Below are 144,179 nucleotides of genomic sequence, written 5' to 3'. Positions count from 1 at the left end.
AAATTCGACTTCATTATATCCCACATATTAGTGAGAGTATGTGGTATTTATTTTTCTCTTTGGTATGTCCAATACTGTAATGTCCACATTGATACTTTTGGATCCAAGTTGTGAAAAATGTCATAAATTCCTTTTCAGGGTTAAATGGGATTCCACTGGGTGTGTGCATTACATTTTCTTTATTCATCTGTTGGCAGACAATGTGGTTATTTCCATTTATTTTTCTTGTGAAAAAATAATTGATTTTATTTTCTTTTAATACACATCCTGTAGTGAGGTTGCTTTTTTCAATTGTTCCAATTTTAATTTTGTTTGAGGCACCTGCATACTGATTTCCATCATAGATGTACCAAGTAACATTCCCACATTTTTAAAAAGATTTTATTTATTTATTTGACAGGTAGAGTTACAGACAATGAGAGAGAGAGACAGAAAGGTCTTCCTTCTGTTGGGTCACTCTCCAAATGGCCACTACAGCCAGAGCTGTGCTGATCTGAATCCAGGAGCCAGGTGTTTCTTCCTGGTTTCCCTTGCAGGTGCAGGGGCCCAAGCATGTGGGACATCTTCTACTGTTTTCCCAGGCCACAGCAGAGGGCTTGACTGGAAGAGGAGCAACCGGGATTAAAACCAGCACCCATATGGGATGGCAGCACTGTAGGTGGCGGATTAACCTAGTGTGCTCCGGCGCCAGCCCCAAATATTCCCACAATTTATGTGTTTCCTTTTCTCCACATCTGGTTCAACATTTGACAGTTATATATATATATATATATATATATATATATATATATACATATATATATTTTTTTCTTTTTGATAATACCTATTTTAGCATATGTGAGGTAATAGATATTGTGGCCTTTATGAGCAGTGCTGAGCCATTTTTTATATGGCTGCTTGCATATATGGATTGGAAAATCTGATCAAATCCTTTGTCCAAATTTATTACAGTATTTGCTTTTGGGATATGTATGTTCTTTGTATTATTCCCTTAATCATACTATCATTTGCTAATATTTTCTCCCATTTCTTTCTCTTTAATTTTTCCCTTAGTATGCAGAATTTTTCTTCAGTTTTTTAAAAGATTTATTTGTTTTAAAGGATAGTTAAAGAGAGAGAGAGAGAGAGAAAGAGCAAGGGAAGTCTTCCATCCATTGGTTCACTCCCCAAATAATGCAATGGCCAGAGCTGGACTAATGTGAAACCAGGAGCCAGGAGTTTCTCCCAGGTCTCCCAAGCAGGTGCAGGGGCCCAAGCACTTGGGCCATCTTCTAATGCTTTCGTAGGCCATAGCAGAGAGCCGGTTCAGAAGTGGAGCAGCCGAGACTCAAACTGGTGCCCACATGGGATGCCAGCACTGTAGGCAGGTGGTTTATCTGCTATGTCATAATGCTGGCAACTTCCTCAGTTGTTTGTTTGTTTTTACCTATAAACCTTTTATTTAAGATATACAACCTTCATGCATTTCATCAATACAAATTTAGGAACATAGTGATCCTTTACATCCTGCCCTCCTTCCCACATGCACCCCCACCCTTCTTCTTCCCCTCCTATTCTCATTCTTATTTTTTGCTAAGATTTATCTAAAATCTATTCTATGCTAACTTTAAACACAAAAGATTCACCCTACAGTAAGAGTTCAACAAATAGTATGAAAAAAAAAATAAAACTATTCAACAGTCGAGACAAGGGCTGCTCAAAGTCATTACATCTCAAAGTGTCAATTTCACTTCTATAGATTACCTTTTAGGGACTATGTTAGTTACCACAGATCAGGGAGTCCATTTGGTATTTATCTTTTTGGGACTGACTTATTTCATTAAATATATTTTCCAGTTTCAAATGAAAGGATTTTATTTTCATTTTGTTATTTTGCAATCCTACTTCCTTATTTTTGCTTTTGTCACCTGTGCATTTGGTGTCATATCTAGATTATCACTGAGGCTAATGCTAGTGGATTTGCCCCCAGTATTTAAGAGTTTTAAGCTCTGAGATCTTCTGTGTAAGCCTTCAATCCATTTGGATTGATTTTCAGGAATGGTGTAATATAATTCACAATTTTTGGCAGGTGGATGTCCAATTTGCCCCTGCCTCCAATGCTGGCCCCCAAAATGTCCAGTGAGTACACTCGGTGAATCCAATCTCACCTGCTGGATCCAGCACTGCTGATACTGTGCCTGGAGCTGGGCAGTGATAAGGTATAAACTGGCAGAGTCCAGTTTTGCCCTCACTTGCTGTCTCATCTCCCAGGCCCATCCTGCTGTGCTCTGCTGCTCTGCCCTATCTGTATTGGGAGACCTCAGAAGGGGAGCATTCAGGGAGAGGTACATGAGGAGAGTTTGTGATGTTGGGGAGAAGCAGACCGCACAGTGATGGGGTTGGGCTCATGGGGCTGTGCCCCCTCTCTGCAAGTCAGAGATGTGGAGGTACTTAAATCTTTCCTGGAGGGATGGACATTTGTGATTGTGTTACAACCCTGCTCAGGATGCCCACATCCCATATTGGAGTATCTGGGCTAGAGTTGCATCTTCCACTTCCAGCTTCTTGCTCATGTGTGGTCCTGGATGGGGGGGGGGAGTGATAGTTGAAGTGAATCCTTGCCACCCACCTGAGAGACCAGGTTGAGTTCCTGGCTTCAGCTTGGTCTGGCACAGCCATAGCTGTATCGGGCATTTGTGAAGTGAACAAATGGATGAGGGTGTTCTCTCTTCCTCTCTGTCTCTGTGCATGTCTCTTTTTCTTCCAAACTAATTAATTAACAAATTTGTAAAAACTACTTGAAATAATTGGTACCAAATCAGAGTTAAATTATAGGAGTGAGTTCCTCGTGTTACATAGCATATTGGAGTAACTATAGTCCATAGTAATCTTATTTTATATTTTATGAACAAATAGAAGAATGGAGCACCAAGGCTCCCATTGTGAACTGTAATGTCAGAGAAGGGAAAGTGTTGTTCACCCTGATTTAATCAGCACACATGGATTAAAAGCCAATAGATATGTACAATTATTGTCAATAAAAAATAAAACACAATTTTACTTTGTGTATAACATTACAGGTTGTTAAATATTTAAATTAATATCACAACTAATATGACCTTTAGAAATAGTTTATTAAGACAACATAATCTAGAACACAGGAACTGGCATTTTGTCCTGTTAAGTGGAGCAATCAGGAGGCAGTGTTTTACCTTAAATTAATGATTGATACTTTTAAATTGTTTCACATGAGAAAAAAGGAAGTATTTCTTAAAGTGTACATGGAATTATTTAGAATTAGGGCAATATCAAACATGAAATATGGAATTCAATGGTAGGTTAATTTTGATGCAAAAGCTTCTTGAAACACATGTATAGTTCTTTCATACAAAGCACTGTCTATGAATTTTAAGGCCCTTCATGTTCGTGGTTTCAAATATTTTTGAAGTAAAATGAACATATTTTAATTTCATGTTCCACAAAATATTTGATATATTTGTTGGTCTTTAGTTTCTTCTGTGAAGCCCAAACTCAGGAGCCTATCTGCCCAGTCCTAACTGTCCCATGTTTTCAGTGCGTGTTTCATGCTTTGTACTGTTTTGGGAGTCATATAATCATATGCACAGTCTAAGATAAGCCTATTTTCATTATTTATCCAAATACTTCATATCATTTACACTAACTCTTCATTGATTATCAGTCCCAGACAGCTTTAGTCTAAAATCTACCTCCAGATACCAACCTTTTCTGCACTGTCCTATGCATGGACTCACATAATGTTACAGTATGTGGTGTTTTGCTTTTGATTTCTTTTCTCTCTTTTTTTCCCTTTTTGGGGTTTCATTACTTTTGTGATGTCATTTCTTAATCAATTTTGATTTCCAAATAGTATAGCATTATAAAATATATACTACATACTATTGTTTTCCACATCAGTATTTGGGTTGCTTTCACATTTGGATTTCATGAATATTGCTGCAGTGAATATTTGTGTGCATGTGGGCTTTGTATCTTTTAGTGACATATCTTGGAAGTAAACTTTTAAGGAATAAATAATCCTATGTGGAACATGCTGAGAAACTGCCAAATTATTTTTCCTAGTGGCCTCACAGTTTTACTGGAAGTTTGTGAGGGTTCCAGGTTCCCCATATCCCTGTCAATGTTAATCTATGGCTGAATCAGTCATTTTACTGAATCTGAAGTGGAATCTTCCAGAGGCTTTGATTTGCATTTCCACAATGACTAATGTTAAGCATACCTTTTTTTGTAATATTAAAATGTCTTACTGAAATCAGTTTCATTTTATTATGCTTGTTAATTATATTTTGTATTTTTAGTATAAAATCCAAGGTCCTCTTTTTAAGTTTCTTAGTGCTATTTTCATTCTGTGATGCAACATTGAATGTTCTCATTGATTATATTTTTAGAATGTTCACTGCTACTATACAGAAATATAATTGATATTTGTATCTTTTATATTTTGCAACATTACTGAATTTTACTTTGAATGGGTTTGTAGTAAGTTCCTTAGGGTATATTTTGTTAGTATATACTAAGTTGATCTTCTGTATATAAAGATAATTGAAAAATGAATCTTGGTGAAGAATGGAATGGGAGAGGGAGTTGTAGATGGGATGTTGCGGGTGGGAGGAAGTTTATGGGGGGGAAAGCTGCTATAATTCAAAAGTTGTACTTTGGAAATTTGTATTTATTAAATAAAAGTTTAAAAAAAGAGTGTGCCTTAGGCACTACAAGTAAAGTTGTCTCTTTTTATTTCTAATCTGACTTAATTTTGTATTATGATTTCTTTAGCAGAATCCTCTAATGCACTGTTGAATAGAACTTCTATGAGTATTTGTGCTTTGTTCCTATTTTATAGGAGTTTACTGTAGATTTCCCATAGGTGTTCTTCCTGAAATTCTTTTTTTAATTCCTACTGTGTTTAGTGTTTTAATCATAAACTGAATGGTTCAAAAATTTTCCTCTATCAATGAGGCTATCAAATCTTGATTTCCTTTTATTAGCATAAAGTATTATATAATTATTTATCTGTAACATTTTCTTTGTTTAAATTTGAGAAGCAAAGAGAGATAGAGCTCCTAAATTCAGGTTCACTCCCCAGATATCTGCAGTAAACAGTTCTGGCTAGAACTGAAACCAGAGCCAGAAGCCAGCAACACAATCATGGTCTCCTAATTGGGTGGCAGGGACCCAGTTGTACCATCACCACTGCCTCCCAGAGTCCAAATTGACAGGAAACTGGAGACAGAATTCAGAGCTAAAAACTGAACTATAAGATAGAATGAAGGCATTTAATCAGCATTTTAAACGATAGGCCAAATGCCCACCCTTAACCTCTCTAGTCTGTTCCTTTGGGCTATCTGTTTTCATACAAATAATACACTGTTTGAAGACTTTTGCTTTTGAAATAAGAGAATGCAAAACTTCCAGTTTGGAATGTATTTCTTTGGTTAAGTTTATTCCTAAGTATTTTATTCTTTTTGATGCTTTGAAAATTCAGTTGTTCTTGTTATTTCCTTTATTATTGCTAATTTTTAGTTTATAAAAATGCAGCTACTGGGAGCGGCAAGATGGCGGAATAGGAAGGGAGCACACTATTAGTCTGGGGGAGAGACAGGTTAATAAAAGTGGAGATACTGAAGGGTCAAGGAAGAGTAGGGGAAGAAACAGCAGAGGAAACTCTTCTGGAACTAGTGATTCACAGTGGACCTGCGTGGAAAGCGTGGGAGCCCAAGTTCGGGACACCAGCAGCAGACTCAACACACCAGCGCTGGAACGCGAGGTGAGCCGAACCTCAATAGCCCGAGACACCAGCGGGCAAGTGGAAAGAGGAGACTAGAGGGAATGAGGCTTGAGGCTCCGTGGGGAAAAGTTCACCAAGCTAACTAGAAGAGAGAGAGGAAAAAAAAAGTGACCAATTTGGACACGAGTTTCTCTCTCTCCGCTCACCCGTCAAAAGCGAGCAAGACAAAGGGCAGTCGCCATTTTGGACATACGTCATAAGCAGGGTGACCTCAGGTCTGCACCGGCCCTGAGCCTAGCAGAAAAACCTGACTCTGGGGGGGGGGTGAAATAACAGGAGATTAGCATCAAACTTGGCAACCCAGTGGGAGACTGCAGGAGAATTGGAGCCCACACTGAGGGCAGCAGAGATTCCCTGTATGGTCCTTGGGAAAGAACTTCCAATCTCTGGCTGCTATGGGTATATCATTTGCCTGCTAACTACCTCCAATTACGTTCAGCTGTGCGGAATTACTTCCCTTTTGAAAGAAAGAAAGAAAGAAAGAAAGAAAGAAAGAAAGAAAGAAAGAGAGAAAGAAAGAGATTTACCACACCTAACCTGGGAGTGCCCTCTTTGACACACCCTCAACCCTGAGGAACCAAACACAGCTCTCAGTCCACACTTATCTCAAGCCTCGAAGGCTCCACCGAAAGCAGACAGTCCACTTAATATAGAGCCATAGTGTAACAAGAAAAAACACCACAGTGAAGAAACCAAATATCTCCAACATGCCAAACAACAACCATAGACTGAGGTAACAAGAACAAGGAAGACACTATGATGCCCCCCAATGAAAAAGACACCCCAATTCAAGGTTATGAAGATGATGAGATAGAAGAAATGCAAGAAGCGGATCTCAAAAAATTGATAAGAACATTAAGAAGTTCTCAAAAACAAATTCTTGAACTACAGAAATCCTTAATGGACAAGCTAGAAAATCTCTCTCGTGAAGATGAAATATTAAGGAGGAATCAAAATGAAATGAAAGAATCAGTAGAACAAGAAACTGTGATAGTGATGAGAAATCATAATGAAATGAAGAATTCAATAGATCAAATGACAAACACATTAGAGAGCCTTAAAAACAGAACGGGCGAAGCAGAAGAGAGAATATCAGACTTAGAAGACAGAGAGCAGGAAAGGAAACAGGCAAACCAAAGAAAAGAAGAGGAAATTAGAAATCTAAAAAATATTGTCGGGAATCTACAGGATACTGTTAAAAAACCTAACATTCGGGTTCTAGGAGTTCCTGAAGGCATGGAGAGGGAGAAAGGATTAGAAGGCATTTTCAGTGAGATACTAGCAGAAAATTTCCCAGGGTTGGAGAAGGACAGAGGCATCTTAGTACAGGAAGCTAATAGAACCCCTAATAAACATGACCAAAAGAGATCCTCACCACGACATGTTGTAATCAAACTCACCACAGTGAAACATAAAGAAAACATTCTAAACGGTGCAAGAGAGAAATGTGAGATTACTCTCAGAGGATCTCCAATTAGACTCACAGCAGACTTCTCATCAGAAACCCTACAAGCTAGAAGGGAATGGCGAGAGATAGCCCAGGTACAAGGGAGAAAAACTGCCAGCCCAGAATATTATATCCTGAAAAGCTGTCATTTGTGAATGAAGGTGAAATTAAGACTTTTCATAGAAAACAGAAACTGAAAGAATTTGTTGCCACTCATCCTGCCCTGCAAAAGATGCTTAAAGATGTGTTACACACAGAAACACAGAAACATGGTCACCAATATGAAATAAGGTAAAGGAAGGAAACCTCACAGCAAAAGATCACAGGAAGCTCAATTTATCTTTGACATAGAATTAAACTCTGATGCTCTGTTAAACCAATGTGTTAAAGTAATCTATTATGTTCTCTTGATGTCTGTTAAATTCTAATTGTTCAAAAACAGCTGAATTTTTATTAAGAGCTATGGGTTATTTAAATATGTGCTTATTTTCAAAGATTTGAATAATCACCTGCAACAATGATCAAATTTGGTCTATGTTATGTCGTGATTTTAAGGAATCTTATTTCAACCAGATATTTTGGATTTTGAGTCTTCTTGGCATTCTTGACAGGCATTCAAAAAATCAAAGTTCCAAACAATCTGTTCTCTAAAATTTCCAGTAAATCCTGAATTTTGGTTTTTCCAGTTTGGGCCCTATGTCTCTCATCTTATAGAGACACCAACTAATCAGGCTATTTGGATTATATTAGAAGTACTGTCAAGATGTGACATGGTACCAAATTTTAAGTTTCTATAATGGATAATGCTATTAATACAAATGTTTGAGAATTAAAAAGTCTAATGATCTTGTTATTTTAAATGGCTTATAGATAATTTGTCCATAAATTTAAGATGCTAAAATCAATCAAAGATACATTTTAATTTGTGTGACCTGAATCTGTGTATCATATGTTTTAAACTTGTTGGTAGAAAGAAACTAAAAACATTTTATATGGTTGTGCTGAAGTTTACTGGTTAAACAAACTACACCATGTTAGATATTTAAGAGGTGTTTCCAAATACATGATTCTTAAAATTTCTAGAAGGCATTGGACCTTCTGGTAAATGTTTTCTTAAGTTGTTATCTAATGTTTGAAACTGTTTGCTAAGTATTCATGTGATATTGCTATTGTCAGCAAGCGATCTAGGACTTGCTCCCTCATTTCTCTATTCTAAGCCCAACTTGTCCTTTCATTTCTCTATTCTCTTCAAGGTAGGAAACTAATTCTATTATGAAGGAATCTGTAGGACACACAATTTAATCTTTAGACCTTAAAAAGAGATGGCTAACATTTTTCTGCAATAGCAGAGCTAAAATAAGAACTTAAATAATAATCTCACAGCTAGATTCACTTCGCTATCAGCGAAGCATACAGTAAGTAGAAAAAAAACCTCCCTTTCAGACCAAAGGGAAAGTAAGTTTTAAAGTGAGAATATAAATTTCCTCATGGGCATTGTCTACCTTAGAAAAACTACTACAGAACATGCCTGTGACTATAGACTTGTAGTTCAGGCCACCGAAGATTAGAGATGGGACTTGAGCACTCCCTTGACTTGCATCCTCTGGTCTGCTTTAACACAAACCAGGAGGAAAAGAAAGCTAGGCATCAGAAGCAATGGGCGGCAGGCCTATTAATGGCTGATCTGTACAGTGATCTGCCCTCAAGGAGACCCAACAGGCCAGTCCACTGCAGTGGCTTTCAATGTGGTAAGCCTGGGCTTCAGCAGAAATCAGCTTGTGAAGAGCTCTGGCAGCTCTGCCAAGAGTTGGATCACTGGGAATGGACCTGCCCTGGAGTCGAAGGATGCCCAGGTCAGAGCCACAGATCTTATTGGCTCTAAGCTGAAAAGCCCTTCACTCAGCCCAACTTCCAAAGTGACCACTGCAGCTGAGGGGATGGCCAAGTAGGGTCAGCAACATTGCAGGCAGAACTGTAAATTTGTTGTTAGAGATGCCCCCTGCCTTTACCTGGCCAGCTCTCCTCCCAGGCCAGCCAAGTAATGAAAGTCAACAGAGTGCCTTCCCCTAGGAGGTTCACACCTCTCTTAGGATATACCCCATGTGAAGAGATAGATAGGTCTGGGCCTCTTCACTTACAAGGCCTAAAGCCCAACAGATTATTATCAAGCCCCTTCTGTCAGGTTCTATTTGCTCTCAATCAGAAAACTTAATTGTAGCTTAGACAGCACCTTTCTTAGCTCCTCTAATAATGACTCTGTCCTTTGTTCTAGACCCTGTCAAGCACACTTGGGCCTCATTCCTGTGTAATCATAACCTCTACTCTACCACCAATGGCTCTACTCCCAACCTGTGTGTACTGATGGTCCTCTTCCCCACTTAATGCTGTATAATTGTTCAAACCTGGTAAATAACACTCTTAGGATCATTGGTTACTATCCTCACTCTGTCTTTTATGACCTTGTCTAAATATGATCAGAGTCGGCAAACTTGGAAGGCTTCCATAGCCTTGGCAACTCATGATGAGAGCCTAGGGTTGTTATTGGCACCATAAACTAGATAGTCAATTTCTTGGGTCAACAACAGGAGCCACTGTGCACTTGCTCCTCATGTGGGATCTCTGTCCTTAATGTGCTGTACATTTTGATTTAATGCTATAACTAGTACTCAAACAGTATGTTTCACTTTGTGTTTCTATGTGGGTGCAAACTGTTGAAATCTTTATACTAAATTGATCTTCTGTATTTAAAGAGAATTGCAAATGAATCTTGATGTGAATGGAAGGGGAGAGGGAGGGGGAGAGGGGAGGGTTGCGGGTGGGAGGGAAGTTATGGGAGGGGGAAGCCATTGTAATCCATAAGATGTACACTGGAAATTTATATTCATTATATAAAAGTTAAAAAAAATGCAGCTACTTTTTTTTAGACAGGCAGAGTGGACAGTGAGAGAGAGAGACAGAGAGAAAGATCTTCCTTTGCTGTCGGTTCACCCTCCAATGGCCGCCGCGGCCGGTGTGCTGCGACCGGCGCACCACGCTGTTCTGATGGCAAGAGCCAGGTGCTTATTCTGGTCTGCCATGGGGTGCAGGGCCCATGCATTTGGGCCATTCTCCACTGCACTCCCAGGCCACAGCAGAGAGCTGGCCTGGAAGAGGGGCAACTGGGACAGAATCGAGCGCACCACCAGGACTAGAACCCAGTGTGCCGGCGCCGCAAGGTGGAGGATTAGCCTAGTGAGCCGTGTCGCCAGCTAAATGCAGCTACTTTTACTATGCTTATTTTGTATTCTGAAACTTTGTTGTATTTGGTCATATTAACAATTTTACTGGAGAATCTTTAATATCCTCTACTTGAAAGATCATGTTAATGGGGCTGCAGAAAAGTTCTGTTGTTTGTCCTGTGGGAGTTAGACTACTATCTGCTGGACATTGGGCTAACACTGCTAAGAGACTACACAGAATCACCTAGGGCATCACAACACCTCTGCTGCATACATTCCCAGTTAGACACTACAGCTTCTTAAGTGATATCCTACACTCTAGAATGTGTGCTGGGTGTTCCTAGCAGCAATCTATAAGGATGGCAGGTCTTATGAGCGTATTTGAGACTCAGGTCCTCCAAGCTGCATGAAAAAGAGTTTTGGGAGCTGTGGAATAGTGATTCTGAGAGCACAAGGTGACTGCTGCCTGCACTTCAGGTTATTACTGTTCCAGCCTAGCACATAAGAAACGACCACTTCTATAGCCAGTTAGGAAGAGGAAGATTGCTGCCCATACCAAGGAACGCCATACCAAGGTACAACCTTTGATAAAGATGGAAATACAAAGCCTGTTCAAAAACCCAAGGCAAAGACTCAGTGAGAAAGACACACTTGGTGCACATATGTTCCTGACAGGAAGTGATCTGTAACTCAGCACACAGGGATGGAGAGCTGATAGTCATCACTGAAAAGATGCCAACATCATCTTGAAACAGCAGTTGATGGTGTCCTACGGGTAAAATGCTTGTTTGGAGCCTGACAAATTGCATATTGCAGCATACATTTTATTTTTTTTAACTTTTATTTAATGAATATAAATTTCCAGTGTACAGTTTATGGATTACAATGGTTTCCCCCTCCCATAACTTCCCTCCCACCCGCAACCCTCCACTCTCCCACTCCCTCTCCCCTTCCATTCACATCAAGATTCATTTGCAATTCTCTTTAAATACAGAAGATCAATTTAGTATAAAGATTTCAACAGTTTGCACCCACATAGAAACACAAAGTGAAACATACTGTTTGAGTACTAGTTATAGCATTAAATCAAAATGTACAGCACATTAAGGACAGAGATCCCACATGAGGAGCAAGTGCACAGTGGCTCCTGTTGTTGACCCAACAAATTGACACTCTAGTTTACGGCGCCAGTAACCACCCTAGGCTGTCGTCATGAGTTGCCAAGGCTATGGAAGCCTTCCAAGTTTGCCGACTCTGATCATATTTAGACAAGGTCATAAAAGACAGGGTGAGGATAGTAACCAATGATCCTAAGAGTGGCATTTCCCAGGTTTGAACAATTATACAGCATTAAGTGGGGAAGAGGACCATCAGTACACACAGGTTGGGAGTAGAGCCATTGGTGGTAGAGGTTATGATTACGAAGGAATGAGGCCCAAGTGTGCTTGACAGGGTCTAGAACAAAGGACAGAGTCATTATTAGATGTGCTAAGAAAGGTGCTGTCTAAGCTACAATTAAGTTTTCTGATTGAGAGGCAAGTAAAACCTGACAGAAGGGGCTTGATAATAATCTGTTGGGCTTTAGGCCTTGTAAGTTAAGAGGCCCAGACCTATCTATCTCTTCACATGGGGTATATCCTAAGAGAGGTATGAACCTCCTATGGGAAGGCACTCTGTTGACTTTCATTACTTGGCTGGCCTGGGAGGAGAGCTGGCCAGGTAAAGGCAGGGGGCATCTCTAACAACAAATTTACAGTTCTGCCTGCAATGTTGCTGACCCTACTTGGCCATCCCCTCAGCTGCAGTGGTCACTTTGGAAGCTGGGCTGAGTGAAGGGCTTTTCAGCTTAGAGCCAATAAGATCTGTGGCTCTGACCTGGGCATCCTTCGACTCCAGGACAGGTCCATTCCCAGTGATCCAACTCTTGGCAGAGCTGCCAGGGCTCTTCACAAGCTGATTTCTGCTGAAGCCCAGGCTTACCACATTGAAAGCCACTGCAGTGGACTGGCCTGTTGGGTCTCCTTGAGGGCAGATCACTGTACAGATCAGCCATTAATAGGCCTGCCACCCATTGCTTCTGATGCCTGTTGCCATTGATTTCTCAACAATGTTGCAGTGGGTTCATTTCTGAGAAGAGCAGCGTGGTGAGGGCAAGAGGCGCGGAGTCAACACACAGACCCCGGGAGTCGGGTGAAAGCAGGCTTGAGGTGAGCAGCCCGCAGACTCGTTTCTTACAGTTGGTACAACAGCTTATAAAGCCAAGACCAGCCAATCTGGTCAAGGGGCAGTCTATACCCCAACCAATCACAGCCTGTTGCCAGGCAGTTTCCAGAGCCATCCAATCACAGCCTGTCACCAGGCACTTTCAAATCCATCCAATCACATCCTGTGGCCAGGCAGTTTCAAATCCATCCAATCACAGCCTGTCACCAGGCAGTTTCCAAAGCCAGGTGGGTTTCAAAGCCAGTCCTGACTAACTGACGCTCGCTTGCCAGTGGCCACCTTCGCATGGCCTTCTCATTCCACTACATTTCCCCCTTTTTGTTTATTTTTGAGCAATGGGAGGCATGATTCTTGGCCATACCATTGTTGACCCCATTTCCATGTGGTCTCCGTACGCAGCTGTGCCTGTCTTAGGTTGTCCCCCAGGGGATCTTACCTGTCATTGACTAACCAGCACTCAAATCGAGAGACCACAGGATTGCTTGCTCAGATAGGGGTAGGAATGAGGAATAACGGTTATCAGGAATGGCATGACCACACACAGGCTGTGGGCCATTTGAGTGGCTGACCAGAGCTAGCGGGGTACACAACAGTAACAGATGTGGCTGTGGGCAGTTTCTCAGGGTAGGATAATAGGGCAGGTGTGTCTGCTAACAAGGCGGAGCCTCGGTCTTGTTCAGCTGGTTCTGGTTGGCTGTCAGTTGCAGGCTTGATGTTTCTGGCTGGTACCCAAATGGGCTGTTCCGCATTCTCTGGAAAGTCCTTTGGTTAATAGAAGCCTTTTTACAGGCGTTGGAATCCAGGGCCTGAATTTTGCGTACACTTCGACATTAGCAGCAAACATGCTGATGGCATGGGATCTAGGGGCTGCCCTGAGATATTGGGGTACCCAAGGACTGCCACAAATGTGGGGATCCTCACTGGGTGTGGATTGGATGACCTCGCATGAGTTATTGTCTAGAGGTCCTCTTAGTTCATCCCACGGGTATGTGGGGGGTAGCTGACTAGGCATTGCTACCTTGTTTGCTACGTTGTTTTTTTCACTGTCAGAGCTCTCTCTCCCTAAGTCATTAACCACTGTCTGTGAGACAGGGACGTGGAGTGTCAGGCTCCTATCACTCACAGATTAACTATCTTTGATAATCTGCAAAGAATTCTGAGAGGGGGGTATCTTTCCCATGTCTGAGGGCTTAAGATTGGCACGATATGCCAACTCTAGCCAAAGGAAAGACACATACAGCACTGCTGCCATAACAAAGCAAATTCTTGGTACCTCAACTGTGGATGGCATTTTGTAGGAGGTTTCCCTATGCTAGACAAACAGATAGTGGTGTATCAGATCGTACGTATGTCCTGTGCTTAGTGGGGAACTTCCTTGATTATTTAGGTCAAGGCCGTATGCCCACACGGTGTCTCCGGAGCGTCACTTCTCTCGAGTGAGGGAAGATGACTTGGTTCCGAATTCTGGGATGATCAGTCCCTTATGTGAATTTGCCGGGCGAACCAAAAGTAAAAGGAGGAGCCGAGAAGTGACGTATGCATCAGGGTGGTGTGTGCTAACCTGGGGTCACTTAGACCGAGAAGAAGGACAAGGAAAGGGACGTAGGAGGGGGTTCTGTGCTCACCCTCACAGAACCGAACAGCACACAAAACACCGTGGGGCCTACCTGCCGAAATCCAAGGGGGACCTCGCCGAGTCCGACACGCTGTTTCTTTCTCAGTCACGTTGGCTCGCCAGATGTTGCAGTTGAATTCTCCACAATGTTGCAGTAGGTTCATTTCTGAGAAGAGCAGCGTGGTGGGGGCAAGAGGCGCGGAGTCAACACACAGACCCCGGGAGTCGGGTGAAAGCAGGCTTGAGGTGAGCAGCCCCCAGACTCGTTTCTTACAGTTGGTACAACAGCTTATAAAGCCAAGACCAGCCAATCTGGTCAAGGGGCAGTCTATACCCCAACCAATCACAGCCTGTTGCCAGGCAGTTTCCAGAGCCATCCAATCACAGCCTGTCACCAGGCAGTTTCCAAAGCCAGGTGGGTTTCAAAGCCAGTCCTGACTAACTGACACTCGCTTGTCAGTGGCCACCTTGGCATGGCCTTCTCATTCCACTACAGATGCCTAGCTTTCTTTTCCTCCTGGTTTTTGTTCAAGCAGACCAGAGGATGCAAGTCAAGGGAGTGCTCAAGTCCCATCTCTAATCTTCGGTGGCCTGAACTACAAGTCTATAGTCACAGGCATGTTCTGTAGTAGTTTTTCTAAGGTAGACAATGCCCATGAGGAAAATTATATTCTCACTTTAAAACTTTCTTTCCCTTTGGTCTGAAAGGGAGGTTTTTTTCTACTTACTGTATGCTTCACTGATGGCGAAGTAAATCTAGCTATGAGATTATTATTTAAGTTCTTATTTTGGCTATGCTGTTACAGAAAAATGTTAGCCATCTCTTTTTTAACGTCTAAAGATTAAATTGTGCGTCCTACAGATTCCTTTATAATAGAATTAGTTTCCTACCTTGAAGAGAATAGAGAAATGAAAGAAGTTGGGCTTAGAATAGAGAAATGAGGGAGCAAGTCCTAGATTGCTTGCTGACAATAACAATATTACATGAATACTTAGCAAACCATTTCAACCACTAGATAACAACTTAAGAAAACATTTACCAGATGGTCCAATGCCTACTATAAATTTTAAGAATCATGTATTTGGAAACACCTCTTAAATATCTAACATGGTGTAGTTTGTTTAGCCAGTAAACTTAAGCACAACCATCTAAAATGTTTTTAGTTTCTTTCTACTAACAATTTTAAAACATATGATACAAGGTTCAGGTCACACAAATTAAAATGTATCTTTGATTAAATCTAGCAGCTTAAATTTATGGACAATCTAATCATAAGCCAATTAAAATAAAACTCTTAATAAAATTTTCCTATGTGAACATACAATATATACACACATATAACATAGCATAATAGTCCAACACAGCAATTTTAATAATAGCTTTTAAAATCTTTAAATCTTTTTATAGATTGCCAATTGATTTGAATTGCTTTTTGTTTTTAGTAACCTCAGTTAACTATACTTTCTCTCAGTTGGTACTGTCAATACATTATTGGCTTCATCTGTTTACAGAGCCATCCTAAAGTACTGAATACAATAGAAGTGTCTGGAAAAAGTCCATAGGAACCTATAGGAGGACAGCTAAACACAGAACCAACAGCACTTTAGTTTTATGAGCAGCACATCATATATAACTGTGGATGACAAAAGACTTTAAGTCGCCATGTTTAAAATTATAAACTCATCAGCCAACAAGAGGCACTTGCTTACTTCACAGTATTTTTGAAAGCACCTGTAGGATTTTACAAGTATTTAACCCTTTAGGCCTCTGAGGCTTTCTCATGAAGATAACTATCATGTCTAGTAACACAAGATCATTAGACTTTTTAACTCTCAAACATTTGTATTATTAGCATTTTCCATTATAGAAACTTACAATTTGGTACCACTTCAAATCTTGACAGTACTTCTAATATAATCTAACTAGCCTGCTTAGTTGGTGTCTCTATAAGATGAGAGACATAGGTCCTTCGATTTTTTCAGTTGGGCCCAAACTGGAAAAACCAAAGTCCAAGATTTACTGGAAATTTTAGAGTCCAGATTGTTTGGAACTTTGATTTTTTGAATGCCTGTCAATAACACCAAGAAGGCTCAAAATCCAAAATATCTGGTTGAAATAAGATTCCTTGAAATCATAACATAACATAGACTAAATTTGATCATTGTTAAAGGTGATTATTAAAATCTTTGAAAATAAGCACATGTTTAAATATACCATAGCTCTTAATAAAAATTCAGCTGTTTTTGAACAATTAGAATTTAACAGACATCAAGAGAACATAATAGATTACTTTAACACATTGGTTTAACAGAGCATCAGAGTTTAATTCTATGTCAAAGAGAAATTGAGCTTCCTGTGATCTTTTGCTGTGAGGTTTCCTTCCTTTACCTTATTTCATATTGGTGACCATGTTTCTGTGTTTCTGTGTGTAACACATCTTTAAGCATCTTTTGCAGGGCAGGATGAGTGGCGACAAATTCTTTCAATTTCTGTTTTCTATGAAAAGTCTTAATTTCACCTTCATTCACAAATGACACTTTTCAGGATATAATATTCTGGGCTGGCAGTTTTTCTCTCTTAGTACCTGGGCTATGTCTCTCCATTCCCTTCTAGCTTGTAGGGTTTCTGATGAGAAGTCTGCTGTGAGTCTAATTGGAGATCCTCTGAGAGTAATCTCACATTTCTCTCTTGCACCGTTTAGAATGTTTTCTTTATGTTTCACTGTGGTGAGTTTGATTACAACATGTCGTGGTGAGGATCTCTTTTGGTCATGTTTATTAGGGGTTCTATTAGCTTCCTGTACTAAGATGCCTCTGTCCTTCTCCAACCCTGGGAAATTTTCTGCTAGTATCTCACTGAAAATGCCTTCTAATCCTTTCTCCCTCCCCATGCCTTCAGGAACTCCTAGAACCCGAATGTTAGGTTTTTTAACAGTATCCTGTAGATTCCCGACAATATTTTTTAGATTTCTAATTTCCTCTTCTTTTCTTTGGTTTGCCTGTTTCCTTTCCTGCTCTCTGTCTTCTAAGTCTGATATTCTCTCTTCTGCTTCCCGTTCTGTTTTTAAGGCTCTCTAATGTGTTTGTCATTTGATCTATTGAATTCTTCATTTCATTATGATTTCTCATCACTATCACAGTTTCTTGTTCTACTGATTCTTTCATTTCATTTTGATTCCTCCTTAATATTTCATCTTCACGAGAGAGATTTTCTAGCTTGTCCATTAAGGATTTCTGTAGTTCAAGAATTTGTTTTTGAGAACTTCTTAATGTTCTTATCAATTTTTTGAGATCCGCTTCTTGCATTTCTTCTATCTCATCATCTTCATAACCTTGAATTGGGGTGTCTTTTTCATTGGGGGGCATCATAGTGTCTTCCTTGTTCTTGTTACCTCAGTCTATGGTTGTTGTTTGGCATGTTGGAGATATTTGGTTTCTTCACTGTGGTGTTTTTTCTTGTTACACTATGGCTCTATATTAAGTGGACTGTCTGCTTTCGGTGGAGCCTTAAAGGCTTGAAATGAGTGTGGCCTGAGAGCTGTGTTTGGTTCCTCAGGGTTGAGGGTGTGTCAAAGAGGACACTCCCAGGTTAGGTGTGGTAAATCTCTTTCTTTCTTTCTTTCTTTCTTTCTTTCTTTCTTTCTTTCTTTCTTTCTTTCTTTCATTCATTCAAAAGGGATGTAATTCCACACAGCTGAACATAATTGGAGGTAGTTAGCAGGTGAATGATATACCCATAGCAGCCAGAGATCGGAAGCTCTTTCCCAAGAACCACACAGGGAATCTGTGCTGCCCTCAGTGTGGGCTCCAATTCTCCTGCAGTCTCCCACTGGGTTGCCAAGTTAGATCCTCATCTCCTGTTATTTCACCCCTCCCCCCAGAGTCAGGCTTTTCTGCTAGGCTCAGGGCTGGTGCAGACCTGAGGTCGCCCTGCTTATGACGTATGTCCAAAATGGCGACTGCTCTTTGTCTTGTTAGCCTTTGAGGGGTGAGTGGAGAGAGAGAAACTCGTGTCCAAATTGGTCACTTTTTTTTTCCTCTCTCTCTTCTAGTTAGCCTGGTGAACTTTTCCCCACAGAGTTTCAAGCCTCCTTCCCTCTAGTCTCCTCTTTCCACTTGCCCGCTGGTGTCTCGGGCTATTGAGGTTCGGCTCACCTCGCGTTCCAGTGCTGGTGCGTTGATTCTGCCGTTGGTGTCCCGAACCTGGGCTCCCATGCTCTCCACGCAGGTCCACTGTGAATCACTAGCTCCGGAAGAGTTTCCTCTGCTGTTTCTTCCCCTACTCTTCCTTGAATGTGCAGTATCTCCACTTTTATGAACCTGTGTCTTTCTGAACTATCAATGTGCTCCCTTCCTATTCTGCCACTTGCCGCTCTCCCCATACATTTTCTTACATCAAATGATGGTGCATGATTGAGAAAAGAGCTACTGAGGCATTTAGGTTGTTTTTTTTTTCTTTGTTTGTTTTTTTTTTTTTTGACAGGCAGAGAGGACAGTGAGAGAGAGACAGAGAGAAAGGTCTTCCTTTTGCCATTGGTTCACCCTCCAATGCCACCGCACCTGGTGCACAGCGCTGATCTGAAGGCAGGAGCCAGGTGCTTATCCTGGTCTCTCATGGGGTGCAGGGCCCAAGGACTTGGGCCATACTCCACTGCACTCCTGGGCCATAGCAGAGAGCTGGCCTGGAAGTGGGGCAACCGAGACAGAATCCGGTTCCCAACCAGGACTAGAACCCGGTGTGCCGGCACCGCAAGGCAGAACATTAGCCTATTGAGCCATGGTGCTGGCCTCCTTTAGGTGTTTTTCATAGAGTTTATCTGACTGCCATCCCCGTCGGACAGGAAGAAGACCAGAATAGTCCCATTCTGCCACATTTGGGTTCAGCAGTTTATTAAAACTTTAATCAGTTTTTTTTTAAATTTTAAAGGCACTAAGACAGATATTCCATCCACTGAATCTCTCATCAAATTCTCTCAACAGCTGGACTTAGCCAGTCTGAGGTGAAGATCCCAGAACTCAGTCTGGGTGGCAGAGACCCAAATAGTTGAGCTATCACTTGCTGCCTCCTAGAGTGCATTTTAGCAAGAAGCTGGATTGCTAGTAGGGAGGGGTCTCAAACCTATGCACTCAGACACAGGATGTGGGTCTCTAAAGATCTATCTTAAGTGTAGTGCCCAAATGCTGATTCATCTATTATTTTATGAGGACTCCCACTGGAGGCCAAACCCACTCTCCTGGCTCTGATGATCACAGCCCCTGAAGTTTCCAGGCACAACCATCCAAGGAGTCTTCAGAGCAGCAGCCTCCTGCTGTGCTCCCTATCCAGTGTACCACCAGGTGCTGTTCTCCCTGACTTCTCTCCATCCATTATCCACAGGCTGGCATCCAATCTGGCCATCCACAACAATGTCAGAATGCTCTCTACAGAGGTGGTGATGAGGGGGGCTTCTAAGATGACTCATTTCAGGTAAATCTCATGGGTTTCTCTAGATAATCATGGCCTTATTGGGCACTGAATCATGGGTCTTTAGGTCTTCAATTCATTAGTGCAGTTCACTAGTCCTGCGGAATCACTGACTAAGAGGAAGACTAGCCCTTAGTATACTTTTATGGTCATCACTATTAAGGCAAGACATGTTTTCCCATGAACTCTGATGTTGTTCTTCCCCACCTTTCATTTACCATTTCTGATCCTTGGTGTAGATTTACTTTATGATAGTCTAATATCATTCTCCACTATCTGGTTTTCTAATATCTCAACTAATGAATTAAATCTGGATATGTTGGGGTTCACTATATCTGCTTCCTGTTTCATTTAGTTTTTAAATGTAGCTCTTTAGCAGATAATGCTTTTTAAAAACATAAATCCAGCACCATTATCTCATCTTTCAAAATTGATAATTTAATATCTAATACCCATTGCTTCTGATTGTCACATAGATTTTGTCTTAATTATGGCTGGAAGAATGGTTAGAGGATTTTACTTGGACTTACTTTTACACTATAGTACATAAAACCAATGTTTTTCTTCCCATTACTATGTATTTCCCCTCCAATTACACAATTTGAGACCAGAGAAATTAAATATGTTGGGTTTGGGGAACCAGTACACTCTTTGAAACCTGAACTTTGTAACACTTTATGAGTCTTGGACATGCTAGTGGGCCCTTGCTGTCTATTCAGATAAGAATTCTGAATATCAGCTAAAATAAAATAGGTGACATGGTAAGGTTTTTAGCATTTATTCAGGTTGTATAGTGTGGGCATGAAAGCACAGAAGAAGGCCTGGGTGCTCCGAGTCTTTCATCCACTTCCAAAGGGGGAGTCGTTACATAATCTGATTGGCAGGTGGGCATACAGGTGAGGTAAGATGGGGCATGAGATCATGAAAGGGGAGAGGGTAAAGACATGGTTTCCAGCTCACAAATTTAATCATTTAATCCTGTCTGCCTGTCTACATCAGGATTTACATCTATGACAGAGAAAGGAGAAGTAGATGGTAGGTATTGCATTTCTATATTGCTTCATTTTCCTCTTGACATGAATCCTAAGCAACCAACTCTATGTCCAGTACCCAATGAAGGGAAAACCATGATATGTAATTAGGATTAACAAAACCCTCTAGGGGCCAGCACCGTGGCTCACTTGGTTAATCCTCGCCTGCAGTTCCAGTATCCCATATGGGCAGAGGTTTCAGTCTCAGGTGCTCCTTTTCCAGCCCAGCTCTCTGCTGTGGCCTGGGAGAGCAGTTGAGGATGGCCCGAGTGCTTGGTCCTCTGCACCTGCGTGGGAGACCAGGAGCAAGCACATGGCTCCTGGTTTCAGATCAGCATAGCTCCGGCCATTGCAACCATTTGGGGAGTGAACCAATGGAAGGAAGATATTTCTCTCTGTTTCTCACTGTCTGTAACTCTACCCATCAAATAAATAAATAAAAATCTAAAAAAAAAAACCTCTAAGACTCTGACATCTGTATGTAAATATTCAAGTAAACAGAAAGTTTAGCAGACCTCGTCCTGCTAGTTTGGAATCATGTAACAATGGTTATAAGTTTGTAAATTATAATAAACTCAAAATTTGGTCTCTGAGCTCCCAGGGCTGATTGTGTATTTAATGTGTGCCTGGGATATGCTTGTGTTTGCATGTGTTAGTGCATGCATGAACGTATACATGTGTATCTATACCTTGTTTCAATGTTATTCTTCGCGTAGAATTATTTATTGACCTCTTTTTCTTTTCAGTTTTATGGTAAGATGATTTGCTTTATGCTTCATCACAACTGGAATCCCACCCCTTAGAGGCCTATGCTGCTGTTATAGTCCTGCCCACCTGAATGTTTAAAGAAACCTCAAGTAACTGGCAGGAACTTGTGCTGTTGGCTCAGTGTAGAGAAAAAATAACTACTGCTTCTTGCTTTTCTCCTCTTCATTAGACTTTGGGTTGTTACAGCCTCTGCTTGGACCTTGCAAACATCCAAAAAGTTCCATGCTTAGATTCCAACTTCATCCCATTAGCCCATCACTTGGATATGTTGGGCTCTCTCATGGACCCAGCCTCTCTATACTAATTAAATCAATGTTTCAGAGCAGGAATGATTCTTCCTCATTCAAAAATTCAACAATCACTTCAAGGTTTAATAGTAAATACCCACTGAAGTCAATGTCTTAGGATTGAACACCTAGGTTTTATCTGGAGGCCTACTACATATGGTGACATAATACATGATCCTTGCTCAGATACACCTTGCAGTATCTCAAGGAGAGATATGGAGAGAAGGATTTTATGATTTTTAAAGATAAGTAGGATTTAGGTCAATAGAGGAGAGAGTAAGCAGGCAACAGAGTGGCATAAAGTAGGGTACTGTGTTCAAAATTATATTCATGAGACATTGTGACTAGTTTTACTGAGGAAATGTTTATATAGAGGGTATGCAGATGACTAGGAGGTTATTCAGGCCTGATTGTGGAGGATTTTTTAATACACGTGGACTCTATTTTGAAGTAGTGTGTTCTCTTAGAAGCAAAGGAGTGATTAAGGTAAAAGCAAAATTTATAAGACAAAACTGGCAAGAGTAGGTAGGATGACTTAATGGTGTGATATTTTGAGAGAAAAGAGAGAGATCAGTTAAGAAAACCAGATGATACTACTTTTCAGGGAAATTGTGAATTGTACTTTTCTCAGCTGAAGATATCCCATTTTGTAATGGAGATTTTCTATAATAACTATAACCACCAACTTTTCTGCCTTTCTTGTTTAATCTGTCCCTGTGACATCATACTTTCTTTTTATTAGTCATTTCATTTTGAGATGCACATGTGACTTTAAGAAATGACACAGAAGGATTCCTTCTCTGCTCATGGCCACAACTTGTAGTATTGCAGGACGGTGTCATGGCCAGGATGTCAACACTGACTCAGTGAAGGCACAGAGCAGATCTATTATCATGATGAACCCTTGTGTAACATTTTCATGACCACATCCATTTTCCTCCTGACCCCATCCACATCTACTGCATTTTCCCAGAAATGGAAGCCCCTAACTCTTCATTTCTATTGCTAGAATATTTTACAGTAAATCCTAGCATAGAATTCACTCTGAAATATTTCATTTTACTTCTTGAAAATTAAAGAACACTTTAAAAAGATAACCATACTTCTAGTCAACATCAGGACCTTATCCAGTGCTTTATTTGGTGGTCTTAAGTGTATTGTTTCAAATCAGAATCTAGTCTCAAACTGCTTTTTGTTAACATACACCTTAGGTGTGTGTGTATTTTAGTCTTATTTATTTTGTTTGAAAGGTATAGTTGGAGGGAAGACAGAGAAAAAGCATGAAAGCAAGCATTTCCTGCTCACTTCTTGCTATTTGGTTTATTCTCCAAATAGCTGCAAGGGTCTGGCAAGGATCCTAGGGTTGTATACAGTTTTCCCATGTGGGAGAGAGGGGCCCAAGAGCTTAGTTCACTTTCTGCTTCTTTCTGAGGCATATTAGCATGGACCTAGATCAGAAGTACAGAAGTGGAGCAACCAGTACATCAACCAACATCCACATGTGATGTTAGCATTACAGTCAGTGGCTTAACCCACTGCACCACAATGCCAGCCCCCTCTCTTAAATGTCATTTAAGTATTTGTGAGTTTGATGCAGAAAACAGTATCATTTTAGTTGGCAACAGTGCTTAAATGAGCTATAAGCTGTGCATGGATTTCAAAATTTTTGTACCAAAATAAATTCACCTTCTATTTTTTCTATGAAATTTTTGTACATAGGACCATATGGATTGATAGCAATTTTTTCTTTGCTCAAAGGAACTACATTTTATTTTTTGTAAAGGAAGTTCTTCTGGGCCAGCACTTTTGTGTAGCGAGTAAAGCTACCACCTGCAGTGCCAGAATCCCATACAAGCGTCAGTTAGACACCTTACTGCTCCACTTCCAATCTAGTTATCTGCTTTGGCCTGGAAAAGCAGTAGAAGATAGCCCAATGCTTGGGTCTCTGCACCCACATGGGAGACTTGGAAGACCATCCTGGCTCCTGGCTTTGGGTTGGCCCAAATCCAACCATTGCAGCCATCTGGGGAGTGAAACAATGGGTGGATGATTCTCTCTCTCTCTCTCTCTCTCTCTCTCTCTCTCTCTCACTGCCTCTGCCTCTTTGTTACTTGGCCTTTCAAATAAAGTAATAAAATATTTGTAAATGAAGAAAGTTTTTCTATGACTGAGTAATGTCAAGCAGGCTAGTGCCTTCTCTGTGTCACTCCAATTGGCTCACCTAAATCACTCCAAAGTTAGGTGACAGAAAATCAGAGATGCCAAGCTTCTACACCCTAGACTTACATGGAACTTATTCAAAGAAGCCAATTCTAAACCTCTTTTCCGTACTTACCCTGGCATGCTTACTGAGTCTCACTAAAAGCACAATAAAAATAATTCAAAACTTTTTATTGAATTATACACCTTTATGGGTCACAGTGCATAAACACAGTGTAAACTGAATAAAGCAAGCAATCAACCTCTCTACTTCACCAGCACTTTTATTTAGTACCTTAGTCCTCTCTTACAGTTCCTTATAACACATATACCAGAATTCATGCATGAAGACATAGAAAATTTGAATAGACCAATAAGCAAGTTTGAGATTGAGAAGTATGCACTTCATACAAAACTAAGCTCAGAAATTAGTGGCTTCACTGATTAATTCTACTAGAGTTTAAGGGATGAACTAATACCATTTCTTCTTAAACATTTCAAAACAATGGATCGGGGGGGGGCCATTCTAATCTTACTGTATAAGGCTGAAGTTACCTTATAGACAAAACCAAAAAAGGATACAACAAAAAACAGAACTAGAAACCATTATCCCTGATGAATGTAGATGCAGAAATACTTGAGAAAATGCAAGCAAACTGAATACAGGGACACATCCACCCTGACAAAAATAGAATTTACACCAGTGATTCAGGACTGTTATAGCATACACAGATTAATAAATGTGATACATACAATGATAAAATGGGGATAAATCCATACTATTTCCTCAGTAGATGCAGAGAAAACATTTGGTAAAATACAATATCCTTTTATGATAAAACGATAAAAATAGGTTATAGAGGGAATGTACCTCAGCACAATACACCAACATCATATAGAATGGGGGAAAACTGGAAGTATTTTAACTAAGTTCTACAACTAGACAAAGATCTCCACTGTCACCACTTTTATTCAATATGGTTCTGGAAGTTTTATTCAGAGCCATAACGCAAGAAACAGAAACTAAAAGGATAAAAATTGGAATTAAAGTATCACTGCAGTTGATATGATTCTGTATATTGGGAAACAAAAAGACCCCTCAAAAAGAATATTAGAACTTACATGAAAATTCAGCAGTTTCAAGATGCAAAGTGAATATACAAAAATTGATACACTCATACATATCAACAATTATCTGGCTGAGAAAGGACTTAAATGAAACCTTCCCTTCACAAAATCTACCAAAATTAAATAATGGAATAAATTTAATCCAGGGTGTGAAAGATCTCTACAATAGAAATTTAAAAAAAAATGGAAGAAACAGAAGATGCAATCAATGGAAAAAAATCAATGGTTCAAGTATTCCAAATGTCCATATTATCCAAAAAATATAGAGTCAGTTCAATCCCTGTCAAAATTTCAAGGACATTCCTTACAGAAAAAAAGTTAAAATTTAAATGGAAATATAAATGACATTAAATGGGCAAAGCTGTCTTAAATGATAAAAACAAAGCTACAGACATCACATATCAGATTTTAAGACACATTACAGGGTGATTATTATTAAAATAGCATTGTGCTGGCATATCAATAGGCATGTAACCCAAAGGAACAGATTATAAACATCAGAAATAGCTGCACATCTACAATCAAATAATATTTGAAAAATATGCTAAAAATTTTCAGGTATTGAGAAAATTGGATTGCTACATGCAACTGTTTGAAACAAGACTCCTACATTATACCCTATACAAAAAATTGACTTGAAATGAATCAAGGATCTAATCTTAAGATATGAAAATATCAAATTATTAGAGGAAAACATAGGGGAAATGTCGAAGGACATTGGCCTAAGCAAAAAAATTTTTGTACAACACCCCAGAAGCACAGGCAATAAAGAAAACAAAATAGAGAAATGTGACTATGTCAAGTTTGAAATGCTTCTACACTGCAAAGAAAAAAAAGTGAAGAGAAAAATGACAAAATGGAAAAAATATTGGCAAACTATATATCTGATAAATGATCAATATACAGAATATATAAGGAGCTCAACAAACCAACAACAAAACAATACAGATAAGAAATACACAAAGGATATCCATTGATATTTTTCAAAAGAAGAAATATAAATGACTAACAGAAACATGTGAAAATGCTTAGTACCACTAGCCTTCAGGAAAATGCAAGTAAAAACTATAATGAGCCAGCGCCGCGGCTCACTAGGCTAATCCTCTGCCTTGCGGTGCCGGCACACCAGGTTCTAGTCCCGGTCGAGGTGCCAGATTCTATCCCTGTTGCCCCTCTTCCAGGCCAGCTCTCTGCTGTGGCCAGGGAGTGCAGTGGAGGATGGCCCAAGTGCTTGGGCCCTGCACCCTATGGGAGACCAGGAGAAGCACCTGGCTCCTGCCATCGGATCAGCGCGGTGCGCCGGTTGCAGCGCGCCAGCTGCAGCGGCCATTGGAGGGTGAACCAACGGCAAAGGAAGACCTTTCTCTCTGTCTCTCTCTCTCTCACTATCTACTCTGCCTGTCAAAAAAAAAAAACTATAATGAAATATCATCCCACCCCAAGTAGAGTGGCTATAATGCCAAAATCAAAATGTGGCAAATGCTGACAACATTGTAGAGAAAATAATACCTTAATACATTATTGGTGGGAAAACAAATTACTATAATTATTATGGAAAATGGTATACAGATACATAAAAACCAAAGATGGGTTTACTTTATGATCCAATTACCTGACAGGAGGATATATTCAAAGAAAGGAAATCAACATAGGAAAACTCTGATGTTTATAGCAGCCAAATGCACAACAGAAATGATATGGAATGAGATCAGTTGTTCATAAATTGAAGGCTGAATAAAGAAAATATTACACACACACATACATGATAGAAGATGACAGCCACAAAACAGAATGAATTCCTGGCATTTGCATCAAAATGGAAGTGACTGGAGATTATTATGCTTCTGTTATTTGCAGGCATTTATATAGAAAGAGTATAAAAATTGCATGGATATATTATCTTTATAGTTACAAATATTGCTTTACTGAATTATGTCATGTATATGAGAATGACAATTTTTTATGTGTGATCATTGCAATAAATCTATTTTGTAATATTGTTTTCAAAAAATTAAATATTAACTGCATTATTATGAACTACAGTCATCCCACTGTGCTGTGGAACATTAAAATTTATTAATTCTATGTTTTGACACTTGTTAGCCAACCTTAACCCTCACCTCATAATCCATAGTCTCCAGTAGTTATTATTCCAATTTCAGATCTACTTTTACTAAACTTCCACATAAGAGTGATAAAATGTTGTATTCAACTTTCTGTTGGGAAATATTGGCTGATTTCACCTAATATTAATAACCTCCAGTTGGATCGATTTTTTGGGGGGGTAATGTTAGAATTTCATTCTTTTCTTGGTTCCATAATATCCTGTTCTCTATATATATTACATTTTTTTCACCTATTCATGAATCAATTGACACCTAAGTTGATTCCTTACCTTGTTACTGTGAATAAGGCAGGAATGAGATTGCAGGTATCTCTTTTATGTATTAATTTCATTTCATTGAAATATATTAGATGATGTGGGATAGCTGGATCATAAATCAGATCTAATTTTTAATTTTTTGGGAACATCCATTCTGGTTTCCAAAATGGCTGTACTAAATTTCATTCTCATTAACAATTTATTTTATTTTTAAAATATTTGAAACATACTGAATTTATTGGTTGGCTATGAATAGGAAAATATATCAGTAAAAAAAGACCCTGTATATAAACATAATACTAGTTACAACTTGAAAATAAAGGTACCAAACCAAAAAGAACAGAAAACCCCTTGTTACTACCAGTCTACATGGTATATATTCAGTTTCCCATCCCCCTCCCAAAGAGGCAATGTGATATTCTTCGAGCTTAGTGCAGATAATATGCTGGGTTTTGCTGCATGAATGGTAAACAAAAGTTAGTACAGTGAATTATGCATTATGATGTAATGTGAGTAAGCACAATGAACTATTTTAGACACTACTTCAACAGAGTAGATGTTAAAGTTATGTAGCAGAAAAGGAGAAAAGTAAACATCTTAAAATACTGTTTATGTGTGGGGGAGAAACACCTGTTAAAAGACGTTTGAATTATCTGCAACTTTTGTACTATGTTCTTGATTGGTTCATTAAAAGAACTTCTCTAATAGTTTTCCCTCACTTGGCTTTTGTCCATATATAATATAACTCAAAACCTTAAGACTTACTATGGAAAATAATTTTGTAAATTTAAATAGTTAATTCAAAAAGTATAACTCTACAAAATTTGAATATTATCACTGAAAAACTGAATCTCAGAAGAGCTCTGCAATTTTAATTTCAGCATTTAGTAGTGCATTCCATTCAAATGAATGATGTCCTTAGGTTTCAAAGTGTTACTCATAATATATTTTCCTGATTGTTCATAAATCAAATAAATAAAAAAGAAATACATCACTTAGAAATGTTCTTTGTCTATCTTCGTGGACTATTAAAGTTGCAATCATCAATTTATTTTTACAACTTTAGTTTAAATTATGCCATAAATTAATTCTTCTCAGATATGGAAAAAAATGATGCTGAAATTCATATGGAGACACAGGAGACCTCGAATAGCTAAAGCAATCTTGTACAACAAAAACAAAGCCGGAGGCATCACAATACCAGATTTCAGGACATACTACAGGGCAGTTGTTATCAAAACAGCATGGTACTGGTACAGAAACAGATGGATAGACCAATGGAACAGAATAGAAACACCAGAAATCAATCCAAACATCTACAGCCAACTCATATTTGATCAAGGATCCAAAACCAATACCTGGAGTAAGGATAGTCTATTCAATAAATGGTGCTGGAAAAACTGGATTTCCATGTGCAGAATCATGAAGCAAGATCCCTACCTTTCACCTTACACAAAAATTCACTCAACATGAATTAAAGACTTAAATCTATGATCGGACACCATCAAATTATTAGAGAGCATTGGAGAAACCCTGCAAGATATAGGTACAGGCAAAGACTTCTTGGAAAAGACTCCAGGAGCACAGGTAGTCAAAGCCAAAATTAACTATTGGGATAGCATCAAATTGAGAAGTTTCTGTACTTCAAAAGAAACAGTCAGGAAAGTGAAGAGGCAACCTACAGAATGGGAAAAAATATTTGCAAACTAAACAACAGATAAAGGGTTGATAACCAGAATCGACAAAGAGATCAAGAAACTCCACAACAACAAAACAAACAACCCACTTAAGAGATGGGCCAAAGACCTCGACAGATATCTTTCCAAAGAGGAAATCCAAATGGCCAACAGACACATGAAAAAATGTTCAAGATCACTAGCAATCAGAGAAATGCAAAACAAAACCACAATGAGGTTTCACCTCACCCCGGTTAGAATGGCTCACATTCAGAAATCTACCAACAATAGATGCTGGAGAGGATGTGGGAAAAAAGGGACACTAACCCACTGTTGATGGGAATGCAAACTGGTTAAGCCACTATGGAAGTCAGTCTGGAGATTGCTCAGAAACCTGAATATAACCCTACCATTCAACCAAGCCATCCCACTCCTTGGCATTTACCCAAAGGAAATTAAATTGGCAAACAAAAAAGCCATCTGCACATTAATGTTTATTGCAGCTCAATTCACAATAGCTAAGACCTGGAACCAACCCAAATGCTCATCAACAGTAGACTGGATAAAGAAATTATGGGACATGTACTCTATAGAATACTATACAGCAGTCAAAAACAATGAAACCCGGTCATTTGCAACAAGATGGAGGAATCTGGAAAACATCATGCTGAGTGAATTAAGCCATACCCAAAGAGACAAATATCATATGTTCTCCCTGATCGGCGACAACTGAGTACCAAAGGGAAAACCTGTTGAAGTGAAATGGACACTATGAGAAACAGTAACGTGATCAGCTCCTGTGCTGACTGTTGTTGTACAATGTAATACTTTGTCCATTTTAGTATTTTTTTGTTGTAGTACTAGTGGTTGAACTCTGTAATTAACACACAATTATTCTTAGGTGTTTAAATTTTAACTGAAAATTGATCCCGGTTAAATATAACAGTGAGAAAAAGAGAGGGAGGAGATGTACAATTGGGGACATGCTCAATCAGACTTGCCCCAAACGATGGAGTTAGAAACGTGCCAGGGGATTCCAATACAATCCCATCAAGGTGGCATGTACCAATGCCATCTCATTAGTCCAGGTGATCAATTTCAGTTCACAATTGATCACACTGATAGGTCTAAGAGTCAAAGGGATCACACAAACAAGACTAGTGTCTGGTAATACTAACTGATATAATCAAAAAGGGAGAGAACGATCCAACATGGGAAATGGGAGACACAGCAGACTCATAGAATGGCAGATGTCCTAAATAACACTCTGGCCTCAGAATCAGCCCTTGAGGCATTTGCATCTGGCTAAAGAGCCTAGGAGAGTATTTTAGGCATGGAAAGCCAAGATATCATGGAAAAAAAAAGACCTAAATGAAAGATCTCAGCGAGTGTGATCCCAGAGGAAAGAACGGGGCCATCAAAGTAGGAGGTACCTTTCTCTGAAGGGAGGAGAGAACTTCCACTTTTACTATGACCCTGTCGGAATCAGATCAAAGTCGGCAAACCCTAAAAGCTTCCATAGCCTCGGCAACTCATGACTAGAGCCTAGGGAGATTGCTGACACCATAAACAGGAGTGTCAAATTGTTAAATCAACATCAAGAGTCACTGTGTACTTACGTCCCATGTGGGATCTGCCCTTAATGGGTTGTCCAATGTGAAGTAATGCTATAGCTAGTACTGAAACAGTATTTTTACACTTTGTGTTTCTGTGTGGGTGCAAACTGATGAAATCTTTACTTAGTATATACTGAATCAATCTCCTGTATATACAGATAATTGAAAATAAAAAAAAACTTGGTGTTAAATTGGAAATTACATAGAAAACTAATGAATCTTTTAAAAAAAATATCATGCAGGATCCCTGTCATTAATGTGCTGTACACTGTTATTTAATGCTATAACTAGTACTCCAGCAGTATTTTTCACTTTGTGTTGCTATGTGAGGCCAAGATGTTGAAATTTTTACTTTATATATACTAAACTGATCTTCTGTATATAAAGAGAATTGAAAATGAATCTTGATGTGAATGGAAGGGGAGAGGGAGCAGGAAAGGGGAGGGTTGTGGTTGGGTGGGAAGTTATGGGGGGGGAAGCTATTGTAATCCATAAGCTGTTCTTTGGAAATTTATATTCATTAAATAAAAGACAAAAAAAATTATGCCATAAATTAATTTTGATGAATATTATTTAAATTCTCAAAGCATAAATAATTACCAATATGGTAAACTGTTCTTCAAGAAAGTATGACAAGGAATTGCATGCCTGCAGCTTTCCAATTTTTTAAAAAGCATACCCCAATTTTCTGTAAAACATTCCTAAAGAGGATTTATCCAGCAAGAACACTGAGATTACATTATAACAGCACATTTAATATATTTGTTACAGAACTTATAGGAAATTATTCATAACACATGAAATACTTAAAACAGAAAACCTTACTTAACAAAGTATCACAGTCTATTTTGGTGTGACCATTTATCCTCTAGAGACCTGTAATTCTTTCTTTTGAAGGTTGCAGTTGTAATCTACACTCTTGGTTCAATTTATCACTATCCAAGTAGGGTGGAGAAGCTGTCCAAAATGATCCACAGAATGCAGTATGCTTGGAAAAGGAAACAAAGTATTTTCAGGACACAACAGGCCATTATATCTTAATATGCTGCCCCAAATTCAAATATCTTGTAGATATCAACAAATACAAGTGAAAACACTTTGTGTAAAGCTCAAACCTTTTAGCATCTAACAAGTGCACTCTAATTGTAGCATCTATGAAGACACACACCTTCCATGAACAAGTACAAGTGGAGTAAGTGCTCCTCCCTCCTCTGTGAAGCTCTCTGGACCTGGGGCTGCACAGTGCAGGTCACAGGAGTGGCTTCCTTGGTCTCATTAGTTCGACCAGTTCCAGCTCACCCTCCTTGGACATCGTCATTGTGCACACTACCAACACAGTGTTTTGGAAAACAATAAGTAAACACATTTTACTCACAAACCAATAAAAAGTTATGCACTGGTTCCACATAAATAATACCAAGGTTTTCAATGTACTGATTATAAACTGGATGTGTCTGATATCAGCATAACTTACAAAGCAAAAAAAAATCAAAATGGTCACAACAAAATCTTAAAAAAACCTTCAAAGGAAAAATCAGGTCCAAGACAAAGATTCAAGATCAAAACCTTCTGAAGAATTTTTTCAAAGAAAAAAATAATTTAAACAACATGTAATTTTATTTTCTCCTAAAACCAGATTAAGCACATTTGAGTGCTAAACATTTTTAATAAAAATTTGTCATTATGGAGAAAAAGAGAGGGAGGAGATGAACAATTTGGAACATGCTCAATCGGACTGGCCGCAAATGGTGGAGTTAGAAATGTGCCAGGGGATTCCAACACAATCCCATCAAGGTGGCATGTACCAATGCCATCTCACTGGTCCAAATGATCAATTTCAGCTCACATTCGATGGCTCTGATAGGTCTAAGAGTCAAAGAGATCACACAAACAAGACAAGTATCTGCTAATACTAACTGATAGAATCAAAAAGGGAGAGAAAGATCCAACATGGGAAGTGGGATACACAGCAGACTCATAGAATGGCAGATGTCCTAAACAACACTCTGGCCTCAGAATCAGCCCTCAAGGCATTCAGATCTGGCGGAAGAGCCCATGAGAGTATAGCAGGTATGGAAATCCAAGATATCATGGAAAAAAAAAGACCTAAATGAATGATCTCTGTGAGTGAGATCCCAGTGGAAAGAACAGGGCCATCAAAGAAGGAGGTACCCTTCTCCAAAGGGAGGAGAGAACTTCCACTTTGACTATGACCCTAGAGGAATAAGATCAAAGTCAGCGAGCTCTAAAGGCTTCCATAGCCCTGGCAACTCATGACTAGAGCCTAGGGAGATTACTGACGCCATGAACAGGAGTGTCAAATTGTTAAATCAGCAACAGGAGTCACTGTGTACTTACACCCCATGTGGGATCTGTCCCTAATGTGTCATCTAAAGTGAAGTGATGCTATAACTAGTACTGAAACAGTATTTTTATACTTTGCGTTTCTGTGTGGGCACAAACTGATGAGGTCTTTACTAATTATATACTGAAGTGATCTTCTGTATATAAAGAGAATTGGAAATGAAAAAAAAAAAACAACCTGGTGTTAAAATGGAAATGGCATAGAAAATTAATTAATTTGAAAAAAAATTATGTAGGATCTCTGTCTTTAATGTGCTGTACATTGCTATTTAATGCTATAATTAGTAATCCAATGGTAGTTTTTTCACTTTATGTTGCGATATGGGCAAAATGTTGAAATCTTTACCTAATATATACTAAACTGATCTTCTGTATATAAAGAGAATTGAAAATGAATCTTTACATGAATAGAAGGTGAAAGGGAGTGGGAGGGGGGAGGGTTGCGGGCGGGAGGGAGGTTATGGGAGGGGGGAAGCCATTGTAACCCATAGGCTATACTTTGGAAATTTATATTCATTAAATAGAAGTTTAATAAAAAAATTTTGTCATTATCCAAAATGATTCATCCTTTGTAAAAAAATTGCTAATAACAATCAGCATTTTTTCCTTATTGCTCACACAGTATCCTTTTGCTCCCCTGCCTGCAGTTGAAACAAAAGCAGCTAGAACAAGCTCCTCTAAATTTATTTGATTTTTGAGAAAAGAATAAACAAATGAGAACAGAAGGCATACAAGTTAACTTTGCAACATTAAAGCTAGCTATAATCTCTAATCTGCAGCACTAAGGGAAAATTCAGGGTACAATACAATTTTACCTTGGTTGACATATTAAAATGACTTAGTTGAAAATTGATCTGAAGAATTCTCTTAGGGACTTGCTTTAAAAATACATCTAATTCATACTGCTTAATAAATGGAAAATTGCTTTTCTTTAAAAAATGAATGATTAAAAAAACACAGATACTAGTGAATACACGGATAACAAAAATAATTCACATGATAGTGGTGTTCTAGGTGACAAACAGCACTGTGCAATGATACCAAGAAGCAATGCTTGGGTCTGGTGAGCTAAGAAAGACTCAGGGACCCATCCTATGAACATGTTCTGAAAAATGATGTTCATTGCTTCACAATGAGAAAAATCCACAGCTCATACAAAAGCATCTTCATAAATTTCTCACAAATGTTAAATAGTATTTAAAAAATAAAAGAGCATGCACAGATTTTCTCTACATGCAAAGGCAGAGCTTGGTGAGAACAAATTTACACAGGCATAGTGGAGATAGAACAGGAAGTGTCTCAAAAAGGAGTTAAGAAGCTGTACCCAAGCAGCCATAATTGTTTATGTTTAAAAAGTTAAAGATTTAAAAATATAAGAATGTACATATATTGACCATTGCATTCAGTCCAAAAATGTCTATAGATCACATACTGTTCAGCTTATCTGTCCTGGTAGATCGCTTTAGTAAAAATTCAGCAACTCATGAATAAGTTGCATTTGGTTAAAGATTTGGATTTAAATAACAATGTTCTCAATTTAAAAATATAATACTGGACAGTGCCGTGCCTCAACAGGCTAATCCTCTGCCTTGTGGTGCCGGCACACCAGGTTCTAGTCCAGGTCGGGGCACCGGATTCTGTCCCAGTTGCCCCTCTTCCAGGCTAGCTCTCTGCTGTGGCCTGGGAGTGCAGTGGAGTATGGCCCAAGTCCTTGGGCCCTGCACCCCATGGGAGACCAGGAGATGCACCTGGCTCCTGCCATCAGATCAGTGTGGTGCACTGGCAGCAGCATGCCGGCCACGGTGGCCATTGGAGGGTGAACCAACAGCAAAAGGAGGACCTTTCTCTCTATCTCTCTCTCTCACTGCCCACTCTGCCTGTCAAAAAAAAATATAATACAAAATGGTTAACAAAACCCTAGTGGTACAAATCATTAGCAGAGAAAGTCTGTGGCAACCTCTTTTACAAGCTGGCATTATAGTAACACATGAAACAGGTAAAAAAATAGCCTTAGGTTACAATATAATCAATTTCATATTTTATTTTAGTACCAAAAAATTAAGAAATCAGGTTTTTGTTGATCATATATAATCATAAAGGTTAAATTCAATTCTATATTTTACAAACAAGTCTGAAAAAAGAGGGTATAAAGTATGGAAGAATGGTCTCTGGATGTTACTACTGGCCTCAGAAAAGTAGTGCTACAGATTTCTGTGTAAAGAGAATATTCTGTTCAAACATTTTTCTATTTCAAGGCATGAAAATATACTGGATAGAAGTAAAAGGACAATTACTTGTAACAAATTAAAGATAGGTGCAAACACACCAATCCCTGTCTAGCAGTATATAAAGCATATGGGGCTCAGAATTTGTCTGTTGCTAGCACCTGGCTTTCATAATAAATACATACCAAGTAATCAGATTGAAATTTCAAATCATCATTAAGGAAAAAACCAAAACAATCCCTAGTGGCCATACCTCACTCCCCCATCATCAGATTTTCATGAGTTTATAAGTAAAACTGAGCTTGTCCTCTGAAGGTAGTTGACTACCTCCTGACAGGAAGGTGAATGCCATTAACTTGGGGCAGGAAAGGCAGTAAGAGCTCCAGTTGTGTAAAAAGTGAGAAGTGGTCCACTAGTTCTCAAATATTTCACAACACCAGAAGTGGAATAGTTACAAATTCTCCCAGTACCTTAGATCTGAGGCTTCGAGAGGCTTTATCAATAATGTTCTTCACTTCAGAGAGGAACATCATAGTTAGTACTAACTTCACATAGGAGTGCTCTGGATCCCAATGCATATGAGCACTCACCATAAGAATGAGTTGTTTCTCTGTTCCAAGATGTGCCTTTCCAGATATTTCAATCAATTCCCTTCGAAGTTCTAGTAGTACTGCAACTCCAGTGTTATCTTTTGTCACAACTCTGTTCAGCATAGTTTCAGACCCTTATGAATTGCTAGCTGATTAAATTCAACAGTGTGTTTCTGAACCAAGGTAAATTTTTCTATCTTGAAGAATATTGCACAGCCATCAACATGTTTTCTTTCTTGGTATGACATTGTTCTAGCTTGAGACATAGGGCCAAAGAATCCATTGTAGCCACTTTTTTTTTCAGTTATTCCAGAAAAAAACTGTAATACTGTTCCATTTCAATCTCCTGAAGGCTTATGATTTCAGCATTTCAGCTCAAGATTTCTTGAATAAGGGCCTTTTTCCAGTAGTCCCAATTTAGTGCCCATGATGGACAGTAGCCATATAAATCTCAGGTCACATATTTATCACATTATAGCATATGACAGAAAACAAGGCAGTTGGCCTTGTTTTGTCTAGTTCTTGCAACATTATCCAAGATCTTGGAGGTGGCTGTTCTGTTGAAACTGACAAATTATCAAGCACATAGTTCAGCAGCCTTCTTGTTCCATCAGGTTTCTGATAGAGGTTCAAGATAGCCTGTGTAAGTGGATTTCCTGAGTGATATCATGTTTCCAAGTTCTGCAGGTAAACTACGGATTTTATTAGAGGACAGGTCCACGTATGCCAGACTGTGAAGCTTGGCAATGTCTGAGGAATGCGGGACATGGAATTGTCTCTCAGATGCAAAGCTGTCAAGTGAGTCAGTGACCACAAAGATGAGCTTAAGCTTCTTACTTCACCACTTCTTTCAAGCTCTGCCCGATGCGATTTCTGTTTGCTGCTTCCTCAGAGGACATAATCGTGTACATCCTGCGAGGGTCAGCGGGTCCTATTTTTCTTTGGGGATGCCTCTAGTGGTGGGGGAGGGGAGTGCCACCCTCCTTTGCCACTTCCACCACCTCCTCCCTGTGAGTGCAGCATGGAATCGCCATAGCGGTCCTGCCCACTGCTGCAGCACTGCTTCCTTTGCACTTCTGCTGACTCAGCCACTGCTCTTTGTTCCCCTCCCAGGGGTGCTGCTCCAGCAGTCAGCCTCAGATGCCCCCTATGGGCCTGCCCACCACTACACCCTGCAGCTCTCTCGGCCTGGGCCTCTCCCTCCCTGCTGTGCTGCCTTCGCTTCTGTGCTGCGGGTGTCCTGGCCAGGGATGCCACCACCTCTTCCTGCAAGCCCCCCTCGCTTTCATTGAAAGCAAACAAGCATCCTGGCCCTCGTTAACAATCTATAAGGGCTCCTTTTCTTGGTTTTTTTTTTTTTTTTTTTTTTGACAGGCAGAGTGGACAGTGAGGGAAAGACAGAGAGAAAGGTCTTCCTTTTGCCGTTGGTTCACCCTCCAATGGCTGCTGCGGTAGACGCGCTGCGGCCGGCGCACCGCGCTGATCCGATGGCAGGAGACACGTGCTTCTCTTGGTCTCCCATGGGGTGCAGGGCCCAAGCACTTGGGCCATCCTCCACTGCACTCCCTGGCCACAGCAGAGAGCTGGCCTGGAAGAGGGGCAACTTGGACAGGATCGGTGCCCCGACCAGGACTAGAACCTGGTGTGCCGGCGCCGCAAGGCAGAGGATTAGCCTAGTGAGCCGCGGCGTCGGCTAGGGCTCCTTTTCATATACATTCTCACCAGAATTTACTTACTGTCTAAGAAAAGTCACTCTGTTGTTTTAATCTGCATAATTTGTTCCTCAAGGCATAGAACTCCTAAACAAATAACCAAGAGGGAATTTAACTGAATAATAACCTCCCAACAAAGAAAGCCCAGGAACAGATAGCTTCACTGCTGAATTCTACCAAATTTGTAAAGAGGAACTAATTGCAATTCTCAAACTATTCAAAATATTTAAAAGAGAAGGAATCCTCTGAAGCTACTTCTGTGATGTCAGCATCACCTTAGTTCCTGAAACAAGAAAGATACTCATAAACAAATATTGCTGATGAACAGATGTAAAAGTCCCCAACAAAGTGCTAGCTAATTAAATCCAACAACACATAAGATCTTTCACCTGTAGAAGTTGAATTTATACAGAAATGGATCAACATATGAAAATCAATAAATATGACACATAACATTAACAATATGACAATAAAAATCATATCATTATCTCAATAGATGCAGAGAAATCATTTGATAAAATATTGAAACCAAAAGACTCCACCAAGAGACACTTGCAACTCCTAACATAGTTTGGTAAAGCTGCAAAAAATAAATTCTACACACAAAAATCAGTGACATTTTTATGCACAATGCTGTGGCTGAGAATGAACTTGAAAGACCCAGTATCATTCACGATATTTACTAAAAGTTTTAATACCTTGTAATAAATTTAACCCAGAATGTGAAAGATCTCTATAATGAAAATCACAAAATATTAAGGAAAGAAATAGATGAAGGCAAACAAAAAATGGAAGGCGTTTCCATGTCCATGGATTGGAAGAATTAATATCATCAAAATGTCCATAATACCCAAAGCAATTTACAAATTCATCACAATCCCAGTCAAAATATCAGCCATATTATTCTCATGTCTAGAAAAAATTGATGCTAAAATTAATATAGAAATAAAAGAGACCCCTGATAGCTAAAGCACTCTTAAACAAGTAAAGCAAAACTGAGGGCATCATAATACTGGATTCATGACACACTATAACAAGGAAGTTATAATCAAAACAGCCTGATATTGGCACAACAATAGACATGGCAACCCATGGAGCAAAATAGAAGCCCCAGAAACTAACCCACACATCTACAACTAACTAATCTTTCACAAATGAGCTAAAATCAATCCCTGGTGAAAGGAGAGTCTCTTCATCAAATTCACACAGAAGCATGAAACATGACCCCTACATTACATCTTATAAAACAATCAACTCAAATTGGACCAAACCTCTAAATCTAGGCCCTGATAAATCAATAACTAAAGGAAGACTTCAGGGAAACTGCAAGACATTGGCATTGAAAACAAGTTCTTGGAAAAGATCCCAGAAATACAGGTAATAAAAGTAAATATACAAGTGGAGTTAACTTAAGCTAAAGAGTTTCTGTCCTGTAAAGGAAATAATTAATAAAGTGAAGAGGCAATCAATGGAATGTGTTAAATTATTTGCGAATTATGAAATAAAGGATTATTATCCAGAATATATTAAGAGCTCAAAAAACTTAACAACATCAAAACAAACAATCCAGTTAATAAATAGGCAAAGGACATGAATGTGAATTTTTCAAAGGATAAAATTCAAATGGCCAACAAATAAAAAGTACTCATAATCACTAGCCATCAGGGAAGTGCAAATATATACCACCATGAGAGGTCAGCATTGCCGCTGTATCATGTATATCTACCATCTGCAGAATCCCTGTGTCAATTTGAGTTCTGGTTGCTTCACTTCTGATCCAGCTGCCTGCTAATTCACCTCAGAAAGTTGTGGAAGATGGCCTATATCCTTGGGCCCCTGTGCCATGTGGGAGATCCAAAGCCCCTAGTTTGTGCTTTAATCTAGCCTAGACCTAACCACTACAGCTGCTTGAAGAGTGAGCTGGTAGATGGAAAATCTCTCTCTGCCTCTACCACTCTTTCTCTGTAACTCTTTCAAATAAAAAATAAAGCATTAAAAAAGGACAGTGAGGTTTTACCACTTCCCAGTTAGAATGGTTATCATCCATAAATAAATGCATTAATTAATTAAATGCTGGTGAGGGTGTGGGATAAAAGATACCCTAATATACCTTTGAAATGATGCAAATTAGTACAAGCATTATTGGAGACAATATCTCAATATCTCTGACAATATATCTACCATATGATATATAAATAATCTGGGAATATATCTACCACATGACCCAGACATCCCACTCCTGGAAATTTACCCATGGGATATGAAATTGGCATATGAAAGTGTGATCTGCACCCCCATGTTTATTGCAGCACAATTCACTATAGCTAAGATGTGAAATCAACCCAGATGTTAATCAAATGATGACTTGATAAAGAAAATGTGATACACACTCACACACACATACACACACACCACACACACACACAGTCCGTGGAATAGTACACAGCCTTAAAAATAATGAAACCCTGTCTTTTGTAATAAAATGGATGGACCTGGAAGCCATTTTGATAAATGAAGTAAGTCAGTTGCCAAAAGAGACAAATATCCTATATTTTCTCTGATTTGTATAATTAACATACAGAGTACAAAAAATGTATTGTACATGAATGAGAATTACATTTTGAGATTTGACTATTGTTTACAGCCCTTGTCTATACTATTGAGGAATAGTTTTTTTTTCTACTTACAATTTTTTGAATTATTTACTTAGTTGAAGGTTAATTTTGGAATTATAAAATAAAAAGAAAGTAGTTCAATGTAAAGATTAAAAGAAAAAAATAAGAAAGCAAGGGGGGACTGAGGCACATGGGTAGGAGAGAGTGTAGGGCAGGATATATAACAATTCTCCTAAATCTGTGTATATGAAACATCAAATTTGTTCACCTTATATAAATATTTATTTATTTATTTTTATTTTTTATTTCATAAATGTGAATTTACAAAGTGCAACTTTTGTATTGTTGTGGCTTCCCCCCCAACCTCCCGCTCTCCCGTGGCCCTCCCCTCTCCCTCTCCCATCCCGCCCTTTATCGAGTTTCATTTTCAATTACCTTCATATACTGAAGATCAACTTAGTATATACTAAGCAAGGGTTTCACTCACACAACCGCACAAGGTATAGGGTATTGTTCGACTAGTAGTGTTTTTAAGTTTCATAGTAAAACACATTAAGCACAGAGATACTACATGGGGAGCATGTACCCAGTTACTCCTGTTGTTGATTTAACAATAGGCACTCTTATTTATGACGTCAGCAATCACCGAGACTCTTGCTATGAGCTATCTAGGCTATGGAAGTCCCTTGAGTTCACCGACTCTGAACTTGTTTAGTCAAGGCCGTGTCACAGTGGAGGTTCCTTCCTCCCTTCAGAGAAAGGCGCCTCTCTCCTTGATGGTCGTTCCTTCTGCTGGGGTCTTGTTCACCAGGGTCTTTCATTTAGATTGTTTTTTGCCACCGTGTCATGGCTTTCCATGTCTGTGAGACTCTCATGGACTTTTTAGCCAGATCCGAATGTCCTAAGGCTTGATTCTGAGGCAGGAGTGCTGTTTTGGGCATTTGCCATTCTATGAGTCTGCTGTGTGTCCTGCTTCCCCCGCAGGATCATTCTCTCCCTTTTAATTCTATCCTTCATTATTTGCTTACACTGGTCTTATTTGTGAAATCTCTTCGACACATATCCTATCTTTTTGATCGGTTGTGTATTGTTCACCTTATGTAAATAATTAAAACATAAAAATAATAAAAAGGATCTAAGCAATTTATAGTTTCAGATGATTCCTTAAAATACTCCAAGGAAATATGTATGGAATGTCAAAGGATCAAAATACCCAACATATTCTCAAAAATAAGACTAAAGATAGAAGTCTCACAATCCCTTAATTTAAAAGAAAAAGCAATCAAAAACTGTGGAAGTAGCATGAACACAGATAGGAAGATCAAAGTAATGGAATAGAGAGAATGAGTGTGGGCATTTGGTCCCTCCGTTAAGATGCTGTGTAAGATGTCTGCATTCCTTACTACACTATTTGGGTTTAGTTCTGGCTCCTGACTCAAATTTCCTATCAATGCTAAAATGAGGAGCAGTCATGATGTGACAAATAATTGGGTCTCCGCCAGCCACATAGGAGGCCATGATTATGTTTATGGATTCTGGTTCAGGTTCTACTTACAGCCCAGACCTGGTCATCACAGACACCTGGGGAGTGAACCAGGAGTTAGGAGTTCTCTATCCTTCTCACTCTGTCACTCAAAAAACTACTACTTATAATGATAAATGTTTAATATAATAAGCTATGTTAATAAAAGAAAGTCAAAATCTGTTAGTTTCATTTCTCAAAAAATTTTACTGAATTCAGCTTATCATTACAACCTTGAACAATCTATGAATTGAAGAGAATTCCCACAAGAAGGGCACTTTCAGGAAATCTACAGCAGACCTCAATAAATGGGAATAAGGTACAGTGTATAATTGGTGTAAGGCATCACACCACTCTCATAGGCACTTTTTAACTTGAAACCATGAGTGATCCTTCTGTTGGTTGCTCCATTCCTCCCATTACTAATAGCTGAAGTTTCTAAGACTTTCATATTATCTCAGTCCTTAAAGTGTTTTGATTTGTTTCTACTCCACCAGTTCTCAAATATTCCACAACGCCAGAAGTGGAATAGTTACAAATTCTCCCAGTACCTTAGATCTGAAATTAACACTTTGAAGCAATGACTTGAACAACCCTTGTCTTTATAGTGGAGAAATATTTTTTTATATACTATTTTTGAACTCTTTTGTATGAAGTGAATTGAAAATAGATTTTGTATAACATAAGACTGGGAATAAGGAGAAGGAAGAATGGTTTTGGAGTATGGGTGGGAGGATGGATATGGTGGGAAGAATCACCATATACTTAAAGTTATAATTATGATGTGTATGAAGTTTAGTATATGTATAGTTTTGCACACATTCCTACCAACTTACTTCTAAGGATATAATTTAAATACTTTCCATGGGACGCCAAATCCACTTAAGATGGGTAGCATAAATATTATCTTAAGTCATAAAATGATCATATGAATAGAGTTAAGGGTCTGGAAACAATAATAGATAGAATTAAAAAGAAGTGAATTATCCTAAATGGGAAGCAGTCCACATAGCATGACAATCACTTTAAATGACTATCTGACCTCAAAATCTGGCTGAAAAGCACATGAGAGTGTTTCAGGTATGGAAAGCCAAGACACTGTGGCAATACATGTCCTACATGAAGGAATTCAGTGGGTAAGACCCACCAGTGGAGAGAAGCGGTCATCAAAGAAGGAGGTACTTTTCTTTCAAGGGAGGAGAGAACTTCCACTTGTTTATGGCCTTGCCTAAACACTGGTAGAGTCTGTGGATTCAAAAGGCTTCCATATCCTATTCAGCTCATGTCAAGAGCTTTGGGTGATCACTGACATCATATACAAATGCTAATTCTTAAATTAACAACAAGAATCACTGTGCACTAACTTCCCATGTAGAACCTCTTTCCAGAAAGAGTTGTATTATAATCAAGTCTAAATGCTCACAAAAGAAGTATCATTCTTGGTTGCTTCATTAATATTGATTATGTTGCTTTAAAAAAAAGGAGTGAAATTAACTTCAAGATGCAACGACTTTGAACAGCCCTTGTCATGAATGTTGAGGAAACTTTTTAAATCTTTTTTTGATGTACAAATTGTTGAACCCTTTACTTAGTATAGAGTCAGTCTTCTGTGTATCAATTTAATCAAAAAGGGGACTTAATAGATAATGAGACTGGGGATGGAAGAGGGAGGAGGAGGAGAGGAGGAGAGGTGAGAATGGATGAGAGGGTAGGTATTGTTGGAAGAATATTATATTCCTACAGATGTACTTATGAAATGCAAAAATAAGAGAAAATATTGGCAAACTTAGTATGATTTAGGGAGTAATACAAAGAACAGACAAAAATCAAAAGCAAAACTAAAAATGGACAAATTTAATCAGATTGGACAAACAATCTGATCAGTTGTTCCAATGCAGATATGCAAGCAGCCAACAGGTTGAAAAGGGACTAGCATTGCTTATCAAGACTACAATGGTTATCACCTCATATATGTAAAAATGGATGTTATCCAAAAATAAAAAAGATAACAAGTATTGAACAAAATGTGGGGAAAAGGGAACACACAAATTGTTTTTAGGAATATAAAGTGGTACATCTACTATGGGAAACACTATAGAGGAGCCTCTAAAAGTGGAACAAATGACAAAGCAATCCGACTAATGGATGTGTATCCAAAAGAAATAAAATCACTATCTCAGAGATACACCTGCACATCCATGTTCACATAAGCATTATTCACAAGAACAAGATATGGAAGTAACCACATTTTCTGTCAACAGATGAAAAGAGAGAACATTATACATACATAATGGAATCACATTCAACCTTAAAAAAATTGTGATATTTTGTGCCAATATGTGTCCTAAAGTATGAGTATGTACATTAGGCTGTTTGATATAACACAGAGAAAAATAAATGTCACTTATTTGTGGAATCTAAGGAAGTCAGTCATAAGCACAGAATATAATGTGGGTTGCTAGTTGAATGACATATTTGCATTAGGAGATAAATTAATGTTAAGACATAATAAAGATATCACCTTGTAATAATAATCAAATTTGGTCTATGTTATGTCATGATTTTAAGGAATCTTATTTCAACCAGATATTTTGGATTTTGAGTCTTCTTGGCATTCTTGACAGGCATTCAAAAAATCAAAGTTTCAAACAATCTGGTCTCTAAAATTTCCAGTAAATCCTGGACTTTAGTTTTTCCAGTTTGGGCCCAACTGAAAAATCGAAGGACCTATGTCTCTCATCTTATAGAGACACCAACTAATCAGGCTATTTGGATTATATTAGAAGTACTGTCAAGATGTGATGTGGTACCAAATTGTAAGTTTCTATAATGGAAAATGCTATTACTACAAATGTTTGAGAATTAAAAAGTCTAATGATCTTGTGGTACTAGACATGATAGTTATCTTAATGAGAAAGCCCCAGAGGCCTAAAGGGTTAAATACTTGTAAAATCCTATAGGCGCTTTCAAAAATACTGTGAAGTAAGCAAGTTCCTCTTGTTGGTTGATGAGTTTATAATTTTAAACATGGCGACTGAAAGTCTTTTGTCATCCACAGTTATATATGATGTGCTGCTCATAAAACTAAAGCGTTGTTGGTTCTGTGTTTAGCTGCCCTCCTATAGGTTCCTATGGACTTTTTCCAGCCACTTCCATTGTATTCAGTACTTTGGGATGGCCCTGTAAACAGATGAAGCCAATAATGTATTGACAGTACCAACTGAGAGAAAGTATAGTTAACTGAGGTTACTAAAAAAAAAAAAAGCAATTCAAATCAATTGGCAATCTACAAAAAGAGTTAAAGATTTTAAAAGCTATTATTAAAAGTGCTATATTGGTCTATTATGCTATGTTATATGTGTGTACATATTGTATGTCCACATGGGGAAATTTTATTAAGAGTTTTATTTTAAATGGTTTATAGATAAGATTGTCCATAAATTTAAGCTGCTAAAATCAATCAAAGATACATTTTAATTTGTGTAACCTGAATCTGTGTATCATATGTTTTAAACTTGTAGGTAGAAAGAAACTAAAAACATTTTAGATGGTTGTGCTGAAGTTTACTGGCTAAACAAACTACGCCATGTTAGATATTTAAGAGGTGTTTTCAAATACATGATTCTTAAAATTTCTAGAAGGCATTGGACCTTCTGGTAAATGTTTTCTTAAGTTGTTATCTAATGGTTGAAACGGTTTGCTAAGTATTCATGTGATATTGCTATTGTCAGCAAGCGATCTAGGACTTGCTCCCTCATTTCTCTATTCTAAGCCCAACTTGTCCTTTCATTTCTCTATTCTCTTCAAGGTAGGAAACTAATTCTATTATGAAGGAATCTGTAGGATGCACAATTTAATCTTTAGACCTTATAAAAGAGATGGCTAACATATTTGTGTAATAGCATAGCCAAAATAAGAACTTAAATAATAATCTCATAGATAGATTCACTTCGTCATCAGCGAAGTATAGAGTAAGTAGCAAAAACCTCCCTTTCAGACCAAAGGGAAAGAAAGTTTTAAAGTGAGAATATAATTTTCCTCATGGGCATTGTCTACCTTAGAAAAACTACTACAGAACGTGCCTGTGACTATAGACTTGTAGTTCAGGCCACCGAAGATTAGAGATGGGACTTGAGCACTCCCTTGACTTGCATCCTCTGGTCTGCTTTAACACAAACTCAGGAGGAAAAGAAAGCTAGGCATCAGAAGCAATGGGTGGCAGGCCTATTAATGGCTGATCTGTACAGTGATCTGCCCTCAAGGAGACCCAACAGGCCAGTCCACTGCAGTGGCTTTCAATGTGGTAAACCTGGGCTTCAGCAGAAGTCAGCTTGTGAAGTGCCCTGGCAGCTCTGCCAAGAGTTGGATCACTGGGAATGGACCTGCCCTGGAGTCGAAGGATGCCCAGGTCAGAGCCACAGATCTTATTGGCTCTAAGCTGAAAAGCCCTTCACTCAGCCCAACTTCCAAAGTGACCACTGCAGCTGAGGGGATGGTCAAGTAGGGTCAGCAACACTGCAGGCAGAACTGTAAATTTCTTCTTAGAGATGCCACCTGCCTTTACCTGGCCAGCTCTCCTCCCAGGACAGCCAAGTAATGAAAGTCAACAGAGTGCCTTCCCCTAGGAGGTTCACACCTCCCTCAGGATATACCCCATGTGAAGAGATAGATAGGTCTGGGCCTCTTAACTTACAAGGCCTAAAGCCCAACAGATTATTATCAAGCCCCTTCTATCAGGTTCTATTTGCCTCTCAATCAGAAAACTTAATTGTAGCTTAGACAGCACCTTTCTTAGCTCCTCTAATAATGACTCTGTCCTTTGTTCTAGATCCTGTCTGTCACACTTGGGCCTCATTCCTTTGTAATCATAACCTCTACTCTACCACCAATGACTCTACTCCCAACCTGTGTGTACTGATGATCCTCTTCCCCACTTAATGCTGTATAATTGTTCAAACCTGGTTAATGCCACTCTTAGGATCATTGGTTACTATCCTCACCCTGTCTTTTATGACCTTGTCTAAATATGATCAGAGTCGGTAAACTTGGAAGGCTTCCATAGCCTTGGCAACTCATGACGACAGCCTAGGATGGTTACTGGCGCCATAAACTAGAGTGTCAATTTGTTGGGTCAACAACAGGAGCCACTGTGCACTTGCTCCTCATGTGGGATCTCTGTCCTTAATGTGCTGTACATTTTGATTTAATGCTATAACTAGTACTCAAACAGTATGTTTCACTTTGTGTTTCTATGTGGGTGCAAACTGTTGAAATCTTTATACTAAATTGATCTTCTGTATATAAAGAGAATTGCAAATGAATCTTGATGTGATTGGAAGGGGAGAGGGAGGGGGAGAGGGGAGGGTTGCGGGTGGGAGGGAAGTTATGGGAGGGGGAAGCCATTGTAATCCATAAGGTGTACACTGGAAATTTATATTCATTTAATAAAAGTTAAAAAAAAAAACATAATGAAGAGCCCAGTAATGATATGAATACAGTATTAGATACAATGTGTTAAGATCTGAAATATGTTTTAAAAACTATGTAAGGTGTTGGATATGTCAGTTCATTGTCCTAATTATCTCATAACGTATATGCACAAGGGGACACCAAAAGGTTTTTGATAAAGGGCTTAAAATGTAATGTGAATATAAGCTTGTAAAAGTCCCCCACTTATCAAACCATCAATTTGCAGGCCTTGAATGTATACAAATTTTGTTTGTCGATTATACTCTGATAATTTTTAAAGAATCACCCTATATCAAAATAAAAATTAAAGCTAACTTAGGAACCCAGGCTTATATCTATGGAGTAGGGAGGTTATCATTGAACATAAATAGTTTTTAAATCACTCATAAATGTGACTAGCTAAAATTTGTGTTTTGAAAGTTCAGAGACAGATGACAGCCTGTCCACACAATGTGCAGGGCTAAAATGATATCCAAATATCAACATACAGTGTTCTCCTGCCCACCGTCCCCATAGCCTGGAAAAAAACCTAAGCCCAATAAAACTGCTTTGTTTTTAACTCATCTAGTCTTTGACATTGTTATTGTCAACAGAAAGTGGAGGCAAAACCCTTAGAAAGAGCTATGCTGAGACCCTGCAAGGGGAATGAGGTCAGCCCTGGAAAAAATAACTGAGTACTCCATGAAGAACAACTCCTCCCCTGCATTAACCGCCCCCCCCCCACACACACACAGGGTCTGGATTCTCCCTGGTGTCCATTGCATGCTCACCTCCCAATCTGGGAAGCCTGGGGGTGCCACCAACACTGTTTCCCAGAAATGGCACCCAGCCGACAATTCGCTGCGAAGAGACAGAACTCCAGGAGTCCCAGCTGCCATCCCAGTCCCGACATTGAGGACCAGAGTGGGCCGAGGGAAGGGATGTGCCAGCAAGGAGATGCAGCCGACAGATTCCCAGAGAGGACCCCTGGAGAGGCCCGCCTCAGACCAGCCTTCTCCACAACTTTCCCCAACTCCTCCTTCCCCATATCTGCATGCCGGACTCTCACACTTACCATTACAGCTTCTGAGGGGAGTGCTGTCCTGACGCTGAGTTACACCCGAATTCAGTAAACATCAGAGGCCCTGCCTTGGGCCTCTCTCCACTGTGACGCTGTAGAACTATTATGGCATCAAGATCTCGCGTGATTACGTAGCATTCACGCCTCACGCCTGATTGGACAGCGTGGATATCCATTAGCATGCGCAACGTTACCAAAGTCGCATCAATCAGCATCCTCCACAGTGATGACAAATAACTTCAGATCTTGCGGGAAGGAAAAATAAGAGGTGAATCCTGTGTTCCATTCTGAAATTGTGTCCTGCTGCAGGGGTTTTCACCTCCCTGGTCTACCACCTGCTGGGCCCACTCCCGCCTCCGGGGTCTCTCCTGTGAGGATCCTACCTGGGCTCTCAGTAACCTGCTTCAGATCAGTAACAATTTAAAGGCTGTTTATTAGCTCCTGAGCATTTTTCATCATATGTGTGATGCACTTTTGAGTTGAGTATTTTTTTATATTGCTTTAAAGAACGTTTAAAGACACATAATTTAATCATTTTGTTTCCATTTCTCCTGTGGATTTTTTCTAGTCTGCCTATTGTCCTTTAATATTATTTTTATTTGTTTCTTCCAGATTCTTCGTAATGTGTGGATTTTATGATCTTTCTAGTAATCTCATTATCAGTTATGTTTGTTTTTAGATTTTTATTGATTATTTGCATATAAACATGAAATGCATTCATGTTTTATTACACAGAAGTTTATCCTTACAACTTATGTTTGCTTCTTGCTGTTTTATTTCCTTGACTACTCTTGCAATAGAAGTTGAAGTGAGAAAGTGCGAGCATTGTCTAAGTTTACTCCCAGGGAACAATCTTTCAATAATTGTATATTAGTTGTGTAATTTCTTGTACGTTCCTTTTGCTCTTGATCATGCAATGAAGTCACTGGCTTGTTTTTTCCTATTCTAGCAGTTTTATTTTTTACTAGATGCTGAACTTTACTCAATGCGTTTCAACATATAATCTACAAAATCGTGTGATTTTCTTTTATTGTTTACTACCTGGAAGCCTTGCGTGGAAATCTTAACCACTGTTATATTTTCATTATATCTTGCTTGCTATTGATAAGTTTTCTTAAGTGATTTCACTTATCATATTAATATTTTGCTTAATATATTTGTAGTTGTGTTATGAAAGGGATGCTTTAAAAAAGGTAAGTTCTGGGGCTGGCGCTGTGGTGCAGTGGGTTATCACCCTAACCTGAAGCACTGGCATCCCATATGGGCACTGGTTCTAGTCCTGGCTGCTCCTCTTACAATACAGCTCTCTGCTATGGCCTGGGAAAGCAGTAGAAGATGGCCCAAATCCTTGGGCCCCTGCACCCTCATGGGAGACCTAGAGGAAGCTCTTGGCTCCTGGCTTCTAATTGGCGGCACAGCTGTGGCCATCGTGGCCAATTGGGGAGTGAACTATCAGATAGAAGACCTCTCTCTCTGTGTGTGTGTAACTCTGACTTTCAAATAAAATAAACAAAAACAAACAAAAAAACAACAAAAAAGAAACAATCTTTTAAAAAAAAAAGTAAGTTCTGGTCCATTTGCATCATCTTTAATGTAATGATGGTTTTCCAAAAGAAATTTTTAAAAATTCTCTGCTTATTTCCACTTTGAGTATGTCTGGGAAATGCAATTTGTATGTTCCCTCTTGAAAGTTTGGGGAATTCTCTAAGTCTGTACCTGAAATTTGGATGTGTGAGATTTTTTTGTGTGTGATTGGTTGGAGTTTTCAAAATGTGATTCAACTTACTTGGTCCATATAGGAGTTTTCCTATTTTGTATTTTTGTTTTGGAAATTGATTTTCAAAATATGGTGAATTTTGAACTCTGTAGTCATGTTTTTACTCATAAGGTTTTCACACATTTCTTCTTACGTCTTGGTAAAAGCTTATAATCTCTAGAAAAGGATGATTTTTTTTAACTCATGAAACATGTTGTTTGTGTTACAGTTCCATTTTTTACTTAAATGCTTTGCTAACATTTTTCTTAAAAAAATCATGCCCTTGTTTATTTGTGGTACTTTATATGGCATTTAATAGATATCTGCTGTAATCTTTCCTCCTGTTTTTATTCAATATTCTATCAGATTTTTTGATTCTTGATAAGGAAGATGTAAAAATTGATTTTCAGTGTTTTATTTTAACATCATCATTTAAGGCTGTAAATTATCTCCAGGCACTGATTTATCTGCATTCTCTTTATTCCCTTGTGCATTTCAAAACCCTGTATATGCAGGCCCTGTCTGCCTCCCAGTGTTTCTACCCCCATGTGCCTGCAGTCATCACAGGTTACATGTGTCTCAATTTCTGCAACCTATATGTTCTGATTGGTAAACTAGTGCTTCAATCATTAGACATCCTTTCTGTACTCTTGTATGCCTAGCAATCTCAGCACATCAACTCCTATTTCCATGTAGCTGGAAAAGAGCTGTGGCCCCTCAAAATCTATTACATCCTCACAGAGCCATGTCTCTCCTGATTTCATTTAGAGAAGCAGGTAAAATTTTCCAGACATCCTAAGGTAGACATTCCCATATTTACTACTGAAAACAGCTGAACCATCTGAACTGCTCTGTCAGTTTTTTTTTTTTCTTCATGAGGCTCTTAGTTAATTGTCAAATTGTGTTGAAGCTAATGAGATCCATATACCTGATTTTTCTGTTTACTGGAGTGTCCTCAATGGCAAATCTCCACTCTCACAGAGCATACGTAAAGATGGTTGTACAAATTACATCTTTATGTAAAAATAGTTAAAATTTTAAAGTGCTCAGGAGAAAAAATAAAATAATGGATAGGCCTTAATGCAGGGGCAAAGGTTACTTTAGTGAGAATAGTTTAAAAAACTCACCTATGGGCAATATTTGTGTTTAAAACATAATGACAGGAAGTAGCTTTCAGTAAGGAAGCTAGGAAGATTGCATTTAAGTTGAAGAAGCAAAAAAAACATATTTAATGATCTTCATAAGGGAAAGAAAAGACGATTAAGCTGAAAGATGAAGAAAACAGTGAATCAAGGTGATTATAGTCAATGACAATGACTATTGAGAAAATAGATTTAAAAAGTCCTACCTCTTAAAAAATGTGCAAGTTTATATATATGGTAATAATTCACTTTATTAATCCAATATACAGTACATACATATTTTAAAACAATATGTATAATGATACTTCAAAAAGTTCACATAAAATGGAATTAAATTATTTAGATTCAGAAAAACTTGAAATAGATGTATAGATATTTATAATACACATTTTCAATGTGTTTTTAAAGATTCTTTATATGAATGGATTACAAATTTTCTTGCACAAAAAATAACTTGCCTTTGAATTTCATTCTCCTCAAACTTTTTGAAATACACATTGTATGTAATATGTGAATATATACTGTATATATCTTAGCTTTTAATTAGTTTTTCAAGTAATTAAATATAAATGAAATGAGAATTTACAGGTGAATTTCAAGCATAGAATTCTTTTTTGTGTCTCTGGTGTTTTAAGAGACTACCCATCTTGATGACACCAAGTAATTGGTAAGACCACATTAGGAGATTAATCTTATTGGTGTACTATCATTAACTGCCTAATCCATTTCTGATTTGAATGTCCACCTCCAATTTTCCCTATTTATTTGTTAATTTATTGTCATTACAAGCAACATTGTGTGGATCAAAATGTGCAGATGTGCTTGTGGTCTTCTCCTTTTGTTCCCCTAGAATATATTCCTAGAAATGAAGTTACTGGGTTAAATGGCATAATTAGTCCAATCTCTAATTACACAAGAGATCCTGTTCTTGGGAGTCATTGTCATTGAGTTGTGGCAATTTGAGAAAAACTCAAGTAGTGGTTTTTATTAATCTTGCCTTCCATCTTTCAGTTAGTAACCATAGTTTAGGCATTACTGATATTTCCAGATGACAAGGGAAGGTTTTATTTTCAGCAGAACATTACTACAATAATATATATGTTCAGATAGCATTATAAAGCAAATGTTCTCTGAAGTTTATAGATATATGGACTAGACAAAAATAAGTGTAATTCACTGGGCAGTTAAATTCTCAATGGAAGTAGAAGTTTATATAGTATCAAAGTAACTTTGCATCCTTGGTTACAGAAGCAGAATAACTATAATGGACAATGTGTCATCATCTCATTATTTAATTTGAGAAGTTTTTATATGTCTTTCAATTAAGATAGTCATATATAAATAAAGATGGAGCTTTTAGTTAAATTTTAATTTCAGTTAAACAGAATAAATTTTAGTATAAATATGTTCCACACAGTATTAGGGTATCTTGTATTTTATCTGGCAGAACCACTTTGTAGTGATACAATATGTGATACACTTATTGCATATATGTACTCTCTTCCTGTCAAACATTTGTAACTTGAACTTAAAATGATTTGTCTTCCTACTTCAAGGATATTTGGAGGATAGATTAAAATATTAAAAGACATACTAAGAGAATCAATATGATACAGCTAGCCTTTGTCTCCAGCACATCAGTGAAATCTTAATGGAAATGTGAAAGACTAAATGACAGAAAATGGGCAATGAGTGAATCCAGTCAGTTTTCCTGCTTTGTCCCCTGGACATATCTGATATATGGAAAAACTGAAGTAATCATTGCACTTAAAATGGGGTGGAAATGCATTGCTGAACAACAATAAATATTATGAATTCATGAAATCGGGTAACTTTTATTATTGTACACACAGAATGTTGTCGTATTGGACAAAAACAAAACTATTTTAATGATGAGATCTGAGATGATATGATGAGTCTAAAAATTCAAAGAGAATATGTATTACGAAAGAGGTGCATGCATTTAAATATTTTTGTACAAAAATGAATTTGCCTTTTTTTTTTTGACAGGCAGAGTGGACAGTGAGAGAGAGACAGAGAGAAAGGTCTTCCTTTTGCCGTTGGTTCACCCTCCAATGGCCGCCGCGGTAGCGCACTGCGGCCGGCGCACCGCGCTGTTCCGATGGCAGGAGCCAGGTGCTTATCCTGGTCTCCCATGGGGTGCAGAGCCCAAACACTTGGGCCATCCTCCACTGCACTCCCTGGCCACAGCAGAGAGCTGGCCTGGAAGAGGGGCAACCGGGACAGGATCGGTGCCCCGACCGGGACTAGAACCCGGTGTGCCGGCGCCGCAAGGCGGAGGATTAGCCTGTTGAGCCACGGCGCCGGCCTGAATTTGCCTTTTAACTTCATTTTTGGAAAACCTTCTTGATGTTACTTTCTGTATGTATGTTAATAAAACTTCTTTTAACACCATGTTATTTAGTACCACTTTATTCTTTTAATTTTATTATTTTAGTTGTTGCTTTAGGGTATAGGATATAGGGTTTTAATGATAAAAGTTTACATTCAAATATTATATTGCTTTACATATTAGAACATTACAATACAATGTTTTCAACTTTTCTCCTCTTCACCTTTATATTGTTTTTATGAATATCTAATTTTAATTGATTTAATAAACCACATGATACACCATTATATTTTACATACTCAATTATTATTTTTACAGCATAGCATGATTTAGGTATAATGAACCCATTGTTTGAGTGCAATTTAATGATTTTTAGTAAAGTTATAGTATATACAGTTTATGCAACAACACCAAAATCCTTTTTAATAAGATTTACTTATTTATTTAGTTGAAAAGCAGAGTTTCAGAGACCCAGAGGCAGAAAGAGAGAGAGGTTTTCCATCTACTGGTTCACTCACCAGATGGCCATGTGCATGACTGGGGCTGTGCCAATCTGAAGCCAGGAGCCAGGAGCTTCTTCTGCGTCTCCCATGTGGGTGCAGGGGCCCAAGGACTTGAGCCATCTTCTACTTCTTTCCCATGCCATTGCAGAGAGCTGTATCTGAAGTGGAGCAGTCAAGACACAAACCAGAGCCCATATGGGATGCCAGCACTATAGGCAGTGGCTTTACCCAATATGCCACAGTGCCAGCCCCACCATAATCTATTTCTACCACTCACAGATTCCTTTCATGTCCATTTGCAGTTCATTCCATTGCCAACTTCAATACTTGGATACTATACATATGCTTTCTCTGTGTATAGAATACTTTTTAAATAATACAACATGTAGATTCTGTATCTAGCTTCCTTTACCTAGCATAATGCTCTTGAAATCCATTTATGTTGTAAGTTTTAAGGTTGAATAATAATTCAACTGAATAGATGTACCATAGTTTATGTGCCCACTGGAAAACATTTAGGTTGTCTCCATTTAATTTGAGTATTAAAAAAGCTGGTATGTATATTCATATCCAGAAATTTTTGTGAATGTTAATTTTTTATTTCCCTAAGCTAAATAAACTAGAATGCTATTTCTAAATTATACTCATATGGTGATGTGTGTTTCTAAGACACAGCCATGATTTTTTTTCCAGAGATGATATTTCAGCTTACATTCCAACAAGTAATTTGTAGAGGTCTAGTCACTCCAAATCCTTGCTACCACTTTATATTATCTGCATAAACTTTAGTCAGTACAATAGATTGTGGTAGTATCTCATTCTGTCCTTAATTTGTATTTCCACAAAGGCTAGTGAAGTTGTTTATTTATTTATTTTTTTGACAGGCAGACAGACAGTGAGAGAGAGACAGAGAGAAAGGTCTTCCTTTTTCCATTGGTTCACCCCCCCAAGTGGCTGCTATGGCCAGCGCTTTGCAGCTGGCATGCTGTGCTGATCCAAAGCCAGGAGCCAGGTGCTTCCTCCTGGTCTCCCATGTGGGTGCAGGGCCCAAGGACCTGGACCATCCTCCACTGCACTCCTGGGCCATAGCAGAGAGCTGGACTGGAAGAGGAGCAACCAGGACAGAAATCGGCGCCGCAACCCGGACTAGAACCCTGGGGTGCCGGCGCCGCAGGCAGAGGGTTAGCCTAGTGAGCCATGGCACTAGCCAAGTTGTTTATTTTTCATGTACTTACTTCCTATGTGTATATACCTACCCCTTTGTAAAATGTATGTTCATTCTTTGTCCACTTTCTAATTGGACTTCTTGTCTTTCTACCAACAAGTTTAGAGTGTGTACACACACACAAACACACACACACTAAATACATGTACTTTCTGGGACATGCAATTTGCAATGTTTTCACCCAGTTAGTAGATAGTATTTCATTTTTTATTGTAACAGTGTAAAGGAATTCTGAAACATTCAGCTATCATTTATGTACACAACTGATTCTCACTTCAGTCATCAGTTATTTCTATATGTGCAAATTTTGAAGCTCTGTAATTTTTTGTATATGTAAAATAACTATATATTTCTTGTCAATTGGTCATTTTGTCAATAAGGAAGCTTACTTTTTATCCCTAGCAATATTCCATGTCCTGAAATATATGTTGCTTCTTATCAATATATTCAGCCTAGCTAGTGTTGCAAGGTATTCTTTTTATTTTAACTTGTCTGTGTACTGTTATTTAATATACTTTGCATTTCTTTTAATTTAGCTTCTTTGCAGATAGGTGGAGTGGATTTTTTCTTCAGTATGACAATTGACTTAATTGGAATGCTTACAGCCTTTACAGTTAATGTAATCATCAATAAGGTGTTTCATTGTACTGCATATTTGCTGTGTTTATTTCTGTTATTGCTTATAAGTTTTCTTTCTTACTTTAGCTAATTGGGTTTATTTATTCATTGAGGATATATTTTGTCCTAGCTATTTGCTTATATGCTTTAGCCCTTTACTCTTTTTAAAATGTGATTTTCTATGGATTAATGTAACTACATTCACCTTATCTCAGCCTACTTGTTAATTTTGTTTACTTATGGGCATGCAAGGATAGAGATGAGGGTGAGAGCTAGAATGAGAGCAAGAGAATGAAAAAGTGAGAGTGAGAGAGCAAGAGAGTGAGAGAGAGAGAGAGAGAGAGAGAGAGAGGTCTCCCATCAGCTGGCTTTCATCTAAAATACCAAAAATGCTCATGGCTGGGCTAAGTCAAAAGTGGTAACTTTTGGAACTTGGAAACCTCTAAGTTTGAGGAATGGTTTTACTTTTGGCTTCCTAGTTTTACCTGATTCACACACAGCTTAATGTCCATCAATACAGAGATCCTTGTGCAGATTTCTTCAGTTCTTTCTCTGTGTAGCTTCCTTCTTCCCGATCTATGCCTCCCAAATCACACCTGCTTCAGCCTCTGACAATACAAGGTCTACTCAGCCCAGCAGAACCACCTTAGTTTCCTTCCCCTCGAGCTACCTTCTTCCAATATTAAGGGGTCCCCTTTTATAGGGGACTCTTGTTTTCCTGCTCAGGGATCAAGGCCCAGCACAGCTGTTGCTCAATATCTGTATACATTGGTCTCATTTTTCTGTTTTCTTCGTGTTTATGGTGGGAAGGCAAATCTGGTACTAATTACTTCAACAAGACTCAAAATGAAGCTAGGCAATATTGTTTATTCTTTCATTGCAGTGTAGTGCAGCAATACTAACTTTGAATTCAAGGTAGATAAAGCAAAAATCTCCTTTTATTCTCAACTTTTTTTGTTCTTGCATTCTTGGGTGTAGATTGGTGTATTTGGAAAATTAAATAGATTAAATAATTATAACTTTCTCATTAGTAGTAAACTTTTTGTCCATCTTTGTATAAATAGATAAAAACAGAGTCAAGATAATTATCAATCCTTTTCCACTATAATTATTTATTCATGACCATGCATTTTTTTCAGAATATTTTATGGCATTTAATTAAATTAGTATAATTGGATGGAGGATTTTCTCAAATCTTTGGAGGTAAGAATACATTTCTGTTGTTTTTCCACATAAATGGTAACTTTGATTTCACAGAGCACTCCTGTTTTGTACATTTAATAGAAAATAGCTGCATGTTATTTGTTGCTCAGCAGGTTAAGCTGCCTCTTGTGATGTTAACATCCCATATTGGATTGCCTGGGATTGTGTTACACCTCTGCTGCCCATCTAGATTTCTGCCTATGCACCTGAGAGGCAGCAGATTATGGCCCAAGTGTTTGGGTCCCTTTCACCCACCAAGGGAGATCTTAATGGAGTTCCTCTCTGCTGGATTGTATTTGATCCAGCCCTTTTGTGAGCATTTGGGAAGTGAACCAACATATGGAAGTTCATCTCTCTCTCTCTCTCTCCTTTTAAATACTAAATAAAAATAAAAATAACTCTAAAATATTTTTAAAATCCTTACCTTCAGAATTTATTGTTGAAAATGACCAATATGAGAAGATAAATATTATTTTAATTCCTTTGAAGGTAATGATTATTTTATGTTCTGCTAGTATACATGTAGAATTCCTCCCCATTCATAAATTTGAATGTGTTTCTAATATATGTCCTCATATATTCTACTCACTAAATTGATTTAGAATATAACCAACTTTTCGAAATTACAATATCACTTTACAGAGCATATACATAAGTACCATACCACATTTCAATATTTGGAGATAATTATTGCATTAACCTGTGATGCTAAATTGATTTTAATACAGTCCACTTTTCTTAACAGATCCAGGCATTTATACTTCTAGCAAATAAATATCTGATAAAAATGGTTAATTTTGTACAAATCTTGTCTTAATGCAAGCTATGCATGTGCGCTCATGTAAAACTAAGAACAGAGACATCATGGGAGCAGCTGCTATCCAAATGACTAAATTGACAAACTTGTCAAAATATAATAATTAAGAGATGGTACTGTGGCATATTTTCTAATATCATACTTTAGATAGGTTTGGTGCTTCATTTACTTTGTGACTCATTCTTTTATGACAAACTGAATGAGTTGAATTGGACAATAGATTAACCAAATTGTTGTGAACAGAATTACCAAAATCATATGAACAATAAAATTAAATTTAACTTAGAAGAGTTTGATACCAAGATATCAGACATTTTAAAATGATATTTCTAATATCTGATGATATTAATGTGCATTTAAAAGCATTTTAGATAAATAATGAAGCTTTTTAAAATTTTTTAACAAATTGAACATATTTAAAAGAGTCACAGAGAGAGAGGGGGAGAGGAGAGAGGGGGAGAGAGGGGGAGAGAGAACGAGATCCTCTATCCATTGGTTTACTGTCTAAATGGATTCAGTGGCCTGGTCTAAGCTAGGCCAAAGCAAAGTGCTTGTAGCTTCATCTAGGTCTCTCAAATGACTTTTAGGGATCCCAGCACATAGGTCCAGGAAGCTGGATCAGAAGTGGAACCGCTGGCCTCTGGCACTCATTTTATGCCAGCATCAGATGCCTTTGCATTATCTGCTGAGCCACAACAATGGCCCCAAACCACAAGTCATGTATTTCAAAATTAAACTCCAGAAATTGTTGAGAATCTATTCATATTGTCTATCCCTCTCAGTCACTTGGTCTTCAAATAAATAAATCTAAAATTTATTTATGACAGTGGGATGAGCTACCACCTGCAAATCCCAGATGATTTACTTTTATTCTGGCTCCTTTCTAAGGTACCTGGGAAAGCAGTGGAAGATGACTCAAGTACTTGGGGCACTGCCACGCTGTGGGTGACTTGTATTATCGAGTTTCTGACTCCTGGATTCCACCTAACACAACCCCAGTGTTACAACCATTTGGGAGTGAACCAATGGTTGGAAGATCAATTTCCCTCCCTCATTCACACTCCACCCCTGCCATTCTGCTTTTCAATTAGATAGAAAAAATCTTATTAAAAAGAGTATGTTAGTGGAGATGGCATTATGGTTCAGCTGGTTAATCCACTACTTGCCATGCAAGCATCCCATATCACAGTGCCAGTTTGAGAGCTGGTTGCTCCTCTTCTGATCAGGCTTCCTGCTAATTTATCTGGGAAGGCAGAAGATGGCCCAAATATTTGAGCCCATGCCACCTGTGTGGGACACCCAGTTTGAGTTTCTGTCTCCTGGCTTCAGCCAGGCCTAGCCCTGTCTGTTGCATCCATTTAGATTGTGAACCATTAGATGGAAGGTATATCTCTCTTCCTATGTGTGTTTCTTACTTTCTGTGTCTTGCTCCCTGTAATTCTGCTTTTCAAATAAATAAAATAAATATATTTAAAAAGTAACCTGTTAATGATTAACTTCCCAAAACAGAATAATAGAACATTTTATTTCAACTATGTTTCATAATTAGTTTCACTATCATGGTGATTCTGAAAGTCATTAAAAACTGTTACCCTTTATGTAAATGTATTGATCAAGATTTCCTTGATTCCTTGCAAAGAAGTTTGCTCATCTATAATACAATGGTATAGTCCATATGCCCATACATTATTTTTAGAACATTTCCTGGCACTTATTAAGCCACTAAGCACAAGGAATTAGTAGTAGCATTAAAACAAAATACAAAAATAATCTAAACAATAGGCCTTAAGCTGTGATTAACACCAAATTTCTATGTTTGCCAGAATAGTCTCATTTTTCTCACGACTGACTTTATAATAAATAAGATATTTTTAAATTGTGTTAAAATGAATATCAATTGTTGTGAAACATTATGGCTGGATTGAAATCCTTCCAAGATTTTTTTTAGGCTGAAATGGATGACTTTATTGTCAGGACTGCAGGTCAATCAGATGGTAACGGACTGACCTACTGGTCTAGCCCCAGGCGCCAGGCAGGGCTCAGCACCGTGCCCACGCAGCCACCAGCAGCCTCACTTCCAGCAGATGATGATGTTGGGGTCATTTTCCAGCCGCTCATCCAACTCATGGTAACTCATGCTTGTCTTGCAGCAGATCTCGTCGTAGCTATGGCAACCCATGTAAAGCCACACAGGGTGGCTTCGCTCATCGCGAGACACTCGCACAGGATACTTCTGTAGTCGCCAGATGAGGTTCTTCATGAGCCCAAACTGGATCAGCTTCCGTTCATCGACATGCTGCAGCTGCTGGGGGTGGCGGCCGATGAGGTCTCGCACAGTTGTGCCAGGACTCAGGCTGCAGTACAGCTGGAACACATCCCGCAGGCTGGCCCTCTTTTGCCCTTGCTTGGTCACATAGGATAGACATGCCTCCTGCAGCGACTTGTCATCTACCAGGTGCTGGACCTTGGGCGTCGGGCAGTACACATTGGAGTACTGCAGGATGGACACCAGTGTCACAACGCCATAGTACAGCAGGTTCTGGATGGCGAGGCGCACCAGGTTGAGCTCCACGTCCGCGTCAGCCAAGATCTTCTGGACGTGCCGGAAGCCATCTATATAGGGCAGAATCTGTTGTGTGGTGAGGTCCCACTGCGAGTTACAGAAGTCTTCCTTGTCTTTGGAAAAGACAGGCACGTCATACTCCTGGTCCACAGGGGGGTCCGGCCGCTGCTCAATCACCTTCAAGTGGATGGTGTTGGACTCATCAATGGACAGAGTGCACCGGCCAGAGGCACTGAGCTCCTCCAGCAAGATGGTCATGATGGGAACCAGCTTCTGCTTGCTCTCCTCGGTGGACACAAAACTGCTCTCCAACTCAAGCGTGGTCAGGTGGCCAGCCAGCTTTTTCACGATGGGCTCCAGGGCACAGGTCTTGGCCTGGGCATCGCACACAAAGCCCAGGTTGAAGAGGAGGGCATTGCGACTGTACTTCTTGTGCTCAATGCACACGGGGCAACCAATCAGCTTCTCCATGGCTGTGACAGTGATGAGCTTGTTCTACGACTCCTAAATTATTAGTATTTATTCAATCATTTACTTCTTTTTTTTTTTGACAGGCAGAGTGGACAGTGAGAGAGAGAGAGAGACAGAGAGAAAGGTCTTCCTTTTGCCGTTGGTTCACCCTCCAATGGCCGCCGCGGTAGCGCGCTGCGGCCGGCGCACCGCGCTGTTCCGATGGCAGGAGCCAGGTGCTTCTCCTGGTCTCCCATGGGGTGCAGGACCCAAGGACTTGGGCCATCCTCCACTGCACTCCCTAGCCACAGCAGAGAGCTGGCCTGGAAGCGGGGCAACCGGGACAGGATCGGTGCCCCGACCGGGACTAGAACCCGGTGTGCCGGCGCCGCAAGGCGGAGGATTAGCCTGTTGAGCCACGGCGCCAGCCAGTATTTATTCAATCATTTACTTCTAAGTAAGCATCATAATGCACTCTTAAATGACTAACATGGAGCTGGCACTGTGGTTTAGCAGGTAAAGCCACCACCTGCAGTTCTGGTTTCTCACATGGGCACTGATTTAACTCCCGACTGCTCCACCAATGATCCAACTCTCTGCTATAGCCTGGAGAAGAGTAGATGTCAGTCTCTTTTTAAAAAGACTAACATAAATGTTGTTAGCTATAGATATATGCTTTTCCAATAATCACATAATATATGCAAACTACCTATAAGAAAAGCTGCCATAGCCAATAAGTAAGTAGTTTTAGTTGTTCAGCATTATGCACAATTGTAAATTCCAGTAGATAGCAGTAGCTTTAAGAAAGCTTTAACAAAGGAAGATAAGGTTTTTTTTCAAAATGGTGGGAAAGACATTTGTACAGTAAACAAATACACTTATTTCTAAAGTTGTAGTTTTTGAATATTTAGAACAGGAAAGCTAAGTATCCCATTGCCAGAATAACTCATGTTGTGGCCAGTATAGAGCTCATTTTCCATACATAAACAACAATGGATTTTGTGTTATAGAGAAAAGTAATTTCACACATGCAGAAATTTTAAGCAAAACAAGATATAAAAAATGAATTAATGTCATCTAAAATGCATAAAAATGACAGTATTACACCAATCTCTGAATATTTTTATCTTTAATTGATGAATGAATTCTCTTTTCACTTACATAACAAAGCAATTTTTCCATCTTCCGTAAAAGTGAAAAGGAAATGTTTAAAAACTAAAGAAACTGACGAAGTGGGGCCTGCACTGTGATACAGTGGGTTAATGCTCTGGCCTGAAGTGCCAGCATCCCATAAGGGCACCGGTTCTAGTCTCAGCTGCTCCTCTTCCAATCTAGCTCTCTGCTATGGCCTGGGATAGCAGTGGAATATGGCCCAAGTCCTTGGGCCCCTGCACTCATATAGGAGAGCGAGAAGAAGCTCCTGGCTTCTGGCTACAGATTGGCACATCTGGCCATTGCAGCCTTCTGGGGAGTGAACCAGCAGATAGAAGACCTATATCTCTGTTTCTACCTCTCTCTGTAACTCTGTCTTTCAAATAAATAAAATGCATCTTTAAGAAAATAGAAACTAATGAAATAATTTTATAAGATGTATTAATGTTATTTGGACACATAGACACACAGAAAATAAGTACATTTAAATCTTATACAGGTGATGATAGTACAGAATCTGGTATACTGTACACAAGATCCTGGATTTACTTAAAACCCCAATTTGCTTTACAAATGAAATAATCTTATACCATCAGAGTATTTTACCCGTGTAACATGTAACTTTAGATTCCTGAACTCTTCCACTTTTTTAATACTTACCCTGAGTCTTAGCAAATACTAATATCTAATACTAATAATAGGAAATAAATACTAAATATTAATGATAGGAAAATATCTATGGAATTGTTTGCTTTCTGGGTTTTGAAAGATCAAGGAATGAAAGAGTGTAGACAGTTGTACAGTAAAGACCAAGAATATCCAAGGGAAGCCAATGTAGCAAGTAAAAATATTATTAATATATATGCTGGATTCTCTGTCCCTTAATATGTCTTTCTTGCTTAAAATAGATCAAGGTATTACTCTTTCTTAATATAACTGAGAGGATATCCATATTGGTGAAGAAAATTGAGTAAATTAAATATTGGAGTAACACAAAATCCCAGCAAATGCAAATTAGAAAAAATATATATGCACTCTGTTCATACTTCTTGATGTAGCAATGAAGTAGAACAAATATAAAACTCAGAATAAAAGAAAACTATGTCAGTTTAAAGGAATTTAACTTTTGTTCTAGTACAAATCATTAAAAAATATCCAAACTGGGGAAATACGCAATTACTTTTTTAGAAAGCAGAATGGAAAAAGAACATTTAAAAGCTACTATGACACCACACAGAAAAAATGGAAAATCATGACCTCAACTAGCATAGTGACAGAATAAAAGCTGGAGAAATATTACTAAAAGAGTTAAAATAAATTAGTTTTGACAGCTAAAAGAATTTGAGTGTAATAAACAAGCATGCAATTATCTTAAACACTGAATAGAGAAAAGTCTGAGAAAAGAAAAACATGGCTTGTTAATATATTAATGAAATACTTATATATAAACTTAAGGAAACAATACAAAATAGGTAGTTAGAACCAAGGTTATAGCTAAGATTGGGGAAAGGGTAACAAAATTGCATCTTTACATTCTGACCCTTGAAATTCCCATAAATTTGGCATTCTTATTATTCAAGCTTTCAGAACATTTCAATACAAACTAATATATTTCCAATCTAAGTTTTATATATTGTCACATATGTTGAAATTAGGATGTGCTTAAAATGATGACATGACATAACTGAAATATTGTACATTTTTTGTATTTGAAAATGGTATATTTTACCATAATGCCATCATAAAGTCCAAAAGATCATCCTGGATCACCCTAAAAGCATTAATATTTCAGTTCAAAATATATTTTTCAGATAATGCCACTTCAGATATTTCTTTCAATATATATATATAAGAGTAAGCTACCACAATAACATGACAAATAAAATCACCTTTTTAGAGTCTTAAAAGAATGAAAACACATTACTTTACAACATTATACCCAGCAAAAATGCTCAAATTAATGATTTTTTTAACTTTTATTTAATGAATATAAATTTCCAAAGTACAGCTATGGATTACAATGGCTTCCCCCCAATAGCTTCCCTCCCACCTACAACCCTCACCTTTCCCGCTCCCTCTCCCCTTCCATTCATATCAAGATTCATTTTCAATTCTCTTTATATACAGAAGATCAATTTAGTATATATTAAGTAAAGATTTCATCAAGTTAATGATATTCTGAAGAGAAAGTTATGATTATGTTTTAAATGATGGAACAACATTGACTTTGATAAATAGGAAATACATCAAAATATTTCTACCTCTTAGGTAAAAAAACTGAAAAATAATCCATTGAAATGCCTTGGCTAACTGAAACCATCAAATGGCCATTGTGCGATCCTTTAAGTCTAGAAGTCTACTAAAATGTAAATTTGTTTACAGTTTCCCATTACTAGAGAAATATATTTTCAGACTAATAAGTGGGAGGAAAAGTCAAATCTCAGTGCACACACACAGAGCGAGAGAGAGAGATTTTGACTTAAAAATATTTGTTATTTAAGAATGATTTTAAAAGCTTTAGAAGTTTCTTAGTTTTAAAATCTTCTTAGTTCTAAGTGTTATAAATGACCATAAAAAATGACCCTGAGGAAAGGCCAAAAATGATAAAATAAATAGAAAGAAAAGAAAAAAAATAACAGATGAAATGAAAATAATGGACTAAAATGAAGCAAAAAAATTAAGTACAAAATACATTTTTAAAGGAACAACGGCCAGTGCTATGGCCCAATAGGCTAATCCTCTGCCTGCAGCGCAAGCACCTCAGGGTTCTAGTCCTGGTTGGGGCGCCAGATTCTGTCCTGGTTGTTCCTCTTCCAGTCCAGCTCTCTGTTGTGGCCCAGGAATGCTGTGGAGGATGGTCCAGGTCCTTGGGCCCTGCACCTGCATGGGAGACCATGAGGAAGCACCTGGCTCCTGGCTTCAGATCAGCGCAGCACACCGGAAGCAGTGCACTGGCCGGCCAATGTGGGGTGAACCAATGGCAAAAGGAAGACCTTTCTCTCTGTCTTTCTCTCTCACTATCCACTCTGCCTGTCTTAAAAAAAAAAAAAGAAAGAAAAGAAAGGAAAAAGGAATGACAACCTAATTAAAAAAAATCATTTCCTCTATAAAATCAAAAATTGTCAATATACACCTTTCCAGAAATCTGGAAATGGCTTAAAGGCTTACAATAACTAGGAGAATGTTTACTCAAAAATAGTGTAAGAATTTTTGTTAAAAGTAATGAGATTTGGGGCAACGGATATCTTTCTATAAGGATCCTCCTCTTCCCTTCTACTGGGTAGTATAAAATTTGCTTTTCATAAACTAAACATCAAAACTCAAAATCTTCAAAGTCTGAAACTTGCTGTGTGCTCATCACAAGAGAAAAACCCCACACCTAATCTCATGTGAAATGTTATGTTAAAAATGCTGGCACATTAAAAATATTGTATAAAATTACATTCAGGCTATGAGTTTCATGTTCAAACTTAACTGTCCTGTTTCCTCTGGTGTCTGTTCATCTGTTCAGTTTCACTGTGAATATGAACTTGCTGGTTTTTAATAGAAGTTCATTATCCCTTAGTGGAAAGACCTGTAACTAAATTATTTTAGACTTCACATTTTTTAAGGTTTTGGACTATTTATAGATTTCATAATGAGAAGTAATTGAGATGGGATTCAAGTAATTGAGATGGGAGGGTTGCAGATGGGAGGGAAGTTATGAGGGGGAAAAAGCCACTATAATCCAAAACTGTACTTTAGTTTATATTTATTAAATAAAAGTTAAAAAATAAATATATATAAAGACTTGTATTTTTAACTCATATCTAAATATTTTTAAAGATATGTATGTTTATTTGAAAGGCAGAGGTACAAAAGGGCAGAGACAGAGAGAGGGAGAGGTCTTTCATCTGCTGGTTAACTCCCCAAATGGCAGCAAAGACCTGAGCTGGGCTGTTCTAAAGCCAGGAACCAGGAGCTTCTTCCAGGTCTCCCATGCGGGTGCAGGGACTCAAGGATTTGGGCCAACTTCTACTGCTTTCCCCCAGCCTATAGCAGAGAGCTGGATCAGAAGTGGAGTAGCCAGGACTTGAACTGGCACACATATGGAATGCTGGCAGTGCAGGAGGTGGTTTTACCCTCTATGCCACATTGCTGACCTCTAAATATTTGATTTTTCACTTGGACTCTGCCTCTGTTAGTACAATGTTTTACATATATTGATGTTTCTTTATCTTGTGCTTTATTAATTTAATTCAAAAAAGACCATTTTCATCTCTTTTTGTAGTATGCTTCTATGAACCTACTAATCCCTATATCTACTTTACTCATAAATTAATCTAAACTTACCTTTGTTTGTTGAAGGCAGGTTCTCTATGATGTCTTAATATTTATATAAGTTCTGAAACTATATCAACTATGGGGGTTTTATTCTTCTCTTTGTAGATCATCATCCTTCTTTTAGTATTTATTTAAGTCTTTTCTTCCTCTTTTATGTTACAAAGTACGGATATTACTTAAATATTTTTGTTAAATTTTCACTTTTGACCCAATAAACTTCTAAATCCACAGATTTGTATCTTGTAATCCATTTTGGAAATTTATACAATAAAAATTCTTATGAGTCTTATTTCTTTTGTATAGTTCAGAGAGACTACTAGAGATTTTAATTCTTTCTCATTCTAACTATTTTATATGTAGATTTATATTTTAAGTTTGATTCATTTTATTTTTCTTTAATTTTTTGACAGGCAGAGTGGACAGTGAGAGAGAGACAGAGAGAAAGGTCTTCCTTTGCCATTGGTTCACCCTCCAATGGCCGCCACATCCAACACACTGCGGCCGGCACACCACGCTGATCTGAAGCCAGGAGCGAGGTGCTTCTCCTGGTCTCCCATGGGGTGCACGGCCCAAGCACTTGGGCCATCCTCCACTGCACTCCCGAGCCACAGCAGAGAGCTGGCCTGGAAGAGGGGCAACCGGGACAGAATCCGATGCCCCAACTGGGACTAGAACCCGGTGTGCCAGCACCGCAAGTGGAGGATTAGCCTATTGAGCCGCAGTGCTGGCCCCATTATGGATATTTAGAACAATTGATGGTGTGCTACAAATTTCTTGGGATGTTTGCTTTTTATTCATTTATGTGTCTTCTGCTCAGACTAGATAATTTCATTTGTCTTCTCTTCAAGTTTGCTAATCCCTGTGCCTCTTCAAAACTGTTACTGAATCTGTTTTGTAATCTTTGGTTCTGCTATTTTGTCATCCCCTCAATGTCTTTTTGTTTATTCCTTCATGATTTTATGTTTTAAGAATGTTTTTTTAAATTTATTTATTAACTTTTTTTAATTAAGTAATAACAGTTGATCAGGTATGGGGGCAAAGTATAAAATCCCACAGTATAAACTAGGTAACTTTTCCATTTTCTTATCAACTTTTTGTGTTTGATGCTTATCAGAATCTCTTTCTCATGCAGCCTTCCCACTTGTGGGTTTATATGCAATGACATATAGAAAAGCTTCCTGCAATCCCACATTCACTGCAGGATTATCTTTTTGTTTATATTCCTTACTGTATATCTTGCCCATGTTTTCCTTACTAACTTGCCAACAGTTTCCTTTAACCCACTGATCATTTGTAGAACATTTAACTGAATGTTAAGTAATTATAATTCATTGACATTTTTATAAACTTATTTGTTTGCGAAACAGAGCTACAGAGAGAGGATAGATAGAAATGTCTTCTATCCACTGGTTTACTCCCAAATGGCCACAATTTCCAGGACATGGCCAAGCCAAAGCCAGTATCCAGAAGCTTCCTGGTCTCCCACATGGGTGAAGGAGCCCAAGCACTTGTGCTATTCCCTGCTGCTTTCCCAGGCACATTAGCAAGGAACTAGGTAGGAAGTAGAACAATGAGGACTTGAACTAGTGTACATGTTGGATGCTGGCCATGGAGGTGGTGGCTTTACCCATTATGCCTCAATTCTCATGCAGATTTATTGACTTTATTAAAGATAGTTTACATTTCTTTAACTAAAACATAATATCCTTTTATAATTTTTAAAGGTTTTGCTCAGAATTTGACAGTTTGGGTATTATAATTGATTATGATTGTGGAAATAAGATTACTTTGCTTATCATATTTGAGGAGACTGCAGTCTTAGCTTTCTATTGTGAGCCTACCAAAATGTTATACAAAATATACACTCCCTGATGTGTTCACTGAAGTTTCTGCTGCATTCTCCCTGGGTCAAATTGTGATCTGGTAGAGATTTTCTTTTTTTTTTTTTAACTTTTATTTAATGAATATAAATTTCCAGTATACAGCTTGTGGATTACAATGGCTTCCCCTTCCCATAATTTCCCTCCCACCCGCAACCCTCCCCTCCCCCACTCCCTCTCCCCTTCCACTCACATCAAGATTCATCTTCAATTCTATTCATATACAGAAGAGATTTTCTTAAATACCTATGTTTGCAGATTCTCTCTTTAAAAATTACAGTTATGTTGGATGTGCTTGATGGTCAAATTAGAAACCAATTTTCACAGAGTTGATTGTGATCATCTTATTTTAACTAATCAGAAGTTTCAGTGGAGTGACAGACCCATGGATTCCCCTACCCTAACTTTCCATGCGATTATTTTCAGTTCATATTGTATATTATGAAGCTAAGGCCACAGAAAAAGGGAAGGCTTTATTCAGGATCGTATAGGAAATCTTTAATATGTGTGAGGCATTCTTGTAATTAAAAATAAAGTGCAATGGGAAGACACTTAAAAATCTTAAGTAAATAGATATATTGATGTGATTTAACAATTTAAAGTTTATGCTATAAAATGGAAAGAATCGCTCTAATACATGATTTATTGTTAGGGAACAATTTAATAAGTACCAATTTGAGACAATTGTTTCCAGCAGTCCAGGATATGAATTCAAATAATAATAGAATAAAAATTGCCAATGGGGGAAGTAGATGGAATTTGGAGCAGTTTTGAAAGAAAATACTGTAAAATTATTGATTAGTTGAGCATTAGTTGAGGTTTGTTGGATTTGAGAATAGAAGGGTGAATACTGGGTCTTTTTGAACTTCAATGAATTAAATGAGGCTCACACAGGCAATAAGTGTGTACATGCATGAGAACTGGACCTGCCATCAGGCCAAGACCCAAGGGGCTCAATGTGTCTACTGAGGACTATTTTCCTAAGGCTGGCTATTTGGTAAATTGCAGCCTTCAGTGTGGTTACAAGGTCATCTGGCATGTAGGCCACCATCTGACCATTATTGTATCTGTACACAGATTCTAGGTAAAGGTAAAGTTGGTAATATTTTTTTCTAATATTAGCCCATTTTTTGTCTCCTACCTCAAGGTCAAGGATAAGGACAGGGGGCAGAGAAAAAGAACAGGAAAAGCATACTGAGACTAAGAAGAGTTGGAGAATTTGTTTTTCTGGTCTTCCCCAATTAATCCTTAGCTGTCTCCTGAAACAGTATGAGAGGGAAATAGTACTCGATGATTACTCAAGTGAATACTGGAGAATGTGTATGTGCATGTGTGTTTAATATGTATGTAAGATATATTAAATATCACATATAGAGAGAGGGAAAGAGAGAGAGAGAGACAGAGAGGAACCTGAAAGGGAGAGTGGGGAAGAGAAAAACAAAGGGCCAGGAAGATAAATTGTAAGCTATGTATTAGACATAATAATGAATGTTATGTAAAGAAGTGAATATAAGAGTTTATGCTGAATATAGAAGAGAAACCGAAGGTAGAGGTTGGGCTGTAGATGGAAATTCTGATTTCATCAGCAATTAAGTGCTCTTTAAAAAATTTAAAGCTGTGAGACACTAAGATCCCCTGGGAACAAGAGAAGCTAGGGGAAAAAATATATATATATATATATATATATATATATATATATATATATATATATATATATATAAAGGCAAGAAGTAAGTATTGGCACATCCCACATTGTACAAATCAGCCAAAGCTGAGTAAGTAAACAAAATAGACAGTCTAACCAGCTATGGACCCTTGACCTGAGGACATCCAATAACTATTCCACTCATGAAATGTGGAAATTTATTGATCTGGAGATTTCCAGGGAAGTAATGAAAACATGCAATTGAGTGATGTCATAGGGAATGTGTAGACCGAAGTGAGGGGCACAGCAAGATCATGCTGTCATATTTTGGAGGAAGAAGGTGTCATGAGCCAAAAACCCTGACACTTGGTCTTATTCACTTTCTTTGTGTGTCTCAGTGCTCTGACCCTCTTCATATGGACTGGCTCAGTCATGCTATTGAATGCATCTCTCCTAGCCTGAGGGCTGTGAGGCATAATCTGAGTGCTCTCACTGCCTGCAACATGATTACCTGATCACACAGCAGTTAAGAAATAATGCATGCTGATATACAGTGCATTTGAGTCATCTTTGTATCTCTATGGGACCTCATTGGTTCATGTTCTGAAGCCACTGTTGACAATAACCTTTGGGGGCATCTCATGTACAAGACATAATTCAAATGATCTCTATGATCTTGTAAATTGTCCAAAGCCCCTCAAATGTCGTAAGTATCATGTCTGAGTCTCATTGAATGTGGTATTGGAGGGAGATGCAGAATAATAGGCACAGATATTTTTTCTTCTTATGAATTTCAGGAGAATTATTTGAAATATTGTATGTTTAATATTTATTTCTATATCATCTGGGTCCAGGAAACACAATGAGTCCTGGTGATCCTGACTAGTTTCCTTCTTATTGAGTGCCTGCCTTACATTATGTCCAAACTCTCAGTATCAGAAACTTCAGATTTTCAAAGCTCATCTTATCCTTTCTATCAACAGTGTACAATATGCAAAATAAAATGATTAAGAGTTTGTCATCTTTCACATATTTGGATGAGTCTTCCCTGAGTTTGTATAAGTGGGATTGATATTTTCTTTCTATGTCACTACATTGATTGCTTTGGATTGAAGAAGGCTGTTTCTATAACAGATTCTCCAACACCAGTATGAGCTTTTCACAAAAATTCCTTAATTTATCACCCATTTAGGGATTTTGACTGTGTTCTGAGTCCTAGTTTCTAGGAGGAAGGCGATTTGTCCCTTGTACTTGAGCATAAGGACACCCTGGTGAGACCATCAGATATTTATTGAGAGAGAGAAAAGAGAGGCCTAAACTACATGCTCTCCTGTGTTCTTGAGAGTCTTATGTGCATGACCTATGCTCAGGTCACAAGGCATATTTACATGTATAGTGCACAGGCTGTCATAGCCAGAGTAGCTTTCATTTGAGACACTTGAGACACTGAGCTTACCTTCATGGTAGGACTGAGACCAGAATTCAGAGCCCCTGAATGCCTGTCTAGTATCCACATGATAAGGATGCCATAACTGAGTTGAAAAACTGTGTTCTATGGCTGATCAATCTTTTCTTCAATCTAGTAGTTTTCTATGTTTTAATTACATACTTACGAATGAGGAGTAATTTAAAAAGACTCATTTTTTTGAGAATAATATCAGTGAACAAAGAATGTGGAGAGGCCAGTGCCATGGCTCAATAGGCTAATCTTCTGCCTTCGGGGCCGGCACCCCAGGTTCTAGTCCTGGGCGGGGTGCCAGATTCTGTCCCAGTTGCCCCTCTTCCAGGCCAGCTCTCTGCTGTGGCCCGGGAGTGCAGTGGAGGATGGCCCAAGTCCTTGGGCCCTGCACCCCATGAGAGACCAGGAGAAGCACCTGGCTCCTGGCTTCAGATCAGCGTGGTGCACCAGCCACCGCACACTGGCCACAGTGGCCATTGGGGGATGAGCCAATGGAAAAGGAAGACCTTGCTCTTTGTCTCTCTCTCACACTGTCCACTCTGCCTGTCCAAAAATAAAAAATAAAAAATAAAAAAATTAAAATTAAAAAAAATTTAAAAAAGAATGCGGAGAAATTAAATCAGTTAATTTTGTGGATTTATAGATTGCACTATATGAGGATATTTGAGGGTTTAGGGTATGTCAGACACCATCTGAGGAGTGTTCATATATGGAGCTCTATTTACACTCACAACAATTTTGGGCACCAGGGATTTTTGCCCTGATTTTATATAGAAAGTTAGGCACAGATAGGTAAAATAACTTGACTGATGTTACTCAGCAAGTGAATGGTGACATGGGAACCACAATGCTCTGATCATAGTTTAGTCTATTTCTGGAAGCACGTTGATAAAGCTGACTTGTGAAATATTGGGAAAGAGGGCCAGGTTCACTTTCAGTGCTCAATCATGATTGTGGGATTTCAAAGAGTTTGGATTCTGGAAATTGACAATTCTTACCTGTGCTCCTAGGACTTGACCAGGATTCTTGATTGACACTCACCTCTAGAGGCTTCTTTTATGAATGTGAAGAACTTTGTTGACATTCTGGTCTGTAGGATTAAGGAAAATACTCATAGAACAACCTGAAAACTATGCTACCTTTTCCATGCACTTAACTATTTTGGTTCCATGCACATATAGACCCCCAACAAGGAGACTAATACAGAATGTGATGGGTGAGTAACCTGTAGTTACAGATGCACAATCAAGCAGCACATTTTAGAAAATGGAAACTAGTGAAATTGTGAAAAGTTCCTATAGAGAAAGATGACCACTGAGGCAGCACCAGTCATGGTGGTGCAGTGGCTGGGAAGATGGGTACTGGAATCCCTTCATAACCATGTCAAATCCTATCACTCTTACCCTAATTTTGTGACTTGGTGCTGTGATACGTAGCCAACTTCACCATATCATTGTTCTTGGGTGAGGACTGGCTCAGGTATTGTGTGAAGGTGCCAAGCACTACCAAACAAAATATAGTGATCGTGGTAGTTTCCAGTTTCATTAAATCCTCAGGTTTTTTTTTTTTTTTTTTTTACTTCTAACCACTGAGATTTCGGTCTTTTTTTTTATTAAACTTTTATTTAATGAATATAAATTTCCAAAGTATAGCCTATGGGTCACAATGGCTTCCCCCCTCCCATAACCTCCCTCCCGCCCGCAACCCTCCCCCCTCCCGCTCCCTTTCCCCTTCCATTCATGTAAAGATTCATTTTCAATTCTCTTTATATACAGAAGATCAGTTTAGTATATATTAGGTAAAGATTTCAACATTTTGCCCATATCGCAACATAAAGTGAAAAAACTACCATTGGATCACTAATTATAGCATTAAATAGCCATGTACAGCACATTAAAGACAGAGATCCTACATAATTTTTTTTTCAAATTAATTAATTTTCTATGCCATTTCCATTTTAACACCAGGTTTTTTTTTCTTTTTCCATTACCAATTCTCTTTATATACAGAAGATCACTTCAGTATATAATTAGTAAAGACTTCATCAGTTTGTGCCCACACAGAAATGCAAAGTATAAAAATACTGTTTCAGTACTAGTTACAGCATCACTTTGACTTAGACGACACATTAGGGACAGATCCCACATGGGGTGTAAGTACACAGTGACTCCTGTTGCTGATTTAACAATTTGACACTCCTGTTCATGGCGTCAGCAATCTCCCTAGGCTCTAGTCATGAGTTGCCAGGGCTATGGAAGCCTTTAGAGTTCGCTGACTTTGATCGTATTCCGATAGGGTCATAGTCAAAGTGGAAGTTCTCTCCTCCCTTCGGAGAAGGGTACCTCCTTCTTTGATGGCCCCGTTCTTTCCACTGGGATCTCACTCACAGAGATCATTCATTTAGGTCTTTTTTTTTCCATGATATCTTGGCTTTCCATGCCTGCTATACTCTCATGGGCTCTTGAGCCAGATCTGAATGCCTTGAGGGCTGATTCTGAGGCCAGAGTGTTGTTTAGGACATCTGCCATTCTATGAGTCTGCTGTGTATCCCACTTCCCATGTTGGATCTTTCTCTCCCTTTTTGATTCTATCAGTTAGTATTAGCAGTTACTTGTCTTGTTTGTGTGATCTCTTTGACTCTTAGATCTATCAGAGCCATCGAATGTGAGCTGAAATTGATCACTTGGACCAGTGAGATGGCATTGGTACATGCCACCTTGATGGGATTGTGTTGGAATCCCCTGGCACATTTCTAACTCCACCATTTGCGGCCAGTCCGATTGAGCATGTTCCAAATTGTTCATCTCCTCCCTCTCTTTTTCCACTCTTAGATTTAACAGGGATCACTTTTCAGTTAAAATTTAAACACCTAAGAATAATTGTGTGTTAATTACAGAGTTCAACCAATAGTACTAGAACAACAACAACAACAACAAATACTAAAAAGGATAAAGTATTACATTGTACATCTAAAGTCAGGACAAGAGCTGATCAGTTCATTGTTGCTTATAGTGTCCATTTCACTACAACAGGTTTCCCCTATGGCGCTCAATTGTCACCGATCAGGGAAAACAAATGATATTTTTCTCTTTGGGACTGGCTTAATTCACTCAGCATGATGTTTTCCAGATCCCTCCATCTTGTTGCAAATGACTGGGTTTCGTTGTTTCTTACTGCTGTATAGTATTCAATGGAGTACATGTCCCATAATTTCTTTATCCAGTCTACTGTTGATGGGCATTTGGGTTGGTTCCAGGTCTTAGCTATTGTGAATTGAGCTGCAATAAACATTAATGTGCAGATGGCTTTTTTATTTGCCAAATTAATTTCCTTTGGGTAAATTCCAAGGAGTGGGATGGCTGGGTTGTATGGTAGGGTTATGTTCAGGTTTCTGAGGAATCTCCAGACAGACTTCCATAGTGGCTTAACCAGTTTGCATTCCCACCAACAGTGGGTTAGTGTCCCTTTTTCCCCACATCCTCTCCAGCATCTGCTGTTGGTAGATTTCTGAATGTGAGCCATTCTCACCGGGGTGAGATGGAACCTCGTTGTGGTTTTGATTTGCATTTCTCTGATTGCTAGTGATCTTGAACATTTTTTCATGTGTCTGTTGGCCATTTGGATTTCCTCTTTCGAAAAATGTCTATTGAGGTCCTTGGCCCATCTCTTAAGTGGGTTGTTTGTTTTGTTGTTGTGGATTTTCTTGATTTCTTTGTAGATTCTGGTTATCAATCCTTTATCTGTAGTATAGTTTGCGAATATTTTTTCCCATTCTGTTGGTTGCCTCTTCACTTTTCTGACTGTTTCTTTTGAAATACAGAAACTTCTCAGTTTGATGCAATCCCAAATGTTAATTTTGGTTTTGACTGCCTGTGCTGTTGGAGTATTTTCCAGGAAGTCTTCGCCTGTGCCTATATCTTGCAGGGTTTCTCCAATGCTCTCTAATAATTTGATGGTTTTGGGTCGTAGATTTAAGTCTTTAATCCATGTTGAGTGAATTTTTGTGTAAGGTGAAAGGTATGGGTCTTGCTTCAAGCTTCTGCACATGGAAATCCAATTTTCCCAGCACCATTTGTTGAATAGACTGTCCTTATTCCAGGGATTAGATTTGGATCTTTGGTCAAATATAAGTTGGCTGTAGATGTTTGGATTGATTTCTGGTGTTTCTATTCTGTTCCATTGGTCTATCCATCTGTTTCTGTACCAGTACCATGCTGTTTTGATAACAACTGCCCTGTAGTATGTCTTGAAATCAGGTATTGTGATGCCTCCGCCTTTGTTTTTGTTGTACAGGATTGCTTTGGCTATTCAAGGTCTTCTGTGTCTCCATATGAATTTCAGCATCATTTTTCCAGATCTGAGAAGAAGGTCTTCGGGATCTTGATGGGTATTGCATTGAATGTATAAATTGCTTTTGGGAGAATAGACATTTTGATGATATTGATTCTTCCAATCCATGAGCATGGAAGATTTCTCCATTTTTTGGTATCCTCTTCTATTTCTTTCTGTAAGGTTTTGTAGTTTTCATCGTAGAGATCTTTAACGTCTTTGGTTAAGTTTATTCCAAGGTATTTGATTGTTTTTGTGGCTATTGTGAATGGGATTGATTTTAGAAGTTCTTCCTCAGCCGTGGCATTGCCTGTGTATACAAAGGCTGTTGATTTTTGTGCATTGATTTTATATCCTGCTACTTTGCCAAACTCTTCGATGAGTTCCAGCAGTCTCTTAGTAGAGTTCTTTGGGTCCCCTAAATAAAGAATCATATCATCTGCAAAGAGGGATAGTTTGAGTTCGTCCTTCCCAATTTGTATCCCTTTAATTTCTTTTTCTTGCCTAATAGCTCTGGCTAAAACTTCCAGAACTATATTGAATAGCAGAGGTGAGAGAGGGCATCCCTGTCTGGTACCAGATTTCAGTGGAATTGCTTCCAACTTTTCCCCATTCAATAGGATGTTGGCCGTGGGTTTTTCATATATTGCTTTGATTGTATTAAGGAATGTTCCTTCCATACCCAGTTTGCTTAGAGTTTTCAACATGAAAGGGTGTTGTATTTTATCAAATGCTTTCTCTGCGTCTATTGAGAGAATCATATGGTTTTTCTTCTGCAGTCTGTTAATATAGTGTATTACGTTGATTGTTTTGCGGACGTTGAACCATCAGGTTTTAAGTCTTTCTGGGTGATGAGAACATTGTATGGTGACTGTTGAGGCAGGGGATTACCACCACTAGCTTCAACAAGTGACTACATGGCCCAAATGACTCCATTGTCTTCCAGAGTACACACCACAGAGGACCTGACCTCAGGTTCCTCTGTTACTTCTGGAATAAAGTCAGAACTTTCCATTCTGAATGTCAGGGTCCTGAGAAGGGCCACCGCACAGTCACTATACCAACCTCTGCCCCTAAGATCCCTCAGCATTGTGCCCCTTCCTGAATCCACAACTGCTTTGAGGTACATGGTCATATCTTCCCCTTACCTCTATCAAAATCCCCTACAACCCTATCACACGACTGACCTTGACTCCAATGCACTAAGAGAAGTTAACTTGACCACCCTGCCCTACTGTCCAAATTTTTGTTATCTGTAATTATTTTAATGTACAGGAACCTGTTGTCCTGTCTGTCTCTGCTCCACTAAACTGTGAGCCTTCCATGGATAGGTAATGAGGGGACTATGCCTCAATGACCTTTTTATTATTGCAATGACTGAATTGTTCTGAATACATGAATTAACAACACTATGTGTAAGGCAATATTATTCTAAGTTCTTATTTTATTTATTTTTTTAATTTATTTTTTATTTAGTAAATATAAATTTCCAAAGTACAGTTTATGGATTACAATGGCTTCCCCCCCATAATTTCCCTCCCACTCACACCCCTCCCATCTCCCACTCCCTCTCCCATTCCATTCACATCAAGATTCATTTTCAATTATCTTTATATACAGAAGATCGATTTAGTATATATTAAGTAAAGATTTCATCAGTTTGCACCCACACAGAAACACAAAGTGTAAAATACTGCTTCAGTACTAGTTATAGCATTACTTCACATTGGACAACACATTAAGGACAGATCCCACATGAGAAGTAAGTACACAGTGACTCCTGTTGTTGATTTAATAATTTGACACTCTTGTCTATGGCGTCAGTAATCTCCCTAGGCTCTAGTCATGAGTTTCCAAGGCTATGGAAGCCTTTTGAGTTTGCCGACTTCAGTCTTATTCCGACAGGGTCATAGTCAAAGTGGAAGTTCTCTCCTCCCTTCGGAGGAAGGTACCTCCTTCTTTGATGGCCCCCATTCTTTCCACTGGGATCTCACTCGCTGAGATCTTTCATTTAGGTCTTCTTCTTCTTTTTTTTGCCACAGTGTCTTGGCTTTCCATGCCTACAATACTATCATGGGCTCTTCAGCCAGATCTGAATGCCTTAAGGGCTGATTCTGAGGCCAGAGTGCCGTTTAGGACATCTGCCATTCTATGAGTCTGCTGTGTCTCCCATTTCCCATGATGGATCATTCTCTCCCTTTTTGATTCTATCAGTTAGTATTAGCAGACATTAGTCTTGTTTGTGTGACCCCTTTGACTCTTAGACCTATCAGAGCCATCAATTGTGAGCTGAAATTGATCACTTGGACTAGTGAGATGGCATTGGTACATGCCACCTTGATGGGATTGTATTGGAATTCCCTGGCACATTTCTAACTACACCATTTGGGGCAAGTCCAATTGAGCATGTCCCAAATTGTTCTTCTCCCTCTCTTATTCCCACTGTTATATTTAACAGGGATCACTTTTCAGTTAAAATTTAAACACCTAAGAATAATTGTGTGTTAATTACAGAGTTCAACCAATAGTACTAGAACAAAACAGTGAAAAAATACTAAGTTCTTATTTTAGTACACTTCTTCACAAACTACCTTTGAAGTAAGACTGTCTTAGCTTGCTTATAATATTTTCCCTGAAAATGTTAGCAGTTCAGTGTGTCACTCTGAATCTTATGGCTTTAGTCCCAATGATCTGAAGTCACTATGGTGATACTGGACAGCATATAAACCACAGTTTTGCATTTCCCTCTCATGTTCAAATGGTCACATTGTCTCATCTTCTCACACTGTGAAGACAGAGAATGTACCTGGGTAATAATTATGAGCATGAATGAAAATATCTTCCTAATCTTAATAATTCCAATGTGTAAGAACCAAAAATACAAAATTCAGAAAAAACATCACTTTCACTCTATGGAACACATTATTTACAGGTGTAAGTGATTCAACAAAATTGATTGTTTCCCATAGTTTATTTTTAATGTCTGCGTTTCATTTTATATACTGTATACATTGTGGGGAATTCATATGGAGAGAAATAACTTATGTTTTTTTATTAAACTTTTATTTAATGAATATAAATTTCCAAAGTACAGCTTATGGGTTACAATGGCTTCCCCCTCCCAAAACTTTCCTCCCACCCACAACCCTCCCCCCTCCCGCTCCCTCTCCCCTTCCTATCTCTTCATGATTCATTTTCAATTCTCTTTGTATACAAAAGATGAGTTTAGTATATATTAGGTAATGATTTCAACAGTTTGCCCCCATGTAGCAACACAAAGTGAAAAGAAAAGAAAAAAAAATACTGTTGGAGTACTAGTTATAGCATTAAATAAGGGTGTACAGCACATTAAAGACAGAGATCCTACATAATATATTTTGACTAAAGTGTTCACAATTTAGGGCCCAAGGCTTGTTTCTGAGTAAAGATTCAGGGAAGAACAGACAAAAAATAAATGGGCAAACAAAATTAAAAATCTAAAAATGTGAAAATAAAATTTAAAATGGGTATGGTAAAATTAAAAATTAGAATGGTTAAAATACTATCTTTTTAAATAGAATATCTGCATTTCAAAATCAATTTGTAATTTATTGTTTTTCCTAGTGATAGTTTCTAGGTAACTTAAATTGCAATAATGTTATACAATGGGGATTACACTAGAAAGAGTAATATTAAGCGACAAAGAAATTCATGCCATTCATACTAACTCAACATATGAACAAATTTAGATTAAGCTTTCTGATTGTCAAAGCAAAAGGAAAAACATAAAGTTACTCATAATGTTTGATAGAAATAGCCAAGTTTAATATTTTAAAAATTCATTTTTTATTTGAAAGGCAGAGAAAGAGAGACCGAGATATTCCATCTACCCATTAGTACACTTTCCAAATGCCTGCAACATCCAGTTATGGATTGGCACAGATCCAGCCATTGTGGCCATCTGGGAAGTGAACCAGTGGATGGAAGACCTTCCTCTTTCTCTCTCTGACTCTGCCTATCAGTAACTCTGCCTTTCAAATAATTAAATCAATCTTTAAAATAATAAATAAATAAATAGTTTAGTGTTAAGAATATTTTGTCACAGAGTAGTATACAATAAATATGCTGTCATATATTCTTTGTGTAATTGTACTGAAGTTTATGATAAAATTATGAATAGATCATTAATGTCTATGGCACATTAAACCATGTAACTACAATATTGTTCCTTTGTGAGACGTGTTATTTAGACATTGAACTGTATGAAAAATATCTTATATTTTTTAATCACCAGGCAACAATGATGCATCATTTTAAATAGTTACTTAATTTGGTGTCATATACTTATACAAAATTTCATAGTATATATGTGTATTTATATGCATATGTTTCTGTGTGTGAATTTTGGTGTTCATAATATGGTGCCTTATATAATAATAGGACAATTTATAAGTATTTTTTATTCTGGATAACTTAATGAAAGGTCTACAAAGTGATTTCAAGAAGGAATTATTATCAGCAACAGAACCTAATTTTTAAGATACTGTTTCAAGCATTACAAGTGAATTTTCTAAAGAAAACATTCGTGTGTAGTTTATTTTCCAAGTCTCAGACATTGAAGTTTTCATCTCTCTTTACTCCACTACTCCTTGTTTACTTTCCCCTAGAGAATAAGTCTAGATAAATAGAAACAGATGTGAGGTGGGACTTTTCAGGATCTCAGACATGTTGGTATTTATCCACATAATACTTATAGAAAACTTCCAAAAATAAAGAATATTCACTTCATTGTATGTATGTGCTTTAGACACTAAATGCAGACAACCAACTCAAGTTCCCTCTATCAAAATATAAAAGGTCAGAGGACATTTGCCAGCCTGAAAGCCAATCACTATTATCTTCTTTGCAGTGGTACCACATAGGAAACATATCACCAGAGAATTCTGTAATAACCTAGCAGCCAGAATTTGTTGAAGAACATGTGGTTCATTTTATTATTGTGTTCAGAACACACAATGACATTAGAATTTACTTCCAATATGATAAAACTAATGTTAAATAATTATTTGAAATGATATGATTAAGTGATTCCCTTATACTCACATACCCCAATATACTGAAGAAGTTATTTCTCTGCAAAAACTTATAAAGGAATTATTCCTGTGGATTTATTATATAATTTTCTTTTTAAAAAGATTTATTTATTTACTTATTTATTTTACTAGATTTATTTATTGACCTGAAAATCAGAGTTACACACTGAGAGAAGGAGAGGCAGAGAAAAACAGATCTTCCATCTGCTGGTTCATTCCCCAAATGACCACAATGACCAGAGCTAAGCTGATCTGAAGCCAGGATCCAGGAGCTTCTTCTGGGTCTCCCATGCAGGTGCAGGGGCTCAAGGACTTGGACCATCTTCTACTGCTTTCCCAAGCCATAGCAGAGAGCTGGATTGGAAGTGGAGCAGCCAGGACTGGAACCAGTGCCCATATGGGTGGCATTACCTGCTATGCCACAGCACCAGCCTGATAAAATTTTTCATTTATTGTTACCTGCATCTTAACTTAGCAAATAGTGAATAAAGCCTATAACATGCAAAGCAAAATTTTGATATCTTTGATATGAGTCTGCTAGGACAAGAGAAATTCTTTAAGAAATTCCTTAAGAAAGGTGAGCTTCTGAGAGAGTTAGAAATATTAACCAGTTTTCCATTCAGTTGTTTAATAATTCTCTACTGAATGCTCACTATCCAGATAAAAGGGTAAGTATAAAGCATTTGGTGATGAATAATAATGTTAAATAATTGCTACTTCTTAATAGCTTCCATCTACACTAAATATTGGTGGCAGTCATAATAATAATTGTCATAGTAATAATTGTCATAAATAGTTGTCACTGGGTTTTAGCATATTATAAGAGAGTACATGTAAAACATGTCAAGCATCATTTAAAGAGTCATAAAGATGGATTAGATTTTTTTCTATATTTCTATTGTGTTTTTCATCTTTGTGATTAGTTGGAAGTTGCATAGAAATAGCTAACTTTTGGGTCAGGAAACCAAGCCATTCTTGTATTCCTTGACTTTATTATTCTGGTGGATATTTCATTTTAGTGTTTATATAAAAGTGAATATTTATTTGAAGGGGTTACAGAGAGAGAGAAAGTGAGAGGAAGAGACACACACACACACACACACAGAGAGAGAGAGAGAGAGAGAGAGAGTGATCAAGGCAATGAAAGCTATCTTCCACCCTTTGGTTCACTCCCCAGATGGCCATTGCCAGCCATGAGCCAGGCCAAAGCTGGGAGTCAGGAACTTCTTCCAGCTCTTTCACATGGAGAGCAGGGGCAAAGCACTTGGGCCACCTTCTTCTGATCTTCCCAGAACATTAAACTGGAGCTAGACTGGAAGTTGGTCAGCTGGTTCAAGAACTGGTGCCCATATGGAATGTTGGCATCTCAGGCAGAAGCTTTACCCATGACACCAAAATGCTAGACCTTCATTTCACCATTTTAAATAATTCTAAATCTATAAAACTTCTCCTGAAAATGTGTTTTAAAAATGTCATAACGCCACCCTTCTCATGTATATTCTGATATATATATATATATATATATATATGTATATATATATAAACTCAAGTAACATAAAATACACTGCTTTGCTACAAATACATCTACCTCTCTATAATAATTTTCTATGTCTGATATGCTTTCAAAAGGCTTTATAAAGCTAAAATTATTGCAGTATTCTATTATGATTTTCCTTATAAGTATTATAAATGAAAATTTATATGTGTCTCATGACATTTACTACCATATATTCCTCTATGAATTCTTCATGTTTCTCTCTCTCTTGAAATTAATTTGGTGTTCATTCCAGGGTTTCAACACCAAAAAAATAGAAATTAATTTGGTGAAGGAATCATTGTCAGAAAGACCTAAAATTAAAAGCCAGTAAATAACAAAAGACACTTTATCTACATTTTATATATCTATGTCTATCTATCTACATAGAATGATTTAAGGTGAGACTGAAAAATTCATGGCACTTAGAGCAGAACTGAAGTGCTATTTTGAGGTTACACTGAGGTATGATACAATTAAATAGGAACCAATTACTTCAACTTCACATTTAGGGAATTCAATACTGTTGTACCCTTAGAAGAAAATTATGAGGTTCTATTTATATATTTGCTTTTTAATACACCATGACATAAAATAAGCTTGAAATATAATATCACAGGGGCCAGCACTGTGGCTCACTTGGTTAATCCTTTGCCTGAAGCACCGGCATCCCATATGGCCACCGGTTGTAGTCCCGGCTGCTCCTCTTCCAGTCCAGCTCTCTGTTGTGGCCGGGAAGGCAGTGGAAGATGGCCCAAGTGTTTGGGCCCCTGAAACCCGCATGGAAGACTTGGAAGAAGCACCTGGATCCTGGCTTTGAATCAGTGCAGTTCTGGTTGTAGCGGCCATTTGGGGGGTGAACCAATGGAAGAAAGATCTTTCTGTCTCTCTCTGTGTATAACTCTACCTGTCAAATAAAAAAAAATAATATCACAGAAAGTGCTTACTTAAACTACTTACTTTCTTTTTTTCTTTTTTTTTACAGGCAGAGTGGGCAGTCAGAGAGAGAGAGAGAGAGAGAGAGAGGTCTTCCTTTCTGGTTAGTTCACCCCCCAGTGGCTGCTGTGGCTGGCACAATGTGGCCAGCGCACCATGCTGATCTGAAGCCAGGAGCCAGGTGCTTCTTCTGGTCTCCCATGGGGTGCAGGGCCCAAGCACTTGGGCCATCCTCCACTGCACTCCTGGGTCACAGCAGAGAACTGGACTGGAAGAGGAGCAACCAGGACAGAATCCGACACCCTGACTGGGATTAGAACCCGGTGTGCTGGCGCCTCAGGTGGAGGATTAGCCTATTGAGCCCTTGCCCTGGCCACTTAAACTACTTTCAAGTTTTAAATTTTTGCTCAAAATATTTCCAAATCTTGAAACTTTTAAAAAGTGTTTTAAATAATATTAATATTTTCAGATTTAAATACCTTTTCCAAATTACAGTATTATGACTTTTCAAACATTTGTGACTTTATAGAAATTTAATACACAGTTTAATGAATTCTATTACTCTTTGTTTCATGTGCAAGTCTTTATTTAAATATGTCCCAGGTAGTTGAGTTCTTACCCCTACATGAGACACCTGAACCCTTGGTTTGGCCTGGTCCAGACCTGGCTGTTTTGGCCATTTAGAGAGTGAACCAATGGACACAAATGCTATGTCTTCCTATCTCTCTCAGTCTCTACCTCTCTGTTGCTCTTTTGAATAAATAAAATTAATAAATCTCAAAAATTGTGAGGACAATTCCTGAGCAAGCATCCATAAGTAACAAAACTAGCTTTTAACTACTTAGAAGAAATAATAAAATTTACTTTGTTATAAATTTCTAATCCTTAAGGGTACTTGCTTCAGGAATAACATAGCCACCCAGATGCAAGAAGTGTCGAGACATAAAGCACAGATCTATTAGACCGTATTTACATAAAACAAATGCAAAGCCCACAGGACTGGTTGTGTAACATAGGAGGCAATGATAAGGGGATACCAAGAGGATTTGAAATGTTTCAATGAAGTGTCTCATGCAAACCAGTCCCAAGTCTAGCACTTAAAAATATGTAACATTTCAGTAGGCTCTCAGCAAACTTCACCAAAAAATGTAATTCAATTTGAAACAGCAAAATAAATGTAATTTTGATAGGAATACTCATTACTACATTGAAATTCCTATTTACACGTTCCTTTTATAAAATTATAAACAAGGGCAGCCATGGTGGTGCAGCACCTAGGACTCAGAAATCCCATATAAGAGTGCCTGTCTGAGTACTGATTACTCTGCTTCAGCTCTCTGCTAATGTATCTGGGGAGCAGTAGATTTGGAAACACTTTAGAATTCCAAAGTGACAGTGGTTCAAGTGTCCAAAATCTTGTAGACATCACTCATGGCTGACTTATAGAAGTACTGAAGCAAACTTTTTTTTTATTTTTTAAATTGAGATAAAATAGACCGATGACTTTATATTAAAAGAAACTGCATAATAAAAACTAATCTTCTTTTGCTACTTATTTCACAAAAATATATTTTTTCATTTTTTTAACTTTTATTTAATAAATATAAATTTCCAAAGTTATCTGTACTCTCATGCTCATTGCAGCTCAATGTACAATAGCTAAGATATGGAATCAACCCAGATGTCCATCAACTGAATACTGGATTAAGAAATTATGCTATATACATATGCATATACATATACATATATATACATATATACATATATATAGCATTGAGCTGCTATATACATACATACATACATATGTATGTACATATATATGTATGTATATATATATATGTGCATACATACTATGGAATATCATTCATTGCTAAAAAATGAAACCCTGTAATTTGAAACAAAATGTAGGCTATTTGAAACCATTATGCTTAGTGAAATAAGCCAGTCCAAAAGAGAAATACCATATATTCTCTCAGAACTGTGTTAACTAGTATAGTACCTAAAAGGTAATCTATGGGAGTGAAATTGGCACTTTATGATGCAATGATTTTGAACAGTCCTAACATGACTATTGAGGAACAATGCTTTTTGTTTCTTTTTTGTTTCTTATGTTTTTTTCTTCACACTATTTGTTGATCCTTCTACTTAGTCTAGAGTTAATCTTATGAGTATAAAGTTAATTTAAAATAGATCTCTGTGAAAAATAAAAATGGCAGTGGTAGAGGGAGGAGGAAGAAGGATGGGAATATAGGTGGGAGGGAGGGAGGGTTATAATTATCATTAAGTTCCTAAATTTGTATATATTAATGGCATGAAATTTATATCCCTTAAATAATAGTAAAATAGGGCTATTAGCATAATTTAATAAGACTAACAACAACAAAGCATGAAAAAATAGTTATTATTTTTTCTTTGAAAGGTGAAGCAGCAGAGAAGGAGTGACCAAATGATACAGGGAGAGAGAGGTAGATAAAAAGAGCAGTTTTGTGTATTGCTTCACTCCTTGGATGGTCAAAATCCAGGTCCAGTATAGGCCAATGCCAGGACCCAGTAATTTCATCTAGGTCATCTCTTGAGCCAGCTTCATCTGCCTTTCCAGGTTCGTAAGCAGAAACATAGATCAGAATCAGAGCAACTTTGTTCTTGAATTGGCATTCTTATATGAGATGCCAATATTGCAAATTGTCGCGTAACCACGTGTTCCACAATTGCTGAGTTAATGGAAAATGGACTTAAATATTTATATATTTTTTGTGAAATTCATTTTTTAGATTCTTATACAAAAGGGGTACTCAAAAAGTTCATGTAAAATTTTATTGTCTGGTGTGGGTCTTTGGTCTCTCCATTAAGATAGCAGTTGTGAAGCCAGCATCACATATTGATCTGCCTAGATTTGAGTCTTTTCTTGTCCTGATTCATGCTGCCTACGAATGTGCATCCTGGTAGGCAAAATGTGATGACTTAAGGAGTGAGATGTCTGCCCTCTCTGTGGGAGAACCTGGGCTACCATCTCATCTTACAGCACTGCCTTGGCCCAGCCTTAGCCTTTGAGAGTAGTTGAGGAGTGAGCTAGTATATAGGAAATCTTCTCTCTTCAGTTCATATCAAAAATAGTATTTATAAAAAAATCAGACTTGACTATGACCCTATCAGAATAAGATCAAAGTCAGCGAACTCTAAAGGCTTCCATAGCCTTGGAAACTCATGACTAGAGCCTAGGGAGATTACTGACACCATGAACAGGAGTGTCAAATTGTTAAGTCAGCAACAGAAGTCACTGTGTACTTACATCCCATGTGGGATCTGTCCTTAATGTGTTGTCTAATGTGCAGTGATGCTATAACTAGTACTGAAACAGTATTTTTACACTTTGTGTTTCTGCGTGGGTACAAACTGATGAGATCTTTACTAATTATATACTGAATTGATCTTCTGTATATAAAGATAATTGGAAATGAAAAAAAAACTGGTGTTAAATTGGAAATTGCATAGAAAACTAATTAATTTTTTTTAAAAAATATTATGTAGGATCTCTGCCTTTAATGTGGTGTACACTCTTATTTAATGCTATAACTAGTACTCCAACAGTATTTTTTTTTCACTTTGTGTTGCTATATGGGGGCAAACTGTTGAAATCGTTACCTAATATATACTAAACTGATCTTCTGTATATAAAGAGAATTGAAAATGAATCATGATGTGATTGGAAGGGGAGAGGGAGCGGGAAAGGGGAGGGTTGTGGGTGGGAGGGAAGTTTTGGGAGGGGGAAGCCATTGTAACCCATAAGCTGTACTTTGGAAATTTATATTCCTTAAATAAAAGTTTAATTAAAAAAATCAGACTTGAGCACTGGTATAAGGCATTGCTTGGAACACTGGCATTTCATATAGGAATATAGGCTGCTCTTTACTGGCCATTACCTGGGAAGGCATTAGATTATGCCCTAAGTGCTTGTGATCCTATCACCCATGCGGCTGACCAAGATAGAGTTTCTGTCTCCTGGTTTAAGCTTGTTCTCTCACTGGCTATTGGAGCCATATGGTCAGTGAACCAGTGAAGGGAAAGTTTCTCTCTCTTTTGCTTTCATTGTCCTTTTTGAGTAAACATATTAATAAATTAATCTTTTTAACAATCAGGATGAGAGACATAACATTTATCTCAAAAGGTGAATCAAAGAGTTGATTCTAACTTAAAATTAACCTTCTCAACCTACATCTCACTAAGAATTATTTACATTCTGATTAATAGCTCTTCTCAACTAATGTAGAAGTAAAAATTGGTAAGAGAATACTAAAAAGAATGAATAGAGAGCGGCAAGATGGCGGAATAGGCAGGGAGCACACTATAGTCCGGGGGGAGAGAAAGTTTAATATAAGTGGAGATACTACAGGGTCAAGGAAGAGTAGGGGATGAAACAGCAGAGGAAACTCTTCCGGAACTAGTGATTCACAGTGGACCTGCATGGAGAGCGTGGGAGCCCAAGTTCGGGACACCAGCAGCAGACTCAACACACCAGCGCTGGAACGCGAGGTGAGCCGAACCTCAATAGCCCGAGACACCAGTGGGCAAGCGGAAAGAGGAGGCTAGAGGGAACGAGGCTTGAAACTCCGTGGGGAAAAGTTCACCAGGCTAACTAGAAGAGAGATAGGAAAAAAATATAAAAAAGTGACCGATACAGACACAAGTTTCTCTCTCTCCGCTCACCTCTCAAAGGCGAGCAAGACAGAGCAGGCGCCATTTTGGACATACGTCATAAGCAGGGCGACCTCAGGTCTGCGCCAGCCCTGAGCCTAGCAGAAAAACCTGACTCTGGGGGGAGGGGTGAAAAAACAGGAGATTAGCATCTAACTTGGCAACCCAGTGGGAGACTGCAGGAGAATTGGAGCCCACACTGAGGGCAGGAGAGATTCCCTGTGTGGTCCTTGGGAAAGAGCTTCCGATCTCTGGCTCCTGTGGGTATATCATTTGCCTGCTAACTACCTCCAATTACGTTCAGCTGTGCGGAATTACTTCCCTTTTAAATCAAAAAAAGAAGGAGAGATTTACCACACATAACCTGGGAGTGTCATCTTTGACACACCCTCAATCCTGAGGAACCAAACACAGCTCTCAGTCCACACTCATCTCAAGCCTCTAAGGCTCCATTGAAAGCAGACAGTCCACTTAATATAGAGCCATAGTGTAACAAGAAAAAACAACACAGTGAAGAAACCAAATATCTCCAACATGCCAAACAACAAACGCAAAAACCAAGCTAACAAGAACAAGGAAGACACTATGACGCCCCCAAATGAAAAAGACACCCCAATTCAAGATTATGAAGATGATGAGATCGAAGAAATGCAAGAAGCAGATCTCAAAAAATTGATAAGAACATTAAGAAGTTCTCAAAAACAAATTCTTGAACTACAGAAATCTTTAATGGACAAGATAGAAAATCTCTCTCGTGAAAGTGAAATATTAAGGAGGAATCAAAATGAAATGAAACAACTAGTGGAACAAGAAACTCTGATAGTGACGAGAAATCATAATGAAATGAAGAATTCAATAGATCAAATGACAAACACATTAGAGAGACTTAAAAACAGAATGAGCAAAGCAGAAGAGAGAATATCAGACTTAGAAGACAGAGAACAGGAAAGGAAACAGGCAAACCAAAGAAAAGAAGAAGAAATTAGAAATCTAAAAAATATTGTCAGGAATCTACAGGATACTATTAAAAAACCCAACATTCGGGTTCTAGGAGTTCCTGAAGGCATGGAGAGGGAGGAAGGATTAGAAGGCCTTTTCAGTGAGATACTCGCAGAAAATTTCCCAGGTTTGGAGAAGGACAGAGGCATCTTAGTACAGGAAGCTTATAGAACCCCTAATAAACATGAACAAAAGAGATCCTCACCACGACATGTTGTAATCAAACTCACCACAGTGAAACATAAAGAAAAGATTATATTATTATCTTAGAGGTCTCCAATTAGACTCACAGCAGACTTCTCATCAGAAACCCTACAAGCTAGAAGGGAATGGCGAGACATAGCCCAGGTACTAAGAGAGAAAAACTGCCAGCCCAGATTACTATATCCTGCAAAGCTCTCATTTGTGAATGAAGGTGAAATTAAGACTTTTCATAGCAAACAGAAACTGAAAGAATTTGTTGCCACTCATCCTGCCCTGCAAAAGATGCTTAAAGATGTGTTACACACAGAAACACAGAAACATGGTCACCAATATGAAAGAAGGTAAAGGAAGGAAACGTCACAGCAAAAGATCACAGGAAGCTCAATTTCTCTTTGACATAGAATTAAACTCTGATGCTCTGTTAAAGCAATGTGTTAAAGTAATCTATTATGTTCTCTTGATGTCTGTTAAATTCTAATTGTTCAAAAACAGCTGAATTTTTATTAAGAGCTATGGGTTATTTAAATATGTGATTTTTTCAAAAATTTGAATAATCAACTTGTAACAATGATCACATTGGGTCTATGTTATGTCATGATTTTAAGGAATCTTATTTCAACCAGATAGTTTGGATTTTGAGCCTTCTTGGCATTCTTGACAGGCATTCAAAAAATCAGTTTCAAACAATCTGGTCTCTAAAATTTACAGTAAATCCTGGACTTTTTTTTTTAATTTTTTTTTTATTTTTTTTGACAGGTAGAGTGGACAGTGAGAGAGAGAGAGAGAAAGAGAGAAAGGTCTTCCTTTGCCGTTGGTTCACCCTCTAATGGCCGCCGCGGTAGCGCACTGCGGCCGGCGCACCGCGCTGTTCCGATGGCAGGAGCCAGGTGCTTATCCTGGTCTCCCATGGGGTGCAGAGCCCAAACACGTGAGCCATCCTCCACTGCACTCCCTGGCCACAGCTGAGAGCTGGCCTGGAAGAGGGGCAACCAGGACAGGATCGGTGCCCCGACCGGGACTAGAACCCGGTGTGCCGGCGCCGCAAGGCGGAGGATTAGCCTGTTGAGCCACGGCGCCGGCCAAATCCTGGACTTTGGTTTTTCCAGTTTGGGCCCAACTGAAAAAATCGAAGGACCTATGTCTCTCATCTTATAGAGACACCAACTAATCAGTCTATTTGGATTATATTAGAAGGACTGCCAAGATGTGATGTGGTACCAGACTTTAAGTTTCTAGAATGGAAAATGCTATTAATACAAATGTTTGAGAATTAAAAAGTCTAATGATCTTGTGGTACTAGACATGATAGTTATCTTAATGAGAAAGCCCCAGAGGCCTAAAGGGTTAAATACTTGTAAAATCCTACAGGTGCTTTCAAAAATACTGTGAAGTAAGCAAGTGCCTATTGTTGGTTGATGAGTTTATAATTTTAAACATGGCGACTTAAAGTCTTTTGTCATCCACAGTTATATATGGTGTGCTGCTCATAAAACTAAAGCATTGTTGGTTCTGTGTTTAGCTGCCCTCCTATAGGTTCCTATGGACTTTTTCCAGCCACTTCTATTGCATTCAATACCTTGGAATGGCTCTGTAAACAGATGAAGCCAATAATGTATTAACAGTACCAACTGAGAGAAAGTATGGTTAACTGAGGTTACTAAAAACAAAAAGCAATTCAAATCAATTGGCAATCTACAAAAAGAGTTAAAGATTTTAAAAGCTATTATTAAAATTGCTATATTGGTCTATTGTGCTATGTTATATGTGTGTACATATTGTATGTCCACATGGGGAAATTTTATTAAGAGTTTTATTTTAAATGGCTTATAGATAAGATTTTCCATAATTTTAAGCTGCTAAAATCAATCAAAGATACATTTTAATTTGAGTGACCTGAATCTGTGTATCATATGTTTTAAACTTGTTAGTAGAAAGAAACTAAAAACATTTTAGATGGTTGTGCTTAAGTTTACTGGCTAAACAAACTACACCATGTTAGATATTTAAGAGGTGTTTTCAAATACATGATTCTTAAAATTTATAGAAGGCATTGGACCTTCTGGTAAATGTTTTCTTAAGTTGTTATCTAATGATTGAAACTGTTTGCTAAGTATTCATGTGATATTGCTATTGTCAGCAAGCGATCTAGGACTTGCTCCCTCATTTCTCTATTCTAAGCCCAACTTGTTCTTTCATTTCTCTATTCTCTTCAAGGTAGGAAACTAATTCTATTATGAAGGAATCTGTAGGATGCACAATTTAATCTTTAGACCTTATAAAAGAGATGGCTAACATTTTTCTGTAATAGCATAGCCAAAATAAGAACTTAAATAATAATCTCATAGCTAGATTCACTTCACCATCAGCAAAGTATTCAGTAATTAGCAAAAACCTCCCTTTCAGACCAAAGGGAAAGAAAGTTTTAAAGTGAGAATATAATTTTCTTCATGGGCATTGTCTACCTTGGAAAAACTACTACAGAACATGCCTGTGACTATAGACTTGTAGTTCAGGCCACCGAAGATTAGAGATGGGACTTGGGCACTCCCTTGACTTGCATCCTCTGGTCTGCTTTAACACAAACCAGGAGGAAAAGAAAGCTCGGCATCAGAAGCAATGGGTGGCAGGCCTATGAATGGCTGATCTGTACAGTGATCTGCCCTCAAGCAGACCCAACAGGCCAGTCCACTGCAGTGGCTTTCCATGTGGTAAGCCTGGACTTCGGCAGAAGTCAGCTTGTGAAGAATCCTGGCAGCTCTGCCAAGAGTTGGATCACTGGAAATGGACCTGCCCTGGAGTCGAAGGATGCCCAGGTCATAGCCACAGATCTTATTGGCTCTAAGCTGAAAAGCCCTTCACTCAACCCAGCTTCCAAAGTGACCACTGCAGCTGAGGGGATGGTCAAGTAGGGTCAGCAACATTGCAGGCAGAACTGTAAATTTCTTCTTAGAGATGCCACCTGCCTTTACCTGGCCAGCTCTCCTCCCAGGCCAGCCAAGTAATGAAAGTCAACAGAGTGCCTTCCCCTAGGAGGTTCACACCTCTCTTAGGATATACCCCATGTGAAGAGATAGATAGGTCTGGGCCTCTGAATTTACAAGGCCTAAAGCCCACCAGATTATTATCAAGCCCCTTCTATCAGGTTCTATTTGCCTCTCAATCAGAAAAATTACTTGTAGCTTAGACAGCACCTTTCTTAGCTCCTCTAATAATGACTCTGTCCTTTGTTCTAGACCCTGTCTAGCGCACTTGGGCCTCATTCTTTGGTAATCATAACCTCTACTCTACCACCAATGGCTCTACTCCCAACCTGTGTGTACTGATGGTCCTCTTCCCCACTGAATGCTGTATAATTGTTCAAACCTGGTAAATGCCACTCTTAGGATCATTGGTTACTATCCTCACTCTGTCTTTTATGACCTTGTCTAAATATGATCAGAGTCGGTAAACTTGGGAGGCTTCCATAGCCTTGGCAACTCATGACTACAGCCTAGGGTGGTTACTGGCGCCATAAACTAGAGTGTCAATATGTTGGGTCAACAACAGGAGCCACTGTGCAGTTGCTCCTCATGTGGGATCTCTGACCTTAATGTGCTGTCCATTGTGATTTAATGCTATAACTAGTACTCAAACAGTATGTTTCACTTTGTGTTTCTATGTGGGTGCAAACTGTTGAAATCTTTATACTAAATTGATCTTCTGTATATAAAGAGAATTGAAAATGAAAAACAAAACAACAACAGGAGTCACTGTGCACTTGCTCCTCATGTGGGATCTCTGTCCTTAATGTGCTGTACATTGTGGTTTAATGCTATAACTAGTACTCCTACAGTATTTTTCACTTTGTGTTGCTATGTGGGTTCAAACTATTGAAATCTTTACTTCATATATACTAAATTGATCTTCTGTATATAAAGAGAATTGAAAATGAATCTTGATGTGAATGGAAGGAGAGAGGGAGCAGGAAAGAGGAGGGTTGCAGGTGGGAGGGCAGTTATGGGAGGGGGAAGCCATTGTAATCCATAAGCTGTACTTTGGAAATTTATATTCATTAAATAAAAGTTTAAAAATATAAAAAAATTAAAAATAAATAAATAAAAAGAATGAATAAAAAGGGAATTTCGGGCCGGCACCCCGGCTCACTAGGCTAATCCTCCAACTGCGGCACAAGCACACCGGGTTCTAGTCATGGTCGGGGCGCCAGATTCTGTCCCAGTTGCCCCTCTTCCAGGCCAGCTCTCTGCTGTGGCCCAGGAGTGCAGTGGAAGATGGCCCAAGTGCTTGGGCACTGCACCCCATGGGAGACCAGGAGAAGCACCTGACTCCTGGCTTCGGATCAGCGTGGTGTGCTGGCCACAGCGCGCTGGGCGTGGCAGCCATTGGAGGGTGAACCAACGGCAAAGGAAGATCTCTCTTTCTCTCTCTCTCTCTCACTGTCCACTCTGCCTGTCCAAAAAAAAAAAAGAGAGAATTTTGGAATAATGGCTGTTAATATTATGCATAGTTATTCACAAAGAAGTTAAAAGTAGTGAAATACTAATGCAAGAAGCAGACCATTCAATGTAATAGAATGAAAAGCTCAAAAATAGAAAACCCATGCCTATGAGCATAAGGAAAGATAAACTGGTATTTTAACTGAGACAAATGATGAACTGTTTGGAACAAGTGAAGGAAAGTCAACAGAGTGCCTTCCCCTAGGAGGTTCACACCTCCCTTAGGATATACCCCATGTGAAGAGATAGATAGGTCTGAGCCTCTTCACTTACAAGGCCTAAAGCTCACCAGATTATTATCAAGCCCCTTCTATCAGGTTCTATTTGCCTCTCAATCAGAAAACTTAATTGTAGTTTAGACAGCACCTTTCTTAGCTCCTCTAATAATGACTCTGTCCTTTGTTCTAGACCCTGTCTAGTGCACTTGGGCCTCATTCCTTGGTAATCATAACCTCTACTCTACCACCAATGGCTCTACTCCCAACCTGTGTGTACTGATGGTCCTCTTCCCCACTGAATGCTGTATAATTGTTCAAACCTGGTAAATGCCACTCTTAGGATCATTGGTTACTATCCTCACTCTGTCTTTTATGACCTTGTCTAAATATGATCAGAGTCGGCAAACTTGGAAGGCTTCCACAGCCTTGGCAACTCATGATGACAGCCTAGGGTGGTTACTGGCACCGTAAACTAGAGTGTCAATGTGTTGGGTCAACAACAGGTGTCACTGTTCAGTTGCTCCTCATGTGGGATCTCTGTCCTTAATGTGCTGTACATTGTGATTTAATGCTATAACTAGTACTCAAACAGTATGTTTCACTTTGTGTTTCTATGTGGGTGCAAACTGTTGAAATCTTTATACTAAATTGATCTTCTGTATATAAAGAGAATTGAAAATGAATCTTGATGTGAATGGAAGGTCAGAGGAAGTAGGAGAGGGTAGGGTTGCAGGTGGGAGGGAAGTTATGGGGGGGGAAGCCATTGTAATCCGTAAGGTGTACACTGGAAATTTATATTCATTAAATAAAAGTTAAAGAAAAGATTGGGGTTGGCACTGTGGCATAGTGGGTTATGCCACCTTCTGAATGCCACCATCCTGTATGGGTGCCAGTTTAAGTCCCAGCTGTCCCACTTCCAATCCAGCTCTCTTTTATAGCCTGGAAAATCAGTAGAAGAAGGCCCAAGTCCTTGGGCCCTGCACACTTTTGAAAGACCGGAAGGAAGTTCCTGGCTCCTCGCTTCGGATCCATGCAGTTCCAGCCATTGCGGCCAACTGGGAAGTGAACCAGCAGTTGGAAGACCTCTCTCTCTCTCTCTCTCTCTCTCTCTCTCTCCCTCTCCTCTCTCTGTGTAACTCTGTAGGATCTCTGTCCTTCAGGTGTTGTACTATGCGAATTAATGTTAAAACTAGTGTTCAAACAGAAGTTTATACTTTGTATTTCTATGTGGGTGCAAACTGTTGAAATCTTTACTTAGTATATACTGTTGATTTTCTGTATATAAAGATAATTAAACATGAAGCTTAATGAGGAATGGGATGGGAGAGGGAGTAGGAGATGGGATGGTTTGCAGGTGGGAGGGTGGTTATGGGAGGAAAATCGCTATAATCCAAAAGTTGTACTTTTGAAATTTATATTTATTAAATAAAAGTTTAAATAAATAAATAAATCTTTAAAACAAAAAATCATGATCATGAATAAAAATATATTTCTAATCTGAATGACATTATAAGTAAGAAGCAAAAATACTTAAAGAAACACTTGGTATAAGTGAAATAAAATATACAGGAAAATATATTTTTCTGACCATATAGTTTTGGAAAGCTTTATTTTAAGAAATTAGGCAGGTGCAACAGGTTAGATATGTTAGTATTGAGACACCTTGTTGAAGTCACTGTGACAGGATTCTTAGTTGTATTAGTTTAACTTAGGGACTGATCATGCTTACAAGAAATATCCAGGGACATGGAGGATCTGAGAGAGAAGGACTGTGGAATGAATCATCTAGAAAAGCCGGCAGAAACAGTCATGGTAGAGTAGGAAGCCCAGGAAACAAGGAAAAACCCCCTTGCCAAGAAAGGACTACAGTCATGATTGAAGATACCATCAAATTTCTACAAGGATTGGTTGTCATCTGCAGGATCAACCAGGGAAGAATCTGCTCCTAAATGCATACTTATTATCAGCATTATTTATTTCCTTATGGCACATGGCTGAGAGCTCAGCTTCTCTGTGTCACTTGTCATCCAACCTTGGTTGCTAGTATATATTTGCACTTCCCACTCATACCACAGTACACAGTCCAGCAATGGAATTTCCCTCAAGTCTTCCAAGTGGTTCCTCATGTCGAAGGCCATAACAATAGGAGTGTCTGTATATCAGCTTTGCCATCCTTAATCATCTAGACTCAGCCCTATTCTAAGGGAGAGGGAAATGCAGGACATAACACAGTGTACATGAATCAGAGGCCACCTTAAAATTCTGCCTACTATGCCCACTCTTTTATGAAAAACTTAGTTCATGATGCAAAAATATCCCAATATCTCAAACTATTGGAATAATGGTTTCATAGGTGAAGAGTTTGAAAGAGGGGGGATTATAGACCCTTTTTCTATGCCGAAATGCTCTACTTGGGCACTGTACTCATTTTCAGCTGGATAATACTTAGTTGGGGCACAGGCCAGTACTGTTTTTAGGAGGATGACAGTTATTCACTGGAAGGCAGTGAAGTCCCTTATGTGACAGCTGGAAATGTCTCCAGACAGTTTACAGAATTCTGGGAAGTCAAACTTGCCCAGCTGAGAATCATGTTTCTACATCTTGTTAGTGCACATAGGGGAGGGCATTCTTTCCAGTAGTGAAGAGTTATGGTCCTGATTGGTAGGCATTGTTTGTTTTTTCTTATAACTTATAACACTGAGTGAATTCTTTCTAAAGTCCTTGGAATTATGATATACCTCCTACATTCACATTGGCTGCCAGTATTTTATCATTTGCACTTTCAAGGTTGTGAATTAGTGTGGGAGCCCTATTTAATGTAAAAGGATGATGGATGGCATCAGTTCCCCTTTGGTCTCTTCACTTTTTCATAACTCTTTAAGAGAGCTAAAATGTTCTTGCACTAAGACACTCAGTACCCATCACCCTTATGAATGAGGGCCCTACTTTCCAATTATTTCTCTCCTCCTTTGATCCTTGATCTTCCTTTGTTTGCCACAAAGTTTGAGATATTTCCCTCTGTTTCCTGTTAATTATCTTGTTCAAAACAATCATGGGTGTTCAAAAACTATCTTGTACCGTAGTTAAAGGGTAAATACTTTGCTGTGCTCATAGATAAAATAGATCATCTTTTACAAGCTTCAAACTTACAAATTTCTGCGTTAACCCACAGGTAGATGCTAAAAAGATATATCCCACAAAAGCAATAAGACTAAGGAAAACATCAATGTTTGCTGTTAATCAGAGATCACTGACTAGTTTAATATGTAGAACACAGGAAGACGCTCCTGAGTCTATCTGAGTCAGCTTCCTTCATCTGAAGTACTTAGAGAATGGATTTGTACTTTGTTTCCATTCTTCTCTCATTGAAGGCTCTCCATGATTAAATGGTCAACCGTGACTTGATTTCTTCTGTCTCCCTTATGGTGTATAATCTAAAGACTATAATACTGTAAATACTCAATAGAAGACCACCTCAGCTGTCTACCCTCAGGAGGAAGTTGGGAGATGTCTGACAGTGGCATGAACACATTTATTTGTCTTAGAGACAACCTCAAATACTAGACTGTTGAACAAGAATTGTTGGCCTAGGATACTTGTTGTATAAAAAAATTGGGTTAAGTTAATTTTAAAATCTAATAAACATCTGGTGTGACATTGCTTTGTTACATGTCAGACTTATTTTGTGATTCAGTTCTTTTAAAGATCCAACTGGCTATAAATAATAATGGATAATCTGAGCTCTAATCTTATAGTCTAGATGTGTTTTACAAAATTAATTTTTTTAATTTAAACCTATAAAAATATGGTGTTTTATTTTAAGACTGCTTGCCCTCAGTACTCCCTGAGAGTAATAAATCATTCTTTGAGTTATGTCACTGATTTCCAAGTATATTTAAAATTACAATTTATGAACATATGATACTAGGTAAACAACCAAAATAATAGTAAGAACATGAGTAATTGTATAATGGAAAATCATCTGGAAATAAGCACTGCTATTTGGTCTTATTTATTTCATATTCCTCCGCAGCCCTCAATGAATAATCAACTGGAAATGCTGAGGAAGAAGTTATACAGTTTTGGTTTTCACATTGATTTCCATACTTAAGAAAAAGCATGGAAATATTAAAGGAAATTTCACATGCCTGTGGGTTGTCATGGGGAGGATGGAACATTTCTGAGAGATTAAAAAAACTAGCCATACATATTTTCATGAATAATTTATTTATCAAATTTCTCCTGTGTTTTAAGTATGTCATTTTATTGGCTCAAATTCATATCAGAAGTACGTGTTCCTTTTTAACCAGAAACTCCATAGGTGTTATAGAACACAAAAGTACACACACTACCTACGACTTACCCTTTTGTCTTAGCATTTCGATCTCCAGGAATCAAAGTTGGTTTAGGTTTCACATTGACCAAAATAATTCTGAAGATTTCAAATACCCTCCAACTTCACAACTCTGACTTAATGTGCTTCTCTGTGGAGCACTGCCTCTGCTATGAATCCCCATTGGCTTCATTCTAGTAGTCTCTAAGCCAAATTCCAAATTGAGTGAGGTTTGTGGGTGATATTACAGAATCGACTCTTCTTACAACTGACTCACTCTTCTGTGGTAAGAATAACTATAGTGAGATTCCAAGATGGTGAATTTGGGGAAAACACACTGTGATAGGCTAGGGATGAACAGAAACAAAAGGATAGGGAGTACACTCTCAGGATAGAATAGGAGAGAAAAGTGTACTGGAAATCCTACAACAGGAAAAGGAATGTCATGGACCTGTGTGGGAGATGCAGATATGCAGCAAGAACACCACCACAAGTACAACCGAAGCAGCCAAGAGCTGGAGCAGGAGGCAGCTTGGAGACAGAGGTGAGGCTGGGCTGAAACAACCCATGGTAATATAGCCAGAGGGAGACACAATGTGAGTCTGGACTGGAACTCTGGAGGCTAGCAGTTGCTACAGGTTGTCCATGGACCCAGTGGAAGGAGAAGGGGCATATTTATTTCACCCCAACTTCCCCAAGAAAGCTCCTGCTGCCTGGATGAGAAGGAGCGAGCATCATTTTGGATTAGGGCAGGAGCTGCAGAAGAATTTGTGCACATGCACAGCAACTGGCTGCGCAGGACTCCCTATTTTTGGCAGAACTGGCAGTAATGGTAAGGAGATAGCAACATTTGGCCAGTGACTGTGTATGCATGTGATCCAGTGATTCTAGCAAAGAAAACACTAAGCAGTCCCCACTGACTTTTAGCCTGACAGGGAGGTGAATGGTCAACCTCACTGGACAATGAGGTGCCCACAGACTCCCAAGAGCAAGGCACCTAGGCAGAACTGTCTCGGGGAACATTTGCCACTCTATTGACTGGACAGAGTAGGGCAGAGAAACTGTGCACTGGAGTCTGTTGGGGCCTTTTGTACTGAGACTGTAGAGACTTGGTGGATACATGAAAAGGTACAGGGTATAGTGGGGCCTGTGGGCAATCACTGGTTGCAGCTCCACCTGCTTGGATTTCCTTGGTTACTAATAACAGGTCTTTACAGCAGAAACTGTGCTCACAGTGAAGACTGTGCAGAACACTTGTGCAGTTCATAGTGGTTCAGAACTCACCCAGACATGAGATCTACTATAAACACCTGTGTGTTACTCTGGATAAGTACACTACACCTAAGCACTGACCAGAGCTCCATGGCCATACCAACTACACACCTCTGGGTATTTACTAAAGTGAAGGCATCCCACTAAGTCACAGTGGCATAGCTCAAAGAAAAACTCCATCATGAAAAAAAAACCTCTTCAAATTTCTTCATTGTATTTAACTAAATACAAATGAAGAAATTCAAGAAACAATAATAATAAAGAAGACACTGTTACCCTCTCCTAAAGGAACACAACTATGTTTCAATATTTGAATGTTTAGATGAAGAGATTGAGGAAATTCTGAAAATGGAATTAAAAATTAAACATAGGTTATTCTTAAGCAATCAAAAGCAAATCCATGAACTTAAGAAAACCACACATGGTATGAATGAAAATTTTCCCATGAAACTGATATGTTAAAGATAAATAACAATGAAATATTAGAAATGAAAAAAATTCAATAGACCAAATAAAATATGTGGTGAAAAGCCATAACAACAGACGTGACATAGAAGAAGAAGGAATATCGTACTAGAAGACAAAACTTTGGAAATCATTCAATCAGATCAAAGAAGAAGAAAAAGAAGAAATTAGAAAACTTAAGAACAGTGTTGGAGATTTATGGAATACTATGAAATAACATACAGGTATTAGGAATTCTTGAAGGTATACAAAGAGAGAATGTATTCGAAGCCCCATTTAGTAAAATAGTTACAGAAAACTTCGCTAATTTGGAGAAAGAAAGTGACACTCACATAGAGGAAGTGCACAGAACTCCTAATAGACAAGACCATTAAAGATCTTCACCACAAGACACTGTAGTCAAACTTGCTACAGTCAAACATAAAGACCCTAAAATGTGCATAAAAGAAATTCAGATTACTTTCAGATGATCCAGTTAGACTCACAGCTGACTTCTCATCAGAAATGCAGATTAGGAGAGAATGGTGACATATATTCCAAATCTTAAGAGAAAAAAAATACTGTCAACCCAGAATACTGTACCCTGCAATGCCCTCATTTATGAATAAAGGTGAAATAAACACCTTCCATAACAAATAAAAATTGAAAGAATTTGTCACTTCTCACCCAGCTTTACATAAGCTGCATAGGCATGTGTTATGTACAGAAACACAGAAAGATAGCCATCAATATGAAAGAATGTGGGCTGGCGCCGCGGCTCACTAGGCTAATCCTCCGCCTTGCGGTGCCGGCTCACCGGGTTCTAGTCCCGGTTGGGGCACCGATCCTGTCCCGGTTGCCCCTCTTCCAGGCCAGCTCTCTGCTGTGGCCAGGGAGTGCAGTGGAGGATGGCCCAAGTCCTTGGGCCCTGCACCCCATGGGGAGACCAGGAGAAGCACCTGGCTCCTGCCATCAGATCAGCGCGGTGCGCCGGCCGCAGCGCGCCTGCCGCGGCGGCCATTGGAGGGTGAACCAAAGGCAAAAGGAAGACCTTTCTCTCTGTCTCACTCTCACTGTCCACTCTGCCTGTCAAAAATTTAAAAAAAAAATGAAAGAATGAGAAGTTTGATAATCCCCCAGTAAACATACAAAAGAAATCCAAAGTAAACAATATGAATATTTACTGAAAAATGGCACAGGCAAGTTGTTACATATCAATAGTCAAATTGAATGCAAATTTAGCCTCAACTCTCCAGTTAAAAAATACAGACTGGTTGAATGGATTAAAACACAGGACCCATCTATTTGCTACCTATAAGAAAAACATCTTACCAACAAAGATACATTCCAACTTAAAGTAAGCTAATGAAAAAATTATTCCATGATAATGGAAAATAATGATTAAGGAATCAATTCAACAGGAAGATGTGAGTAAAATAAATATATACACACCTAATTATAGGGTGGCTGTCCATTTAAAAGAAAAGTTAATGGATATAAAAGGATACATATGGGCTGGTGCTGTGGAACTGCAGGTTAACGCCCTGGCCTGATGTGCTGGCATCCAATATGGGTGCTGGTTCTAGTCCTGGCTGCCCCTCTTCTGATCCAGCTCTCTGCTATGGTCTGGGAAAGCAGTAGAAGATGGCCCAAGTCCTTGTACTCCTGCACCCATGTGGGAAACCCAGAAGAAGCTCCTGGCTCCTGATTGGCACAGCTCCAGCTATTGTGGCCAATTGTGGAGTGAACCATTGGATGGAAGACCTCTCTCTCTCTCTCTCTGCCTGCTTCTCCTTTCTCGATGTAACTCTGACTTTCAAATAAATAAATAAATCTTTAAATAAAATAAAGGATACATAAACTACAGTACAATAGTAAGGGGAGATATCAGTATCCCACATTTATCAATAGATCAAATAGACAAAAATCAGTACAGAAACAGCAGAGGTAGTAGACACTATGGATCAAAAGGACCTAACATATATGTATACAACTTTTCACCCTACAGTTGCAGAATGCACATCTTTCTCATCAGTGTATGGAACTTTCTCTAAGACAGACCATATAATAGACCATAAAGCAAGTCTCAGCAAATTAAAAAGTGTTAAAACACAACATACATCTTCTCTATCCACAATGCAATGAAGCTAGAGATCAACAACTCAGGAATCTCTCAATCATATGCAAACACATGGGACTGAAAACATGTTACTGAATGAACCGTGGTTCATAGAATAAATAAAAAATGAAATAAATTTTTTTTCTGGAAACAAATGAAGGTGACAATACATCATATCAACACTTACAGGATACAATAAAAGCAGTGATAAGAAGAAAGTTTACAGCAATTGTTGCCTACATGAATAAATTGGAAAGGTACCAAATAGATGAGGTAGTAATGTATATTAAGGATCTAGAAAAACAACAAACCAAACCCCAAATTAGTAAGAGGAAATACATAATTAAATTAGAGAAGAAATAAAACTCAAAGCAAAAAACAACACAAAATGTCAGTGAAGTGAAGAGCTTATTTTTTTAAATAAGCAAATTGATACATAATTGGGCCAACTAACAAAAGAAAGGGGGAGAAGACCTAATTCAGTAAATTCATAGATTTAAATAGAAATTTAGCAGACACACAGAAATAAAAAGAATCATGAGGAATTACTAAAACAAGCTGTGGGCAAAAAAAAAAATGGAAAACTAGAAGAAATTGAGAGATTCCTACACACATATAATCTACCAAAATTTAGTCATGAAAACATAGAAAATCTAAACAGACTGATAACCAACACAGAGATTGAATCAGTAAATAAGACCTTTCCAACAAAGAAAAGCCCAGGACTTAATGGCACCACTGCTGAATTCTATCAGATATTTAAAGAATTAACTTTAATTCTTCTCAAGCTACTCAAACAAATTGAAAGGGGGGAAATCCTCCCAAACTCCTTCAATGAAATGTATATCACTTATTTCCTGAATTGAAAAATGACACAATAGAGAAAGAGAACTATAGACAAATATCCCTGATTAACATAGGTGCAAAAATCCTCAAGAAAATATTAGCCACTTGAATCCAACAAAACTTCAGACAGATAATTCACCTGGATCAAGTGGGATTTATTCTTGGTATTCAGGAATGGTTCTGCATTCACAAATCAGTAAGTGTGATACATCACCTGAACAAACAAGAACAAAACCAATGTGATTATCTCAATAGATACAGAAAAGCATTTAGTAAAATACAACATCCTTTCCTGAGGAAAATCTTTTTTTATTATTTTTTTAACTTTTACTTAATGAATATAAATTTCCAATGTACAGCTTATGGATTACAATGCCCCCCCCATAACTTCCCTCCCACCTGCAACCCTACCCTCTCCCGCTCCCTCTCCCCTTCCATTCACATCAAGATTCATTTGCAATTCTCTTTATATACAGAAGATCAATTTAGTATATATTAAGTAAAGATTTCAACAGTTTGCACGCACATAGAAACACAAAGTGAAACATACTGTTTCACTACCAGTTATAGCATTAAATCACAATGTACAGCACATTAAGGACAGAGATCCCACATGAGGAGCAAGTGCACAGTGGCTCCTGTTGTTGACCCAACAAATTGACACTCTAGTTTACGGCGCCAGTAACCACCCTAGGCTGTCGTCATGAGTTGCCAAGGCTATGGAAGCCATCCAAGTTCGCCGACTCTGATCATATTTAGACAAGGTCATAAAAGACAGAGTGAGGATAGTAACCAATGATCCTAAGAGTGGCATTAACCAGGTCTGAACAATTATACAGCATTCAGTGGGGAAAAGGACCATCAGTACACACAGGTTGGGAGTAGAGCCATTGGTGGTAGAGTAGAGGTTATGATTACGAAGGAATGAGGCCCAAGTGCACTAGACAGGGTCTAGAACTGAGGAAAATCTTAAATTGGGTATAGGAGGAATACTCTTCAGCATCATCAAGGCAATTTATGAAAAATCAATGGTCAGCATCCCACTCAATGGTGAAAAGCTGAATGCATTCCCCATAAGATTCAGATCCAGACAAGGATGCCCACTCTCATCATTGCTATTTAATATAGTCCTGTAGCCGGTGCCATGGCTAAATAGGCTAATCCTCCACCTGCAGCTCTGGCACCTCAGGTTCTAGTCCCGGTCGAGGTGCCGGATTCCATCCTGGCTGCCCCTCTTCCAGTCCAGCTCTCTGCTGTGGCCCGGGAAGGCAGTGGAGAATGGCCCAAGTGCTTGGGCCCTGCACCCACATGGGAGGCTAGGAGAAGCACCTGGCTCCTGGCTTCGGATCAGCATGGTGTGCCTACCACAGTGGCCATTGAGGGGTGAACCAACAGAAAAGGAAGACCTTTCTCTCTGTCTCTCTCTCTCACTGTCCACTGTGCCTGTCAAAAAAAAATATAGTCCTGCAAGGTTTATCCAGAGCCATTAGGCCAGAAAAAGCAACCAAAAAGCTACAAATAGGAAAGGAGGGAATCAAATTATCCCTATTTGCAGATGACACAATCCTATATTTAGGGGATCCAAAAAACTATAGGGCATCCACTAAGAGACTATTGGAACTCATAAGGGTTTGGTAAAGTGTCAGGATATAAAAATAATACAGAAAAATCAATAGCCTGTGTATACATTGACAATGCCACAGTTCTGAAAGAAATTTCAAGATCAGTCCCATTCACATTATCTCCAAAAACAAATATGTTGGAATAAATTTAAGAAAAGATGTCCAAGTTCTCTATGATGAAATAGAAAACATTAAAAATGAAAAAAGTAATCTCCCATGTACATGGTTTGGAAGAATCAACATCATCCCAATGTCCATACTTCTGAAAGCAATTTACAGATTCAATACAGTCTCAATGAAAATACCAATGACATTCTTCTCAGATCTAGAAAAAATGATTTTAAAATTCATATGGAAACATGAGACCCCAAATAGCTAAAGCTATCTTATACAACAAAAGAAAAGCAGAAGGCAACGCAATACCTGGTTCTAAGACATACTACAGGGCAACTATTATCAAAACAGTCTGATACTGGCATAAAAGAAGACCTGTAGACCCACGGAACAGAATGGAAACTCCGGAAATCAAACCATGAAATCAAACCAACTTATCTTTGATAAATGAGGCAAAAATAAATCCCTAAGAGAATGAAAGGCTCTTTAGCAAAGATGCTGGGGAAACTCGATCTCCATGTAAAGAAATATGAAACTAGACCCATACTTTACACCTTACACAAAAATCCACTCAAAAAGGATTAAATAACTAAATCTACAAACTGATACCATCAAGTTACTTGAGAACATTGAGGAAACTTTGCAAGGCCTTGGGATAGACAAATACTTCTTGGAAAAGGAATCAACCAAGATGTCTATAAACTGTTGAGTGGATAGAGAAATCATGGTATATATACACAATGGAATACTACTCAGCTGTAAAAATTAAAGAGTTTCTGTCTTTTGCAGTAAGATGCATGCAACTGGAAACCATTTTACTTAGTAATATAAGCCAGGCCCAAAAAGACAGATATCATATGTTTTCCCTGAACTGAGGTAACTAACAGAGTGCCTGAAATGTGATATATTGGAGTAAAATAGATATTTCATGATTCAATGATTGCTACAGCACTTGTCTCTTCTATTAAGGAACAGTGTTTTTTGTTTTCTTTTTTTTCTTCATACTATTTGTTGAACTCATTAAGTAAACTAAGTGTAGAATTTACCATATGATCATTAAGTAACATTAAAATAATCCTTTGTAAAAATTAAAGAGTGGGAATGTGCAAGGGTGGAAGAGGAAGTGGTGGAGCATGGACTAAAGGGTGGGCAGGGTGGGAAGCATCAACTTTTTTTCTGAATCTGTGTATATGAAATACATGAAACTTGTCTAACTTACATAAAATTTTTAAAAAAATAACAAAGAGAATAACTATCCTCTGCGATGGTGATAAGATATAAATGATGATTTTTTTGTTTGCCTGGAAAGGTGGAAGCTCTGCAAGAGTTCTTGAGGCATCATTATATATAATCACTGTTCCAACAGGCTGAAGTTATATTGACTTGCAGAAAGTTATATTTAAAACATTCCTCAGAAACCTGAATATAACCCTACCATACAACCCAGCCATCTCACTCCTTGGAATTTATCCAAAGGAAATTAAATTTGCAAATAAAAAAGCTTTCTGCACCTTAATGTTCATTGCAGCTCAATTCACAATAGCTAAGACTTGGAATCAACCTAAATGCCCATCAACAGTAGACTGGATAAATAAATTATGGGACATGTACTCTACAGAATACTATAAAGCAGTAAAAAAAAAAAAAAACAATGAAATCCGGTCATTTGCAACAAAATGGAGGAATCTGGAAAACATCATGCTGAGTGCAATTTATTTATAAATATTTATAGATATGCTTATGAATTCTGTAAGTGTTAAATTTTACTCTTTTCTTAAAGATTAACTTCTAGAAGATATTTTATTATTTTTTAATTATAGTATGTGTGAAACAAGACTAGTGTCTGCTAATACTAACTGATAGAATCAAAACGGGAAAAAAATGATCCAACATGGGAAGTGGGATAACAGCAGACACATAGAATGGCAGATGTCCTAAATAGCACTCTGGCCTCAGAATCAGCCCTTAAGGCATTCGGATCTGGCTGAAGAGCCCATGAGAGTATTTTAGGCATGGAAAGCCAAGACACTCTGACAAAAAAAAACCCTAAATGAAAGATCTCTGTGAGTGAGATCCCAGTGGAAAGAATGGAGCCATCAAAGAAGGAGGTACCTTTCTCTGAAGGGAGGAGAGAACTTCCACTTTGACTATGACCCTGTTGGTATAAGATCAAAGTTGGCGAACCCTAAAGGCTTCCATAGCCTTGGCAACTCATGACTAGAGCATCAAATTGTTAAATCAACAACAGGAGTCACTGTGTACTTATGTCTCATGTGGGATCTGTCCTTAATGTGTTGTCCAGTGTGAAGTAATGCTATAACTAGTATTGAAACAGTATTTTTAAACTTTGTGTTTCTGTGTGGGTGCAAACTGATGAAATCTTTACTTAGTAAATACTGAATTGATCTTCTGTATATAAAGATAATTGGAAATGAAAAAAAAACTTGGTGTTAAATTGGAAATTGCATAGAAAATTAATCAGTTTTTTTTAAAAAAAAATATCATGTAGGATTTCTGTCCTTAATGTGCTGTACACTGTTATTTAATGCTATAACTAGTAATCCAACAGTATTTTTTCACTTTGTGTTGCTATATGGGTGCAAACTGTTGTAATCTTTACTTAATATATACTAAACTGATCTTCTGTATATAAAGAGAATTGCAAATGAATCTTGATGTGAATGGAAGGGGAGAGGGAGCGGGAAAGGGGAGGGTTGTGGGTGGGAGGGAAGTTATGGGGGGGAGCCATTGTAATCCATAAGCTGTACTTTGGAAATTTATATTAATTAAATAAAAGTTAAAAAAAATTATAGTATATGTGAGTGTGTGGGAAACAGAGTACATGGATGTTCATGAATCAATGCACTTGTATAAGTATATATGAAATCTAATAGATCATGTTTAGGGGTCACGTGGATATATTTAATGCAATAAAACTTTTAAATCATTCACTATCTCTTTCCTGCAACTTACTATCATCACATTCATTATCTTCAAGTTAATTGGTACCTTTTTGGAATTTCCAGAACCATCATGGAGTCTTCAACTTGAATAGCTAAAAGCCCACCTCAAACATTAAGAAAGTCTTTAAGCATATAGTAACATGAAGCAAGATATTGAATTTATTACCCATAAAATAGGCTAATAACACTATAAATTCTGAACAAAACTGAATCCAAAGCAAAATAGTATAGAAGCAGTGCCCAGGACTCCAGCACTTGGTTTACAAGCAACCTGTGTATGTTCTTGTCCAATCCCTCAGGTGCCTTCAACCACTGATTCTCCACAGTCACCACAAACATAAGCATACATGTGTCACCTATACACACAATCAGTACTTATTCTATCTAAGCCTCTAAGAAGACAGTTAAATGCCAGAATTTATATACTTAATTTTGAAAAGAGTACACTTCCCAACACAAAGGAACTTGAAATAACTGTTTTCAGATTGCCTTTTGAGAGGACAAATAAAAATAAACACAGTTACTCTTAGATAACCAAAGTAGAAAGATGAAAAGAATCACTGTTTAAAAAAAAAATAGGGGCTGGTGCTGTGGCATAGCAGGTAAAGCAACCACCTGCAGTGCCAGCATCCCATATGGGCACTGGTTTCAGACCCAGCTGTTCCACTTCCAATCCAGCTCTCTGCTATGACCTGGGAAAGCAGTAGATGGCCTATATCCACATGGGAGACCCAGAAGTTCTTGGATCCTGACTTCAGATTGGCGCAGCTCCAGCTTTTAAAAATTCTTTAAAAACAATGATCAAATCACAACTCAGTCACAAACACAGCCATGAAAAACAGCAGCATAAAGGTCTTTCAAATTCCAACCATGTTATTTAAATAGCCTGTGTTAGGACCAAATTCTCCTTACTGTGGGGACGGCTGTATTAGCTTATTTGAGCATAAAGCTCTTATACACTAAAATCACGACATCATTATTCTTATTCTCTTTCCAAACTTACCAGGAGATGTGTGAATTCCTAGGGTGAGAGGTCAGACCTTCATGAACATTGAGTCTACACATAAGACATTTCTGATTTTAATCTTTTAAAGATTTATTTATTTATTTGAAATTCAGGGTTACACAGAGAGAGAATGAGAGACAGAGAGAGAGGTCTTCCATCAGCTGATTCACTTTCTAATTGGCTGCAAGGGCTGGAGCTGCGCTGATCCGAAGCCAGGAGCCAGGAGTTTCCTCTGGGTCTCCCACATGGGTGCAGGGGCCCAAGTACCTGGGCCATCTTATGCTGCTTTCCCAGGACATAGCAGAGAGCTGGATCAGAAATGGAGCAGCTAGGACTCGAATCTGTGCCCATATGGGATGCCACCACTGCAGGCGGCAGCTTTACCCGCTAAACCACAGTGCCAGCCCCTCTAATTTTAATTTAATTCACTGGAGTTCTGATTTATATAGCTCATTGACTTATTGTTGTGTCTTCCTGAATCACTGAATTTTGGTGTATGGCTCAGGAGCATGACTGGCTCTGCCTAGCTAAGGTCAGCTAAAGAATCAGGTTTATATCATTTCCCTCAATTTCCTGAATTCTGGACTTTTCTAGCAAACTGCTCAACACACTTTTGACATCTTACAAATTTCAAAAATATCTATCATGCTGGATTGTGGTACATCAACAAAATTACATACAGAACAAGCCCAATCTAATGCATCTTATTTATAACTAATATAACATTGCTACTCTCTCTAAACCTGAAATCTCCAAAACAACCACTTTATTTTTTTATTTATTTGTTGTTGTTTTTTTTTTACAGGCAGAGTGGACAGTGAGAGAAAGAGAGAGAGAAAGGTCTTCCTTTTCCGTTGGTTCACCCCCACAATGGCTGCTGCGGCCGGCGTACCACAATTATCCGAAGCCAGGAGTCAGGTGCTTCTCCTGATCTCCCATGTGGGTGCAGGGCGCAAGCACTTGGGCCATCCTCCACTGCACTCCCAGGCCACAGCAGAGAGCTCGACTGGAAGAGGAGCAACTGGGACCGAATCCGGCACCCCGACCGGGACTAGAACCCGGGGTGCCAGCACCACAGTCAGAGGATTAACCTAGTGAGCTGTGGCGCCAACCCAAAACAACCACTTTAAAGGATACTCTACTTTTACCTCAATTGGAAAAAAAATTAATTTGTCAAGCTAAAGTGTATTACTGTGTCAATAGACTCTCCTTTTTAAAAACATAATACCAAATGGTTGGTTTTGGCCAAACTCTTACCTTTAGGTAACTAGTGGTTGTAATCCAAATGTAAGTCAACAAATGCAATTTAATTTAGTTCTCTAGTCTGATTCCTAACAAATGTATCATCATTAAATCTAAATTGTGACCTTCCATTGAACTATTCCTTCCTATTATATCAATTGTATGTATTTGAATGAAACGTCTTTAAAATCCAGCACTTCTATCCCGGTTGCCCCTCGTCCAGGCCAGCTCTCTGCTATGGCCCGGGAAGGCAGTGGAGGATGGCCCAAGTCCTTGGGCCCTGCACCCACATGGGAGACCAGGAGAAGCACCTGGCTCCTGGCTTCGGATTAGCGAGATGCGCCAGCCGCAGCGGCCATTGGAGGGTGAACCAACGGCAAAAAGGAAGACCTTTCTCTCTGTCTCTCTCCCTCTCTCACTGTCCACTCTGCCTGTCAAAAAAATATTGATATAAAGATATCATATATTATATTGGTACAACTCTAGTAAGATAACCATAATGCCATCCCTTTCTTTTTACCTCTCACTTCCCCCTCCTTTCTATTTTTTCTTTAATTTTTACAAATTCATAATTTCAGTCCACTCTGTAACCATAGGCTTAATGAACCAGTAATCATAATATTAAACTAGAAAAAAATATAAAGACAATAATGCCACAGGAGTATATACAAGGGCTAAAAAAAAAATCAAATCACAAGATGCCTGGTTTTTTTCTACACATTTTTATATTTGCTAATATTTGCTACATATCAGATCAAACATATGATGTTTGATTTTAGGTACTGGCTTATTTCACTAAACGTAATGGTTTCCAGTTGCATGACTTTGTTGTAAAAGACATTAGCCATAGGGCTACTAACATGTCCAAAATATTCCATGCCTTCAGAGGACATGTGATTTCCCTTATAATTTAATGTTGACTATATAAGTCATCTTTGAAATCCTTATGAGAACTTAAGATTTCCCAAACAAATATCTAGTATTTCAAAGAGTGAAATGCTCAATAAGTGACAATCTTAAAAAAAAGATTAATGGCATAGGTGATGACTATGATGAATCATCAAACCTAAAACTACTTAAAAAGAGTTTTCTAGTGAAATAAGGTGTATCATCAAATTAAAATTTACATCAACAATTATTTTGCAACAGACTTCAGTAACTTTGTGTAGCTAAAACATACTCTATATATCTCCAGCTATTAAAATTACTACTACTTTTTCTTCCTTAAAAACTCATTTAGAATTTCTCTTCCTTAATTCTTGTAACATACAAATTTATATATTGTAGATCTTTCTTGTAACACAAATTTATGTGTTGTAGATCATGTAAAATGTAATAAATATAGGCACCTTGGGAGGGAAACTAGATTTTTTTCTGAAACTCTTCAAGAAACTTTCATAACAGTCTCTGAAAAAAATAACTTGTCTGTATTTAACTATTTTTTCCAAAAACATTTAGTCTTTTTTCCACATTTGATGCTACTCTGATTTTAATTAATTATTGAAATGTTATACATCTTATCAGTTTCGCTTCCTGAACCTGCAGAACTCTCATGTGTAAATGAGGATCTGTGTTTTATACTGTCCTATGTAATAAAACAGTTGATTTCATCTAATTATCATTTAATTTGATACCAATATTATGAATGAATGCAGCAGAAATTAAACTTTAGGAGAGAAAGCAACAGAAATGCTGCTAGCAAATATACTGCTTTAATATATGAAAAGGCAGGCCGGCGCCGTGGCTCAACAGGCTAATCCTCCGCCTTGTGGCGCTGGCACACTGGGTTCTAGTCCCAGTTGGGGCACCGGATTCTGTCCCGGTTGCCCCTCTTCCAGGCCAGCTCTCTGCTGTGGCCAGGGAGTGCAGTGGAGGATGGCCCAAGTGCTTGGGCCCTGTACCCCATGGGAGACCAGGAGAAGCACCTGGCTCCTGGCTTTGGATCAGCGAGATGTGCCGGCCGCAGCGGCCATTGGAGGGTGAACCAACGGCAAAAGGAAGACCTTTCTCTCTGTCTATCTCTCTCCCTATCCACTGGGCCTATGAAAAAAAAAATCCCTGAGTTCCTTTGCAAGTGCATTACCAAACAGGTGCAGGCTGTCCCAGAACACTTGGAGGAAGATAGTCCATGGATATTGCTGAGTTATACCATAAACTGGGTCAGTCCATTCAAAGACAAATAAAAACTGGAATTCTGAACTTAACAAGATCAAAAGAAAGCATTATTTATGTCTAAAAATGTATACCATGAGGTCCTTTCATGTATTTGTGTCAATATTGTGTAAGGATTTGGCACAAGAGGATGAATTAAAATAACTGCTTCATTAACTGCCTTGAGCTCTTGAACCATCCTATATTCTCCACTTGACTTTAAAACATATGAGATAGGAGTATTATAGGGACACATGGATCCAAGTGTCCATGTTTGAGCAAAAAAATTAACTTTAAGCAAACACATAAGGAAGATAGCACATCTATTAGAAGCATTTAGACATAACTAAAACATAAGACATAAGTATATCCTTTACTTAATACATTAAAGAAAGTAAATCTTTGAGAACAAGTTTTACCATTAACTTTAATACTGTAATTCTTTGAAGATAGAGGTCATGCATAGGAAGTTAGTACACAGTTACACATATTGTTAATTTTAATAATTAACACTCTTTTTAAAAATTTTATCTTTAGATTTATTTTATTTATTTGAAAGTCAGAGTTACACAGAGAGAAGGAGAGGCAGAGAGAGAAAGAGATCTTCCATCTGCCGGTTTATTCCCCAGTTGGCCACAATGGCTGGAGCTGCACCAGTCAAAAGCCAGGGGCCAGGAGCTTCTTTTGGGTTGCCCATGCAAGTGCAGGGGCCCAAGGACTTGGGCCATCTTCTACTGTTTTTCCAGGCCATAGCAGAGAGCTGGATCAGAAGTTTAGCAGCCAGGACTCAAACCGGCACCCATATGGGATGCTGGTACTGCAGGCAGTGGCTTTACCCACTACACCACAGTGCTGGTCCCAACAATAAACACTCTTATGTATGCCATCAGTAATCACCCAAGGCTCCTGACACAAGCTACCTAGGCTACTGAAGCTTTGATTCTGCACACTCTAACAGTATTTAGACAAAGCCATAAGCAAAGTCAAAGTTCTTTTCTCCCCTCAGAGAAAAGTGTATCCTTCTTTGATGACCACTTCTTTCCACTGGGTCTCACCCACAGAGATCCTTCATATAGAGACAATTTTGCACCAGAGTCTTGCCTTTCCAAGCCAAAAATGCTTTTTTGGGCTTTTCAGCCAGACCAGAATGCCTTCTGGGCTGATTCTGAGGTCACCAAATGCCACTTACAGCAGCTGCCATTCTATAAGCCTGCTGTATAGATGGCTTTTCATGTTGGAGCATTCACTGCTCTTTAACCCTACCTATTTCTATTATTACTAAACACTTAACTTTAATATTTAAAGTGATATTTTTCCCATCCAGCTCATGGGGATTTGGGATCCTATGGCAAGTTTTCAAACTGCACCCTTAGAGGTAATTCAGGGGCTGGCGCTGTGGCACAGTGGGTTAACACCCTGCCCTGAAGCACCGGCATCCCATATGGATGACAGTTGAAGACCCAACTGCTCCACTTCCAATCCAGTTCTCTGCTATGGCCTGGGAAAACAGTGGAGGATGGCCCAAGTCCTTGGGCCCCTGCACCCAGATGGGAGATGTGGAGGAAACTTCTAACTCCAGATTGGTGCAGCTCCAGCCATTGTGGGCAACTGGGGAGTGAACCCAGTGGATGAAAGACCTCTCTCTCTCTCTCTCTCTCCCTCTCTCTTTATTTCTCCCTCTCCTCTCTCTGTGTAACTCTGACTTTCAAATTAGTAAATAAATCTTTAAAAAAGCAAAATTCAGTAGGAAGGTATGTAGAACTCTACAGCTTTACAGTCTCTTTGTAGGGGCTGAAAAGTTAAAAACAGACACAGCTTTTCACGAGCTTAATTATCCTTAAGCATGTGACTTAGATTATCACATTAGGTATAATTTTACACCTCAGAATCTCCATTTGTACATTAAACAGAGTCCATTATTTTACCCAGCCCACTGAGGGTGCTCTAAATTTTTTTCTCTCTTTTTATTTTTTGTTATACCCAGCATAAAGCTTAAAATATCACTTATTCTAAGAAATGCCATTCCAGACTGCCACTCCTGGGGTACCAAATCTCGGGAGGCCAAAAAGAAAATCACCTGGACCCAGATGAAATCTCAGACATCCCACCATGCCTGAGATATTGAATCTCAGGAGGCCAAAGGGTAAACATCACTCCTGTGGTACTGAATCCCAGGGTGGAGGCACAAATTCCAACACATAGCCATAACAGAAAAAATGCAGGGGCGGGCAGTGCTGTGGCATAGTGGGTGAAACTGCCATTGCAGTGCTGGAAACCCTGCAGTGCCAGTTCAACCGCTGGCTGCTCCATTTCCAATCCTGCTCTTTGCTATGGCCTAGGAAAGCAGTAGAGGATGACTCAAGTCCTTGGACTCCTGCACCTGTGAGGGAGACCTAGAAGAAGCTCTTGGCTCCTGGCTTCATATCAGTGCAGCCCCAGCCTTTGCAGCAATCTGGAATGTGAACCAGTGGATGGAAGACTGACCTCTCTATCTCTCTTTTCTCTCTCTCTTTCTCCCTCTGCCTCTCTGTAACTCTGCTTTCAAATAAATAAATAAATCTTGAAAAAAAATGGGGATCCAAAAGTGAAGCCTATTAAAAAATAAAAAAGGAAACACAGAAGAAAAAAAAAGAGAATCCAAGAATTGCACATTCCAGCACACAGCCAAGAAAATAACAAACTGGATGAATTAAAAACAAAAACTAAATAAAAGTCACTCAGCTAACCAGGCATGCATCAAATGGTCAGCCATGGAGGCTAACATCTTGGGGTGGAATCTCTTGCCCATGTTCAGGTAAGGGCAGAAGACCAGTGGGGGGCACTCTCTTGGTGACCTCATGTCCTTCATAGGGTCTGCATCTTGTCAACCACATTTTTCTGAAGGAGGCTGCTATCTTGAAATGGAAGTCCCACTCTCTGAGGCAGGAAGTGGAGCCTCTGTCATGTTTAAATTTCAGCCTTCCAGATGCTACCAGTTACCAGCAATGGAACCCTCTCCCTCACCTCAAATCACCAATTGAAAGTATGCCTGATTTGAAAATCAAAAGCCTGAGGCAGATGAAATTTTTGTTTTGGTGAAACTTTAAAAATGGTTTAAGTTCTAACTTTAGAAAATACTCAAATTGTCCTTTAAAACATCACAAACAACTTGGAAATGTCTATATATTGATAAACTCTCACAAACTGGCTATCCACTAAAATGTTTCTCTCACCTTCCTGCCCAAATTACAATAATGTTAAAATCCCATTCTCCCAAAGTTACTGAAATATAAACACAAATTAAACCCATACTTGCATTTTACAGCCTCTTCCTGAAAACCACAAGTTCTGAAAGATCCCCCCACCAATACAAATAATAATTAAGAAGAAAACACCTAAAGCTAAGCAAAACTCATGCATTTTTTTCAGGCACATTTCTGAGAGATGAGACTGATGAACCGCATGTCACATTTCTGAGGAAAGCCACAAAAGCTGAGAGAAGAGAGGTTGGGATGCAGAAGGATTTTCATAACTTGGAAACTGTGGGAAGCCATTTGAAAGCCCCTTACCATGTTACTGGTTTTTAAACAGATTAAACAAATATCAATAGGTCCCTCCGTGGTTGTCATATGTTATTGGGGAACATACATTAAAATTAATATTTTGAGGTCTTGCTTCAAGCTTAAAGAAGCATCCTAAGCTTAGGCATAAACAACATAGGCAACATGGTACAGTTCAGAATTTATTTGGGAAAGTAAGAGAAATAAACAGGAATGTGGGGGTTATGTAAGGGAGACAGGGGTCAGATGAGCCAGGAATTCCATACCAGGCTTTCCCCTGGAGCCAACAAGGGAGGGAATGGGGGCAGGAAAGTGGCCAAGATGGGTGGTGTAGGAAAGCAAGCATGAACAATGGCCTGTGCAAAAGGAACACAGGAGAGCAAGGACAGGCCCCGGGTGCTCCACTCTGCTTATTCACTTTCAAAATGGAATGTGGGTATATACATGTGAGATCAGGTAGGGGCTGAGTGGAGCATGGTCTCCATATCAGGCAGGCCTTCACTTTGCCAAAGTCCTGGAATGACCTTCACTGCCCAAGGTGTGAATACTATCTAGGCTATTTGCTCCTCCAGCCATTTTCCCTTTAGTCAATGCTTAGGAAAGCATTGAAATGATGCCTACACGAGATAATGTAGGTGGTTTTGTCCCAGATGGTAGGGTTTGGGAGCTGAAGACACAGGCCAATGAGACTGCAGGAATCACTACAGAAAAGTCCTGGAATGATGAGGCTCTCTGGTGAGCTGAGGCCCTATGTTCTGAAGGGAAGAATTAGCAATGCCAAGCAGAACACATCAAGGGGCAGACCATGTATATCTTTATGAAAAGCATGGCTGTCTCTGATATCCCTAGAGATGAACACTCTCCTCATGGCTGAGAGAATTTTCTAGAACACCCCCATATCATTGGGAACACCTGATCCTTATGTATGGACACCAGCAGTGATGTCTCCCTCAAGAAGGTGCAGAGTATGTAATAGTGGCTAAAGAGAACCAAATTCTTGGTATGTTCCATACTTCACATCCCAGCTGACTTCTTTAAAGTGTTATTGATGGGCTGGTGCCACGGCTCAACAGGCTAATCCTCCGCCTAGAGGCGCCGTCATACCAGGTTCTAGTCCCGGTCAGGGCGCCAGATTCTGTCCTGGTTGCCCCTCTTCCAGGCCAGCTCTCTGCTATGGCCCGGAAGTGCAGTGGAGGATGGCCCAAGTGCTTGGGCCCTGCACCCCATGGGAGACCAGGGAGACCAGGATAAGCATCTGGCTCCTGCCTTGGGATCAGCGCAGTGCACTGGCCGCAGTGCACCAGCTGCGGCGACGATTGGAGGGCGAACCAATGGCAAAGGAAGACCTTTCTCTCTGTCTCTCTCTCTCTCACTATCCACTCTGCCTGTCAAAAATAAAAAAAAATAAAAATAAAGTGTTATCGATGGCCAGGATTCTAAAAACAGGAGATGGTGGCAGGACACGGGGAAATTAACATTCAGTCAGGGGCATTTCATTGTCTAGCTTCCTGTTATGTAACCAGTCTGCCCCTTGCATACACCACAAGCCTCCTTGATTCCCTAAATCATTCTTTTTGCACCTCTGAACTCTGGTGATTTACCCCAGCTACCAAACATCATCTGCAATAGATCCTAGAGCTGCATGGTCTGGGAGCACTGGGTTTCTTCAAGGCACAAGTACAAAGGGGAGGGTGGTTACCAGAGCAAATTTGGTGGGTTCTTCTCCTTAGCTTAGTGTAGAAATAAGAAGCCAGGAAACAATTAGCAAAGAAGTGGAAACTTTATTTTTGTCTGTTTTGCAAAGTAAAAGTATTTCTTCTGAGAGGAGTGCCCTGAACAATAAGTTCACTGGGTTTTTAAGGACTTGCTGTTTACTTATGGGGTCCTCCTATGGGGGCACCTATGTAAAATGGGGGTTTCTTGTACTGTATGTTGATTGAAGACAGTCCAATTCCCCTTAGGGGATTTGCTCCCCCCCCCATTCTCTGGGTGGAAGATTGCAAATGACTTGAAGATATGGTTGAAATCATAGGCTTTAAGATACAGAACAGGAAGTTCGTACATCTCAAAGAAAGCCTCCTAGCCACGCTTTGCAGCTTGATTGCAGACAACATTCTACCAATGTCTGAGGGGCACACAGATCTCCAGTCCCATTGGACAGCCTCAGACACTTGCCTCATTTTATTCTTAACTGACTAGGTTATTCTAATTTTTCCTCCATGCTCCTATGAGAGCCTTGCCTGCCCCCTGAGCCACCACTGCTTGCTTGGCTCTGCTCCTTCACAGGCTGCTGTGTCTGTTGATGGTCCAAGGAGAGGCTCCACAGCTCCTGTGGAGGGAAGAGAGTAGCAGAAGGCAGTCTCAGCTCTCCAAATGATACACTGAAATACTAACCCATGGTAACTTACTTGTGAATGGGACTATTGCAGGTGCAAACATTGAAGTTAAGACAGGGTTGTACAGAAGCCGGGTGAGTCTTACATCCAAAAGCCTGGGGCCCCTATATGAAGAGGGACTTGGTCACAGGGACAGTCACATGGGAAGAATACCATGTGAACATGGGGGTAGAGATGACAGCTGAGTCCAGGAACTGGAAGCCACCACAGTGAACTGACAGGAACAAGAAAGGATCCTCAATCAGTCCTAGTTGGGCACCTGTTCACACTGATCTCAGCCTTCTGTGAGAAGGGATTTATGTTACTGCATTCACTGGTTTGTGGCTCTACATTGCTACTGTCAATGAAAACTAACACAGGTTCAAGGCTCTGTAGCCTCATCCCAACCACACTATCGATCCAGGTGTGGAACTGTCAGGGAGAGGGTGTAAGTGCTGGGTAACATCTCTGGCCAGGACCTGAACCTAGGAAGGGGCTTAGGGAAGGTAGGAACAAGTGAGCAGAGAAAGGCTTATATGGTGAATGGCTATGAGATATAATTTGGTCCAGGCAGGTGCCCATTGCTGGGACTTGAACAGAATGGAGTCTCCTTTTGGTTTATTGAGAAAATTTTGGAGCTTCAACCAGGAGCAAATTCCTCTATCCCCCTTACCCCCCCCCCTCTCCCTCCCACCCTCTCTCCCTCTCTCTCTCCCTCTCCCTCAAACACACAGTTGTAGGGAAGGAAGCAAAGGGAAGATTAAGTAAAACCATTAAATTGGAAAATGAATCATTTATAGTCAGGTCTGTTGGTGGAGTGACAAAAATGTTAACAAATCAAGAAAACCTCTTAGCAGAATAAGGAGCAATCTCTTCTTAAGAACCATTTTCAGTATGCTTGATTTCCAAGACACTGGATGAGACTGTGGACCTTCTCTCTTTTTCCTCTATTTTATCTATATCTATATGGGAATTGGTGGTTTCTGTCCCAATCCTGACCCTTAGCAGGTGGTCATCCCCCCACCCTTTCCACAGACCATAGATAGACACTTGACCCCAGCACTCTTATAAAAACTACTGGATGACAGAAAGGGACAGGCATCCCTCTTGAATTATCTGAAATCAAACATCAATAAACAGGATCCTAGGCTCCCTCAGCTGGGAAGTAGCACCTGTGACACACTGATAATGAGTGCCACCCCTATAGGGACTGTGGGTTACAGTATTCTGCTGACCACAGAGAAATACAAGGGATTTATCATATTTTTCAAGCACTGTTCTTTTTACCATTGCTTCCTGGAGCTGGGGAGTATTTCACAAATACATATTCTAAGCACCGTGTGAGTGCACATGTGTATGTCTGGAGGTGTTCTTCTAGTTTGAAAACCCTAGGATGTTAGGGACCATTTTGGCAGTTTTGGCCGGGCTCATTTTCAAGCTTTGAATGAACATTTTTATGAGCACATTTTTAAAAATCATGTTGCTAATTCAGAAGAAAACCCAGTGAGATTTTCTCACTTAATGATTTTTCAATAACACAAAAAGACATCCTGTGTCTAAGGCAATAAGTAAATCATTATTCAGTCCCACTTTAGGAATGCTCTAAGGCCACAGCAAGCTTCCTACCCAGGAAGATGGGTTGCAGTGATCTAGGCTAGATCTGCTCATGTTTTCCAAAACTGGCCATACCTCATCTACATGTTCCATGGTCCCACGCTATCATGACCATATTATGTAATAAAGAACCCACTGTAGAGGACCTGAGTGGGAGCCACACCATGGAGAAGAAAATATGCCTTCTAGTCAGTCTGAGGCTCTTTGGGTTTACCATGCCCTGGACATAGACAAATGGACAGCTTGTAGCAGAACCCTTGCTGCCCTTTTGGTATCCCAGGGCCTACCTCTGACAATGTCACTTCTTGGTGAGAAGTACCAAGTGCTCAGTGACCTCACCCTCATTTACACCGATAGCCTCATGCCTATCTCCAAGTGCATGGGAAACTGCTCTGGCCAAACTCCCACTGCCAGAAGTGCAGAATCCATGCCTCCAGGACCAGCTTATCTCACTGGGGGATGGTCCTAGTAGGTGAACAGTCCTTGCTTCCATCCTCCCAGTAAGCAAATCCATTCCTGCCCTAGAGGTGGCAGTATGATCGAGCTTCAGGGTCAAAGAAAGCAGCCTCAGCCTTTCTTCCTTCCTTAGAGGGACTTCCTTATCTTCTGCTCCTTTTCTTCTGATTCCTGGGACCAGGGCTCACTGGGCCTTCCTGGACCTAAGTCTAAGACTTGGCCTCCTGGGAACCCAAACCAAGGTCCTATCTCTTCCCCACCCCAGCTACACACAAAACACATGATGCTAGGGTTTTTCAGAACTATCTCTCAATGAAGTTTCATGTATGTCCAAGTGGTCTGTATAGGGTCACATAGCAAACTTCTCGTGGCTGGCTTCCCCCAACACTGGCCTCTCATGACTATCCCTGAGCTGCATCTCAGCCAAGCATGGTCACTCATGGCAGGGACACCTTGCTCTCTGGATGTTGGAACTCATAGCATTGGTTCTTCGATGCCATAGTTCACAGGCCATGAAGGGAGGCTTAGAGGTCTTATCTTTGGGCTCACAGAGCTACCATCACTGTAGCCACCATCAGATAAGCATGACTCCTGCCTCACAGGCCTAAAAATTGTTCCACAGGGAATGGACAAACATCATCACCTTCTACCCAGAGCCCAGTTAGACTCTGCCTGAAGCCAGAGGCCACATGAGACATCTAGACCTAGATTGGGACTCTAAGCAGCCCATCTCCCAAGCACTCTCCCAAACTCCTTCCAGAAGAGCCCAGTGGAAAGAAGATGTGGTGCACAGATCAAGGAATTTGGGACATACTAGTGCCAAGAATGATGTGGGGTATCGTGAAGCCCACACAGGAGGGAAGGTGGTGGCCAGGGTCTCTGAACCCAGGATGACTTGCAGGCTCTGCCAAGAAATTCCTTCCTCCCATAAGGACTTGGTTTCCCCAGTGACAGAATAAGAGGCTTGGGCAACAACCCCACAGGACAGGCTCGCTCCAAAAATTCTTACCCTGACCATGACCCAGAACACCAGACCTGGGAGCCAGGGATGGATGTTTCATGGACATGGTGTCTGTTGGTCCGCAATATCCTCAGGCAGCCCTGCAGTCTACTTGCTGGAGACTAATGTAGCTTTTCTACAGACCCTGTGAAAGCCTGCCATACCTCTATTAGAGTTTCCCTAACATATGTAACCACAATAATACTTTTATACAAGGATACTCACTACTTCCAAACACATGTTGAGAACTGATTATCCACCCCACCCCCAATTTGGTTGATGTTTATCAGTGGTCCTCTGAGGACATTGTCTCCTAGGTCTGTACAGTCAGAAGAATCATTTCAAATAACAAAGGCCCAGGCATAAGAAAATATGTGTCTCCAGGGGTTGTTCTCAGAATAGTGCAACGAGGAACAAGGAGGGAAACATCTGAAACCTGAGAGACTCCTTGTTTCCACTTGTGTTTTGTCTGCACATGGTCTGAGGTGTAAGAACAGGCATCTCCAGCTGGCCAGGCCTTAGCAACAAGTCACTCCTCCTCCTGGCCTGCTTGCCAAATGATTAAATTAGGAAGACCCCATGGCCACACAAGCTCTGCAGAGTGTTCCATAAGCCACATCCACAGAGGGCTAAAGATTGACATGCAGAGTGATGTATTTAAGGTCTTGAAAGAAAAACCTTCCAACCAAGAATCATTTGTCCAAAAAAACTACCTTTTCAAAGTGAGAAATAAAGCATCTCCAGACATGCAAAGTCTGAGAGAATCCCTAACCACCAATCTAACCTTACAGGTTATAGTGTAATCCTGAAGGGAGTCCTACATTAGAAGTAACAATATTGAAAGCAAACAGTGGTACAAACTTCACTAACAGAGTTGATAGAATCAGTAAACGATCAAGAAAATGACAGCAGTAAGTTCTTATCTATCAATCTCAATCTTGAATGTAAATAAAATAAGTTCTGTAGTCAAAAGATACAGGTTGACTGGATTGTTTTTAAAAAAGACACAACTATATGCTGCCTATGAGAACCTCACTTCATAGATTAAAGATACACATAAACTGAAAATGAATGGCTGGAAAAAGATATACCATGCAAATGGAAGCCAAAAACAAGCTGTATTAAAGCAGATTTTGAATGAAATCCTTGTACAAGAGACAGGGGAAATATATATTGTCAGAAGGAACAATGTAGCAAGAAATGCAAGAAGATATAACAATCATAAATATATAGGTACCCAACACAAGACAACCCAAATTATACCACACATATTATTAGACATAAACAGAAAGGTAGACTCCAATACAACCATAATAGGGGACTTCAACATCTGACTATCATAGGTAGAGAGATCATTCAGAGTGAAAACCAATAGGGGCCGGCGCCGTGGCACAGTAGGTTAATCCTCCGCCTGCAGTGCTGGCATCCCATATGGGTGCTGGCTCTAGTCACAGCTGCTCCTCTTCCAGTGCAGCTCTCTGCTATGTCCTGGGAAAGCAGTAGAAGATGGCCCAAGTCATTGGGACCCTGCACCCTCATGAGAGACCAGGAAGAAGTGCCTGGCTCCTGGCTTTGGATTGGCACAGCTGCGGCCATTGGGGCTATTTGGGGAGTGAACTACTGGGAGGAAGACCTTTCTCAATGTCTCTCCCTCTCACTCTCACTGTCTGTAACTACCTCTCAAATAAATAAATTAAAAAAATCTTGTTGAAATCGTTACCTAATATATACTAAACTGATCTTTTGTATATAAAGAGAATTGAAAATGAATCATGATGTGATTGGAAGGGGAGAGGGAGCAGGAAAGGGGAGGGTTGTGGGTGGGAGGGAAATTTTGGGAGGGGGAAGCCATTGTAGCCCATAAGCTGTACTTTGGAAATTTATATTCATTAAATAAAAGTTTAATTAAAAAAATCTTTAAAAAAAAGAAAAGAAAACCAATAAACACACATCAGATTTCAACCACACTATTTAAAAATTGGACCTAACAAATATTTACAGAAAATTTCACACAACAATTGTGTAATCCATATTCTTCTGATAAATACATAGAAGATTTTCTAGGATTAATCATATATTGGGCAGGAAACTAAACCTCAATAATGTTTTAGAACTGCTTTATATCATCTAAAACCACAAAGAAACAAAACTAGAAGTCAGCAAGGAAAGGGAAAATTTACAAACATACCATCATGCTTTTGAATGACCAGTTGCTCATTAAAGGAATTTTAAAGAAATGTTTTGAAACAAATGAAAATGAAAACACAACATATCAAAAATACATATGGTATATGGAAATATTGTTAAGAGGAATGTTTGTAGCATTAAGTGTATACATAAAATAGAAATATTTCAAATAAATTGTCAAATGATTCATCTTAAAGACTTCAAGAGCAATAAAAAACTAGATCCAAAATTATTAGGACAGCAGAAACAATGAGGATCAGAGAAGGAACTAACTAAATTGAAACCAAGAAAACAATACAAAAGATCAACAAAAAGAAAAGCTGATTTTTGAAAAGTTGATTAAAAGAGGCAAACATGTCAGAGAAACAATGAAAAAACTGAAATGAACAAAATTTGGCATGAAAAAAGAGACATTACAACTGATAAAGTGCAATGGATCATAAGAAGCTATACATTAACTAATTGGAAAAGCTTAAGAAGTGGATATATGACTGGATACAAGCGACATAATAACATTAATTCAAGAAGATACAGAAAATTTGCACAGACCTGTAACAAGCAATGAGATCAAAGCAGTAACAAATATTTTTCCTAACAAAGCAAAGTCCAGTACCTGATGGTTTTACAGCTGAATTCTACAAAACATTAAAGAGGAAATAAATCTAGGAGCAGTGTTGCAGTATAGTGGGTAAAACAACTGTCTGTGATGCCAGCATCCCCTATGGTGTTGGTATGTGTTCCACTTCCAATCCATCTCCTTGGTAATGACCAGAGAAAAGGAGGGGAAGATGACTTGGGCTTCTACCACCCACCTGGGGGACCCAGATGAAACTCCTGGACCCTGGCTTCAGCTTGGTCTATCCCCAATCACTGTGGCCACTGGAGGAGTGAACCAGTGGAATGAAGATTCTCTCTCTCACTCACTTGCAAATCAATCTTTTTTTTAAAAAGAGGAAATTATTCAAATACTTTCTAACATTTCCAAAATATTCAAAAAAATAGAACTCTGCCAAACTCTTTTTATAACACCACTATTACTATGACACCAAAACAAAAGAAGGATACAACACAAAAAGAAAACTACAGACCGATATCCCTGATGACCATAGGTGCAGAAATTCTCAAAAAATATTAGCAAACCCGAACCACATCAAAAGATAATACATCGGCCGGCGCCGTGGCTCAACAGGCTAATCCTCCGCCTTGCGGCGCCGGCACACCGGGTTCTAGTCCCGGTCGGGGCACCGATCCTGTCCCGGTTGCCCCTCTTCCAGGCCAGCTCTCTGCTGTCGCCAGGGAGTGCAGTGGAGGATGGCCCAAGTGTTTGGGCTCTGCACCCCATGGGAGACCAGGAGAAGCACCTGGCTCCTGCCATTGGAACAGCGCGGTGCGCCGGCCGCAGCGCGCTACCGCGGCGGCCATTAGAGGGTGAACCAACGGCAAAGGAAGACCTTTCTCTCTGTCTCTCTCTCACTGTCCACTCTGCCTGTCAAAAAAAAAATAAAAAATAAAAAAAAAAGATAATACATCATGTACAGGTGAGATTCATTTCAGGGATGCAAGGATATCTCAACATCCACAAGTCAGCAAATGTAATAGGCCACACCACATAGAAGGAAGAACAAAAAATCCATATGATTATCTCAATAGATGTATAAAAAGCATTAGTTAAGAATCAGAAACCTCCATGATAAAAACTTTCAATAAATAAGTTACAGAAGAAAATATACTTTATAGAACAAAGGTGGTCTATTTCACCCCTCCTATTCAATATACTATTGGAAGTGTTAGCAAGAGCATTTAGAGAAGAGACAGAGATAAAAGTCATCAAAACGGAAAACAGAAGTTCAAAATATCCATGTTTTTCAGATTATATTATATGATTTTTACATGTAAAACCTAAGCATTCCACCAAAAAGCTCTTACAATTCCCCCCTAAAAAGAATGAAATCTTATTTGCAGCAAATGAATAGAACTGGAGGACATCATGTTAAGTGAAATAAGCCAGAAACAGAAAGACACATTGTTCTCTCCCTGAATGGGAGTGGCCCCATTCCAGGTTGCACAACTTGCCCGGTCATTCATGTTACTGCATTTCAGCCCTGCTTGTCCCCTATCTTTACTTACCTCAGAGAGTCCCCACAAAGAGTGGCCTCCCACCTGAGTGTGAGAGGAAAATGGGCAAAATTGAGTTTCTTTGAGCTATAAACTCACAAATACCCCCATAATGCACTGTTCCCCACTCCTGGTCCCAGGCAGCAATAAGAAATACAAGCACATCATAGAGTAGGACACACTGTGACTGAACCGACACTGAAGGGCCAGGGAGGAGCAGAGCTAGGGGTTAGGAGGATCCTCCTAAGTACAGTTACTGGGTATTCAGCCTCTAAGCCTAAACTTGGCCCTAGATGACCATATTGGCTCCCCACATCTTGCTCCCCATCCCATATCACCCATACCATGCCAGCTTAAGCCTTATGTACTAATCTCCATCTCTATCTGAAGGGCTCCCTGACTCTGCATCTGACTGTGGAGTCCTCTCACCTTTTGCCTCCTCCATCCAGAATACGTAACCAATGCTGGACTGATCATTGGACAGAATGCAGCTTTCATTTCTTGAAGGTTTAGTCTGTAGACAGCACATCTTGGGCTTCTAACACTTGTATCCCCAGGCTCATTTTCATTGGCCCTGATTTGCCAATGAAAAACCTGAGGACCTGGAAAGTCAATGATGTTCCCAAAGTCAGTCAGGAAGAAAGTGGCAGGGTCTGTACTCAAATATCAGGTGCACACCTGCTGCTTCATTTGTTTAACAGGGTGCAGAGGAAAAGTAGACACAGAGCTGGGTTAGATAACCACATGAGGCCACTGCCTGCAAAACCAGCATCCCATATTAGTACCAGTTTGAGTCCCAGTTACCCCAATTCCCATTGAGGCCCCTGTTAATGTGCTTGAAAAAGCAGCAGAAGATGCCCCAAATAGTCGGGCCCTTGCACTAACATAGGAGACACAGAAGAAGCTCCTGGTTCCTGGCTTTGGTCTGGCCCAGCCCTGGACATTGCAATTCCTTGGGGGAGTGAAACAGTGGGTGGAAGAATTCTCTCTCTGTCTCTCCCTCGTTCTCTTGTGTAACTTTGCCATTCACATAAATAAATCAGAGCTATGCATTGTTATAGTAAATCCACAAAACCCTAATAAGCAGGTGCTGTTATTATGTCCATTTTAAAGATGAGAAAACTTAAATGGACAAAGCAAGTTGCCCAAGGACCTCAGCTAACCAGAACTGTGCTTCTAGACATTCAGTTTGTAAACATAACTCCTAGGCTATGGGTTATTCTTGTGCCCATTGGACTAGGCCAACTGATGCTGAGGAAACTCCTGATTGTTGGATAACCCTCTGTTAGGCAGTGGTCATGCTGGACTCAAGACATGTGTTCCCTGGGGATGTATTGGAAGAGTGAGGAGTACATGAGCAACAACAACCCAGACCTGGCCAAGAACACACACTTCATTTGTAAGCTCTCAGCATGTCACTGTCTAGGAAGCCAGCACTACCAGGAGCCCAGGGTCAACTCTTTGCCAGCACACTTTAACTTAGCATAAGTGGTGGAAATTTGTAGGAGCAAGGTCCACTCACCAAGGGGCCTTAGTGCAGGGAAATAGAAGATTTTCATAGCTGCTGGGATCCTTCCTGGTCCCATCTCATCAGTGCCAGAGGGTAAATGAGTACACAGTATGTCACACTGATGGCTAGGACATGGTGTGCTCATGCCCTAGAGGAAGATGGCTGGGCTGGCTTGTGGGGTGCATGAGCTTGTTTGAATGGCTGAGGTGCCTGGTCACTGATCAATTATGGGAACAACCATGGGGCATTTCTCTTAGGTTAAAGTGGATATTTCTGCAGCTTTCAGTCTCAGCAAGTTCCTTTCCCTTTAAGTCTAAAAGGTTGTTGGCTGTGGACCAAATTAATATAAACCAATTTCAGGCCTCTCACTCCCAGAACTGTCCTCCTCACCCAGCTCATACTTCTCTGACATCATGCAGAGAAAATATTTATGAATTTCCAGAAAGATGCCACTGGCTCAAGAGACGACGAAATGGCAAAACCCAATCCAAACAAAATCTACTTAACTTCCACATAAAATTCCATCCCCTTCCCAATAGAGGATTTGATCATTTTTCATTTAAGCAAGCCCTAATGCAAAAATATGAACTGTGTAGGAAAATGAAACATCATTTTAAGAGATTCATACTTATTATATCATACTTCAAAATAAACCATGGATTAATAAAGTTTCACTTGCAGAAAATTACAAAAAAAAATAAAGAAAATGTTAAGACCAGCTGGGCCAAATGAGAGGAGTAGGTGGCCTGCAGAAACACATTTTCTTGTCTCCCAGACAACGTGTCCTGATTTCTCCTCCTAAGTTTGCCATCAATGATATATAGGGCAACAGTTACTAAAAATTATGAAAACACTATGTTTTTATAAATTCCTGTGGAAAATGGCTAGAATCCAGAAGACTGTGGAAGAGAGGACTAATGCAATTTACAGAGATTTTTGGTGAGTTTACTCCGGACAAAACCTTCAGCCTTTTAAAGTTCCAGATAGGAATCTTTCTTTCACAAAACAGTTCCCAACAGTCAGCAAGAAACCTCCCACATTTGAAAACGAAACAATGCAACAGAGGCTGAGGGCCCTGCAAATCAGCGCTGATCATTCTTGGTGACTGGGATTCTGTGCGCATGCGCAGCGCCTGGCCTCCTAGAGGCTGCGATTGGGCATGCGTTTACCAGCGTTGCTTGGCAACAGTCATTGTGAGCCAAGGTTGAGGAAGCGCTGAGCTTTTCTGTTGGGACGTGGAGGCAGACAGGTGGCTCATCTACAGAGCTAACTGTAGGTTTCTCTGGCTGGGAAGATCGGCAGTAGTCTAGAATGTGAAAGTCTTACCTTCCCATGTAAGAAGGGCGAGTGTCTATGGATGTTGATGTCCTCCGTCGGCTGTTGAGAATGGCAAATGAGATTAAATCAGGTTCTCGGTGCTGCTTCTCACCAAAGGCCCTTGGGAAGCTGCGCAAAGCTGCCAAGGAGGATGAAGATGCTTGAGAGCAGCCGCTCCTGATGCTCAGAACTGGCGGGAACTGTAGAGACCAGAACCCCTTGCAAACCTTGGTGGATGGGGAGAAGTGTGAGCTCAGCACCAACTGTGGCCAGCCCCTCCGGTAACCCGGAACCCTGGGCTCCCAACCCCGCAGGCTTCTCAGCACCTGAAATGGAGAAACAGCGCCTAGGCTGCCTCTCTGAGCAGCTGAAACAGAAACAAAACCTCACCTGGTTTCTGAGCTACCTATGATCCCCTTATAGAACACCTTCCTGACGAGGGTAAGTGGTTTAACTAACACAATTACATCTGTGGAGTGGCTTATTTTAATGTACTCATTCTACTGCATATACTGTACACACTACAGAAAAATGCATCCCGAGATAAATAATTTCCATCATATATCAATTTCTCAACCAATAATTATTTTCGTAAAATCCAGTATCCGTTTCATATCAGTGAACATTTATGTATAAACATGCTTTAATGAGAGGCCTTAGATGGGAGCATGGACAGGGAAGGTGGTTCTGTGTCAATAAGAAATTTTCTTTTCTCACAATGTGAGCTCTTTATAGGTTTATTCATTTTACATAAGTAAAATAATGATATCAGGGCTTTAAAATTTTTGAGTTACCATGCTTTCATTTACTCTTGTGATAATACTTGTTGGGAATGCCTTAAAAACTTGCTATTAAAGATATGAAAGTGTGCTGCTAATTTTCACAAAATGATCATTACTGACATTTGGAAAGACAAATGAATGGAACTTGATAGGAAATCCAGAAACACCAAAGAATATGTAAGAATTTAGAGCTGATACTGGTTATATTTCACAATATAAACTTGATGAATGATTACAAAATAATAATAATGAGCATAATTAGTTTTAGTTTGTTTTCCATTATAGTCCCCAGTATTTTCCCATTTCAGCTATGTCAATTCATTATAAAGGGACACACTATTTCCCTGGTGCTATCTTGTAGTTACGGCAGATGAAGCAGATCATCACTTCCAATATGAATATGTACAGGACCCAGAGAATTGTGGTGTAGGTGCTTGGCAGAGCACATCTCAGCACTCACCCATGCAGTCATGTAGTGCAGCACCAGAGGGAAGCCCAAGTCACCCACCAGCAGGAGCACACACTCTCCAATCTTGAAGATCCCTGGTTCTGCTCTACTAAGTGCACCTCCACAATGGCCACACTGCCCATGATCGCCAATGAGTTCAGACACCCAGTGTGCCCATCAGAGATCACCAGTACTGTGATTGGCACCAGGATCCTGACCTGGACATGCACAGCCCCCACGCTAGGAGGGAGAAGGCTCCGGGTGGGAGGGAGAGCAATGGCATGTGGAGCACTAAGCCCACGGGGATGGCATGGGAAGGATAGGTGCTGAGCATGTCTCGTTGCCTGGAGGGTGCCGTTCTGGGTTGGTGAGCTTGGAACTTAGGGAAGACCAGAAGAGACCCAGTCAGCCTGTGGGTCGGGTAGCCCAACTCCCATCCCCAGGTTTCTCCTCCATGTTTCCATGTCTGGTGCCTGAGGCTCATCGCACACTCAAATCAGTACAAGAACAGAGCAAGTTACACTGGAGCAAAACCCTCAGGGGGTGACATAGGACCACCTGAGGCACCTAGACCTCCTTACCACCACCAGCTAGAAGGAAATGTAAAGGAGGTGGTTCCAGTAAGCTGCACAACCCCCCTAAGCCTGAGTTTGACCCTGCTGCATTCTCACTGATACTCCTCCCTGGGCTGCAAGTAAAGGTTGAATCCACTGGTCTGAGGGTGCCATCTTTCTGTGGGGAGACAGGTCTGCACAGTCCATTGAGCTGGGAATCCCAGAAGACCTCATCTGCCATCACAGACTGGAATCAGGCTCTAGGATCGAGTCCTTCTTTGCTCCCCCAACTCTGTCTTTCCAGCCCTGCTACCCCAACATTCTCTCCAATTGGCACAGGCCTTTCCAAGTCCTGCTGCTTACACACAATGCTCCCATCTCCATTCCTGCACAAACCCTCCTTGTTCTAACCCTCACTAACCCATTTCCAGTGTCTGCTCACACTTCCCAGTCAAGTCCCTTCCCACCCCTGCAAAGAGCCCCAGCCCTGGGGGCTCAGTTGACTGACCTGTCTAGACAAAGTCATAACTCTTAATGTTAGCCATAACAGTCGAGTGCTCAATCGTGGCACCTCCACTCAGCTCTGCCTCCCAGGGGTACCCATGGCTAAACAGAGGGTTCCCTACCACTCAGAGCCCCAGAGTATGGAGTCCCTTGGGGGTTCCTGGGCTCCTGCTTGCAGCTACAGGCCATTTTAGTGCCCACTGGATCTACAGTCTGGCCTGGAAACACTCAAGGGCCCCTTCTTGTCCATCTGGGCCTCCTTTGGCTTCAATCACAGCTGGAAATGTCTTCTTTCCTTCTGTTGTCCACACCACCACTGCAGCCTCCCTTTTTCCCTGATTCACTCAGAAAATCCAGGGTTGAGGTGCCCTGCTGATTGGAAAGACCCCACCCTCAGAAATTAAGGGACTGGTGACACCCTCATACTCAACCCAGGCTTCTTACTAGGCTTCTTCTGGGCCTGGATCCTGGCTACTAGGAACTCACTCAAGGATCCTGGATTCTGGTGGCTGTCCCACCCCACACTTCCAGTGGCTCTCATAGAAACCTCCCAGTGAGCTCAAAGGAGTGCACAATTTGATGTTCAGCTGGTGGGTAGGGGTCCTGGTGTCCTCAGCTGTGCTGGGTGGCACTAGGACAGCACTGAGCAGTGGGAAGCAGATGGTGCAGGGACTGAACACAGCAGGGCTCACTTGCAGCTCTGATACTGTGCAGCAGCCCTCTAGGATCTGGCACTTCACCCACCCAGGGAATCCTGCTTATCTACACAGGCAGCTTGCTGGGCCTGGTATCTGCTTGTCAGGGTACAAGGTACAGGGCTAGCTGTCCTGCTTGATGCTGTTGGTCCCATGGATAGGTACAAGGCAGGTGTTCTGAGTCCCAATCCAAACTGGAGCAAGGGTCCTCTGAGCCTAAAGGAAGCAGTTCAGCATTCCTGTATTTCCTGGAAGGCACAACAAAGAGAAGATGAATGGCTTTCCATGGGAGTCATGGGTTGAGGTTTCAGGTGCCACTCTCCACACTGTATTCACTGAGTTCCCACCTCCTGGTAGCCCATTCACTCCTGGGGCAAGGGTTGTCCTTTGTGAGACAGAAGAGGAGACTGAGGATCAGAGAGGTGACATGCATGATTGTAATGCCATGATGCATTGAGCCAGCACCCTCCTATGCCTGCCTATGCAGAGGTCCTTCACAGGACACTGGATCACTGCTGATGGTGGAGTCTGCACAAGTTGCCCCAGCTGCATCCCTGCTAGGTTCCTGATAGCCAGGCAAGCATGGCCATGAAGGACAAGGGGAGCTGGCCACCGTGGTGTTGCCCCACACACTGAAAGCCCACTCATACTTGCTCTTCCTGAGGAAGAGCTCACAGGATCCCAAAGCTGCCTTTGCCCAGGAAGGAAGCTCCTCTCTTGTGTGGTAGCAGTGGAAGAGAAAGACCACCACTCCCTCCAGTCTCAGAGAGAGCACACAGGCAGACCCCTCTACCCTCAGTCAAGTATGTGCTCAATGCCCACACTGCAGTCATGACCCACAGCCTGTCAGCTGATTGCCTCATGAAAAGGGGCTCTTCAGCCAGAGTGGGGCAGAGTTTTGTGGTGGGGTGTTTTCTGGGATAACTGTAAGACCACCAGTCAGGAATGGGAAAACATTGGAGGAGGCAACACACACACACACACACACGGATCTTCCATTTGCTGTTTCATTCCTCTGTTGGCCCCAATGGCCTGAGCCAAACCCACAATCCAAGAACTGCATTTGGTCTCCCACATGCATGGCAGAGGCCCAAGCACTTGGACCATGTTCTTCTCCATTCCTAGATGGATTAGCAGAGAGCTGGATCAAAAGTGGAGCAGCCAGGATTCGAACCAGAGCTCATAGGGAATGTCAGCATCTCAGTAAGCAGCTTCATCTGCTGCAACTGCAATTTTAGGGAATTGAAGTTTTATTTTGAGAAATGAAACTTCAGAATATTTTAGAGCTCTTTGTTGATATAAAAATGCCATTTATGACCTGATTTTCTTTTGAGACTTTTGGGTTTTATATATTTAAAATTAAGAATTTTTATTCCATCACAAGTTTATCTTTGTTTTTTCTTTATTTTTAACTCAATATTTCATTATGTTTTTGAGGTAACATTGTAATTTATATTATTGTCAAAGGATTAATGATGTTAATAATTAAAGAGATCAATACACAACATTTTAAAAGACTACAGTCCAGTAGGGTATAAACAATAGTCAAATGAAAAGATGTTTAACTTCTTTCAAATAATGCAAATTTAAAAATAGTCACAAAATCACAAAAGTTATAGGGTCATAAAACCTAAAGCTAATTTCTCCAAGATGACAAGGCAACAATATGGAACTATTGGAAACTAATGGAAACTCTATGAAACTAATTGTAAAATTAAACTTTAAAGATTTATTTATTTATTTGAAGGTCAGAGTTACACAGAGAAGGAGAGGCTGAGAGAGAGAGAGAAAGAGAGAGAGAGAGGGCTTCCATCTGCTAGTTCACTCTCCAATTGGCCACAACAGCCAAGCTGCGCCAATCTGAACACAGGAGCCAGGCACTTCTATTGGGTCTCCCACAAGGGTGCAAGGGCCCAAGGATCTGGGCCATCTTCTGCTTTCCCAGTCCATAGCAGAGAGCTGGATGGGAAGTGGAACAGCCAGGGTCCAAACCGGCACCCACATAGGATGCCAGCACTGCAGGCAACAGGCTTACCCACTCTGCCACAGTGCCGGCCCCTGGAAAATTAAATTCTAAATGCTTACCTATATTTGAGTGTTTCTGGACTTTCTGTTCTTTCATTCATTTCTTTCCAATTTTGAATAAATGATTAATTTGTGGAAATCAATACCTTCTCATATCTAGAAAGACAAGACTTTTTAAAAATAAATTACAAACATCATCACAACAGTAGAAGAGCATATGCAACTCTGAAATTTGAAAATCTTGTGGTTTTGGTAAAGCATAAAGCATAAAGCACTAACATTTTGATAATAATAAGCCTCCTTATCCATGAACACAGGGCCATCTTCTCACTGCAGTGCCCTCTCTTCAATAATGCATACATCAAGTAAGGTGTGCACTGATATAACATGGATACTGGGATTTACTGAAAGAATATTTTTAAAGATTTATTTATTTATTTTTATTTGAAGAGTCAGAGTTACAGAGAGAGGGAGGTAGAGAGAGAGAGAGAAGAGAAAGAGAATGAATGTGAATGCCTTTCATCCCCTGGTTCACTCTCCAAACTACCGCAATGGCTAAAGCTGGGCTAGGGCAAAGCCAGAAAAGAGGAGCTTCTTCCAGGTTTCCCATTTAGGAGACAGGGCCCCAGCACTTGGGCCCTCTTCCCCTGTTTTTTCCAGGCTGTTAGCAGAGAGACAGGTTTAGAAATGGAGCAGCTGTACATGAACTGGCTTTGCCTGCTTTAACCACAAAGTTGGCCCTTACTCAAAGAATGTTTAGCCTGGAAGTTGATATATCTTGGGAAGTGGTTTATGGATCACGTGCTTCTTTAAAATGTCCACAACAACATAGCTTTTTAAATGTGTATATTAAAAGGAAAATTCCATAAAAGTTTTGTTGGTACAGTCCCTCTCAAATGCTAAATAAACGTCTTCCAGTGGGAATTAGGAGTCCATGGGGAATCAGCCAAGGTTCTGGTTCTGGGTTTGCCCCTCAGAAGGACAACCTGGGCACCTGTTCAAGAGCGACTCCCCCTCACTCATGAAGGTAAGGAGCTCCCTCATCACTGAGGCTATGTCCTCAGACACCACAACAACCCACCCGCTTTCACCGCCTCCAGATTCCAATCCTAGCGATCTAGACACGCCAAATGTTCTCACAAGGTGGCCACAGGGCAGCTCCATGCTTTCCAGGCTCTACATTCAGTACAACTGCAGCAGAACAATGTCACTAAACACTAGTACACAGGCACACCTCTTGCAGCTGCAGGCTTTGCACATGAACGCTAAGGCCCAGGTGCCAGGGTGCTCAGGGCACATATGCACAATCCAGGGCTCACAAATCTTTGAGGTTGCATTCACTCTGAGCCTAAGTTGGAATTGGCTGATAGTTGATGCCTGATAGTAAAAGAAAAATCATTTGTGGAGAAGCAGTCTTTGTAATGCATTGGGACTCAAGTAGCAGGAAACTTCAGAATGCTTAAAGGCATTGCACCAAAGACAATTTCCTCAAAATGTCTTTCTAAATTTCCTTATCCCTCATATCATCCCCATCCCTATCACACTAGACTACATCTGGTTTCCATCAGAATTTAGCTAGCAACCACAAATGTCTACTTTTGTGATTTCAGAAAGCGTGGCTGTATGTTGTCATCAAGTGCAAACCTAGGAGGCAAAAGGGTTTCACCCTTTCCAGAAGACATGGAAGCACATTTCTGCAGATGTTCAATATTTATCCCAGCCTTACAATTGTTTTCTTTATGTTTTCAGATTTTTTTTTACATTTACTCCCAATTTCATCTTTAATCGAACCACAATTTATTTGGAATATGTTGTAAAAGTTAAAGATTTTAAAAATAGCTTTTCAACCTGCAATGTTGCTGACCCTACTTGACCATACCCTCAGCTGCAGTGGTCACTTTGGAAGTTGGGCTGAGTGAAGGGCTTTTCAGCTTAGAGCCAGTAAGATCTGTGGCTCTGACCAGGGCATCCTTCGACTCCAGGGCAGGTCCATTTCCAGTGATCCAACTCTTGGCAGAGCTGCCAGGGCTCTTCACAAGCTGACTTCTGCTGAAGCCCAGGCTTACCACATTGAAAGCCACTGCAGTGGACTGGCCTGTTGGGTCTCCTTGAGGGCAGATCACTGTACAGATCAGCCATTCATAGGCCTGCCACCCATTGCTTCTGATGCCTAGCTTTCTTTTCCTCCTCGTTTTTGTTAAAGCACACTAAAGTTAAAGATTTTAAAAATAGCTTTTCAACCTGCAATGTTCCTGACCCTACTTGAGCATACCCTCAGCTGCAGTGGTCACTTTGGAAGTTGGGCTGAGTGAAGGGATTTTCAGCTTAGAGCCAGTAAGATCTGTGGCTCTGACCTGGGCATCCTTTGAGTCCAGGGAAGGTCCATTTCCAATGATCCAACTCTTGGCAGAGCTGCCAGGGCTCTTCACAAGCTGATTTCTGCTGAAGCCCAGGCTTACCACATTGAAAGCCACTGCAGTGGACTGGCCTGTTGGGTCTCCTTGAGGGCAGATCACTGTACAGATCAGCCATTCATAGGCCTGCCACCCATTGCTTCTGATGCCTAGCTTTGTTTTCCTCCTCGTTTCTGTTAAAGCAGACTAGAGGATACAAGTCAAGGGAGTGCCCAAGTCGCCCCCAAATTAAAAAGACACCCCAATTCAAGATTATGAAGGTGATGAGATCGAAGAAATGCAAGAAGCAGATCTCAAAAAATTGATAAGAACATTAAGAAGTTCTCAAAATCAAATTCTTGAACTACAGAAATCCTTAATGGACAAGATAGAAAATCTCTCTCGTGAAAATGAAATATTAAGGAGCAATCAAAATGAAATGAAACAACTAGTGGAACAAGAAACTGTGATAGTGACGAGAAATCATAATGCAATGAAGAATTCAATAGATCAAATGACAAACACATTAGAGAGCCTTAAAAACAGAATGGGCGAAGCAGAAGAGAGAATATCAGACTTAGAAGACAGAGAACAGGAAGGAAACAGGCAAAACAAAGAAAAGAAGAGGAAATTAGAAATCTAAAAAATATTGTCGGGAATCTACAGGATACTATTAAAAAACCCAACATTCGGGTTCTAGGAGTTCCTGAAGGCATGGAGAGGGAGAAAGGATTAGAAGGCCTTTTCAGTGAGATACTCGCGGAAAATTTCCCAGGTTTGGAGAAGGACAGAGGCATCTTAGTACAGGAAGCTTATAGAACCCCTAATAAACATGACCAAAAGAGATCCTCACCACGACATGTTGTAATCAAACTCACCAAAGTGAAACCTAAAGAAAAGATTATACAATGTGCAAGAGAGAAACGTCAGATTACTCTCAGAGGATCTCCAATTAGACTCACAGCAGACTTCTCATCAGAAACCCTACAAGCTAGAAGGGAATGGCGAGACATAGCCCAGGTACTAAGAGAGAAAAACTGCCAGCCCAGAATATTTATATTCTGCAAAGCTCTCATTTGTGAATGAAGGTGAAATTAAGACTTTTCATAGCAAACAGAAATTGAAAGAATTTGTTGCCACTCATCCTGCCCTGCAAAAGATGCTTAAAGATGTGTTACACACAGAAACACAGAAACATGGTCATCAACATGAAAGATCGTAAAGGAAGGAAACGTCACAGCAAAAGATCACAGGAAGCTCAATTTCTCTTTGACATAGAATTAAACTCTGATGCTCTGTTAAAGCAATGTGTTATAGTAATCTATTATGTTCTCTTGATGTCTGTTAAATTCTAATTGTTCAAAAACAGCTGAATTTTTATTAAGAGCTATGGGTTATTTAAATATGTGCTTATTTTCAAAGATTTGAATAATCAACTTGTAACAATGATCAAATTTGGTCTATGTTATGTCATGATTTTAAGGAATCTTATTTCAACCAGATATTTTGGATTTTGAGCCTTCTTGGCATTCTTGACAGGCATTCAAAAAATCAAAGTTCCAAACAATCTGGACTCTAAAATTTCCAGTAAATCTTGGACTTTGGTTTTTCCAGTTTGGGCCCAACTGAAAAAATCAAAGGACCTAAGTCTCTCAACTAATCAGTCTTTTTGGATTATGTTAGAAGGACTGTCAAGATGTGATGTGGTACCAGACTTTAAGTTTCTATAATGGAAAATGCTATTAATACAAATGTTTGAGAATTAAAAAGTCGAATGATCTTGTGTTACTAGACATGATAGTTATCTTAATGAGAAAGCCCCAGAGGCCTAAAGGGTTAAATAATTGTAAAATCCTACAGGTGCTTTCAAAAATACTGTGAAGTAAGCAAGTGCCTCTTGTTGGTTGATGAGTTTATAATTTTAAACATGGAGACTTAAAGTCTTTTGTCATCCATAGTTATATATGATTTGCTGCTCATAAAACAAAAGTGTTGTTGGTTCTGTGTTTAGCTGTCCTCCTATAGGTTCCTATGGACTTTTTCCAGCCACTTTTATTGTATTCAGTACTTTGGGATGGCTCTGTAAACAGATGAAGCCAATAATGTATTAAGAGTACCAACTGAGAGAAAGTATGGTTAACTGAGGTTACTAAAAACAAAAAAAAGCAATTCAAATCAATTGGCAATCTACAAAAAGAGTTAAAGATTTTAAAAGCTATTATTAAAATTGCTATATTGGTCTATTGTGCTATGTTATATGTGTGTACATATTGTATGTCCACATGGGGAAATTTTATTAAGAGTTTTATTTTAAATGGCTTATAGATAAGATTGTCCATAAATTTAAGCTGCTAAAATCAATCAAAAATACATTTTAATTTGTGTGACCTGAATCTGTGTATCATATGTTTTAAACGTGTTAGTAGAAAGAAACTAAAAACATTTTAGATGGTTGTGCTTAAGTTTACTGGCTAAACAAACTACACCATGTTAGATATTTAAGAGGTGTTTCCAAATACATGATTCTTAAAATTTCTAGAAGGCATTGGACCTTCTGATAAATGTTTTCTTAAGTTTTTATCTAATGTTTGAAACTGTTTGCTAAGTATTCATGTGATATTGCTATTGTCAGCAAGCGATCTAGGACTCGCTCCCTCATTTCTCTATTCTAAGCCCGACTTGTTCTTTCATTTCTCTATTCTCTTCAAGGTAGGAAACTAATTCTATTATAAAGGAATCTGTAGGATGCACAATTTAATCTTTAGACCTTATAAAAGAGATGGCTAACATATTTCTGTAATAGCATAGCCAAAATAAGAACTTAAATAATAATCTCATAGCTAGATTCACTTCGCCATCAGCCAAGAATACAGTAAGTAAAAAAACCCTCCCTTTCAGACCAAAGGGAAAGAAAGTTTTTAAGTGAGAATATAATTTTCCTCATGGGCATTGTCTACCTTAGAAAAACTACTACAGAACATACCTGTGACTATAGACTTGTAGTTCAGGCCACCGAAGATTAGAGATGGGACCTGGGCACTCCCTTGACTTGCACCCTCTGGTCTGCTTTAACACAAACCAGGAGGAAAAGAAAGCTAGGCATCAGAAGCAATGGGTGGCAGGCCTATGAATGGCTGATCTGTACAGTGATCTGCCCTCAAGGAGACCCAACAGGCCAGTCCACTGCAGTGGCTTTCAATGTGGTAAGCCTGGGCTTCAGCAGAAATCAGCTTGTGAAGAGCCCTGGCAGCTCTGCCAAGAGTTGGATCATTGGAAATGGACCTTCCCTGGACTCAAAGGATGCCCAGGTCAGAGCCACAGATCTTACTGGCTCTAAGCTGAAAATCCCTTCACTCAGCCCAACTTCCAAAGTGACCACTGCAGCTGAGGGTATGCTCAAGTAGGGTCAGGAACATTGCAGGTTGAAAAGCTATTTTTAAAATCTTTAACTTTAGTGTGCTTTAACAAAAACGAGGAGGAAAAGAAAGCTAGGCATCAGAAGCAATGGGTGGCAGGCCTATGAATGGGTGATCTGTACAGTGATCTGCCCTCAAGGAGACCCAACAGGCCAGTCCACTGCAGTGGCTTTCAATGTGGTAAGCCTGGGCTTCAGCAGAAGTCAGCTTGTGAAGAGCCCTGGCAGCTCTGCCAAGAGTTGGATCACTGGAAATGGACCTGCCCTGGAGTCGAAGGATGCCCAGGTCAGAGCCACAGATCTTATTGGCTCTAAGCTGAAAAGCCCTTCACTCAACCAGCTTCAAAAGTGACCACTGCAGCTGAGGGGATGGTCAAGTATGGTCAGCAACACTGCAGGCAGAACTGTAAATTTCTTGTTAGAGATGCCACCTGCCTTTACCTGGCCAGCTCTCCTCCCAGGCCAGTCAAGTAATGAAAGTCAACAGAGTGCCTTCCCCTAGGAGGTTCACACCTCCCTTAGGATATACTCCATGTGAAGAGATAGATAGGTCTGGGCCTCTGAATTTACAAGGCCTAAAGCCCACCAGATTATTATCAAGCCCCTTCTATCAGGTTCTATTTGCCTCTCAATCAGAAAACTTAATTGTAGCTTAGACAGCACCTTTCTTAGCTCCTCTAATAATGACTCTGTCCTTTGTTCTAGGCTCTGTCTAGTGCACTTGGGCCTCATTCCTTTGTAATCATAACCTCTACTCTACCACCAATGGCTCTACTCCCAACCTGTGTGTACTGATGGTACTCTTCCCCACTTAATGCTGTATAATTGTTCAGACCTGGTAAATGGCACTCTTAGGATCATTGGTTACTATCCTCACTCTGTCTTTTATGACCTTGTCTAAATATGATCAGAGTCGGCAAACTTGGAAGGCTTCCATAGCCTTGGCAACTCATGAAGACAGCCTAGGGTGGTTACTGGCGCCATAAACTAGAGTGTCAATGTGTTGGGTCAACAACAGGAGCCACTGTGCACTTGCTGCTCATGTGGGATCTCTGTCCTTAATGTGCTGTACATTGTGAGTTAATGCTATAACTAGTACTCAAACAGTATGTTTCACTTTGTGTTTCTATGTGGGTGCAAACTGTTGAAATCTTTATACTAAATTGATCTTCTGTATATAAAGAGAATTGAAAATGAATCTTGATGCAAGTGGAAGGGGAGAGGGAGTGGGAGAGGGGAGGGTTGCGGGTGGGAGGGAAGTTATGGGAGGGGGAAGCCATTGTAATCCATAAGCTGTACACTGCAAATTTATATTCATTAAATAAAAGTTAAAAAAAATCATGTATTTGGAAACACCTCTTAAATATCAAACATGGTGTAGTTTGTTTAACCACTAAACTTAAGCACAACCATATAAAATGTTTTTAGTTTCTTTCCACCAACAAGTTTAGAACATATGATACACAGATTCAGGTCACACAAATTAAAATGTATCTTTGACTGATTTTAGCAGCTTAAATTTATGGACAATCTTATCTATAAGCCAATTAAAATAAAACTCTTAATAAAATTTTCCCATGTGGACATACAATATGTACACACATATAACATAGCATAATAGACCAATGTAGCAATTTTAATAATAGCTTTTAAAATCTTTAACTCTTTTTGTAGATTGCCAATTGATTTGAATTGCTTTTTGTTTTTAGTAACCTCAGTTAACCATACTTTCTCTCAGTTGGTACTCTTAATACATTATTGGCTTCATCTGTTTACAGAGCCATCCCAAAGTACTGAATACAATAGAAGTGGCTGGAAAAAGTCCATAGGAACCTATAGGAGGACAGCTAAACACAGAACCAACAACACTTTTGTTTTATGAGCAGCAAATCATATATAACTATGGATGACAAAAGACTTTAAGTCTCCATGTTTAAAATTATAAACTCATCAACCAACAAGAGGCACTTGCTTACTTCACAGTATTTTTGAAAGCACCTGCAGGATTTTACAAGTATTTAACCCTTTAGGCCTCTGGGGCTTTCTCATTAAGATAACTATCATGTCTAGTAACACAAGATCATTCGACTTTTTAATTCTCAAACATTTGTATTAATAGCATTTTCCATTCTAGAAACTTAAAATTTGGTACCATGTCACATCTTGACAGTACTTCTAACATAATCCAAATAGCCTGATTAGTTGGTGTCTCTATAAGTTGAGAGACATAGGTCCTTTGATTTTTTCAGTTGGGCCCAAACTGGAAAAACCAAAGTCCAAGATTTACTGGAAATTTTAGAGTCCAGATTGTTTGGAACTTTGATTTTTTGAATGCCTGTCAAGAATGCCAAGAAGGCTCAAAATCCAAAATATCTGGTTGAAATAAGATTCCTTAAAATCATGACATAACATAGACCAAATGTGATCATTGTTACAAGGTGATTATTCAAATCTTTGAAAAAAGCACATATTTAAATAACCCATAGCTCTTAATAAAAATTCAGCTGTTTTTGAACAATTAGAATTTAACAGACATCAAGAGAACATAATAGATTACTTTAACACATTGCTTTAACAGAGCATCAGAGTTTAATTCTATGTCAAAGAGAAATTGAGCTTCCTGTGATCTTTTGCTGTGACGTTTCCTTCCTTTACGATCTTTCATGTTGATGACCATGTTTCTGTGTTTCTGTGTGTAACACATCTTTAAGCATCTTTTGCAGGGCAGGATGAGTGGCAACAAATTCTTTCAGTTTCTGTTTGCTATGAAAAGTCTTAATTTCACCTTCATTCACAAATGAGAGCTTTGCAGAATATAATATTCTGGGCTGGCAGTTTTTCTCTCTTAGTACCTGGGCTATGTCTCGCCATTCCCTTCTAGCTTGTAGGGTCTGCTGTGAGTCTAATTGGAGATCCTCTGAGAGTAATCTGACGTTTCTCTCTTGCACATTGTATAATCTTTTCTTTAGGTTTCACTTTGGTGAGTTTGATTACAACATGTCGTGGTGAGGATCTCTTTTGGTCACGTTTATTAATGGTTCTATAAGCTTCCTGTACTAAGATGCCTCTGTCCTTCTCCAACCCTGGGAAATTTTCCGCAAGTATCTCACTGAAAAGGCCTTCTAATCCTTTCTCCCTCTCCATGCCTTCAGGAACTCCTAGAACCCAAATGTTAGGTTTTTTAATAGTATCCTGTAGATTCCCGATAATATTTTTTTAGATTTCTAATTTCCTCTTCTTTTCTTTGATTTGCCTGTTTCCTTTCCTGTTCTCTGTCTTCTAAGTCTGATATTCTCTCTTCTGCTTCGCCCATTCTGTTTTTAAGGCTCTCTAATGTGTTTGTCATTTGATCTATTGAATTCTTCATTTCATTATGGTTTCTTGTCACTATCACAGTTTCTTGTTCTACTAATTGTTTCATTTCATTTTGATTGCTCCTTAATATTTCATTTTCACGAGAGAGATTTTCTATCTTGTCCATTAAGGATTTCTGTAGTTCAAGAATTTGATTTTGAGAACTTCTTAATGTTCTTATCAATTTTTTGAGATCTGCTTCTTGCATTTCTTCGATCTCATCATCTTCATAATCATGAACTGGGGTTTCTTTTTCATTTGGGAGCTTCATAGTGTCTTCCTTGTTATTGTTACCTCGGTTTTTGCATTTGTTGTTTGGCATGTTGGAAATATTTGGTTTCTTCACTGTGGTGTTTTTTCTTGTTACACTATGGCTCTATATTAAGTGGACTGTCTGCTTTCAGTGGAGCCTTAGAGGCTTGAGATGAGTGTGGCCTGAGAGCTGTGTTTGGTTCATTATGGTTGAGGGTGTGTCAAAGATGATACTCCCAGGTTAGGTGTGGTAAATCTCTCTTTTTTTTTTATTCAAAAGGGAAGTAATTCCACACAGCTGAACATAATTGGAGGTAGTTAGCAGGTGAATGATATAGCCACAGGAGCCAGAGATCAGAAGCTCTTTCCCAAGGACCACACAGGGAATCTGTGTCCTGCAGTGTCCCAGTGGGTTGCCAAGTTAGATCCTAACCTCCTGTTATTTCACCCCTCCCCCCAGAGTCAGGTTTTTCTGCTAGGCTCAGGGCTGGTGCAGACCTGAGGTCACCCTGCTTATGACGTATGTCCAAAATAGCCCCTGCTCTTTGTCTTGCTCGCTGTTGAGGGGTGAGCAGAGAGAGAGAAACTTGTGTCTGTATCGGTCACTTTTTTTTTCTCTCTCTCTTCTAGTTAGCCTGGTGAACTTTTCCCCACAGAGTTTCAAGCCTTCTTCCCTCTAGCCTCCTCTTTCCACTTGCCTGCTGGTGTCTCGGGCTATTGATGTTCGGCTCACCTCGCATTCCAGTGCTGGTGTGTTGAGTCTGCCACTGGTGTCCCGAACTTGGGCTCCCACGCTCTCCACGCAGGTCCACTGTGCATCACTAGTTCCAGAAGAGTTTCCTCTGCTGTTTCTTCACCTACTCTTCCTTGACCCTGCAGTATCTCCACTTTTATTTACCTGTGTCTTCCTGAACTATCAGTGTGCTCCCTTCCTCTTCCGCCATCTTGCTGCTCTCTATGATCATGATTTTTATCCAGGTATATTTTGTGTCTCAGCAGTGTGAGAAGAGGAAGTCACTTTACACAAGAGAAGGAAATGAAGAAATGTGATTTATATGCTGTCCAGCCTGATCATAGTGACTTCAGTCCATCAGATTGAACCCTTAAGGTCTCAGTGTGACACACTTAACCGAAATCCTCTGCCAGAAAAATCTTAGAAGCAAACTCATAAAAGCTTACTTCAAAGAGAGATTGTGAAGAAGAAACACACTAAATTAGGGACTTGAGGGAAATATTGTCTTATACATCGCACTCCTAATTCACTTATTTAAGCCTATTCAGTCACTGCAAGAATTAAGAAGGCACCAAGGGCTAATACTCTTGTGAGCTGTCTGTGTGAAGTGTATAGTTTATTGGAGTAGAGACAGAACAACAAGGACAGTAGGCTGCAAATTATCACTGATAGACAAAATTGGGACTGGAGGGCATGGTGGTCACACTGACTACAATGTCATCAGTGTGACAGAATGGTAAGGGTCTTAAGGGTAGAGGGGATGGGAGGGCATAAATGCAAGAAGAAACACAATGGTGATCCACATTAGGAGCATAGAC

At 39.3% G+C, this 144,179-nt stretch overlaps 1 protein-coding gene and 1 pseudogene across 1 annotated transcript; both read right to left on the bottom strand.

The window, feature by feature from the left end:
* Window positions 1-35,875: 35,875 nt before the first annotated feature.
* LOC133764030 (CCR4-NOT transcription complex subunit 6-like) lies at window positions 35,876-37,071 on the bottom strand (annotated as a pseudogene).
* Window positions 37,072-60,058: 22,987 nt separating this feature from the next.
* Window positions 60,059-129,579, bottom strand: LOC133764029 (GATOR1 complex protein NPRL2-like). Its single transcript, XM_062197674.1, has 4 exons — window positions 129,513-129,579; window positions 128,216-128,573; window positions 125,809-125,953; window positions 60,059-61,090 (listed from the first exon to the last, which is right to left on the bottom strand). The coding sequence occupies exons 1-4, from the start codon at window positions 129,577-129,579 to the stop codon at window positions 60,104-60,106; spliced, it is 1,557 nt and encodes a 518-aa protein (XP_062053658.1). The 3' UTR covers window positions 60,059-60,103.
* Window positions 129,580-144,179: the final 14,600 nt, after the last annotated feature.

The sequence above is a fragment of the Lepus europaeus genome, chromosome 7 (assembly GCF_033115175.1).
Source record: "Lepus europaeus isolate LE1 chromosome 7, mLepTim1.pri, whole genome shotgun sequence".
In the NCBI taxonomy this organism is placed as follows: domain Eukaryota; kingdom Metazoa; phylum Chordata; class Mammalia; order Lagomorpha; family Leporidae; genus Lepus; species Lepus europaeus.
The sequence above is the reverse complement of the archived record's forward strand: the minus strand, read 5'-3'. Positions and strand labels throughout refer to the sequence as shown.

Coding starts and splice junctions, on each gene's coding strand:
- LOC133764029 (XM_062197674.1), bottom strand. CDS start 129,579: ATGGGCAGTGTGGCCATTGTGGAGGTGCACTTAGTAGAGCAGAACCAG. Junction 128,574..129,512: donor GGGATCTTCAAGATTGGAGA/GTGTGTGCTCCT, acceptor TTTCTGTTTCAG/CTGCTCAGAGAGGCAGCCTA. Junction 125,954..128,215: donor CGCCCTTCTTACATGGGAAG/GTAAGACTTTCA, acceptor TTGGCAAATCAG/GGCCAATGAAAATGAGCCTG.